Source organism: Amblyomma maculatum, chromosome 1, assembly GCF_055883805.1.
Source record: "Amblyomma maculatum isolate TAMU_Amacu chromosome 1, ASM5588380v1, whole genome shotgun sequence".
Taxonomy (NCBI): Eukaryota; Metazoa; Arthropoda; class Arachnida; order Ixodida; family Ixodidae; genus Amblyomma; species Amblyomma maculatum.
Window position 1 is genome coordinate 441,448,263 of NC_139344.1, and position 144,179 is coordinate 441,592,441.

General features: G+C 45.4%; 1 protein-coding gene across 1 annotated transcript; it reads left to right on the forward strand.

The window, feature by feature from the left end:
* Nucleotides 1-12,943: 12,943 nt before the first annotated feature.
* On the forward strand, nt 12,944-98,188 carry LOC146209574 (glutamate receptor ionotropic, kainate 2-like). Its single transcript, XM_084580523.1, has 15 exons — nt 12,944-12,962; nt 14,839-15,060; nt 45,420-45,683; nt 46,263-46,447; nt 50,397-50,450; nt 51,322-51,498; nt 52,152-52,316; nt 58,655-58,759; nt 65,532-65,645; nt 66,256-66,459; nt 68,952-69,478; nt 70,542-70,740; nt 71,172-71,385; nt 96,112-96,431; nt 97,741-98,188. Exons 1-15 carry the CDS (start codon nt 12,944-12,946, stop codon nt 97,759-97,761), a joined length of 2,790 nt encoding a protein of 929 aa, XP_084436649.1. The 3' UTR covers nt 97,762-98,188.
* The last annotated feature ends 45,991 nt before the right edge of the window (nt 98,189-144,179 follow it).

Genomic DNA, 144,179 nt, shown 5'->3' on the forward strand with positions numbered 1-144,179 from the left:
ATTTAGTGTTTGCGCACGGTAGTTTGTTTTTACGAAACTTCGGGAGTTGAGTTTCCTAAATTTTTAGAATATTAGTACTCTGTTTCCATTCTTTGAGTAATGTGAGACTTATAATGTAATTGTACATGTGTTTCACATGCAAAAGACCCAGCTTTTGAAACAATGGTTGCACATTAGTCTCGTACATAGAGTGTGTAACGATTCTGACCACCTTTCTCTAAAGCTTGCCGAGTTTCTGCATATTAGTCACTGTGGTAGTGATCCACACGAGATTGCAATAATTTATATAAAAGAGTTATATAAAAACATAACATTCTTAGGTACGAAACTGTTCTTTCTATAATAATAATAACAATAATTGGTTCACAGGAAGGGAAAGCCGCAGTATTTGTCACACTTGTTTCTGTGGACACCTGAGCCGCGCCGTAGAGGGAGGAAGGAAAGAGGGAGTAAAAGTGGAAAGAGAGAAAGAGGAGCTCGTAGTTGAGGGCTATGGAGTAATTTCGACCCACTGGGGATCGTTAACGTGCGCTGACATCGCACAGCACTCGGACGCCTCTTCGTTTCGCCTCCATCGAAACGCTTTCTATACAAAATACCAATTACTGCCGCAAGCCTAGAAGATATCTAATCTATGTGTCGGTCTCAAGACATAGTATCTGTAAAAATAACTCTTAATATTCTAAATTCGCGCACGATTTCTATTTCCGAGCTTTTTAACTTAAGTTTTAATTCCGACGGTACTTGTTTTCGCGCGACAAACGATTGCTTTTGTCTTATCGTTGCTGATTATTAAACCGTTCTGTTTCACCCAATCACCTACTTTAGATGATACCAAGTTTGCAATATTAAACAGTTCTGTACAGTTTTCCAAGCCACAAAAAATACTAGTGTTGTCAGCGTAGATGACGAACTTAGCCCGCGCTTCCACGCTAATGATGTCGTTTAAGACTAACAAACCAACTATACATTAAGTAGGAATGGTCCTAAAATGCTTCCCTGTAAGATCCCCGACTGTAGACTTGAGGAATGACCATTGAGCTCAATATATTGCATGCGATGTGAAATGTATGATTTGATTAGCTTTAACGATAACCTACGAACACCGCACTTTTTTAGTTTTTCCAGGAGCAAGTTACGATTGTGATAGTCAAATGCCTTGGTGAAATCTAGTTATACTCCTAGTACATACTGTTTGTTGTCTATGCTTGTCAGAATGTATTCTTTTTTGTCTAGCATCAGAAGTAGTGTAGATCGAAATTTCTGAAACCCATACTGCGTATCGATTATGCTGCTTGTTTTTCTAAAAAAGGCTTTAAAGTGCTCCAAAAGAACTTTTTCTAACCCTGTAGAAAATACAGGAAGGATGGGAATTGGCCTGTAATTATTAAGAATGTTATGATCACCTTTTTTTACATATAGCCCTTACCTTTGCTATCTGCATGTCGTTAGGAAATACTCCAGAGCTTACACATAAGTTAAATATGTGTGTTAGGACAGGTGACATAATATCAAGAACATATTTTACACGCCTAATTCGCACATTGTGGACATCACAGCTGGCTGAATTTTTATTTGCATGAACGTTACATAAACTTTATTGTTAGTCACAGGACTGAAGAATATACTGCTGGGGTTTTCCTTAATGAGGTGCTCTACATGATTAGGCAATACATGTAGAGGCAAGTTTGTGAAGTGCTCATTTAACGCATCCACCAAAGCAGGACCAGAAACCAACTTGTTATTGACCTTAAGCTCACTAATCGGATGAGGAACAGTTGAACGGCCTAGAACCTGACTGAGTTTTTGACAGGTAGACTTGAAGTTAGAATCATGCTTTATTGCACTAAGAGAGTTTGCAAGGTAATCATGTTTAGCTTTTCCGATTTCCTTATTAAGGGTATTTCTGTACTTCTTAAACTCTTTCAAATGAGTAATATCTCGGGTCTGAATAAACCTGATAAACATGTCATTCCTAACTCTAATTTTAGTCATTAAGTAATCGTTTATCCAAGGCTTCCTTATGTTTCTAGACACGCTGATAGTGCGGGAAGGAAAATGTTGTCGGTAAAGCTGGACAAACTTTTCAGTGAATAAGCAGTATGAGACATTAGGATCTGTTGATTTTTGAACATTTGACCAGTCCACTCTTCATATTTCATTACGTTATCGGTCTAAATGGGATGGCAAAATCTTCTGATAGGTAAATTTGCGATTTATTCTCTTCTCCGTTTGTAAAAGTTTTACACAAACAAAAATAGGCAGGTGGTCAATGAGAGCACAAGCAAGAACACCCCATTTTACTTGATGATCTGCGAAATTGGCTAAAATTGGTTAAGGAATCTAGTGTTAGCTATGTTTTGTGATTCAAGTAACAGCTTAAATTCTTTGACACGACTAGATGTTGTTTGAAGCATGTTAAAATTGTAATCACGGCCACAAACAAAGTCTAAATTAGAGTTGTTAACGTACGAGAAAACAGATTCAAGAAAATTAAAGAAAATTGAGAAGTTCCCTTCAGGGGGTCTATATACCGCAACAAGAGCTAACTTGCCGCTACGCGAAGATAATGCCTCAAAATCGCTTGCTGATTTAGTGAAAGCTTGGAGTATTTCATATTTTACACCCTTCTTTATGAGCGTAGCAACACCACCTCCTCTGCCATAGCTTCGATTAAGATTTCATGTCATGGTATTCCGGAAAAAAAATTGCATCAATATCCTCACGATACCGTGTTTCAGTTAACATAAGTACACTGAACTGGGTCTTAATTTGATTTAACAGAACTTCCAGTAGAGTGATTTTATTTCGAGCAGCTTGCATGTTCGCGTGAAATACTTTAAAAGCCGACTGAAAGGCGCTGCCAATAAGATTGTCAAAATTACTTAAAGGTACATAGTGTTGTGCGTCCGTAACATGATTTAAAAAATATATAAAAGGATACCACAAAGAACTAATGAGGGTCCCTAACGATACGCGCCAGAATATGTTGTAGAATTTTGTAACAGCTGCTAACTATTGATACATGTCGGTAATTGGATAGTATTGATTAATCACATGATTAGTGAACAGGCACTGCACGTGCTACTTTCCACTCAAAAGGTATATCGCTTGTACGGATGGACACTGCAAACATGTTTGCTAAATACTCAGTAATTTGAGAAGCATAGCGTTTTAAAAAAGTGTTTGTAATGCCGTCCACTCCACAGCCTTTCTTTGTGTCAAGATGATGTAGCAGTGATAACACGCCTTCTGTTGAGATGGAAGGAATATTGGTAGAATTTATACATTCTTTCGACTTAGTAAGGACTGGGTTCAATGTGAAAACACTTTAAAGGTAATGAATAAAAGAATCCGCAATTTTTCGCCTATCAAGTAACACGGTTTCATCTGTTTTTATTCTATTACTTCCTTTCTATTACTTAGATATTCCTTCAATACAGTTTTATTTTTTCACACGAACAAAAGTTTTAATAGCAGTTAGTATTGATTTTTTAAAACTATTCCACACAACATGATTGTCATGGCTCTCGTTATTTAAGTTTCTTGGTGGTCGATTATGGCAGTGTCGTGTGTTCGATTGAAGTCTCGAATACATACACGTGGTACATTCTCAGACCGTTCATAGTTACGGGGCAGAGAAAACGATAACAAGTCGTGATCTGAAATGCCACGGTCAACACTCAAAAGCCATTAGAATCAAGAAGGGCACTGTCACGGGTGGGTTTTCTAACCATTTGATCGAAATAAAAGCTAACATCATATCCAACAATAACACTATTGTCATCACATTGTCCATAAGCTGGATATGTCCAATCTACGCCGGGAAGGTTGAAATCACCAGTTAATATGGGATTACAATAACGCATTGCCGACAGGCGATCATACAGTTTTTGAAGGTACAAATTTCGCAGAGTTGGGTGGAAGATTAACTGAACTGAGTAGAAAAGATGTACTCTAAAGAGATACATTCAAAAATGAGCTCTCGGAGTCAGGTATTTGGTCTAAAACAGTAACAGCAACAGAAGCATTCACTGTAACGGCCACCCCTCCACCGCGAGAATAGCGGTCACACCTGTATGCTTTGTAACCAATTGGAACAATTGCATATCGCTAGAGATACCATCACAAGACCATGTTTCTGTAAGGATGACTATATGAGGGTCATATAAAAGAAGCATGCATTCCAGGCTATTAGTTTTATTTACAATGCTCCTGGCATTGAGCGAGAGCATGCGTATTTGACGTGGCTGAGTCTGTGACCGCTATCTGTCTGAGTGAACGGTCCGTCGAGCCGGCATTCGCGTGTTGCACGATTCATGCGAAACATAAAAGCCTTTATCAACACGTAGTTTATCTCCACCTAAATTTACATTTTTGCCAGCTTCTTTCTCTGCTTTTCCGCTTTGCCAAAGTAACTTGCACTTCCGTAAAGTTTCAGACGAGAAGTCATTTTGAATAGGAATGCATGAAACGTTTAGCTTTCGTACGTTACGCTACACCCTTTGCTTCTCAAGACAGTTCTTCAAGTAGAGAATTACTGGGCGCATAGAAGTCCCTCACCCCATTCTGTAAATACGGGCTACAGACACGCAGTCTACTCCTAATTTTTTATTAAAGACCTTATCAATTATCTTCCGTTGCAGGTCTTCTTCCGTTTCATCGTCCTATTCGTTAACGCCAAACATAAAGTAATTTCACCGACTACGTTCTTCCAAATCCGTTAGACGCGACCACTGCGAGTTTAGTTCTACTTGGTATTTTGTAACGATTTCTTGCAACCTATGTATCTGCTGCGACTTTTTGTGTACTTCCTTAATATTCTCTTCTACCTTCTCCATGCGCACACCAAAATCAAACACAGCTTCCTCAATCTTCTCCAGTATTTCCTTAATAATTTCTAGATCGCTGTGGATTTCTTTCTGACCTTCCGCTATATGCTCTAAAAGAAGGACAGGGGTTTTCCTCAAAGTCGCCACAAAGCAATATAACTTAAAAACATGGCAGCAGTAAGCAGCAATAAATAGGAGTGTGAGTGGGCTGGGCACAAGAAGCGTGCTTTTATCACTTCTAAATAAGCAAGTATAACTAACCTGCAATAAGATGGGCATGCTTAGCACACCGTCCGGTCCGCTTTCGCTGAATCCACAGAAGTCCCAAGAATGCAGTCCTATTTTTATAGCTGCTGTTGTTGATAACGTCTCAAATCCGATGGTTGATGTTGCCGCTTGAAGAAAACCTTCTATGCAGTAGGCGTTGTACCACGTGCTGACGAATTCTGCTGCTTGCTTTTTGAGTTAGCAAAATGAGTGAAATGTTAGCAGTCCGGTTGAAGATAGTACGATCGCGATCCAGTCCGCTTTCGCCGAGCCGACATGGAAGCCCGTATGAAAATGTTCAGTGCGCAAGTGAAAAAGAGGAAAGCAGGCAGTACAACGTCAGGGCCATAGAGCGAGAGAAAAAAAAAGATAAAAACTTATTGATGGCAGGTATTCGCTCTGAGTGGACAGCCTGTTCATTTCAGTAAGCCGTGGACCAGAGTTCTGAACCCAGTCCGGTCGACGAGACTAGGCTGTTCATCCAGGCTGGGGTCAACCCGAAGTTGTGAGAGAGCGGAAATACAATGTGGGCAAAGAAGCACAGTTTGACCATACCAGCCCGACTAATTTTACCACATAAAGCACGTTACGAAGGCTTTAAAGCTTCGGAACATATGCAAACAACGCACCATATGTCATCAAAACGAACGTCACACAACTGTACAAGGCCCAAGAGCAGCAGAAGTTATTGCATAGATATACACCAAAAGGTAGCTTCCTAAAATAAGTCAGTTTAAAATATCAACGTAACAGCACAACACATTTTGAAGAAAACGCAAACATTGCATATGTAGCAGCACAAAGGAACGTTGTGTTACCACATATATATTGATTGATTTGGAGGATGAAAAATTGGTTCATGCAGTTGAGGTCGCGCCTAGGTCGCGAAAATTTTTCGGACGAAAAGGAGTGGTCGCGCAGTGGCCGGGAGATTTTAAAGCCACGTGTAACTAATAAAATATCTAGGGCTTTTACGAGAGGGAAGAGAGCGCCGCTCAAAAGTAAGATGGGAGTGCGTAGAAATGGGAAGCGGTTCTATGGTGGTGTCAATAAGGAGCGTGCGTTAGTGGTTAATACAGAGATTTAGCTTGCCAGAGACGTACTATCGTAGATGTATACCATTTTGTCATGCCGACAGGCCCACTGTAACGGGTAGTGATAATTCCGGCTACTGCATCTGCGTAGGAGGGTCGGATAAATTGGTTTACGTCTATGTTAGCACGCCTCTGCTTTGCTAAAAGCCACTAATGTCAGCCAGCGGCTCATGAGCTGATTCAAAGTGGCCGGCCAAATAGAGGGAGATGTTTTCAACAAACGAGCCAAATTAAAGAGAATATAATTGCCGCTACGTTGATGCTATGCGAGCCAGCAGAAGCGAAAACAATCAAACGGAAAATCATCGAATAGAAAAACTTCATATGGAAACAGTTATAAATACTCGCTTTGCTTATGCTGTTCGCCGCATCACACCACGAGAGAGCGGCGACATTTTTTTTTTTCTTTTGGGAAAATTGGAAGGTTGTCATTGCACTTTTTTGCACTGACCCTCCTGCTCGGGCTGAAATCCTAGCCCGGTAGTTTCAATAAGTGAACAGTTATTCCGATTCATGTTCGCGCTAAAGTGATAGCGAAATGCATAGCGCATAATAATTCTGGCGCACTCCGCCAGAATTATTATGCCCAAAGCCTTTGTATAGATGCTTCTAAGGGACTCACGCACAAAGTGAGCTTATCTCTGCAGAAGGTTTCAATGTTGAATGTTTCCTGAAGCGCTATCGTGGGGAGAAAATGAAAAATAAAAGAATTCCCCGGTTAACTTCAGCCTAACACCCAGACTGGAAAAAAGCAAGAAAACGAGAACTGGTCGTTAAGAGCAGTGGAAAAGCAGAGAGTGCTCAGTATTTCTTGCCGCGTAAGTGCACCTATTTGCCTCACAGGCAAATGGGCTTAGGAGTGTGCGAGTAGCTCTTTTAAATCCTCGCTAAGCTTGGGGCCTCTCCGGGAGCAGCAAATATTTCATATCTGCCCGTGACAATATTTAGTGAACTTGTATTCCCGCCACAGTAGCAACAGTACGAGGTCAGGTTCTTTTCGTAGTAGAACCCACTGTACCCTCTCAGCAACAGCAACAGCAGTTTTCGCGCTTTTAAGCGAGTAAATTGCATAAACCAAGGGAATAAAAGGCGAAAAGGAGGGCTGGCGTGCGTATACTTTTGAAGTGAGAGCTACATTGGCCAAAGTCTCGCCATTTCGCCGCGCCTGTCCGTGCCCGCCCTACTGAAAAAATTGTATGAGGAATAACCTCACATTTTCTCACACAATTTTACTCAATTCGCATAAGAAATCACATACAAATCGCATATAATTGCATAAGGTCTCATAGTTCCTTGTAGATTATCATAATTTATGCGAAATATTTTATGATAATGATGTCCACCGTATTAAAGTCTATGCGATTTTGTGAGATTTTGTGAGGTTACTGTCCGATATAACTTTTGGTTTTCCAGTAGGGCGCGTCCTGTATCAAGAAAAAGGGGAAAAGGACTAGAAGAAGAAAAAGAAGGAGGAAAATAAGAAGAGAAAAAATATTAAGATGAAGAAAGCAGATAACTCGGTAGTTGGCGAACGACAACAGCGAGTTGCTAAGACAGAAGGTTCGTTCGAAAGTTGTGACGGCGGTGTGCCCCGGAGTTCGACATGTAGACGATGTCATACCACCAGAAGTCTTCTACACTCGAATGAGAATGGTTAACGATGAGAGTCAAGAGGTACTAATATGTGCAGTGATTTCCCTATGGCATAAATAAGGCTGAAACCATAGAGTAAACTACTATGTGCAAAAGTGTAAAGCGTAGCCATGCAGATTGCTCGCGCGTAACTCCAGGATTAACTACAAGCTAAACCACAGCTAATGTTTTCACCCTTACATATTCGAGAATTATTCTGATGCATGCCAGTGCTCAAGCTTGCCAAGTAGTCCTGACATTGCGTTTTTTTATTCCGGCTACGCATACGTCATTTCAGCTAGAACACGCGCATGAGCTGCTTGTGCTGCTGCGATCACCAATATGGAACATAATAAACTGCAGCGCAAGCGTAGCAGTTTATTAGCACTCCCTATGCTTTGGCCTAAAGCAATCTACATCCCAGTTCAGGCTGAACGCCATAGCTAGGCTCATTTTTTGTACTAAGAGAGAAATGGGAAATTGTATCAGAGGTGCAGCCATGGTGCACTGCGCATGAGAGCTATTACTACATTGAGTAGGATGGGGTCATACGACAGACTCCTCCCACACCACTAACGTACCGCGGGTAGACAAAGATGTGCCAATTGGCGAGATGAATGAATAGGTCCTTTGGACAATGGTTTTTCATTACAAGTTACTAAATGAAAGGGGGGAATGCTACTCAGTGACCCACAGCCGAGGAAGAGGGCCCGAGGAGAATTCCCACGCATCTCCCTTGGGAAGTAACGGAAGGGATAGGCTATAGAGGAAGAGGAAGTAGGACTGAGAATAGGGCTATGGAAATTACGCGGGAAATGTTCGCAACGTAGTATTTTGACTGACAATTTGAGTCGAGCTCCCTTTCAGGCCTCTGTAGAAGGCGAGCACACGCTTTTAGCCGAATGTGCGGTCCTCGGCCTCGAGATCAATCTACCACCACAAGGCGTTTGCCGGGTTTCTGGCGTCTGAGACATGTTCCCTTAATGAAGCCGCGTTTGAGGCTCTCCGTCCCCTAAATCGGTTCCCTCACCCCGACTCTACTCGAGGTACTAGAGAGGTGGATTTTGTTTAGCGTTCATCTCTACTTCAAGGTACTCGGCAAGTGGCCAGATTTTGGTCTCTGGCGCACGCTGATGATTACTCTTCCCCAATATTCGCCCGATATTGCATGTAGGATGATTATATCAATCAGGGTGCCAAGTCCTGAAGCTATTACTACAGTCTTGTTCGTGCTTGCATATGACCAATTATTATATGGGCAATAGTTGCCGTCACATCATCATCATATTCATCGCGGAGAGCATTACATGGTGCCCGCGGGGAGAGGCTAAAGGAGAATGACATCTGATGGGGCCTAAACCCCATTACATATTGTAACAACGTGCTACCGCGCGACAGGCCAGAAACATGAAAAAGAGAGACATATGAACACACATGAAACAAATGCTGTACAGACTGCGTACATATGGGAAGGCGAAAGCATTACCTTTCTTGGGCCCACGTTTCTTTCAATAATGTTGTTTCTACGAGGCGCTTCGTTTGCTTGGTTTGTATTGCGCGAAGACCGGCAAGAGTTTAGAATATAGCAGTATGCACTGGAACAGTGTAACACGTACTTACCTTTTATTGGAAGCACCAAGTGCTGCTCTCCTCAAACGCTGAGCTCTGTTCTTGAGTTTGCGCATTTCAGCCACGCCTGGGTACGCTCCCGCAGCGGCCTCTCATCTAGGCATTGTGCTTGGTCTTGATGGTTCGTTGCATTAATTGGCTCATTCACCCGAGACATGCGGAGCCATTTGATTGTCATGTAGGCTGCCTGGCTTTGACAAAATGCGTGCGCCCCACTCGACCGCATGCATCATGTTTTCCAGCTGCGCCACCAATATGCTGTGCCTGACAAGCGCGATGCGTCATGATTTTTAGAACGCGCTGGTCTCACCTGCAAAAACGGTAGCCGACATAATTTTTTTTTTTTTTTATGGCGAAAGCTACATTGGCCACGAAGAAAAAGTTTCGTGTGGCGGGAGGCACAGACCCGTTGCTTAGCAAGCGCCACAGCTGGCGGACGACGCGCCGTCTGGCAGTGACGAAGCAACCAGAAGAAGAAAACGAAGATGTCTCGTCTATAATGCAACAACAACATAGCCAGAAATAGGGAATAGCGCCATAAAGAAAGATTGGTAAAGAGCGGACACTCCCATAGGGCCCAGCGGCCCATTTGACTGTAGTGCACCAAGCGGCCGGCGGCAACTACTTCCGGCCTTGCTGTAAGGCGCGCGATTTGAATGCTAGCATGCGCTGCGCCCTTCCCTGCCCTTTTGGCGCATTATTTTGGTTTTACATGGTCTGCTAGTCTTTCTATTTATTTTCAGCATGCATAACAACATGAAAAATAGATTCACAGTTCTCTACAGTGGCCATCAACGCAACTGCGCCGCAGCCTTTGCAAAACAGTATTGCAGAAAAGACGCCAAGTGCTGTGTGAAATGAACGTTTATTTTGCTGTATATAAAACACATACATGCAACAGATGTAGACGGATGCATTGACAAACTTTTCACACATTACACGATGTGCACAGTAGAGAAAAACAAAAATACACAAGGCGAGAAACAGAAAAAATAGCATAACGTTGATTTCCGAATTATGGCAAATGATATGTAGCAAAACAGGCATTATACTTTAACTACGCAGTCCCAGTAGCGGCTACCTTAGTAAGGGTCACTTGTATTGTTCAGGGAAGAGAGGAGGACTGACGCTTGGGGAAAGGCCACACCGTTCACTCGTCGCATCTGCCGTGCTTCGGCTGCAGTCCGTGGGTCCATGCAGTGCTGCTGGAAAAGGAATGAACATCATGCAGAAGGTTGCAATGAACTGTAACGCCACTGCATCGCTCACACATCTGTGCATGTGGGTGCGTACTGAGGGCTTTGTGAGCAGCAGTTATGGTCCAGAACAGAAAAGCTGTCATTCGTAAAATTGATACAAAAGCTACGCTTGCAACGTAGAGGTCAGGAAATGCAGGATAACCGAACCTATCTGAAAATGCATTTCTACAGTGAGTGAAATAACAGCCACTAAACTAACAATATTTCTCAAAAGCACTTAACAGCTGAAGCAATAAAGCTTGCAGCATAATAAAACAACTCACTTTAACGTCCCGTTAAATGCAACGCGACACCACGCACTACCAGCCGTCCGCAAAACCGCGGCCGGCGAGCACACCATGTTGGCTCGCCCTTCATACGCGTCTTTGTGAAGCGCAGACCGCCATGCTGAGCTAAACTACCTGAAATGCTTCGCAGTTTGACAAGAATGAAACATTTCTCACCTTGCGGTTGTCCTGTTAAACGCGCGACACCGCGCAAAACTAGCTGTTCGCAAAACCGCCTCACGCCATGTCACGTCACCGCGGCGGCCAGCACGCATTGTCATGCTTGTTAGCTTGCCCTTCACGCGCGACTTTGTGAAGCGCAGTCGCCGCCGTACTGAGCTAAACTGCTTGAAATTCTGCACAGTTTCACAAGAAAGTCAAGAATGCAACATTTCTCACCTTACCGTCGCCCTGTTAAACGTGACACTTAGGAAAACTAGTCGTTCGGCAAACCGCGTCAGGCCTGGCCGCACCGGCCGGCTACGCCATGCTGGCGCAACGACGTGCCTTGGTGCTTCGCATGCCACTTTGTCCAGCGTGCTGAGATAAACTCTTCGAAATGCAGCTCAGTTTCGCAGGAACACAACATATTAATCCTCGCCGCGGTTGGAATCTGCCGGAGGGTCACGAACTGCGCCTGACCTTCTCTATGTCCGAACAGCCGGCGCGCTTGTTCACGAGCTGCGAAACTTAATTGGCACCGGCCGGCGTGGTCATGGAAACTGTTTCAAATGCAGCGTAATTCAGCAAAAAACGTTGCTCACCTTGACGTCGTTCCAAACCGCAGTCGTTCCGCGTAGCAGCCCACGAGAGATAAAATATGCCGTCTGCGCCGCACAGGCGCGGCGAGGCACGAGCAGACAACTCGCTCCCTTCGACAGCTTTTTGTCGTCTGCTCCGGCGGGCTACCGCTGCAGCGAGTGCCGTCGCGCGCGCGTCCGCGCATGCGCACGTTGGTGCCGCCATCCATCAATCGGCGGCAGCGCAAAATGTCGCGCGTCATTTCCTGGGGCCAGTTTTCGCCGAGTGACCGCTCTTTAACAATCTCTATCTCTATGATAGCGCATCCAAATTCTTCTTCTGAAGCGTGAGGATGAAAGTACCGATAATGATAGGCTAGTCAGCGGCGTATGTCGGGCGAGTGTGCAATCATCATTGGACAGGATTGGATTGGAGTAGATTAGATTGCACTGCATTAGATTGAACTCGATTGGACTGGTTTAGATTGGACATGTTTGGATTGAATTGGATATGATTGGTTGGATTGTATTTCACTGGAATGAACTATAGTTGATTGGACTGGATTTGATTACACTGGATTAGTTTGGATTCGATTGTAGAGGAGTAGGCAGCCTAGCGCTAGGCACAGATGGTTTCGCTACGTATATGCTGGCCTAGCTGAGCTAAGCCACGGCCATTTTTTCCTAACTGCGCTAGTAAGGCGTTCGCGTAAGAAAAAAAATAAAGCAGCCGCCCACTCTGGCTCGGGGAATGAAGACCGGTTTCAGATTGTGAGCTTCTGACGTGGCCCCATGACCCGAAAGGCTCTCTACATTCGAAAGGGCATTTCATCCGATCTGGCGGCTAGCAGCTTCCGTGACTCTGCCCTCATAGCCAAGCGCTTTCGGCGAGGAGTGAAGCCGGAGGGAAGCCGATACTTCGCATAACCTAAAAAGATACGGGGAAACGTTGCATCTACTTTACCAAGCTGTACCGAAGAGAGGACACTGCTGAGAGTCCCTCCGGAAATATGCTTACCCCTTTTTCTACATGTACCACGTCACCTTGGGTGACGGCGTCTCGAGATCTCCAAGCAGTCTGCAATCACTGCGGACTCGTATGCACCGGGCAGAGGGCCGACGACAATTTTAATGTTATAGCGTTAAAGGCTCCGCTCACCGCAAAATCCGCCGTCGTTGTCGGTGGTGCGTCATCGTCGGCACTGTGGGCGAAAAATCGCGAGCATGGCGCTGGCAGTTGGAAGTTCGCAGCTGGCATAGCCTACATTGAGTGAACGAAGGGTAGCGCAAACGTTACTTTCAACCGAAGCTGCCACCTCGGGCTCTTCTTTTTATATGTGAGGTTGATATCAGAATCAACCTGCTAGAAACCTTGCATTCCGAGTGAAACACTTCACCTCGAGGCCACGCAAGTCCGTTCATACTGCTTGGTTAAAGCGGTGCATTATACGCTGGCTGGTAGCCTATACGCTACCAATAATGTTTTGCTTGCCTGTCACAAAGGATCTGTGAGCGGCGCGTTCACCGCGTTGTGAAGCTAGAGTACGCTATGCGCCCCGAATCTCAATAACGATATGAATGTCGGGCAAGTGCGAAAGTTCCTGCTGGTAGAGCGATTTTCCAATAGCCTCTCGTGAGGTATCTCCTTATATATGCCCTCGAACGCTACGTGTTTTCACGACATCACAAGTCATTACAAATATAAACGGTACAAATTTTCACCACCTGACAAAACGTTGGATAAGGCACAGGAGACCGCTTGGAGAAGACTCCAGACGAGATCCTTTCTCAATCCCGTTTTATTAACAAAAAATGTACCCGGATGACTTTAACCCCGCGTGCAGGTTATGTAGCGAAACAGCCACCTATGATCACATACTATGTCAATGGAAACAAGAACCTCCACCGGAAGATCTAGTACAAATTCCTTCTCGTGTGCGATGGGAGGCCGTTCTGGTCAGCTCGGACCCGGGCATTCAAGCCTTGGCCACCGAGTGGGCCACTAAGGTCGCCGCTAGCCATGGACTGGAGGCCATCTAGAGCGGACCGTCTGCATCTGCATTTTGACAAAAATAAATGTTTTCCAATCCCAAATTGGCACTTCTAGCCCAAACCTCGTCGCAGCCATTAGCGCTTCACTAAAATTTCAGTTCGGAAGCACTCCTTCGGTCACAGTTCACGTGTCCTGTAGTGCGTGCAATTTTACAGTGTTTTCACATGGATCGTGCCTAAACCCAAGGTAACTCTAAAGCGAAAACACTACTTTACGATGCTAAACCGAATCAAGAGCACCGTGTCTGCTATATGACGAGCTCAGAACAAGAGAAGTAAACATTAGAGCGCCGCGGATTCGAACCCAGAACTCCTTCGTGCGAAGCGAGAACGGAACGTCCTAGCTATATCGCCGGAGCAGATCTCCTCGGTTGAAGACAACAACACAACCTCACTCGGTCCTTTGCACATCGTCTTCTCCGCCAACTTCCATCTTTTGGCAGGAGCATTTGCACAGCCTGTACGGCTTAATTACTTTAAAACTAGCATTTTTTTCATTTCAGGGCAAAAGGCACCACTGCGTAGACATACGTCCAGCATATTGCAAAGCTCTCTCGAAAGCTTGCATCTCTTCAAGGCGCACAAAACTTCTTTTTAAAATAATCCTCTGTCCTGTGATAAGTTTCTCTTGGATTCTCTCGCGCGTCTAACGAATGAGTTTGCACTATCACTGAGGTCAACGATTCTGTAACTAGGGTGTGAAACGTTTTAAAGTCACAGATGATCCGAAGCGATGCCTTCTGCCCCAATTATTTCGTGTTTTATAGAGTGTGTTGTTGGGCGAGTCTGTCAGACATCTTCCCCCTCCCCCCCCCCCCCCCCCCAAAGTATACTGCACGCAAAAAAACAAGGACTTGGAGGTACACACAACAAGCGGTTGGTTTTGTATGCGCAGTATACTTTGAAGGTATTTAGTGTTTATTTGCAACAGAAATGCGCAACATTTTTCTATAATTTTATATATTTTACCAATGCTGTGATATATATTATCCTGGGACTTGAATCATAAACAACCACTATAATCCTGTCACTTAAAAGCACCGCGTGGTTCTCGTCGCCTTTCGCAGGTGTGATTTATGACCAAGACCGACCCTCGGATGAGGAGAAGCTACTGTCGCAAGCTTTGGACCGTGCAAACCTGAACGCGAGCTACGCTGGCGAGCCGGAACTATCAGCTTCCGGTACCAGAGGTCCCAGTGAGGACGGTGGAGGTGGACCGAGGACCCCTCACTTGAGTTTGTCCATCGTGAGGCTCGAGGAGGACAACGTGTTCCGGTCGGCGAAGAAACGTGAGTATTGTAGGACGATCTTAGTTTAATATGCAGTGACACATGTATCAGGAACTATCCTTGAAGCTTATCGCGCTTTAGTCTTCGACATGGAAAACTTCCGCGTTTTTATGCTGGACGTTCGATCGATTCATATGGATTTAGGAGCTAGGGGCCATGCTATACTTAAAGTAAGTATCACCCTCCCCCCTCCTCCATGAAAAAAGAACAAAGAAGCTACTTCTTGAAAGCAGGAAACGCTGTATTAAATGAAAATTGTCATGCAGTTGTAAACGAGACGAGATAGCACTGAGCTGCGTCACAGCAATAACCTCAAGACTGATTCTTCAGTGCTTTTGAAATTTGATAGCAGGTTCATTTTACTCTGCACAAATTTTTCAAGAACCCTTAGGATGACATGCAATAAAATGCCGAAAAGTGACACTACAAATTAGTTCTTTGGGATATTTTGGTATGAAATAATAATAAAGAAAAAACCTTGACGACAGAGTGACACTATACAAACATGCGGCCCGAACGAGACTTACCTTTACACAACTCTTAGTCTGGCTTTAATCTCCACTATTTACGAAAAATACATAAGCTTTCAACCATTTCGAGGATGCGTTGAGCTCTTTAATTTCTAATTATGCATTTTGCACTCACGAACGCATTGTGATAAGATGGAAGAGGGAACGCGGTCAAACTAAATAAAGCACGAAGTTCATATTTCATGACGCGATATTCGGGGGTCGTGCGTTCGGTTGCCACCATCAACCCGTTGTTTTTTCTTCTACTTTGCGTTTAATTATCTTTCCCCTGAACAGATTATATTACCAATTTATGTGACTATCGAAGTAAAGATTTAAAAAAATGGCAAAGTACAATCCACAATCCACAATGTTTTCCTTGGCCTCACCGACTGTTGGCTTCTTTCCTTCATGTATTATAACGAGCACCCTCATTTCCCCTTCATTTATCTGCATGTAGCTTACGGGGGTCTCGGTTCTGGCAGTCTTGAAGTCATAGGTAGCATAAGAGGGTTCTAGCACAGCTTTCGCCCTCGCTCTTGATCACGTTCTTCGTTACGCTAGCGGTAACACAGGACCTTCCACGTCCGCCGCTATGGCTGAGGGTGGCGCTGGTGAACACTCTCAAGGTTCGTATACCCCTAGTGAAAAATCCCGTATCGCTACAAATGGATTTGAACCGGTCCTGTATTATCCCGTATAAATTTGATCCGGTGTGACCAGTCCTGTATGAAGCTTAAACGGGTTTATATCGGACAGGTCATGTCCGGTATGAATCTCAATCCTGACGATCCAATCCGGTATCGAGTTAATATAGGGCAAACCATTTCCAGTATGCACCTTATACATGACATCCCAGTCCGATGTGGATATGAAACAGGGCGGACCAGACCTGTATTGAGCTCATATACAGGACAGGTCATGTCCGGTTTAACAGAAACCGGACAAATCCGAAATGAATGAAACTGATACGGGACAGAGTATTTCCGCTTCTCAGTACAATTCGGGCGGATCGTGAAGCTCAGCCAGGATGACCACGTCGGAACATGCCTTCACGCTAAATAAGCATGAAACCATACATAATATAAGCTAAAACTTTTCTGTATATGCGGAGTACGCGTTGTTTTGTACATAACTAGAAGATATGAAGTCGTGGATGTGTGCGCTAGCAAGTACATACATGCATCGCGTTTTGTTTTTGCGTGTGCAACAGTCGCTGCAGCTTGTACGATCTTGCGGTGCATCTTCATAATCTGGGACTGAAGATCTGCCGCCTTCAACGCGAAAGTGCAAGCAAGAACGTAGCGTTTTGTTAGCGCAGATAAAATACGCTCGAGAATAATTGAAACATCGCTGATCATCGAAATATGCACAGGTCAGCCGGACATCGGGAGTCGCTTCCTCGAGTGTTTACTCATGCAAAACACTTGGTCAGAAGTAAATTCATTGACGTCGCGGCTCCGCTGGCAGCAGGTGAAGCTAAAAGAAGCAGTATTACAAGTGTTGGTGCACCGCATATATCTATATGTAGCAAAAATTGCATGCGTTCGAAGACGATGACAAAACACATCAGCACTAGTAAATTGTGACATTCGGAGGTTTGTCTGCAAGAAAGCGATACATTGTAAAGGTGCGGGACACGGATAACCCTTCGTGATAGCCAGGAAAAAGATGCAGCGTGTTTAAAGGGCGATCGTTCAATTACGACCACAAATTCTACACCCTACAAAAATACACAAACTACAAAAGAGCAATCTCGACTACATAAGCAGATATATAACGTCAATCGTCGTGTCCTGTCGTAGTGTAGTGGTTAAAGTGCTTGCTTGCTTACTGAAAAGAGCGAAGTTCGAGTCACATGTGAAATTTTTTTCCTTTTCTATTTTCTTTTTGTTTCTTTTTTTTTTATTTTTTCTTTTCTTTTTTTTCCTTTTTCAAATGTAGTGGTGTTATGTAGAGTTCAACCTGTATCAATTAACCAGAAACCGGACGAACGCGTCATTTCTGGAACTGATGCCGGGCAGAGTATTCCGCTTCTGAACAGAACCTCAACCAGAATGACCATGCCGGACACGCCAGCGCACTAAATAAGCATGATACCAAACATATTATACAACTGTTCTGTATATAAAGGGCACGCTTCGTTTCCCAAATACCTCGAAAATAAGAAGCCATCGAAGAGCGCGCTAGCAAGCATATACGCGCAGCGCGCCGCTTTTGCGGGTACAACAGTCGCTGCAGCTCGTACGATCTTGCGGTGCGTCTTCATATCTGCGACTGAAGATCTGCCGACTACAACACGAAAGTAGAAGCACGAACGTATCGTTTCGCTAGCGATGACAAAAAGCTGTTCGAGAAAAAATAAACATCGCTGACCATCGAAAGATGCGCAGATAGCCGCACACCGGGCGACGCATTCTCGAATGTTTACATATTGAAACCGCTCAGTCGGAAGTGTATTCATTGACATCGATGCTCCGCTGGTAGCACGTGAAGCTAAAACGCCCAGTATTACAAGTATTAGTGCACCGGATATCTCTGTATGTAGGAAAACTTGCAAGCGTTCGTAGACGATGAAAAACACATCGGCACTAGTAAATTATGATACCTTGAGGTTTGCCTTCAATAAAGCGACGCATTATAAAGATACGGCACATTTGTAAACCCTCGTGATAGCCTGCAAAGATATTCAGCGTGTTTAAAGGGCGATCGGTGAATTACGGCCACAAATTCTACTGCCAAGGACCGAGGTTCGATTCCACATTCGGTAGAAAAATCTTTTTATTTTATTTAATTTTATTTTTATTTATTTAATTATTTATTATTTTAAATGTAGTCGTTTTATTTTATATCGTTGCATGCTTTTTCCACCCTGGCGATGCGTTTCTTTCCGGAAACGAGGGCCATCAACCATACAGGCCATTCCGATATCAGAGCTCCGCGCGGTTTCATTCCGGACTTTCCAGGGCAGTACAGGAATTTGCTGAAATAGCCCCAATCCTGTATCCCAGATCCTGTACAGTAAACCTGTATACGATTTCCTGTACGAATTTTATACAGGATTGTTCAGTAGGGACAGACAACATTAATACCCAAGAAAGTAGCAAGGGGGACAGCGGCCGATGTAGCTCAGTTGGTAGAGCACCGGACGCGATATTCGGAGGTCGAGGGTTCCGTTCCCACCATCGGCACGTTTTGTTTTCTTCTACTTTGCGTTTAATTATCTTTCCCCTGAACAGATTATATCACTAATTTATGTGACTATCAAAGTAAAGAACAACAAAAATGGCAAAGTACAATCCCCAATGCTTTCCTTGGCCTCGCCGACTGTTGGCTTTTTTCCTTCATGTATTATAACGAGCACCCTCATTTCCCCTTCATTTATCTGCGTGTAGCTTACGGGGGTCTCGGTTCTGGCAGTCTTGAAGCCATATGTAGCGTAAGAGGATTCTAGCACAGCTTTCGCCCTCGCTCTTGATCACGTTCTACGTTACGCTGGCGGTAACACAGGACGTTCCACGTCCGCCGCTATGGTTGAGGGTGGCGCTGGGGAACACTCTCGAGGTTCGTATAGAGACAACATTAATACCCAAGAAAGTAGCATGGGGGGGGGGGGGGCAGCGGCCGATGTAGCTCAGTTGGAAGAGCACCGGACGCGATATTCGGAGGTCGTGGGTTCGGTTCCCACCATCGGCACGTTGTGTTTTCTTCTACTTTGCGTTTAATTATCTTTCCCCGGAACTGATTAAATTCCTAATTTATGTGACTATCGAAGTAAAGATTAAAAAAAAATGGCAAAGTACAATCCCCAATGAGCTCCTTGGCCTCGACGACTGTTGGCTTCTTTCCTTCATGTATTATAACGAGCACCCTCATTTCCCGCTGTTTGATCAAGCGATATAAATAACAAGCATACCACTCTTGCCCGAAGGCATTTACTTAATTATCATGACAGCTAGGTACATTAATGTTCGCATCCTACTTTACATGTAGAGCAGTGTTTTTCAGTAAACCTTCTACCTTCGAATAATTAGCATTTTTGATTAAACAAGCCTGGTTGTTTTTACCTGAGACCGTGAGTGTCATGGTAAATCAGTCTCGAGGGCGAAGAACGTCCGGAATTCTTTCTCTTCTTATCCTCTTAATGAAGGGCTGTAATTTCAATTATGAACGAAGTGTAATCAGTCTTCTTATGTGTCCTGTATACGGAACGCTTCAGCATAATAAACAAGGTCCCTTGCATCACAACTAGTAACATAATGTTTACGTACAAAAGCAGTAAATTTGGCTCCAGAAGTTGCTATAGCCAATTAAAATGGCCAGTGCTTATGCGAGAAACCGACTCGGTATCCGTAGAAACATTAGCGAGGTAAAGAATCCCGCTGTCGCACAAACAAAACATTGCACTTCAAAGCATCACAGCTTTCATATTTTCATCATATCGGCCTGCACCGTATACCACGACCTAAATTCGCTAGCCTCGTACTGAAGTCACATATCCTGACTCTCAACGACATTTAGTTCATTAGGTGTGTTCGTTAAACTTAAACTCGGGTTGTGCTAAAATTCATTTAAATGATGCTGGTGATACTACCTACTTTGGTGCCTTCGTGATGGGCTTCATAAATGTTTGCTATCAAGACATTCCTCATGTAACCATTTTCCACCAGTATTTAATTGCATTGCATTAACACGAAAGTTTTAAGGATCTTTGGCTTGCCTAATCTTATTGTGGCCGATGAGTACTAAGCATCGCCAACAACGCTCACTGGCGAAAGTCGTCTTGCACGCGCCATTAGAACTACTAATTCATATTAAAATAAAAAAATGGTGGGACACCTAAGTTTCGTCGTTAAGGATATGACACGATACCAAGCGCTCGCGAACGATGGTTTTAAAAGAGAGAACTTCACTGGGTTACCAGTCGAGCATTTCGCGGTGGTCGTGACAGGCCACTTGTGCGCATGCGCCGTTACCACGGCGACCGAAGAGGCTGGTATAGTATGGCTGGGCATGGTATGGCCTGTAGTATTTGTTAAATAAATAAATTATTAATGTGAATTTGACTCTCACCAGCCTGCTTTGAGCCGCACATCAACTGTTACTCACCACTTTGACACCGGTTCCAATGCGCCTCTGCGTCAGCGCCCTTATGTAGTGTCTGCACCGAGCGCCGACGTATCGAAGCCCAAGTAAGCACTATGGCTCACAATGGAGTGATTGAACCTTCCAACAGTCTCTGGTCCTCCCTTATTGTCCTGGTGAGGAAGAAAGACGATTCGCTTCGCTTCTGCATTGACTACCATTAGACGTCTACCCCCTTCCGCGTATAGATGACGCATTGGACTGCTTACAAGGTGCTGAACTTTTTTCTTCGCACGATTTACGATCCGGTTACAGGCGGGTGTTCATGGCTGTGGAAGATCGCCCTAAAACAGCATTTGTCACCACCGATGACCCCTTTGAATTTAGCGTCATGCCTTTCGGTCTCTGTAATGCCCCTGCTACATTCGAGCTAATGATGAATACTATACTGCGTGGCCTGAAGTGAAAGACATGCCTCTATTACCTTGACGGCATCGTGGTGTTCTCGCCGGACTTTGCGACTCACCTTTCTCGCCTGAAGGAGGTATTGACATGTCTTGCGAATGCCGGCTTACAGCTTAAAGTTGAAGTGTTGTATCGCTGCTTGTGAGCTGACCATTTTAGGCCACGTTGTGTCCAAGGATGGTATACGTCCTGAACCCGCCAAACTTCGAGCTGTGACTGAGTTTCCGAAGCCTACTCCCATCAAGCAACTAAGGAGTTTTTTGGGCCTGTTCTCATACTTCAGGCTTTTTATACGGAACTTTGCTTCCATTGTCGCCCTGCTGACTGAGCTCCTCGGCAATAACTCAGATATTTCGCTGTGGTCACCAGCGTGCGACGACGCCTACACACCTTGCGCCGCCTCCTCACAGCCCCGCCCATCCTGCGCCATTTTGACGCTCAGGTGCCTACCAAAGTGCACGCAGACGCCAGTGGTGTCGGCCTCAACGCTGTGCTTGCTCAGCGTCCCTCTGGCTTCGGTGAATACGCAGTCACCTATGCCAGCCGTACTCTCACGAAAGCAGAAGCGAACTACTCTGTAACGGAAAAGGAGTGCTAGGCCATTGTATGGGCACTCACAAAGTTTCGCCCCTACCTTTACGGCCGTTATTTTGATGTAGTCACGGACCATCATACCCTACGCTGGCTTTCATCGCTTAAATACCCTCCGGTCGCTTGGCACGGTGGGCTCTTCGTCCGCGAGAATGCAATATCCGTGTTATTTACCGATCTGGCCGCAAACATAAAGACTCTGACGCTTTGTCTCGCTCGCTGCTTCCAGTCGACCTTGCGGACCCTCCGTCTTGGACTCCACGGAGACTTCGATCGACATCAGTGACATGCCCGCCGAATAACAAAAGGATCCATGGATCGCTTCTCTTATTTACTACCTTTTTAACAATTCAGCGATTACCCCTTCACGCGCCCTTCGACGTCAAGCTTCCCAAAGTGAGATTCGGGATCACGTTCTTTACCGGCGCACCTACAACTTAAGTAGACGGAAAGGCTCCTCGTGATTCCGCGTCATCTACGGACTCAAATATGTGCAGCGTTTCACGCCGATCCGCAGTGCGGTCACGCCGGAGTTTTCAAGACGTACACTCGAATCTGTCTTCGCTATTATTGGCGCGGTATGTACAACTCGGTTCTTAGGTACGTTCGATCGTGCTTGACTTGCCAACGCTGTAAACCTGCCTCTCACCGTTCGTCTAATAAGTTACAGCCTCTCACATGTCTCCTTAGACCCTTCGACTGCATAGGAATTGACCTCTACGGCCCTCTACCGCACAAAGCTGATGGCATTCGCTGGGTCATTGTCACCGTCGACCACCTGACGCGATAGACCAAAACCGCCGCGCTTCCAGCTCGAGATGTGGTCGTTTTCTTATTGAAGAACTTTATTCTCCGTCACGGTGCTCCTCGTGAATTGCTCAGCGACAGAGGCCGTGTTTTCTTATCTGAGGTCGTTCAAGCCCTGCTCGCTCAGTGCAGAATCATTCACCGGACTTGCACCGCCTACCACCCGCAAACAAACGGCCTAACTGAACGATTTAATTGTACCCTCGGTTACATGCTCGCGAAGTACGTCGGGTTCAATCCCTCAGACTGGGACATTCTCCTTCCTTATATCACCTACGCGTACAACACTGCCACTCAATCCAGAACGGGTTTCTCTCCATTCTTTTTGCTTTACAGTCGGCATTCATCTGCTCCCCTTGATACTGTCCTCCCTTACAACCCTGTGACCATCAGAATGTACTACAGTAACCGTAGCTGCAAAGTACGCTCAAGAATGCTGCCAGTTTGCCCGGACATTCACGACCGACTCTCAGTGGCGCCAAAAATTTTGCCATGACACCGATCACAAGAACGCACCACACTTCGAGCCCGGCTCACTCGTGTGGCTGTGGGTACCATACGGCAGCCCCGGCCCCTCAGCAAAACTGATGTACAAGTACATGTGCCATACCGTGCCCTCGAGCGCACTTCAGCAGTGAAGTACGTTGTTGAGCCGCTTACGCCATTTTCCGATTTGCGACGCCGTGGCAGTGAGACTGTACGTGTGCAGTGCCTTAAGCCCTTCTACGACCCCATTGTATCTTCGTCTCCTTAGGTCGCCAGGATGGCTCCCTTTTCTCTGGGGGAATTGTGAAGAAGAAGATGGGCTCCTTTGCTGGACGTTGACGAAGAGAAAGCAGTCTTTGTAGTTGTCGCGCAGACCATAGTGCTTGTCTGAATCGCACCGCTTCCTCGCCGACCTCGACGCCGTCCTTGGCGTGTAAAATAAACCTTCTCCTACAATAAGTACATGTACCCTAACGAGGACCTGCAAGAGAAGCTGCGAACGAGAGCCGTTATCACTATCACGCCATGCCCTTAAAGGAGAAGCTTGAGTGTCCCCGGGCCGCCATTTGTTTGCTCCGACTAGTACTTTAAACAGAGTGAGGCTTAGCCACCAATGCTATTTCTCTTTAGTCTCAAACTACCCCATTAATGCAGCGTATTCTCCAACTAAAAAATGGGGACAGTTGATAAGGAAGCGAGGAAAATAAGTTCGGCGGAACAGGTTCAACACTGTTACTTATACGGAAATGGCAGTGTCCGTTGTTTTGCAGTGTGTGGTGTTTAAGACGCTGCTGTGTTCAGAGTTACGAATAAACCACCATGGACCGCTGTTTAGAATGGCGCACATGAAAAACTTCTGGCAAATTTCAGAGAAGTGTTCCATTCCCGCAATACAGCTTTATAGAAATGTACACAGAGGTCACTTAGTAATAGAGAAACGTCATGTGGATATTCGACATTGATATTCGACGCTGCCAGTTTAGAATTCACCGTTCTGCTATTTCACCAGCTCTCTTCATGTACTACGCAGAAAAAGCCATCTCTAAATGCGCTTTAAGCAGAGCTATAATGCTCATGTAGGCAGTAAACATTGTGCCTATTACTTATATTATTAAAAAAAAATGTACGTGCGAAACTTTGATACTTCAGCACTCGAACTGTACAAGTCACTAACTGTATGAATAAAAAATTATCAGGTCATTGACATTGCTCGAATCAACATAATCCACCAAAATGCGAATAAAATAATTTGCCGGTTAGATGTCCTCACCTGTTGTCCTGGTAAGATGTGATCGTTTTTAACCAGAAGGCTCTTTTTCTAGTCAGAGTGCACCAAGACCAAATCCGCGCAGAACAGATTTTCCACTTGGGCTAGCAATATTACTCTTCCAAAGCAGCTTGCGAAAAGTCATAACAAGCATGTTTTCGTATCTGAGAGGAGAAAGGAGTATAGGGACCGCCGACTGGCAGAATATCCGGCTTAGGAGCGCCTTCTACTCTTTTGTCTACGGTCAGCCAGATCCCATCGCGTAATGTGGGTGGCTCCTTGCTTATTCACGAATATATGGATTTCATCAAAGCTAAGCGTATACACTTGATCTGAATCGTTAGTTTCCTCGGCGGGGCCCATAAAGTAAGTGGGGTTTTCTTCTGACCGAAAAACCCGTTACCTGGTGGGTGTATAGCTCACATCGAAACAAAACATCCGCATTCCATAATGACCCTTAGAAACATAAACTGTAGTCGTGTAGAAGTGCTGTATCTCGAGTGGCAGAATTATTTTGCGGGAAAACTATTCGGGTCAGCGTGCGTTTTAAGCAGAACGTTATATTTGGCTGAACAGAGAATTAAGTTTTTTTATTTTCGTGAGGGAGGAAGGAGGGGGGACGGAAAACCCACATTGGTGAACGAGGCCTTTGGTATCGCCCTGGATCAGCGCGAAATTCAAAAGGGCTTTTCGCCCTCGTTACGTCAGTATTGTGATTGACGTCAAATTCGACTGGAAGCCTCCAATAACAAAATGAATGTAATTTATTTTTAAATAAGATTTGATTTATTTAGAAAATATGGAAATCGAACTCGGGACCTTCGAATTGTGAGTCGAGCACGGTGTCGAATGGCCAAGAAGTATCATTTTTGTACGAGCTGAATACACATATGGGCCGAGCAGATGTTTCGGCCAGTACGTGTACATTCATGACAAAAACAACCAACGCTCAGAAATAACACAAAGAACAAGAAGCGTGTCAATGCTGTCAGTATCTCCCTTCTTTTTCATGAGATTGCGGTTAAGTGCGCGCTCTTCTTGACCAATAATGAAATAAACCTAATGAAAGCGGGATGTACTCAGCAGTTCTGACATTTTAGTGAGACTTAAAATTATTTAATTCAGAGATCAAAAAATGGAAACCGAAATAAAGAGCAAAAGAAAATATAAAAAACAAGCCCCACGATGTCATATTCATTTTTTCGCCTTGACAGCATTTAAGCATTCTCAAAGGGAGAGAACACATGCCGCAAAAATGTCATGAGAATATGGTGCAAAATAACAGATTTCTCCTAATATAGCAAACACCGGGCTCAGATCAAAAGAGCGAGGATTTAAAAATTATATGATTTTGAAAACTGCATAGAAATAATTGATGCGATCGCTTGCAGAAAAATCAGCTGTGGCTTAGCTCTGGCGAAGCGTGAGTGATTGCGAAAGCAATACTTCCATGGAATTGGAAGAATGGAGCGCCCTCACGCGGCGGTGGTAGCCGCCGCGCCAAGCGAAGGAACGACTACGGCCGAAGAGACGAGTTGGGGCCCCTGCTCTCCTCTGGTCGTGACGTCACGCTGTCACGTGGTCGTGCGCCGCAGCTGCGCCGAAGCGAAGGAACGACCTCCACCGACAGCAGAAAATTCCTAGCAGTATTGCTTTCGCAATAAAAATGCGGTTACTACGTTTGTCGTACTACATGTACGGAGAATACCACTGATTTTAATAAGAGCGCGATATACTTTATTCTTTCAGAAGCGTTCGTCGGGCTTTATTTTGCGCTTTCTACACTACGCTCGTCAGTGAGAACCATCCCTCCTTTCAAATCGTCGATGATGTGCACTTAGCGTTTGTAACTTGTGGCGCCCCGGCGCGTTGAATTCCTTTTTATGAAACGGCGATGATGGCCCACTGAAATTTTTGTCGACGAGACACAAGTTCCTCTGCAGTAACATCCTTGAATGTCTTCAGTGTGAAAAGTTAATGGAAGCTACTCTACACTAAAAAAGTTATAATTACTGCCTGGCAGGCGACGTATGTTTGTTTTCGATGCGTCTTTTTTGTCCGCATGTACTCATCCCCATGGTCACAGCTTTGGTTTCCAGTGTGCTAGTCTGGATAATATGATCCAATTAACGGCACCTTGCAAATGACATTTACATAGCGAAAAACAGCAGGAGACTACTGATGCGGGGGCTATGACGTCTTCCGCCCAATGTTCATCAGTAACTTACTAGCATAAAGCGTACATTCCGGACGGAACTTTTTTGTGCCCTGTATTTCTGACCATAGGCATGTAAAAAAAATCAAAACATTTCTGCTGACGCCTCTAACACAAATAGATTAAAGTAAGAGAGTATGGGGTAGACATTGATTGACCACATCTACAAAGTTTGCCAGACATTTAAGCGAGAACACGCAGTCGAGATTAAATCCTTCACCCGAAAACCTTCTTGTCGGGTGTGCAAATGCATTCTAGACCTCGCACCATATTAGGGTTGCTCACAGACTAAACGTCCGAAGCAGGCCCTCTTAGCATGCAACACAAAACAAACTCTAGACTTGGGATTAGCCGGCGCGAACTGTACACTGCTAGTGGGCGGCCCCATTTAGCACGAAGACGAGGATTTCTAAAACGGCGTTGCATTACAAATCCTAGGTGAGCCGCGGGGAGAAGCCTATGAAAGTTTCTCTAAGGACGGATCATCAAGGTTAAAAAATTAAAAGTAGAATATTTATGGGAAGTCTCTGGAGCAGCCTTTAGGCAATGAACAGCAGGGTTGGCCTGTCTGGGGAACTTTAATAACGGCGGCGTTTCATACATGTAATAGTAAGAGGCCAAATAAAGTATGATCGAAGGCTCTCTGCTGTAATATCCGCTCGGCGTCAAAACTCCGAGTCGACAAAACATGCACAGCCTTGCTGCGTCAGTTATTAACATACGGTAGAGCAAAACAGTACTGTGTTAGTGCAGCTAAGTCGACGGGCTGTGGGGGATTTTCGATTGGCAGATGTGAACTCGATGCATGTCCCAGGCGCACAATTTGGATTGGTGAAGAGTTGCTCTGGATAAAATATTTTTCCCTCTCCCTTTCGCTCTGAGGAGTATACCTAAAGCATGCTTTGAAAAGTCGATGGCTGTGGCAATTGTGTTGGAAATGGATTGGAAAAGAGGGAAAGTACTGCGGAGGCCAACTACTATGGCTACCAGGCGTGATATGAGACGCATTTATGTCCGCTGGTTAAAAAAGAAAATACATCGACAAAAAAATAATAGTTTCACAACATCAGCAGGAGCAATGGAACTTTGAAGGGGCATGTCAGCCGCAGCTGCTCGTCTCCGACACGGGTCGCTACAGTCTCGGCCCTTGTGTGTACCCAGTCAAAGTGCGCCGCAGACGAGTGGATGGGCGCCGCTCTCTGCGTCACCTCGAGCCACTCCGTCAACACAGCGGAGGAAGAGGAAATGGGCCTGCCAGGGGAGGGGGGCAAAAAGCGGTGCCAGCGTTCCTGTTGTCTTTAGAACGTTTACATCAAGCGACGTTTTGGGCTTTCGGTTGTTGATTTCATATCCCACTTTGTTTCACACTCAACGCCCAACAAGAGCCAAGCAAACCAAACCAGAACGGAGTACTGAAGAGGGATAAGGATGGTGGCGCAGAGCGCTACGGAAGGTGGTGAGGAGAATCAGTTACTGAGAGGGTAGAATGTGGTCCTAAGGGATGCCGTGGCCTGGAGCACGAATCAACAAAGGAAGGTATATACGTATGCTGCTTTAATAGCTATTCCTTATGAGAAAAATAGTGCTCTGAAGAACTCGAAAATCTGTCCAACGAAGCAGGTTCGGAAGCACAGACGAATGAATTTTGCTGGTGAAAAAACAGCCATGAAACAAATGTAAAAAATATTGAATCAAATACGGCTTACCGGTTGTCGTATATTGCCGGGAGCTTTTGTTTTCATAATTTAAAAGATGCACTAAAATCATACCACATTCCCTGTGGGAGTGTTTCCGTTGAGAGGGCATTGTGAGATGCGTTCGACTTTGAATCGCCGTAAAACCAATGGCCAACACAGCTGGGGGCGGCATCAAGTATTAGCGTACGGCAAAGCTAACGCTACCCAGTCGACTGCACCGAAATATTCTGCCGCCTTCTATGGGTTTGTGTTTGTGTTTTGTTATGGGATTGCATTAAAAAATACTTTGAGCCAAAATTATGTGTAACTTGCTGCAACGAAATTATAGTAAGGAAAGAAGTTGCCGGACTCTTGTGCTGAGAAATCGTAACGACGTACGTGGAAATTTTAGAGCAGCGCAGAGAAATGTAGAGTCTGGTTTCACGCGCTGGTAGCCTCACCCGGGAGCCGGAGCACGTAACGGTGCAAGGAGCAGGGAGAGCGGTGAGCTCGCTCCGACCATCGCCAACATGTCAGCCTTCCACTGCAACCAGACCGTCGAGTCACGGCCGCAGCTGATTTCGTTCGATCAAACCGCGTGTGAGAGCACCACAATCGTGGCGGTCACATGCGCTAGTCACGTGGTTGTATTTGCATTTCGTGAGCTTTCTTTTAAGCCTGAAAAAAAAAAAAAGATACACGTGAGACTTTCTTTATCGCAATTAATGGAATGTGGGTTTCCGAAGGTGCTCTACGATTTTCCAATTCAAATTTACGGTGTCAGGTCAAAACTAGTAAGTTAGAAAAATATAACATAATTAGATAATTAAGTAATTGCAAAACAAAAACTTGCCTGTGGTGCGCAAGGAGTCTAGCAGTTGCGGCATAGATCACATATATTATTTTGTAACCTTTGGTTTAAGTTAGCTGGGACACCCGGTGTATGTGTATTTCTGAAATAAACTCCTGTGAGTATTCAGCTCCTGTGTTTGTGTTCTTCCTCGATCCGGTGTTAGCGCGGTTCCGAACATGATTTTAAACCAACAAGCCCATCTCTCCACTCTTCCCACCCCATCAGTTGGTCTTGGCCAGCATACCGGATTTTCTGTGGAATGTACCATATGTTTAAAAAAAGACAACTTGCTTTAGATTTATTTGTCCCAGAGCTCTATTGGGGGCTACGGTCAACAGATGCTTCTCTTAGTTCGCTAATTATTAAATATGTGATTGCATTCATAATTTTTTATTAACGAACAGCTTCGAAAAGTCGTCGAGAGCAGTAGTCAAAACGTCGTCAGCCTAGTAGTAGTTCTATTACTAATACTATTAGTAGTAATAGTAGTATTAGTGATAGTAGCAGTAGTAATAGTAGTGTGTACTGTGTATCGGGGGTACCCGGGCTGCAGAAGAAATCGTAATATGGTAATTTATGGTTTAGTGATTGATCATTAATTGGTTTGCGATAGGTTATGGCAAGCTAATTGAATTAAGGTATAGTATTACTGGGTTATTAGGAAATATGAAAAAAAAATTAAGAAAGTGCATTCATAGGCTTCAAATTGGTCAGAATAAAAAGTCAATGCTTTTCGAAGCTAGTTAAAAAAATTGAAAGTGTAATTGTTCATTTAAAAAAAAAGATGTTTTTAAGTGATGGCAAAAATAAATGAGTTCAAATACTTTATACTGAACGGAATGGAAAGCCAATGTTTGCTGATGGTGGATCGTTGTATCAGAATAAAAATATAAAGAAAAAAAAATTAAATTTAAAAGTGGAAACATCGTACGTGTGTGGGAAACGCTATTGCGTCATACTTTTATCGGCGGAACTTGACTGTCATTGTAATTATTCTAGGGAATATATGATATTTGCAAACCGGAACCTCGTTTTCCAAGAGGTATAGCCGAGAAAAATATTAGGTAAATACATTTAGCGTTCGTTAAGAGGTCTGGTATGCGGCTTCACATAACCCAGCGACAGCGGGGGCGTCCACCTTAGGTCGCTTCGCTTCGGGGCTTTGATGCCGGATTGGAGAGAAATGATTGCGCGCATTGATTATCCACGCGACAGCTATCAGCAAGGCCGCGTTCGAAGCGAAATTCACAAGAAACTACATTGGGAGAACAGGAAAGCATTAGCGCTACGGAGAAGCTTTTTCGTTTTTACTTCTGTACGTTTTTTTTGGTTTGTACTATATATATTTTTTATTTTCGAGCTAGTTTCTTTTTATTTGCTTTGCCTTGTTTTCTACTTTTATTTTGTTATCATTTATCCCTATCGTAATTTTATTGTTATCGTTTAATGCCATCGTTTACTATTAATATTGTTATTAAATGCCATCATCACTAGTTACCATTGTATTTTTACACAGCCTACTAATGCTTGCGCATTAGTATTTGGTTCACAGGAAAGAAAAAGCAGCGTACGCCATACTTCCTTTGTGGACACCTGAATCGCGTAGTAAGAAAACGTAAAGGAAAATTGATTTACAGGAATGGAAAGACGCTCCATCTGTCAGACTTGCTCTGAGGGCACCTGACCTGCGCTAAGCCTCGTAGCTTCACTTTTTGTGTCCCCGTTTACGCGAGATGTTGTTGTTGTGGCTGTAGAAAGAAGGATTGTTGTTGTGGCTGTGGAAGGAAGAGAAAATGCTCGGGCCTGCTACCGGCTCTGTAGCTGAGCCGCCACCACTGCCTCGTGGGGACAGAAAAGAAAATAGAGAAGAAAGAAACAGAAAAAGGAAATAAAGACGCGCGCCGGCAACATCCGTCGTCCATCACCGAAGCGGTGGCAGGTGCAAAGACGGCCTACAACAGATAAAAATTGGTGGCAGGCTAGCCCCCGCCGCAAGTGGTGGTGATCTACCTATCCCATACCCACCGGGGCAAGGACAAGCCACCCTCCATCCGCCTCCGAAGAAGAAAATGCACGGGCCTGCTACTGGCTCTGTAGCTGAGCCGCGTATTGTCATTCCCCGAAAACTCCAGCAACGGAAGTGCCGGGTCGCGTCACTAAAAAATAAATCACAACAAAAAGAAAGTCAATAAAGCTATATTGTTTTTTTTATTATACATTGCAGTGCATAAATTAAAATGCATGCGCAATAAAATAGTTTGCTTTATTAAAATTGCTTGCAGTAATCCTGTGATCATGCCAGTTGCGTCCATGGCGCCATATTTAGTACGTTGAATCAAAAAGAATAAGAGCGCATTTAAAAACCGCATTACCCGTCGCTTCTGTGGAGCAATGGATTCACACCATGCACGTACCTGATTGTAAGACATGTGTTTGACTCATGTAGGTAATTTATTTTTATTTTTAAATTCACAACCTCCAATCAAATTACGACCATATTTCCTGGGGTGTGTTCCCTTGATGTTGCATAATGCGATGTTTTTTTTTTATTCTTCATAGCAGCAAAACTTGCCGCGAACGCAGCCAGGATGTGAGGGTATGACAACGGTTACACTTTTCAATTACCTTCACTGTAATAAATCCCTGCCTCTGTGAGTGTATGTTACCTTTATGTTGTCTTCTGAGACAGCTGTCCGCAACAATCGCCTTTTGAGACGCTTTAAACTCTTTTTACGGATTCACGCCACGCCGATTTTTCACATTATTCAACATAGCAAAGATGGTGCGACGGACGCCACCGATATAATATGCTCTTTACAGTAAGTAATTTTAATCCAGACAACTATTTTATTATTAGTGCATTTCAGTTTCAGTACTGCGCTTCATGCACGAACAAAACATAAGGTTGTGTGTTATTTTTGAGTGACGCAACCGGCCCTTCCGTTGCTGGAGTTTTCGGGGAACGGCAATACGCAGCTGAGCCTTGTGATTTATTTATAGGAAGGGAAAGGCGCGGTAACTGTCTCACTTGTTTTTCTGTGGACACCGCAACCGCGCCGTAAGGGAAGGGAGGAAGATGGGAGGGAAAGCCACCTCTGCACTGCCTCGCGGGACTGAAGAGAGGGGACGAGGGTGGTGGTGAAGGGTGGCTGTTCCTGGCCTTACGGGGTTGGGACGGTAGGTCAACGCCACTGCGGCGTGGCAAGCCAGCCACGGATTTTTAGCTGTTGTAGGCCGTCATTGCACCTGCCACAGCTTAGGTGGTAAACGACGGCAGTTGCGGCATGAGTCTTTCTCTCCCTCTTGTTTTTTCTTTCTTTTCTACTTTCTCTCTTCTGTCCATGCCCCGACGGGGTGGTGCAGTGGTAAGAGGCCCGACTACTGTGCCGGAGTACCCGGGTTCGAACCCGACCTCGGCGGCTGCGTTTCGATGGAGACGAAACGAAGAGGCGTCCGTGTGCTGTGCGGTGTCAGCGCACGTTAAAGATCCCCAAGTGGTCGAAATTACTCCGTAGCCCTCCACTACGGCTCCTCTTTCTTTCTTTTCACTTTTATTCCTCCCTTCCTTTACAGCGCGGCTAAGGTGTCTACAGAGAACAAGTGAGACAGCTACCCCGCCTTTCCCTTCCTATAAATCGATCAATCCCTCTTCTGTCCGCCCTATGCAGCGGAGGTGGCTCAGCTGCAGTAGGGTGCCTCGATACCAGCGCCGCCGTACAGCGCCTGTAGCAGGCCAGTGCATTTTAACGCGATAGCGTTAAGGGCGCCGTGTCGCAAAAAAGTCGGTGTCGTCGTCGGCGGCCGCCGTCCCGCGTCATCCGGCGTTGGCCGTGAGAGAAAAATCTCAGAAGCATTAATAAATAAAAACCAGTAGGAAAAATCGCCGACCTGAGGAACCGAATGTGGGACTCCGGGGTGCAAGACGAGCACACTAACCACTCCGCCACGCCAGCTAGATGGTTTGAAATGGACAAAGGCGCGTCCATTGATAGCGGTGTTGTCTCAGAAATGTCCCTTAGAGAAGTGGATTGTGGCGTATAATAATTATTATGAGCATGTAAATTACAGTATTACAGAAAACGCAGTTAAGCGAGTGGCAAATTACTTTTCCGCTGTACTTCCTCTTCGCTTGGCGTGCACGTAGCGCCATCATGCGTGTGGCGCACGGAATAAGACAGGGCATGGCCTCCGAGATCTTCATCGCGCCGGCTCGGATCGGCAACGATGTTGCCGACGAACGACGACTTAATAAAGGGATAACGAGGAAGCGTTAGAGGAAATCAAAGAAGTGAGCGATAGGGAGAAAGGAAAAGGTAGGTAAAAATAAAAATAAATATATACACTATAATACAGTATACAGTAGTTTGCTTGAGGACCACCCGCGAATGTCATAGGTCACTTAGCACTCGGCACGTAGGGCGGGCCTCCGCAATAGCTCTGCGTCCATGTGCACACTGTACAAAACACTTATGGCACACGTGGGGCGATCGGCCTGTAACGCGAAAATCCATAATGAATGACAGAACAAAAAGAAAAACATATTCCGTGCGTGTGAAACGCCATTGCGTAATTAACGGGGGACCTGGGTTCGAACCCGACCTCGGCGGCTGCGTTTTGGCGCGGTTCAGGTGTCCACAGACACGTGTGACAGATACTGCGCCTTTCCCTTCCTCTGAACCAATTATTATTATTATTATTATTATTATTATTATTATTATTATTATTAATTAACGGGAGAGTCTTCCCGGCGATGCATCGAACGCGAACAGTGCGTTCTCCTGAAAGCACACTGGGACGCATCAAGTTTTAAGAATCGGCGTTCGATCTTGGCGCTGGTGTCATTTTCGGCAGGCTATAAGAGAAAAGGTATAAAAAGAAAGATATAAACAGAAAACTACTTTAGGGTGTGTGTGAAACGATGTCGCGTCTATTAACCCTTAATTTTTATGAAATGGTGGAGCTTAAACGTCTCCCTAATGTTTTGCGTCCCTATTTACTGTCACCAATATAGTCTTATAATAAGTTTGGCCTTAAAAACACCCGGTATATGCACATTAAGCCTGGCTTTAGCTGACTCCCTCTCTGACATTAGGGACACGTCCGGGATCCCTCTCGTGTTAGAGTGCGTAAGCAGCAGCAGACGATAGTGCACTGCTTCTGCTCTTTTTTGTCCAACCTTTTTATGCCTCAAATATAGAGGACCTGCGGTGGCTTTACAACTACAATTACCATCTGCATGTGCTCAATACGTTCGCTAAGTTCATGAACCGTTAAGGTGGTTGCTGCAGTCTTGCTGTCTAGAGCCAGGCTCCAGGCATCTCAAAAGGAAAGGCTATGTGAATTGTTGAAAGACGAAAAAAATTCGGACTTTGTGCACCTACAATCTGCAGAGAAGGAAGCGGAAAACAAAATATTGTATTGATCGTTGTGACCAATACGATCAATTGATCATATTGATCGTATTAATTATATCGTTGAGCAGTTAGAAAGCTAACGCTCTTTTCATGAATGTCGAGACTATGGAATCTCCGTCCTAAAAACTTTAATCACAGGTGTTGGCGCTTCGGGATTACATCAACATCCTAGAGAATAGATGACGCCGGAACAATTTAATTTTTATGGTGTAGGTAAGCCAACTGTTGAATCAAATGGAATATTAAAATAGTGCAAGGAGACATATTTATGAAATATTTTGGATTTATCCACGGTGGAAGAAAGAGAGGTGCTCTCACGGTGCCGCGAGGAGCGGCCGCTTAATGTGACTTTTACGCATTACGCGGCCGCCAGGGGCAGCACCGGAATTGGGGGAATGTCTCGTCGTTCGTTTCGCTGGCGTATCTAGGGGCGCACGTCGGACGAGCGCTTGATTTTGACACATAGGGGCGTTTCTCCTGTTTGAAATATTTTTTTTTTGGTTGAAGGTATGCACCTTCATATTTTTGCCCATTTTCTGGGTTACAATTCGATTCGAGGCCGCATGAACGATTTAACTAATAACACGAGTAATACAATATTTCTTGAAAGCACTCCTGTGAGCGGCGCGTAGAAAGCAATCAAAGGAGTGCAAGATGACTATGTGAGCCTTCACAGCTGCCAACATGTGTAAAGTTTCAGGTGCTGTCAAGCTAAAGGAAAAAAAAAAACACAGTTACGTTCGCGCACTCCGCTGTTTGAATTTCTTCTCGCCGTTGTTTTTTCAGGTTGATAACAAAAACACGCTAATGTCTTGATTTATTGCATTACGGACAATTATAGAAGGCGTTTGCTGCAAGCCAAATGTAAACATAAGGCAAGAAATTTAAACAGCGGAGCCCGTAAGTGCTCCTTTGCTCGTATTTCTTTTTATTACCATGTACACCTGCGTGTCGTGCCATAGCCTCCTTTATACTCTGTGCCTGTCAACGCGCCGCGAGAACAATAGAGCGGCGCCGTCGAGTAAAGTTGCGAGGTCCCCTCGGTTAGGGCGCCGCTGACGTAGGGGTCGAGGCGCACGGGTCGCACGGGTACGAATGTCGGCGCGGGGCGGGAGCGCTGTTATTCGCTAGCGGGATAACTGTTCCTAAGCATGAGTCGTGCATATTCAGTATATTTACTTATAAGGCCGACATCCACTAAGCATAACAAGTGATCATGATACTTGTTAGGCAATAACACCAACGCTATATGACATTTTATGTCAGGCAGTTTCAAGAAATTGCGCATGGCTCGAAAAAATACATGACTGCTCCGCTAGCTCCAATGGTAATAGAAAAATTACAATGCTAGTCTACGCTGCAATAAAACAAAATTTAAGAAGAAAGGCACCAGCATTTATTTACACATTTCACAACAGCAATTGTGCTTCAAGAGTACCATGTAGAAGTGGTGTGATGAATAGCTGCCACAAGTCGAGAAAAAAGTTCACGGTGACTGCTGTCACTGATAGCACTTCAGAAGCCAGCTTGATTTACAGATTGGAACAACTGCATCGCAGTATGCCATTGAGATCTGTAAGGAGAACAATTTTGGTATCAGCTGTAACTAGAAAAACAAGGAAAGACAAATATACGCGTTGCATCTTTCTGTTTCGATCACTCCAAAATAATTGTCACAACAGGCAAAGCTCGCGTTTTTATTTTTTTCACAAAATTGCGCAGTTTGCGAAACAAAAAATACTGCGCTGGAGCACTTGTAACATACCTCACAGACGAGCTAACCAAGGAGGAAGTTCGCATCGCAGTCCAGAAAATACACGTGCACGTGCACGTGTAGTAAGGTAATAATAACATTAAATGTATATTTAATATTATTATTACCTTACTGAAGCGTAATAAACACACTTCTGGTGCTGTCATTATTTCTCACAGGCCTTAATGCGGTTGATTGCGAGAAGGGAAACTAATATAGGCTTTGTAAGATTTGGTCACAAATTTCACACACAAATTTTCGTAATTAGCGTATACTGCAAAAAAAAGTTTCGCAGGAGCACGCTAACACACTATGCAGACGAGCTAGGCTGGGAAGCAATTAGCATTGCAGTCCAGAAAGCACAGGTGCGCATCTAACATTACTATGGCAGTATTGACGCTTAATAAACACATTGGTGCTGTCACTATTTTTTTCAAGCCTCAAAGCAGCTGAATACTACGCAGCGATCGCCGGAAGGACAAAGCAAAGCTGGCACTTACCAGTTGGTGCAATGCTGTATTCCTGCAGCACCCGAAGGCAGAAAAAAGTAGAAGCATGACCTTGCGCACAGCAGAACAGTCCACGAAACAGCGAGACAGCGGCAGCGCGTGGCTATCCGGACCGCTTTGCAACATGGCGCACCCGGCACTCGCCTGGCGAAGGTGACCCTACGTCGCTGTCGCCATCTCTCGACAGCCAGCGGCGTAACTTGTCAACGGAGGAGGAGCGGCGGCGACGGCCGCGGAGCGCGGAGTTGACAGGCACAGAGTGTATAAAGGAGGCTATGGTCGTGCAATACAGTACAATTTGAAGGTAGGATGCTATAGGGCGATTTCATCAACAAAGGATGCTCAGCTGACCTTATAAATTGATTTTAATATTTGATATATTGTAGCACTATGACTGGAAAGAAGATATCTGCAATAGGTTTTGCTGCCAATTTTTTTTTTTTTCGGGGCATAGGAAATTAATAATAACGGAGTGGAGTGCTGCGCTCATGTTCCCTCCTGCTTCTGATAACTTTGGTTATTGACTGCAGAAATTATAATAAAGTTAGGTAACTGAAAATGATCTCACTAAAAATATGCTTGCTTTTGTTTGTATTCAGATAATTTTGCGTTTTCTTCTGAACACTGCATTTTATGTTATTTGCTGTAAATAGTCAAAGACTACAATAAAAAATTGTGGGGGTTTAGGCATGGCTTGAACCTAGCAATAGAGCGCAAGATGTGAGTGTTGCACCGATTTTTTCTGTGAACACCTGGTATTCAATGTGCCACTGTCACAACGTTCGCAACTCGCTGTTGTCGTTAGCCTCTACCAACTACCGAGTTATTGGTCTTCTTTGTTCTACTTCCTCTCCTCCTTCTTCTTCTTTTTCTTCTTCTTTTCCTTCTTTTTCTTATTCTCCTTTTATTTCTACTTTTGCTTCTTTTTTTTTCTCTCCTCCTTTTTCTCATTCCATTCCCTCTTCTCCTTCTTCTTATTCTTCTTTCCTCCTCCAAGCACTGGTCCAGCTCTCGGTCTTACCACGGATCAGTTGCCAAGCAACGGTCACGTGTAACAGTGCTACGCCGACGGCTTGACAACCTAGCGCAGTGTATAAGTTTCGCTACAAATTCAAGGATATTCTAAATTAGTTTTCGACTTTGTTTTGGCAGCGGACCCGTCAATACTAAGGCAGACTGCGAGGTGCTTCCACGAAATTCGGGCCATCATGTAGTGGTGCAATACATCACTACAAAAATGAATAGAGCGTTTTTCTTTCCCGATGTTGCTCGTGTAGATAATATTTCAATTATTGACAAGCTTGGGTTTCATTTTATGAGTTTGGAAACAGCAAACGCGATGTAAATGATCTTGCCTGTGTTTTAATAATATTGTAAATGACTTTATTCGTTGTTTTGTGCCGCGAATCATGAAGACATCGACACAGAAAAGTACATTTCGTGAAACGCTCAGAGCAAAATGACGGCTGAAACGATTAAAGAAAAGAATTAATAATTTGCCTTCCATAAAAATTGAAGTATAAAACTTTAACGCTTAAAAAAGTAGGAAGAGAAAAGGTTCGCTATTATAGGGACCTGTTGCCCAGTTACATCGCTTCGGCAAAAAATAAATTTGGAGAAGCATTGTACTCATATCAAAGCAATGTTAAATACCTAATGTGAATGGTACGCCAGTTCTTTACAACAAAGACGTGGAAAACCTCTTTAAAGCGCTCATCTAATTTATTTACCCAATATAATGGAAGTTTGCTTACTTCGACGACATATACATGCCTCCTATACCTGCTGCTCAGATAATTGAACAGGGCGTTTTCAATATGGTTCTCAAGCTCGACATTTGAAAATTTTCCGGCCCAGATGATATCCCTAATGTAGGTCTTAAGCGCTGTGCCGAATGGGCGGTAAATATGAAAATTTTTTTACGCACGATCCTGGCGCCTAGGCCATGTGCCGAGCGGTCAGAAGATCACCAGATTCAACCTCCAGTGTAAAGCAGAGAATAAGCAGCTGAAATATATCACCAAATTTCATTAACGTCAACTTCTTGTAAATTTGTTCACCACAGAATTCAGAAACGTATTTTGGCATCCCTTGACGATCATCACTTACTAACAACGCGCCAGCGTGGATTTCGAAATGGCCACTCAACAATAACTCAATTGGTTTAAGCAAAACATGACTTTGCGAATACTGTAAACGACAGTAAACAAGCAGACGTCATTTTTACAAAATTTTCCAAAGCTTTCGACAAAGTCTCTCATTAAAGACTACTGCGCAAAAAAAGAACATTCTCAAAAATTATGACCGTATTAACTGGATGCCAGATTACGTCACCGCGCATAAGGAATTTGTTACTTTTAAAAGTGAAGACCCAGAAAAAATTTCCGTCGACTCTGGAGCTCTCCAGTACTTGGTTGTTAGGCCTCTTAAATTCCTCATCTATATCAGTGATTTCGTAAGGTGTTCCCAAAGGTGTTCCCAAAGAAGTGAAGACGACTGTCTCCTATATTAAGAAATCGACAGTTCCTCGAAACAGGTATTGTTAAATAATACATTTCAGATGTTTTTTTTCTGATGTAGAGAATGGAAAATGGCGGTTAATTAAAAAACTGTTTATTTGCGTATTGTTCAGGATAGGAATAAGCTTGATTGCAATTGGTCAGATATAGATATTTTAGTGCCTGTAGCACTTCTAGCTGCAGTCAAAGATTTCGCCAATGTCTGCTTTCTCTCGGTGCTCCCGAGAGCGTCTTTTTTATTGATATTTATGTTAAAATGTTTGGCTCATAAGTAGATTGGAATTGTCTATTATTTTAGAGTATTTAGTTTTTTTCGGCAGAGCTTCCTATTATTGAGTGCAGAGTAATGACCCGGGTTATGGCATGTGGGGTGACTAATAAAATAACGGAACTTTCACGTTCCTAATAATTCCAAAGGAGACACTTCATGCTGCAACAAAAAGTACAAGACTAAAAGCAGCTTGCCAAATGACGCCTCTGGAGCTACAGTAAGCACTCAGCACAGGAGCGACAAGGCTGTATCAAACGGGGACCTACAGCTGCCGGCAGAGCTGCATACAACTCTATCACAGGTTGCTCTCGGTAGCTCGGCCTTAGAGCGTCAGAAGGCATCGGCTGGAATAGACATCGTATATGTGTGCAGCCTGAAATGGAGTTTATGCTAATTCTAAGAGACAGGAACTTGCGACAAGTCCACTAGCTGAAAACGTGCCTAGCGCACTCATGCTTCCACTCACGCCTTGTTCGTTTTCGTTCAACGTCGTTCAATAATTATGTCTTCCTCCCCTCTCCATCGTATCTGTAGTTTAGGCGTTTAAATTGCAATACCCATGAGCAAGTGCTGTTCCCGTAGCGTCAGGTACGCAAAGTTTCCGCATGTTTGATGCAATGTGACTGCCGGGAGAGCACTGTTTTTCCCAATGGCCAGTCTGTCTAAAATATGCATCCCAAAAAGTTCTCTTTTTAGCCCTGTGTAAGGTGTTTATTGGAGCACCAAGACCGTATGCAACATCCGCAAACTAAAGCGACGGGGGTAGCGTTCGAACCAACAGCTTTCCAACAGTGCAGTGCCAACAAGGCTCCGGCTCCACTTCGTCTACCTCTTCGGGTTGGCGCGCGAGCTGATGGCGATCGGGATTACTACAATACCCCCCGGCAGAAAAGGAGCCATCCTGGCGACTCATGGTGAGGAAAAGGTAGGGGGATCATAATACGGCTTGAGGCAGTCGACATGTACATTTTCTCGGCCGCGGCGGCGATGATCTAGAGATGGGTTCAAGGGCTCTACTACGTAATTGACGGGAGAAGATTGTTCGAGAATGCGGTAAGGTCCATGATAGCGCGATAGGAGTTTGGATGACAGGCCGGGTGCTGAGGAAGGCACCCAGAGCCAAACGAGGGCACCTGAGGGATATGAAGGCGCTGAATTTGTAGGGTCCCGGTTATGCTTTTGTTGAGCCTGGTTCTCTGTTGTGAAGTAGCGCGCCAATTGTCGGCATTCTTCGGCAAGTGTGTGCGCTTCAGACAGTAGAGTGGTCTCTGAAGCGTCGGGGTGGTAGGGCAGGATAGTATCCATGGTGGACGTGGGTTCACGACCATATAAAAGAAAGAAGGGGGAGAACCCAGTCGTAGTCTGCCTAGCCGTATTGTAGGCGTACGTTACGAAAGGCAGCACTTGGTCCTAATTAGAGTGAGCGCTATCAACGTACATGGCTAGGATGTCACTAAGAGTGCGATTAAATCGCTCAGTCATGCCGTTCGTTTGGGGGTGATACGCTGTGGTGCTCCGGTGAATGATCTGGCACTGTTTGAGGAGGGCTTCGACAATGTCGGAAAGAAACGCACGTCCGCGGTCACTGATCAATTCTTTCGGTGCGCCGTGACGAAGAACGAGGCGATGCAGAATGAACGAAGCAACATCCCGTGCGGTGGCAGACTGCAAGGCCGATGTTTCCACGTAACGGGTTAGGTGGTCAACGGCTACGATGACCCAGCGGTTGTTAGCCGAAGTGGTCGGAAGCGGGCCATACAGATCGATACCGACACGGTCAAAAGGGCGGCTGGGGCAAGGCAATGGCTGCAACGAAACGGCTGGCTGAGGGGGTGGATTCTTGCGACGTTGGCAGGCGGTACAGGATCGGATGTATTGACGAATGAAGCGGTACATACCGCGCCAGTAATTCTCATACGCAGTCGAGAATAGGTTTTCATGACACCTGCATGACCGCATTGGGGATCGGCGTGGAAAGAGGCGCAGATTTCAGCACGGAGATGTCGCGGAATCACGAGAAGCCACTTTCGCCCTGTAGGATGGTAATTGCGGCGGTATAGAAGTCCATCACTAGTGGCGAAGTGGTGGGCCTGACAACGAAGTGCACGTGATGGAGACAGCTCTGCTGGCGTAGACAGGAATGTTAAGAGGGAGGATATCCATGGATCCTTCTGCTGCTCAGATTTCATATTGGTAATGTTGAGGGGCGACATATCGTAGGCAGAAACGAAGCCAGCCGTCGGGTCGTTAGGAAGCGGGGAACGGGAAAGGGCATCAGCGTCAGTGTGCTTGCGTCCAGATCGATAGATGACGTGGATATCGTACTCCTGAAGACGTAACGCCCAGCGGGCGAGGCGGCCGGAGGGGTGTTTGAGGGAGGATAGCCAACAGAGCGCGTGATGGTCGGTAACAACGTAGAATGGGCGACCGTAAATATAAGGACGAAACTTGGTAATGGCCCGTATGATGGCCAGACACTCCTTTTCGGTCACAGAATAGTTCGATTCCGCTTTCGTGAGGGTACGACTAGCGTACGCGACGACATACTCTTAATATCCAGGTTTCTGTTGAGCAAGAACAGCGCCCAGACCTACGCCGCTTGCATCAGTGTGTATTTCGGTCGAGCAGGCAGGGTCAAAATGGCGGAGTACAGGGGGAGAGACCAATGGACGGCGTAGTGTACTGAACGCAGCATCATAGGCTGGTGACCAAGAGGAGAGGTTCGGGCCTCCGGCTAGAAGTTGCGTTAAAGGGGCGATGATACTGGCGAAGTTGCGGATAAAACGGCGGAAATACGAACATAGACCGACAAAACTGCGAAGTTCTTTCAAGGTTGTGGGCTTGGGGAAGTCTGCGACGGCACGAAGTTTGGTAAGATCCGGTAGAACGCCATCCTTGGATATGACATGACCAAGTATTGTGAGCTTGGTAGCGGCAAAGTGGCATTTCTTCAAGTTAAGCTGTAGGCCGGCTTCAGTAAGGCAAGTAAGGACACGCTTAAGGCGCAGAAGGTGGGAAGGCAAATCTTTCGAGAAAACGACAATGTCATCTATATAACAACGACACGTTTCCCATTTGAGCCCACTGAGAATGTTATCCATGATTCTCTCGAAGGTAGCGGGGGCGTTGCACAGTCCGAATGGCATCACAATGAATTCATACAAGCCATCGGGACTGATGAAGGCTGTTTTCGGACGGTCAGCGGAAGCCATCGGTAGTTGCCAATAGCCAGAGCGCAAATCTAGCGACGAAAAGAACTTCGCTCCTTGCAAACAATCTAGCGCGTCGTCAATTCGTGGTAGTGGGTAAACATCTTTGCGGGTTATCTTATTCAGACGCCGGTAGTCCGCACAGAAGCGGATCGTGCCATCTTTCTTCGTCACCAACACTACGGGGGAGGCCCAAGGGCTATGAGATGGTCGTATGATGCCCCGTTGAAGCATATCGGCGACATTGTCACGAATGACGCGGCGCTCAGTGGGCGACACGCGATATGGTCGCTGCCGCAGGGGAGCATGAGGACCAGTGTCGATTGCATGAGAAACGGTCAAGGCGCGGCCCAAGGAAGGCTGGGACATGTCAAAAGATGCACTGAAGCGCTGAAGGAGGGCGACTATTTGGTCCTGTTGGGCGGACGGAAGGTCGGTCGCGATAGCTCGATGAAGGGCGTCGACAGGAAGCTCATCACTCGTAGCAGCACACGACGTCAGGGCAGCGACGTGAGGTAAAACTTCAGGATCGGAGAACATGCAAGTGCGATCAGAGTCCAGCTCTTCAATGTAGCCGAGGCACTCCCCGCGAAGAACAACCGTCGGGCAGGGTAAAGGGTTGGAAGCATAGATGACACAGCTGCCATCAGAAATCGTCAGAAGGACGAAAGGAAGAAGGAGGCGGTTATGGTGGGCGGAGGCGAGTTTGGGCGTAAAGAGAACAGGACTAGGGAGGGCAGATGTCGAAATAAGGGGAACGAGAACAGAAGAAAAGGGTGGAATGTCGGTGTCTGCAGCTACAAGGAGTTTAGCAGGGCGCACAGGTGGGTCACACAGGGAAACATTACACACAGGGGAAAGCTCAACTTCAGCACGGGCACAATCAATCACAGCACTGTGAGTCGACAGAAAGTCGTAGCCGAGGATGATGTCGTGGGAGCAGGCGTAAAGCACCACCATCTCGACGAGATACGTAATGTCTTTGATGCAAACTCGTACCGTGCACGCTGCCACAGGGGTGAACGCTCTGAACGGGCCGTACGAAGCGAAAAGGCAGAAAGCGGCGTCGTGACCTTGCGAATTTTGCGGCGAAGGGCATCACTAATTACGGAAACGGCAGCACCTGTATCCACTAGCGCAAGAACGGGAAAACCTTCTACGAACACTTCAATGAAGTTGGCGGGAGAAGGCGGAGGACTTAACGAGTTCGTCAAACGCGCAGTTCTTGCCTCCGGAACTGCGGCATTTAGTTTTCCCCTTGCGTAGGGCCCTGTCGTCGGAGCATCGGCGAAACGGAACGTCGGCGAGGCGAAGGCGAACGGCGTGTCGAGTACTGAGCCGGAGGTGGAGACGATCCAGAAAAGACGTTGCTCAAGGGCGGCTCGGGATCGTAGTGGTATTGACGGACTGTGTTCTCAGGATGAAGCGGGCGCTGACGACAAAGGCGAGCGACGTGACCCGGGAGCCCGCAAGCATAGCAAATTGGGTGATTGTCGGCGGTTCGCCATGGGTTCGTAATGCGGCGTCGCGGTCGAGGGATCGGAGACTCAGGGGCCATGACACGAGGTGGAGCATAAAATGTAGGGCCGTTCTGGTAAGACGATGTAGGAAGCGGACCGCGCGTTCCAGCGGTTACTTGAGCGTAAGTGAGTGGGGCTTGCACAGGAGCGATGGGAACACTAGAAGGCAGCGCTTCGGCGACTTTCTCCTCGATAACTTGGCGGATAGCCGGCGATATGGATCGCGCGTTGGCCGGCGCTAATTGCGAAGTGCAGACGGTCGGCTGAACTGGATGGAGGAGGGACAGCTGGCGTGCAACTTCTTCGCGGATGAAGTCTTGGATATTCTGCATAAATAGAGACTGTTCCGCCGACGATGTAGCCGGTGCCAAGCCAGCAATGCCGGCAGGTGCGGCAGCCCGCCGCGTAGAAGCGCGTTGCTTTCGTAGCTCGTCAAACTTCTGGCACAGGGTTATAATGTCGGATACGGAAGTAGGGTCCCTGGCCGACATCATATAGTACGCATCATCAGTGAGACCTTTTAGAACATGTGTGACTCGTTCGGGATCGGGCATGGACGAATTGACCCGCTTGCAGAGGTCAACCACGTCCTCAATTACCACTGAATAAAGGTGGGTCACGGGGGCGTTGTGCTCCGGGACAGAAGATGATGGCAGGAGTGGCAGGGATGGGCGCCGATGGTTGGCTGGGAGCGTCCTGCATGGTTGTGACCGAAGGCGGTAGCGTGCGGTTCCGAAGTTCCAGGGTGAAATTTTCGAGGAGGACTGGGGCGACGACCGAGACACCTCCACCAAGTGTATCAAGTTTCCTGGAAGCAGTCCTACAATGACTAAGCCCAATAAGGCAAGGACGAGGTTTTCTGTCCCCTGCGTGACTGCAAGTAATAGGCGTGCCTAACAAGACCACTCTACACTGCCTGCAAGTAAACTCTTTAGGGTCTAGATTTTGGACAGTGCCTAAAGCCTACTGTTCTCGTTGGTGAATCAGGTGCTCCACTTGTGTCCTGACCTCCCCTAGGCCGTCTTCTTTTCCTCATTCATTGGATGTAGAAGCGCAATCGCTCGGCCTGACCGTGGCCGAAATAAAATCTAAAAACTGTAAGGCACATAGCGCTCGCTGCACGAGTTTAAAGCTAGCTGCATACTAGAGATAGGTCTAAAGCTTTGGTGACGCCTGACCGTCTTGTGACTTCTTTCTTTACTCCTGGCAGTGTGCCAACTCCTGGAGCAGGGAGTCCTTGCTGTGCTGGGCCCCCGGGAGCCGGAAACCGCCTCTCTGGTGCGCAGCGCATGCGCCAGGCACCACGTACCCCACGTTTACCTGCACAGGGTAGACGAAGTGCTTCAGCATGTGTCGGCGGACTACGTTTCCTTGACAATAGCACCGTCACCAGAGGAGCTTGGTCGAGCACTAAGAGAGCTCGTGCAAGCGATGGGCTGGAAGCACTTCACCATAATCTGCGAAAGACCGGGAGGTAAATGGCACTCCATTATTTGGTGGCAAAACTAATTGGTTCTACATTCTAAATAATTTGGCCCGAGACACTCTGAGCAGGGGAGAAAGAAGCCAAATAGACATTAATGATTCTAGGATTAATTTTGTTTTCAAGTAATATAAGCACCACAGTGCGAAAGAAAACGCTAGCGATCTCAGATTGAGTCACCCGCTTGCAGTCATTTGATAAACTTTCGGTAGAATGAATTCGTAAATGCAAGTGCCAGCTGAAGGCTCCTTTTTTTCTTGCACCATGAGGCCTGTGAAAACTTCCTGTAAAGGACGTTCTTGTCGGTCATTTTTTTTTTTCTTATTTGAAGGCGCAGTTAGAACCTAGTAGTGAAATCACACTACGCGCATTAATCAGCGGATTAAAAGCCTGACGCTGGAAGGTGCGATTATTTGGTCTTCATGTAACCTAACAACTTACTGCGTGTTTTCCTTCACTCTAGGGTAATTATTGCCGTTGTGCGGGCGACACTGTGTACAGTCTGCATGTGTACAAGATGCAGGCGTGGACCACGCACGCATACTTTTGCTCTTCTCTCTTCCTCGTCAGCGCTGGTACAGTTGCGCGGACTTCTCCAAGTGATGCCACCTGGACGTCCGTCCCCACGTGTGTCTCTCCGCCTGCTTCCTGGAACAGCGGATCCACGTCCTGTACTGCGCGAGGTTGCAGAAGCCGGAGAGAGGAACATCGTTCTCGACGTGGCAGCACAAAGGCTCACGGATGTGCTTAGACAAGTACGACCAAGCACGATATCTGTCTTTTAACTGACGCGCTAGACAATGTATTCCTTTCCATAGCTCGAAACGCACCCATAGTATGGAGCTCGGGGCGTTACTCAACAACCAATATAGTACAAAGTTATTCTCTAATGTAGCTAGCTACACGTTAAACGGGTCCAACAGCCATGAAACACACGACGCCAAGAATTTGACGCGTTTCTTTCTCGTCGGTGAAAAAGTCGTTTCCTTGCTTTGCCAAGGCGCAATTGTCACAACCAGTCTTTCAACCAGCGCATAAATTAATTTGAAGGTTCAAATATTCATTAACGGCATTTATTAAATAGCGGTCGTGATGCTTTGTTTTAATGCGTAAGCATTAAAGGGGCGATGACAGGTTCGTTCGATATATTGCCGTTTTATTCTTCTGTGAATAATGTAGAGGTCATTGATTCTACTTGCGATGTTGTAGTGCCTAGCGCACGGCGCATATTACAAAAAAAAACAAAAAAACGCGATAGAAATCGGAATTCGGAAGCTCCTCCACCCGAGAGCGACCGCCATTTTGAAATGCTCGTGTGATGTCACAGAGTATACATGGTGGAGCGTCGTCTGCAATGTAGGCTGAAATTTCAATGCACATGCCTTTTATTTTCTTGTGACGCTTCGCACAGTGGTCATCCCTTATGCAGAAGTGCTTGATGAAGATGCTACCGCACGAAAGCGATATAGAGTAAGGCATGTTTTCTTCAGCATAAGGCAGCTCAGAGTTAGTGGGTTACACGATTCCTTAGATTATCGACGCACTGATCTTTCACATTACACCGACTACGACGACAGCACAGCCAATGGTCGCCTATCACCGTACTGTGAGGTTTTCGGCCCCGCGAAGTAGACGGAATTGATCTGCGGACGGTCGTCCGATCTATTCTGGTTGGAATCGGAGGCCGAGCGAGAGCTTGACACCCGACGCTCTAGTGAACGTCCGGAACAGCTGCGCTTGTCTGTAGCTTAATCGAGTTAGAAAAAGGAAAACAAGAAGCTAAACTTTATATGTTCCCCCTTGTAATCGGCAATGACCTTGGCCAGAAATGTTAGTCGGCGCCAAACTGCCGGCTCGTTCAGCGACAGTAGGCCTAGCTCGAGTACGCGCGTTTGTGTCTAGAGTTCCAGCGATTACGGAGTGCGTATTCACAAGCTTTAGTTGTCGCATGTGGTCATTGAGTTTAGTTCTTGCAGTAGCGACCTCAAGTCGACGACTGCTTACATCACAAAGCGAGTGCACATTGAGCGGGAAGCGTCGATATGCGACCCTGTCTAGCGAGGGCAGAAGGCAGCTGTCGGAGCCGCATGCGGCGAAGGCAGGTGACGTAGCATCCACGGCGCTTCTTGCAGCGCAGTTGTAGTTTGTGAACAAATAAAGGTACAGCTGATCCGAAAAGTGGATAGTTTTGATATTGCTAGCTCAGCTTACATTTTATGCCACGCGAACAAGCAGAATACATCCGGTCATTGCAAAAGGTATGTAAACAAACACGTTGGCGGCGCAGTTGTAATCCGCGAATCAACGCATTCCTTTGGGAGTTTAGGGTTCACACACTAAATACTTAATGATGTATGCTTACGTTGAAGCACTCACGACTCATTTGAGGGAGAATTACTATAAAAATTGAAGGTGAGGATCGTGAGTCCGTCGCAATCGCGCGCGCGGCTGCGGGGGAGGCGAGACGGAGACGGAGGCGACTGGGAGTCCCTTGCTTGGTATGGGCATGTAATGAAGAGCAATCGAATCGGGTTGGATTTTGCGATGACGGGACTGAAGGGGCGGCGGCGGCAAAATCTTTCGAGCGCTGTCCATGGCCAGACTGAACATATAGTTTTGCAAAAATGCTTTACCAGCCGAAAATAATTGTTTGACTAACACACGCATATAATAACAAGTCACGAGGTAGCGATTCGTTCAAAAGTTTTGGCTGGTCCTCTAATGTGGCAAGGTATTCTCTCGCGTCAAGGTATGCTTGTTTGAGATTTACTCTCAGTTTTGGGACTCAAACAGCGACGGCGATAGCGGCAATTTAGGAACATAACGCTATCCCCTCCCCACTTTCGCGGCCCATGTACAAGACCGAAGGAAACATTGGGCAAGGGCCTTTTTATATGCTGGAGCGCTTGTTGCTAAAACAAGCTAACTCTCATAAAGTAAGAATAATACGCTTTTGATTGCATGCCTAAATTATACAGTATGAGCCCGTCGATTGTGACCTCCTCAGCATTCTCTAGGCGAAGTTCAAAAGAAGTCCGAGGACTCTAATGTCGCATATTATACTGAAGGCCTCTCAAAGAGAAGAAAATATGTGAACGAAATATTTTTGCTGAAGAAAAGACAAACTCAGTGACCATCATCCACGACGTGCATGCAAGAGTGCAGCCGGCACCGCGAATAGCAGACGACATGGAGACGTCAGCGTTGACGTTGTGACGTTAGCGGCCAGTGGTTGCCAGACCAAAAAGCTCATTCGGATATTAAAAAGGAATTTTAAAGCTATTTACTGCACGAAATGAGCTGAAACATTTAGGATTTATAATTTAACGTGTGAGGAATTAAATGCAGTAATAAGTTTATGCTCAATTGTTGGCTGTCATGACCCCTTTAAGTGGCTATGTTTGAGGTGTTTTTTACAAGAGCTTTGATGGCTGAATTGTGTCGAAGTGAATCGATAGACCAAGAAAAAATGTCGCCATTACAAAACAATTGGAGCATGTGGAGTTATTAGTTACTTAATTAGAGCTAATTAAATCACTCGGACACAGGAATAGCGAACCGCAGTAATGACGGTGGCCAAAGTAATCACGTGATGCCTTACTTCTGGTCTATTGACCTATGCGCACGTCGGAACAGGGAGGCAGTGATATAGACATTGGGACCTGAGGTCATTTTGTTCCAAGAGCATTGAGAAAGCTACCAGGGGAGAAATGCGAAAGCTTGAGCATTACTGCTGCACATGGTACATCGCACCCCTGGTCGAACCCAACCAGCGTTTCGTTGATCGTATCAAAGTTCACACGCGTTCTATAATTGTGTTAGAGAAAAAGAAAAAACGCAGTATCTGTCACTCGCAGAAAATCGCGGACAGAACCTCGCCGACGCAAGACTTTCATCATGTGTCTAGAAAGGGTTTCGCCGTTAAAAAATTTAACATGGGCAGCTTGCTGCACAATGTCGTCAACAATGCATCTGCTATCATAATTTCCGGGGTGTGAAATCTCTACAAAGCACGCGATATACCGCGTGGAGCAGCAACACTCAGGCTTACCCATTTCTCCCCTGCAGATTCTGCAGTGCTCTTGGAAAGTTCCTTAGCTGTTGTGATACGCCTCACGTAAAGCTTAAAACATTACAATACAAAAAAACAACTATTGTATAACATGCGCATTTATAACTTTGGACCGTACTTTTCTTTTCACGAATTGGGCTCTCTACAGCTACTAATCGTAGCAGAATTTTTCATTTCAATTTTGCAACTCTTGAAGAAATCCTTCATTTATGCACTAAACGCTGCAACCTCCTCCCTTGATTCCAAATGATGGGAAATAGCATTTACGGCAAGTTAGGTAAGCGACTAGTATTTACGATGAGTGTTGCAAAGAGGTCGCTACAAAGATTAGGTGACAGAATTGAGAGAGAAGCCGCAACCCAAAAATGAGCAAAATCTTCAACATTTAGTTTGTGGTTATATTTTGCATTTGTAATCATATTCTGCCGGATTAGTAAAATAAAATGGGAGATGAATGCATATATAGCTCATGGCACATACGTTTTTGATTGGGTATTTGTTGGCATTCACGCAACATTGTGCATTGTGCCGGAAATAGGCTCCTTCCGGAGGAACACTAGCGTTTGTACATTTCTTTTTGAATACTTCGAGTCCTTTTCCTGACTTGCCTTTACCAATTTACCAAATTCCAGGCACAAAAAGTTGGAATTGTCACCGAGTACCACAACTATATCGTCACTACTTTGGTAAGCACGACAAAATTTTCCTTAAATCAAGACAATTTAACTATAAAAGCCGCTCGCTGAATAAACAAAGTCAACAGCGACTCTTGCATTGTATTGGTGTATATTTACTATTATGTATTTGTTTTGGAGGTAATGGGTTCTCTGAGCTCCTCTTTTTATAGCCGTATGGAGATTTTCTCTGACCCAGATAAGCAACCTATTGCGCCATCTTGGCCGTTCTATTTTTCTTTTGACTCTTTTGGTCACTAGCCGAGATTGGCTTTAAAGTAATTGGATTAGGAGCTTCTGAAGGCCAACCCCGGCATTATTACAGCAAAAAATGCTTAAGTGATATATGAAATAAATAAAAATTGAATATTGCGCTATCTATGCAATCATAGAGTGATGATAGGCTTTCTCCTTAATTATAAATTATTTGTTTTGAATGTTTTTTCAGCACAAGTTTCAGCATGTGTTTTTCAAGAAATGTTCAGGAACCTATCCACAGGGGCGCGTTTTCATCATTTCTTACTGGAAGGAATATTTGATGCTGGTAAAACGAAGAAGAACCGAACCACCTAAATTAATTTTTTTTCGCTAACCTTTTCATATACAGCGCTTTGTCTCATTCATAAAGAGGGATTCGCTAGCAAAGGTAATCATTGCATACACTTCCTCGCAGATAGAAAGACGAAGTGAAAGAAACACACGGTGCGCACTCATATGTAATCCACATAAGTTCCCATCGCAGCTTTTCAGCTCTTCAGGCATAATACAGTATTCATATCAGGCTATAATTTACTGTGGCATGATAAGGAAGGAACTGAGAACGTCGCGATTTTCATTTGAGTATTTTTCTTCTCAACTATGCTGCCAATTTTCGGTGACTCAGGACCTGCACACGGTGGAACTGTCTGAGTTCCAGAACTCCGGGACCAACCTAAGTGGCTTCGTGCTGCTAAAGAGAGAACTGTGGGAGGAGAACCATGGAATCTTGCACGAAGCGCACCGTCGAGCCGGAAGTTCCCCGATATTCAGCGGACAGCGGCCCTTCAGAAAGCCCATCAGGGTTAGTGCTCCAATTACATATACTGAAAAGAGCAGAGATTAATCAAGCGGGCATTTTTCACAATGCTTAGGACTGACATCTCCTGCACTAGACATTAAAAACCTGAGTTTGGAAGAATTGCGCTTTCGAAGGAATAACACGCCCCAAATCTTTTTGGTTCCCTTCAGAGCAATATACCTTTTAATCTGAAGTGTTCAATCTACATATCTATATATGCATATGTGTACTATAGATGACAGATTGCCGGAGGTCGCACCTAAAGCTTCGAATGCGTGTTCAGAGTGGTCAGTAAATTCACTGCATGCAGCGCGACCACCGTTTAGAAAAGCTGCACGACGAAAAAACCGACCCAAAATATTTTAAGTTCCGTCCAAGTGGGCACATGTCTTTGAAGTAGGACGCACCTAATTCATTTGGTAATAAACATGGTAATTCGCTTTTAGGCTTTAGTGCTTTTTAACTCGTTACTAAAAAGAGTACACTCGTTTGTATGTTTAAAACGCAGCACGTGTGCATAATTCACGCCCTATTCTCCTTTTTAACACTGCGTCTATAAACCTAAAAATGGTGCTCCGCACAATTTAATAACCTTCCTTGCTCTAAGCGACCACACACACAAATGCTCCGCAAAATCATTCTTCGTTCCCGTCCAGACAGATGCTGCGCTGACTCAAGATGCCCTGGACCTTCTGGTAAGAGCAACGCAGAACATGGCTAAAGATCGCAAGCTGATCAGGCCACCCGTGATTGACTGCCGGAAAGACCACACTCCGAGACCTCGGTTGCACTCAGAGATGTTCGTCGATACCGTCAAGAAGGTACCAGACACTACAACTAGCTCCAGTGGTATGCACGGCGCAAATATTACTGCGACAGCGTTAAAGCCCTGTTTTCCAGAAGTCCAGCATTGGTATTGCTGCTGTAGGCGTTGTGAACGGAACACATCGAGTATTCCTCTAGGAGATGGCGGTTTCAGGCCACATGACTTGGGAATTGATGGATCGTAGGGCTGTGCGACATGACGCGGGCACGTGGCTTGAACGCTTTGATAGGAGTAACCAACTTGAGCTTTTCAACAAAGATGGGAGGTTGAAGTAAATTTAACCTCTAGAAGCATTGCATTCGGAGTCAGGCATGGTACCCCTAGACCACAGAAGGACTTTCATACGGCTTGGTTAAAGTGTCATTTTATATGTATATCTCAAGGTATTCTTATAGTTTAGCAGCTTACGACTATATGGTAATGAGTGCGTGTGAGGAAATGCATAATAAAACATTGATTAAGTGAGCAGCAGAGTGCATGTAGACGAGTGCGGATATGCGAGGGGAGCCTCCTAACGCGAGACATCAACGATTTCTCGGCATACCCATGCAGGCGGAGCTCAAGTGTCTCTTAGTGTTTTTAACCCGACAGCGTTAAAGGCTTCGTTACACAGAAAATCTGGCGTCAGTATTTGTAGACGTCGGCAGAGTGACAGATCAATCACGGCAAGTTTCCTGAGAGTGGGTAGCTGGCCGCTGTCATGACCGAGTACTTATTCTTCCATGGTTTGTGCATTTTTGCGATGCCAAGTGATACCAGATAGTTCGGAGGAGCGGTCGACTCGGGTTGTTGATTTGAGGTGGGAAGGTAGAGTAAAAATCAAGATTTAAGCACTCTTAGAAACCGTGTTAGGCATCGACAGACCGAGTGCTACCCATAGGACACGTTGGCACCTTCATATGGCTGGGTTAACGTGGAGCTTTATACGTCGGGTGGTCGCATATGCTATCATATCTTAACGTTAAAAGCGGAGCTTACTTGTCCCCCATAAGTTTTGTCCACGCGGTACTTCCTCGTGTGGTGGACTGGAGTGTTTCTGGGAGTTTTCTCATTGCAGCTTGGTGCACACGTTGAACGTGAGAGAAACCTAGAAAAATTCAAGAATATAACCGCTTCGTCGAAGCCTGCGTATGGCAAAGAAGGCTAGTATAGTAGCAGGTGGGTTTGTTTCAGCGTTGCAATTGCCGTCCTTGCCATATTAGGATAGTGTAATGGTTTTTTATTTAACGCATTGCTAATTCAATATCGTCACAGAAACTTAAGCTTGGCTAGAGACGGATGCGGTTTGTTTGGTAAGCGTAAATCCAAATTGGCCCTAAGGGAGAACACAAGAATGAGTTCAGTCTTTCGCAAGGCATCGCTTTAATCGCAGAAATAAATAGCATATGTTCTAACAAAAAAAAAGGAAACAAAATACGTTTCCATGGAATGCTCGTTCTATGCATAGAAATACCAATGCGTAGTAGCTTCTGCTTTAAATGCTTTAACCTCTATGATCTTCAGCTAATGCCGCTTGTACAGGTTAGCGCTAATAACTGGTAGCCTACCTGTCGTTATTATTGAAGAATTGGCGGCCATAACGAATTCAACAGACGTCCTGTAGCTACGTCTAGACCACGAAATTATGACAGCATATTCTATACAAGCACATTTTCACCGTAGGTATATATCTTTTATCTCTACTGCTCACCTCAATTTGTTCCATGACTTCCCGGTTATTTCCCCTAATTCTCCAACAGTGCAACTAGAATTACGTTGCTGGATAAGGCTGAAGCGAGAGACGTTGTCAGATTAATTTTTCATTGGTAGCTACTGCGGAGAAAGTATTCTGAGCACCTATCGCTGCATCATGGATCCGACCGAAGCCTTGGGCATGCTGATCCGCAGCTGCTTAGGATTGACGGCCATGGGTGAATTGGTTTAATTATTTATGAGGTGGTTATTACGTGTTATACCACTGTCGTAAATCATCTTAGAGTGTCACGGTATTCTCCTCATTCTGATTGCCGGATCCGGCGCCATCCCAGATTTGGATGTGAGCTCTGTCACTGATTGGATTTTTCTATCCCGTATGCAATTTTATAGCACAGCGATTCAAACGGCAGTTATCTTGTATGCATGGCAAATGATTTACCAAGACATCACCGCAATTTGGTTTGGTTTGGTTGTTCAACGTCCCAAAGCGACCTAGGCTACAGAGACGCCGTAGTGGAGGACTCCGGAAATTTCGACCACCTGGGGTTCTTTACCGTGCTGCGATTTATGTGCGCGGATAATAATACAGCTATTTGGATGATGCAGCAGATATGAAGAATTTAAAAATTTTGTTTACGCAGTTAAGAAATTCAACGTGTAGAAGGTTAAAGCTGGCTGACACGATGCGCTGCCGCCACGGCGGCTTCCCACGCTTCTTCCTGTGGCGCGCACCAGCTCGTGACCGGTAGTGCAATGCCCTCTGTACTCTCTCTGCTTCTCTGACTGCGCCCGCGGCGCTAAGTCAAGAGGCGTGGGGACGTGAATAACCTATACAGTTGTAGGTGCTCCTGCTGAGGTCCCGTCGCGTTAGAGTAGTGGTTACGGCGCTCAACTGCTATGTCTGAAGATGCGGGATGGAATCCCTGCTGTGGCGGCCGCTTTTCCATGGAGGCGAAAAGCAAGGCACCCCTGTGCTGTACGATGTCAGTGCACGTTAAAGAACCCAACGTGGTCGAAAGTTCAGGACCCCTCCACAGCGGCCTTTTTCATAGTCGGAGTCTCTCTGGGATGTAAAACTTCACAGACCAATGGGTGAAGAGCGCAAGGGACGGGACACAGAGAGACAAGAAAGCACGAACATCTCGTCTCTTGCGCTGTTCCTTCACCATGCAAAACCAACTAGCCCACCAACTCGCTCTTATTAATTTCATAGACCAAAGCAAAACAACTCCCTATCGAAAGTAGCTTGCAACGTGACTAGTAGATGGATGGCAAATAAAAAGCAAAACAGCATGACTTACCGTCAACGCTGCAAAAGTAACTCTTGGGTGACAATTTTAATATGAAAGAGGGAATAGTTGGCACCACGTAGAGGTGTGTAACACAGCGATGCTGTAAGCTGACATATTTATGGATTCTGGCACTTGTAAACAGAGCGAGCGATAACGCCAGACGAAGTTTTCAGTATTGGGGTCGGTAATGCTTTAAGCTTTAAACAGGGTTGCTAGGAATGCAATAGAAAAAAACAAAAGATTAGTACATGAAAGCGCAAATTTCTCGAATGGACATTAGAACTGCGAGCTATAAGAAATTGCAACTTTTTCCATCCACTGCCGCAGGACATCGACAGCGCAAAAATAAAATAAAATATTGGAGTTATATTCCGAAACCACAAGAACATTGACACGAGAGAAAGAAAAAGTACAAATTGCTCGGTTTGCTTCTTGTTCATTGCAAGTATTTTGATAATGTATTCGGTGACAAAAAGAGATTAACCGTCAACTTCATTCAACAAAATTAACAGGATAAATTTGTATACGCTACTGAATAATAGACATCACCTGGGCCATTATTAGATGATAGAGAAGTTTGGGTGGTTTATAACATTTTTTGACAGATTACCAGGAAGTATATTACTGTTCTAAACCCCAGGAATCATGTTGGAACTTTACAGGTACTAAACGTGTCTGCAGTGCTTCTACAGTGACTGCACTTATTCTTAGCTACAGAGATCGCATTCCAGCCAGGAAGGTTGTCAGGACGTAGACCATGTTTGTCATACTACAAACAGCATGCTCATAGCGCTTATTCATGAAAACTTGAATGTAACGACCTTAAAATTAAATGAATATGAGAATACCTCACTAATTCTGCCTTCGCCTGCGCCATTGCCTTGATGGATAACTCATGGCTCTAATCGAGCCTAGACTCATGGACGTCGGCAGGTAGAGTGAAACGCTTAGTCGAATTATATAAATTAATCTAAACTGATGCCCAAAAGTATAGGACGAGGGAACCGTTTACTGGAGGCAGCAGGACATAGAAAGTGCATGCGTCCTATTGGATGTGGAGATTATAATATTTATGACCTCGATGTTGAAATGGTCAGAAGACTAAGGACGAATTGAAAGCGCTTGACAGCCGACGTCATACGCCGAACAGCAGTTCCCGCGATGGTTTAATGAAACGCAAAAACGCTAAACCTGGTCACGCTCTTGGCAGAATACTTAGAAATAGTATTCCTGTTCATTGTTTCGAAGTCAAATCCTGATTAAAAGGTCAAGTTCGGTTCCAATGGCTTATCCAATCAGGGCGATGGCGCACGATGTTCGATGATGATCGTCTCTCATTCCACTCTTCGATATGAAAGGAGCTGCTTGAGCTAGCAGCTCATTCTAAATCTGTCACGCCACCTGAACTCCTGACGTCACACAACCTGCCGACCGATCGGTGTCCGGCCTTGACAACTACCATCTGCCAGTGCATGCTATTAGGGGGCTATTTGTTTTACCTACACTACCTACACTAGGATAGCAAATATCCTATTCGTCCAATAGTTTTCTGCTACACTACTTCAGCTGGTGTAGGTTAAAAAAATTGGCCCTTATATTACTCAGGCTACAGGTTTCAAACGGCGGTTCCAGGTGGATGCTCTGACAACCACCGGGTTGGCAGGGTCTAAATTTGTATGGCAATGGCTAACGTCGTCATTCACATTTATTACTTAGTAGTACAGTTTAGGCTCTCAGAGTGGCGTCACACATTCATCCTTTTTCTAATGTGTAGAAGCCAGGAGATCTGCTTCTGAGCCGTGTAGAGGCGCTAATTTAGCATCAATAAAAATTAGAGAATGTCGGAAAAATTGTTTTACCATCAAGAGATTTCCAGCAATCAAAATGCACTACAAGCCACACGAGTGGTAATGCAGGAAGTTGGGCGAGTACGTGATTCATGACTTAGCTTAGCACCAGCGTAAGTAAAATACGAACACACAGAAAGGGTACATGTGACAATCGCTGATCATCAGCTAGTTGTTTACTGTAAAAAGACACTTATATAAATACGTAGGTGCAAACAGTATTCATAACATGCAACATGGGGGCCCATTATCACACGTGGATTCTCTGGAAACAAATAATCATCCAGATAAGCGACTTCTTCTTTGATAAGTCTAGTATGGGAGTGGTGACGCATTTTTCAACTTCTTTCTTAATGCGATATGCTTATATAATCTTTCTATATATAAAGCTTCTTTGTTCCCTTACTCCACGTGAATACGCCGTTGAACTGCGGTTTACTTGCTTTTCTTTTTTTTTTTTGCTCAGTGCCATTTTTTGGCGAATAACTCACATGCAAGCCCGCTGGGCTGCACATTTTTACAAAGACTATTCCAGTACCTGGTTTGGATAATCTTATCGAGGTGCTTCTCACCACACTAAAAAACAGGAACATAAGCTGTATTTTCATTGTTAATGAATTTTTGCGATGGGAGCCATTAATATTGCTAATTTCTCTTTAATATACCTCACCAGTTTGTTTATGCACTACTAGTAATGTGCAATAACACTAGCCTCTACTGTCCATCATTGTCCAGCCATGTGGCACAGAAAGCAGAATTCAGGACCCTCTGTTCGAACTAAACGGCAATACCTGACACCAAAATTACGCCGACAGTGGGTCTAAGTGCAGCAACTTCGCTTCATCTGTTGGTATATTTTGAAGTCAACAGGATCAGTGTCCCAAAACACTGTTGCTCTAAAATTAAAATGAAATAAATTTTGAATGAAATGAAAAATGAATACGTCCTCATTACGATGTTGGCGAGGAACCAGGTTCGAGCCGCAACAACAGAGAGGGAATAAAGAATTTTAAAGGGTATCGGTCATGAGTGTCAGGTAAATCGGCAAAATTTAAGATGGAATAAACCAGTTTCTCCAGAGTACAATTGCAAAAGTGGACGGAAAATACAACTATTTGGAGAGGAAGCGATATGCCATTAAGAATACCTCTGGTCTTATGTCGACCGCATGTGAATTACTATGGTAACTAATGATCGTATTAAAAAGGTGTGCGTTGTTTTGCGCGTGATTGAGTAATAAAAACACGCCTTTTTAGCGATCGCAGTGTATTGCAGGTTTAGATAACTCAGAAATGATCAGCGCTCTTAGCCCCAACTGCAGTGCAAAAAATACGTCGGCGAGCAGAAGGGTTAAAACAAAAGAATTTCCACATCGCCCCCCCCCCCCCCCCCCCTCCCTTTCGCGCTTTCTCTCCTCCCCATATATAAGAGCACAGAATACGCGTTTCACTGCGTGGGCGGGCACTTAAATATCAAGCACATTTTTGGTATTTTCTCAGGTATCTTTTTCTGGTTTGACGGGGCCCGTTTGGCTGGACTCCACTGGACGCCGGCAGAACCTCTCCCTACACGTTGTGCAGCTCAAGAGGGCGGGCCTTACCTTGGCAAGTTACTCTGCTGTCGTTCCAACATTCTTGTCTCGGAGGAAATGCCACTCCTTTCGAAGAAATGTTTATTGGTGAAAGTTTCATTCTTAGAAAAATTAAAATGATCTCCTAATATGTATATAATAAACCGCTTTCTTCCTCCTAATTAGGATGTGCCTCTTAGGAATTATTACACGGCAATTAGAATGCAATCTCTGATTCTTGCAGAGCATTTATTTGCAATAAATGAAGCTAACACGAGATTCAAAGTACAGCGGTCATTGAAAAAGAGTTTCTCCTCACGTATGAGATATACCGCCCCTCGCTTACTTTCCGATTTCGTGCCTAGTTGTTCATTGCAATAATTATTATAACGAATACTTTCGACAGCATCTCATCTGCAATAAATATCTACAATGAACAAGACGTGAAAGGTGTACATATGTGTTCTATACCCCAATTCGTTTTAAGGGTAACTACTTAAAGAATGCGTTTAAGTCGGTCAGTTGGAGATTAACATTGCACGTTTGGAGTAAGAGAAAGCTAGGGACTGTTTCCAGCTTTTGTGTTTTTGTTTTGCTTGTGTGAGCGATTATAAAAGCTCTGAGTTGTTCTGAAATGGCCTATGTCCTAAACTATCTAAAGACGTGAGATTTTGATTTCGCATGTGCTAATTAATGACCTCCAGAGTCCACTTAATGTCGACTGCGCACGCATTTGTTTCACCTGTAATATAATTGCGACAATTTTTTTCATTGCTGTATGGGCTAGGATTTGGAAGGCCGTCAATGTGCGAATAATTAGAGATTCTGTATTCATACTATTTACTTAACGTGCGTGGCAGGCAAGCTTAAAAGAAAAAGCCTGGATATTTGAGAAACGATTCTAAGCAATTCGACACGAATGCGTGAGTGAGGAATGCATTTGCGTTCAATGAGAGTACATAAATATATACAAGACAATTTTTTATCTTCAAGGACATTCCGAATTTATAAAGTTATTCTGACTTCCTAAATACTATGTTCAAGTATCAGCGACCGGTTTGTTAGGGGCTTATTTCGGTTCTTGCGCCTTGAGTGAATTATTATTTATAGTTTACCCCAAGAACACAGTTGTACAATATTCACTGCAATTTTTTTTGTTGTATGTACCAGAGTTATGAAGGCCGTCAGCATTCTAATTTGTAGGGATTCTTATGCATAGTAATCGACGCGCCAGGCCTGCCAGTTATAAAGAAGTGGTCAATATAATGTTGTTATAATATTAAAAGAAGCGATTGGGAAAGATCCGTAGTAGAAGCAGTACTGCGAGGTCTGTACGTGCCAGCACTCTATAGTTGGACTTCAAGGCAAGGCAGGCTCCATTTTTCGATCCTTTAGCGCCGTACTTGAGTTCCATGTAAGGTTTAATACGGAGCATGCGTGCACAAGATAACTTAATAAACGTTCGAACTTAAGTAGCTGAACCATGTGGCAGGTACGGAGAGCAATGATGATGTGTCGAACTGCCACCTTGCCAAATTAAGATTTTTTATGCCAAATAGTGCTGCACACAATTTCTGCTATTATGAACATATTGCAATACAATTGCTACTGTGGCACGCGCTCCTTTTTTAATGGTATAATCGCCCCCTATGTGGAGACAAGGACATGCTGATTGCTCTTATTGCGAAAGAAATACTACTCTAGGTTGCGAGCCTCCAGCGTAGCGTGGCGGGTAGCCACGTCTTACCCACGTGACGCTGTGATGTCAGAATCCACATGACACTAGGTGATGTGGGCCAACACTACCTAGCTTACTACAAGGTGCAAGCTTATGGGACAACATCGTAGTGACATTATACTGAAAGTCGGCTTCACCTTACGCATGCGTTGTTTTTTTTATTCAGCGCTGCTCTGGAGATACCTCTTGAAATTTTTAGTGCTGGCGATGAAGGGGTTATACTTGTGTTACCTATGTTATCTAATATTGTCAGTCTTTTGAAATATATGAGAAGTTTGACACAATTCACCTGGCATTTATTTCAATGGCAGAAAAGAAGTTGCCAGGAAATTTTCACCTTCATTCAGAGTTGCTTGCATAAACATTAAGACAGGCTCAAAATTCATCTGAAAACACATTTATTGTTAGCTGGATAGATAAAGCTACAAATGGTAGGCAGAGATATTACTCAGAATGGTGACCTTGACAACACTCGGTGTAGCTTGTCGTTAATACGACGTCGCTTTCACGGACGTGTCGGTCACAAAGCTGTAACACAAATATAAAAAAGCTGCTTAAGCTGAGAGCAGCGATTGCCATGCGTTCATTAACGCAGCAAGCAGCTAACTCGGCTTTAAACCAGTAATTTACTACGACAACTACGCTCACGTGGCCACCAGCGAAATTAAATTGTTTTCATAAGAAAAAATTTAGGTTGCAAAACAATTTTGTTCCGCACTCAAAACGGGGCTAATGCCATTCGATTATTAGTAGCTGTGCTGTCCAAACATTCTGCTCGATATGGGCACACCTACGCTTTAATGCAGTGTGCTAAATCAAATAGTGGTTAATAGCAGCACGAGTATTAGAAACCAAACAAGAATGCTTTATTACCACAGTGCACTTCATCGGTAACAAGTTTTTCCACGACATAGCCTTTGTCCACACTGAATTTTCAGCCGAGTCAGACGGAAAATTGTGCACTTGCGCTTTGGATTCTTTTGCATAGTTACAGCGACAGTTTTGCGCACAGCAACCCAAAGACTTTGTAGATACCTTGCTCGCAAGCGCCTATGCACCACGGATTAGGAACACAGCAAACACAGGCTGAAGACACGGGGTGTTGTGTGGCCTGGCAGGAGCTGCCAGCTTGGGCCTCTCGTTTCAGATGGGATGGTTATGTCAGAGTCAGCCTGCTAGGGCCCCGACATTCACATTACCTTTATAGGCCACTAAGGCACGTTCATACGGCTTGGTTAAAACGGGGTTTTATATGTGGGCTGATGAAAAAGAAAAAGAGAAGAACACTCAGCCGGAAGAGCTCGGTCACCCGCAGCTAATGCTTTCGCTGAATATTTGGTTCAGCAGCGTAAAACCCTGGGAATTTTTTTGTTTTGTTATTTAAGCTATTGGCTCCAAAGAAGTCAAAAGCACCGTGCAGACAAAAGGATAAGGGTCTAACGCAAATATACGATTGCTCCCAGTATTTGTGTTATCCTGAAATTCTTGTGATATTGATAAATGAAATACTGGCCAGAGAAGTTGTGCGATAAAATAAACAAAAGATGAGGCCAGCCAGGGTAGGAGAAATATAGATGTATTTCAACATGAGAATTAATATGGATTGTCGCACTTCCGAAGTTGCCGCTTTCTCGTGTATAAATTTTTTCTACATGGATATGCTCTTCAATTCAGTTTTGGTTAGATGCGTAGCCTTCCTGCTTTCTCTGAGTCAGATAGCACACATTTTCAAAGAACTTAAAAAGCAACTTTTTTTTTTTGTGTACCAACGATAGTGTGCGCCTTTACGGTACGAGATATCTACTCAGCAGGCGGCTCATACAAGCAGACTCACTTCTCAGTTGAGGAGTTTTTAAATAAATCTCTGCAGGGTATTGGGACCGAGAAAACTCGTGTGAATAGAACCCCTTGGGATTTGATGGCTTTTTACAATAGTGCAATATTTTAAAAGAATCGCGGTTAACCTGTTGTTACGTTCCAAATGAATTGCAAAATTGACGAAGTCACCTGTACAAACAGAACACTGACGTATTCGCAGCTCGGTCACCTCTTGCTAGGCAGCCCAACATGTGGTGGTATATGAAATCAAAAGCAGTCTTCTGAGCGGTGTTGACTGAGGCTGCTTTGCACAGCGCTTTCTGATGTCACATATCCCAAAAAATAAAACAAAGCAAAAGTCCAGGTGAATTACTGAAGATGTTCTATTTAAAACAACTCCGAAGCCAGGGAAACTATCGCGTAATTCCAACTGTTCTGTTGTTGCCGATGTTTTTTATAGCATTATCGCTTTCAGAGACCAACGGCATCTGAATGTAAACCGAATAAGTATGCGTCTAACGACTATACTCCCGCTTCTAAGAAGAAAACATGCATGATGAATTTTTGTGTTTTGGAAAAACGTTTCATGAGAATCGCATGATTGGTTGGAAATAGAAAACTCGTCGCACCGGCGTTAGTTCCTCAAATAAAGAACCGAATAGCTGTGAAATTTATTTTTGTTTTGGTGGTTGCATTATATACAGAACAGTGCGCTTAGAAATCATAATAATACTACCAGCGCAATCTGTTTACCAGAAAACGGTGCTGGACATGCTAAAAAGGCGACAGTTTTGTAAAATATTGTTCGTAATGGGTTTGAAAGGTGTCATTAAAAAAAAAGTATTCATTTTATGTGTCAACGCGGCCACTACGTTTGCTACAAGTAATCACTGCTATCTGCAGCGCGCTGTCAGAAAAGGCTTGTGTTCCCAGCGTCCTGCTTTTTTGAGCCACTTATAATGCAGATTAAAATGCTGGCAGTTGAAGGAAAGGAAGAAAATATAATTGCTTGCAAGCCTAGCATTTCAAGACAATTGTACTCGAACGAACTGAATTGCAAAAGAATAATTCATGCTGATTAATATTCTCTGCACGATACAATGCGTCTCAAAGATAAAATTGCCGATTTAAAAAGCCGATGGAGATTTGTTCTGTTCTTTTGCACAGCTTGGTCTTGATTACAGCATGTTTCTTCGTAGCTTTGCGGAGCAATGAGTGCGTTTGAGTACGCGTATCGGATTAGTACAAAGTACGAAATCCGCCTCGGGAGCTTCTATTTTACATCGTGCCACCACTAGCGAGACAGCATGTGCGAACATGCTCCATGTGGGTCTGATTCAAATCACTCTCTGGCCTTCGGCGGTCTAACACTTTCTGAAAAAGAGTGCGTAGTTTCTGCCTTGGTGGTATGTCCTAAACAAGGGATAAACGAAATTACACGTCGGCATTTTGAGAGGGGGACACCTTCTTGGAATGCGAGCGGCTTACACAACCATCCGTCCTCCGCGATCTGCTGTTTGTACTAGCAGTTGCGAAGGAACAACCGCTCCGCTACGTGCTCGGGTCTTCAATAAGAGCTCAAGAGGAGCACACCAGTCTTTCCGGGGGCATTCTTCCACATTCTTATGCAAGAGCTTCTTTTTTCTAGGATGGGTAAGACAAATATAGCGTAGAAAGTGTTTGGAAGCATGGGCTTCAAGAGCAAGTACTGACAGACAAAATAAGCGCTTCTTTATCTGTGTTTATATTTAGGCAAGCATTGCTATTGCTTTCTGCTTCCATAGTTGCGACCTATTTTCTCTAGAATGACGTGCGCCAGCTACACAATGCTTCACGTCTGTCATGGGATGCCAGAGGTGCAAGTTAATGGTCGCAAGGAGGAGTCGCTATTTTGTTGAACCTGGATCTTTGATGTCAACTACCCACTGTATTTTCTACACAAAAACTAACTTCATGAAAAAATTTGGTACGGCGTTAAGAGCGCCGAATATTTGATTAGCATACGGTTTATTTCCTCTGCTTTTAAAGTTGTCTTCGCATCAGTGCTTTTTGGCGCTCTATAAAACGCTATGTAATGAACCTCGGATTCAGCTGGCCGGTGCGGAGCGTTCTGTTTCCATTCGGTTGGTTTCTTGGAATGATCGACTTCTTAGCATTGTACGCAAAAGCTTCATTGTGTCGTATTGCTCGGGCTCAGGTGACTACTTACCAAGAGCCTCCGAGCGACGGGCGGTCACACTAGATGCCCTACTGCTCAGCCGCTGGTTGCAGGTGATGTCGCTGGCTAACAGAGTTTTGAGGTATTTGTAGTAAAGGCACGCGCCATCTTCTTACAAAGTTCATCAGTATGCGCTGAACCCAGGATGTCTTTTTGCTGTTCGTAGCAGTAGCGATCAACGAAGTTATGTCTGGGGAGGCAGAGACAAGCTTTGCGCCACCAGAGTAGGCTTAGCGTGAGGCGCCTTTTCAATTGGAAATCGCACTTGTCTGCAAGCTGATGCATCTTTCTGGCTCAGATTTACTGCCTAGGACATGTACTGCAGGTGGTCTATAATGTATTCAGCACATAAAAATCTGCGTGTGCAAGCGGAAATTGCAGTATGTCCGTGGTTAACAGTATCCGCACTGGCTTCGACCTGTTGAATGACGGCTGCAGTGACATATGCAGCTAAATGATGCAAATTTCCAATGAGGCGACCTCCTGGATGAAGAAGTATACTGGTAATTGAGGGATCTCTAGTAGCAATCTATGTCTTTTGAAGAAACAAAGCCATCATTAAGTAATATAATCAACGTTACTACCACGCGGCAGCTCTGTTGTGCGTCCCACATTTCGCTTAGCGATGCCAACTCCAACTTAGATTGAAAGTTTGCTTCCAATATGCGCGCTTTAGGTCAAATAGCAATCCTATCGCTCGAATTCGACGAGAGTGAACACCAGAAATGCTGAGGCCCGGCTGAGGACACCCTTAGCACGATTTTTGAACTCGGCAAAAAGCGTCGATTTCGAAAATCAATGCAGTGACATTAGAAAAGAGTAACGCATATAACATGGCAAATCGATTGTGCAAATTCGATGCGCCAAAATTGGAACTGGTCTACACGCTTTCTCGATAACAATTATTGTAAACAGTACATTCTGGCAACGTGAATAGTAGGTTCAACTGTTCTGTAGAGCTCATGTGAAGGAAATTCTTAGAGCCTCCATCATTATGTGGTACTTTCACCACGCTTTCTTTCCTCTCCTCAGATAGGAAAGTGGAGCGCAACATCTGGCTTGAGTATATCTCAGACCGAGAAAGCGTTTCAGGAAGAGGTGCAGAGCGCGCTGAAGAACAAGACGTTCAGAATTTCCACGATATTAGTAAGTATCCATAAAACACTGTGTCTTGTATTAGAGAACGAGTGTGCCCTTATGCATTATAAGCGCTTTAAAGAGCAGCTGGAAACATGCGCACTTTGTGCTGTTATTAGCTTCTTGAAATTCCTGAAATTCCTAAAACTCTGAAATTCCTAAAACTGGGAAACTCAAACGCACTGCAACAAATAAGAAGTAATTGAAGTTGCCTGTATTTTAATAAAAAAATTATTCTAAAAATTGTGATCGTGGCGAAACTTTTTCTTTAGACCTCGACGTACTGGGACATACGTCTATCATGGTAACGTGGCCTAATTAAGATAGTTTTAAAAATAAATCAAGAAGGGTGCCTAGAGCTCCCATTTTTTGAAGAATTAAACAGAATATGTAAAATACATGGCAAAATATATTTTCAAAAACTTTATATATGTTGGTGCTAATTTCCCTGCAACCGATTAATTTCAACAAGCAAATGTTTTCTCGTTAATAATTCGAAATTATGCAATGCCTCACGAATGAAGATGTAATCAGTCACTCCATGGCAGTGGTTCTCAGATTTCCATGACCACTCCTAAAAATTCAGTCATACGAACGAAGCATTTTCATATCTCAACAGAGCAAGCCGTACGTGATGATGAAGCAGCCATCCAACAAGTTCAAATGGAACGATCGTTTCGAGGGCTTCTGCGTGGACCTGATCCGGGAAATGGCCATGATACTGGGTTTCCGGTACGAGCTGAGGCTCGTACGGGACGGTGCGTACGGAACTCGGGATGCCCAAGGACGATGGAATGGCATGCTCCGCGAGCTGCTCGACGGGGTGAGCGATTTTGTACCCACTCTACAGGTAACAACAAAGGTTTTCGGGGCGTGGTAGTCAAGAAAGATTTCAATTTTCGCGTTGTCTGCACGAGCGCAATCAAATCACACTAAACATGTCAAGCAAGGCAGTATAGATTTCACCGTTCAGCTTAATGTTACGGCCTTGACCTGCCATGTTTGACGCATCTGCAACGTAGCCGATAAGTTGTCATTGCGCAGTCCATAAGCTAATAATACGTAGCCATTAAACAAGCTTTTACATTGCATCCGTTCCGTGAGAAGCGTAGTTTGCTCATGTGTACTACAACAGAAGCTCGACGGAGGGATGGGAGTTATAAAGAAAGTAAAATGCACTTTCCTTTGTTTGTTTGTACAGTTTACCGTCCCAAATCAACTTAGGCGATGAGAGACGCCGTAGTGAAAGACTCCTGAATTTTCGACTTCTTGGGGTTCTTTACCGTGCACTGACATCGCACAGCACACCGATGCCACTCCGTTTAGCCTCCATCGAAACACAGCCAGCGGCGGTTGGGGTCGAACACGGGAACTCCAGCATAGTAGTCGGGCTTCTTAATTACTGTATCACCGCGGCGAGGTAACAAACAAATAACTTCAATTTACTTTGTCAAAAACATATTGGAGAAGTCAGCACGTCTAGGTTTCATTGGCCGCCAGAAAGGAAATAGGTTTGAAGCTCGCAGTTCTTAAGGACCGAAAGGTAAAAACAAAAACGCCGAGTTAGTATTGATACATTCAGCAGGCACTGTTACTTACCCTTCTCCTTTCTGTGGGCCTCCGTCTTATGTCATGTTCTCTACAAGCCCAGGAAATCACGCGTAGGTGCAAATTCTGCGGGCAGTATGTAACCTATACCACATCGTGTGCGACTGCCAGCAGAACCAAAATATAAAAGTTATAAGACAGCCAACTAGGGAGGGCTGGGAAGCGGCCCTCTTTAGATCGAACCTGGAAGCCCAGCGTGCCGTGGTCCAGGGAGCTCGGGCAGCGGCGGCGGCCAATGGCATCTCGTAATAGGGTCTGCCACCTAGTGCCATAACCATACACACCTCCCTTTTTCAAATCATTTCAGTGTCACAATAAATGTTTCTCCTCCTGCTCCTCCTCTGTGCTTCGATATGCAAAGCTGCGTGGGAATTGTGATGGCGTATATATCGGTGGAATATGTACTGACGTATTTGCCATATATATAAATCAATTTAAAAAGCCATATTACTCTACAATTCCGACATTTCTCCAATTCTACCCTACGAAATTTAGCTTTTGTGTAAGCCAACTATTCGAAACAATTCGGCAACTAATCTTTTTTATAAATATGCTTTTTGAGAAGTAAAGATGCTATGTATGATGCAATTCTGCGGGTGTGGGTTTACGAAAAATGAGGTTTTAATGTGACCTGGGAAGCATGCTAATTTATGATAAATTATGATAATAATGAGGGATTTGTAGTGGGCCACGAATATAGCAACCATATCAGCTTTTAAAATTTCGAAAACGTCCCTCCTCTTGACGCTGCGACCCAAGCAATTTTAGCCACCTAGTGCCAAATGCCAGCGCTATCAAAAACTCCAGTATAAGCCCCGCTTCAAGCAACGTCGATAAATTCCACAAGTGCGACGTCGCCTTGTATGTACCGCCTGCAACGAACTTCTCACGGCTGCTTATTACTGCAGCCCACATGGGAAAGGGACGTTGACGTGCCTTTTTGTACCATTGATTGATTGCACTGGGGAGTTTATTTAGAGCGGGAATTTTTTCGAAGGCGAGATTGGTGCGAGATAGGCAATATTTTTTTATCCTTAGCGCAAGGTGCAATTGTAATTTTCGAAGCTTAAAAAATCGATATGACCCTTACTAGCGGCCGGCTAAACCTCTATTTACATCTGTATGTGAAACGTAAGAATTCTAACTGCTAATATTGTTCTGTTTTCTGATATCCAGTTGGGGCGCAGTGCCACACAAAGCCTCAAGAAGCTTTTTCTAAATATTAGTGGCAGTCTTCTTTAAAACACCTGTTGTGTCTTCTTGAGCGTCTAAGTTTCGGAAACATAAAAGTGTTGCAGTTTTTGCATGTAAAGTAAGTCACCAGAAATTTTCTTTTAAGGGCAATAACTTTTGCTTAAGTTGCCTCGAACTGTCAGTTGTAAGAAAAAAAAAACTGCACAACCATGCGACTTGTACCCTACCCTTTCTGATGCCGAAAGAGTTGTCTGAAACAGTCTATTGTTTCTTTCAGAGTCCTTACACGCAATTCTTCATTCGTCTGCTCCTCAGGTCATCTATGTTGCTGCAAAAATTCCGTTTCTGAAAACACACTGTACGTTAGGAAACAGTATCACGTCCAGCCGCGGGGCGAACTAAACTGTAATGAAGGCATAAAACAGTGCATGCTTGTGTGTGGGAATAAATTTTGCTTTATCGGTTTGCGTTCTGATGAAGAGAGGGAAACTCTGTGCTTTGATACTACGGCAGGAGGCCGACTTGGCGATTGGAGACATCACCATCACTCACTCGCGCGAGGAAGTTGTGGACTTCACCGTACCCTTCATGAGCCTGGGAGTGAGCATCCTCTACCGGAAACCACAGCAGGAGCTCTCTCTGCTTTTCTTTCTCTCTCCGCTCTCCCCAAACCTCTGGCTGTGCGTGGCTGGTGCATACGTGACCGTCAGCCTCTTGTTGTGCTGCGTGGCCCGTGCGGCAAGCACGGCAACCAGCAGCAGGCGGTCCTGCTGTCACTGTTGTTGCCGCCAAAGGGGTGTACTGAGGAGCGAGGAGGACAACGAGTGGTATGTTGACAGAGACTGCAGAAGTGCGGAACTCGACTTCCTCAAGGAGCAGGAGGCTGTGGGTGCATCGGAGCGTCGCAGGCACCGGGCGTTCTGCCATGGCGAAATAAGTGGCGCCACAGAAGTGCCTGAGGAGGACCAGTTTTCTCTGCAGAATTCTTTGTGGTTCGTGATGAGTGCCGTCATGCGACAGGGATGTGGGACGTCACCAAGGTGAGTGCTGCATTAGCGCTGGCTTGAAAGCGCTTGCTGTTTGCAGCCTTATGCTTAACACCCAAGTTTTGCAGTCTTTCATGAGCCGTGGTGGTTGCGGTTACACACAGAGCACCAAGCAAAACTAAAATCTAGGAAAATATAATTTTCATAATTGCTTTTTTTAATTGTCTTTAAAATGTGAAACTATTCAAGAAGTTGCAGTAATAGGGATGAAACTAGAAGTCTTAAAAACATATTTTTTCCAGTCACTATGTTTTATGCAGAGAACACTGAAATTATGCGTTAGGGTGAAAGCGAACAGGGTACACCATAATAATTAAACCAGAGAGCTCAGTCTTTGGGCACTTCTTTTCCTGGTGCTCCATATTGGACGCTAAACTCATTACGTGTCATACACAATAAATACTTATCCGTTAACAGTTATTCCTAGCAATCTCAAAACATTTTGGCTATTGCAGTCAGCGCACTTATTTCGCAATCATCAGTCATAGAATTCACCAGAAAGTAGTAGGAATCACTATTTCTAATAGGGTCGCACAGTCCTTCTTGATCTTTCTGACAGCCTTTTGGTATAAAAGAGTGTTGAAGCATGCGCACAGCTTTATACTAAAGAAAAGTGCACAAGTATTTGCAGCCAATATTTTAGTCCATAATGTTTTGAAGAAAACACAAACATTTTTTTTTTGTTTCACACGACCATATTTCTTTCCAGCTGCCGCTAGATGATGCGCTTCCGGCGGCCTTGTGGTATAGTATCCACCTCGCATTGGGAAGGTTCGATCCCCAGTGCAGCCGGGCCCCCATCGGGTTTACAATTGACGCAAGATTTTCCCCATCCATAACAGACTTCTGTCGCACGAATTATTCTGCCGAACGAATTATTGGGCCATCATCGCAGCCTAGATAAAAAATTAAAGTTAGGTTTGAAAATTTCTGAATTTCAAATTTATCAAATTGCTCATATGATAAATCTGCGATTGAAGTGTAAACTCAAACTCATCGATAAAAGAACTAGTTGACGCGGAAGGATGTGCTCTAGAAGACGCAGTTTTTGTTGCAGGTCGGCATCAACGCGGATCGTCGCTGTCACGTGGTGGCTTTTCTCGTTCGTGCTTGTCTCCTCGTACACCGCCAACCTCGCATCGTTTCTGACACGGGAAAGGATGCACTCGCCCATAGAGAGCGTCGAAGACCTGGTCAAGCAGTCTGATGTCCGATACGGCTGCGCACGCTCAGGGTCCACACATGCGTTTTTTAAGGTAATTTTATTTTCCGAAACAAAAACTCCTTTAAGAAATGATACGTCCGTTCCATTAAAAAAAAAACCGAGAATGTCTTAAATCAAGGTAAAGAACCGAGGCATGCTTTAAACTCGCAACTTCTTTGTCTTGGGGCGTAATCGATTCACACGCCTGGATTACTGAATAGATGAATGCGGTGCTCAGTTCCTGTAAATTAACATGGCTTAACACCGTTTTACTAGGACGGCTAGGATACATTATTTTTTACATCGCAAACTGGTTTACCGAAGTAAACGGGGTTCAGATTTCTTTCCGCCATTTCGGCCAGTTAATCAACGTATTAAGTGCAATACCACGAAATGCCGATCGAGGAAGCAGGAAAAGAAAGCTCCAATTGCAGGAGCTTAGTGCGAAAAAATATGGCACGTTTTTTTTTCGTGACATCGCAGGAGTCTAAGCACGAGACGTACGAGCGGATGTGGCGTGCCATGCAGCAAGACCTGGTCTCCTCCAACACTGAAGGCGTGGCACGAGTAGAACGCGGCGGCTATGCCTTCCTCATGGAGTCAACCAGCATCGAGTACGTCGTGCAGCGCCACTGCCACCTGACTCAGGTGGGAGGGCTCATCGACTCCAAGGGATACGGAATCGCCACACCTCCTGGTGAGCACTTAATATCGAAATATACACTCCGAACTGTTTCGTTCGGTTGGAGAGAATCCAAATTAAGGAAATGTGCAAGAATCGTCAGAAACGATATCGTGTTAAACGAACGGCGCAGGCCTGTGGGCAGTAATTTGTAAAGAAGTAAACGAAGTCCATGAACCGCAAGTCGTGAGCTCTGTAACAGAAAAAGCTTAATCTTTACATTCTTTTTATAGTTCTTGGTCTTTTTACCTTTCCCCTAATCCTATGCTTCATGGTACGTACCAGGTGTTCACACACTGTAAGACAGCTACGACGCCTTTTCTTATAGCGACTTGTTAACCTTACACAGGCGGGCACAGAGAGCCAGAGACGTGCCTCGAATCGAGTGCTCCGCCAAATTGGAACGAGAGTTGTTGCGACTGTAGGAAGAAGGAAAAGAAAATGCACGGGCATGCTACTGGCTCTCTAGCTGAGTCACCTGCGCTGCCTCGTGCGGATACAGGAGGAAATAGAGAAGAAAGATGAAAAAATTTTGCCGACAATTCCGTTATTTCCTAATGCGAAATTTGAGCGCAGCTCATTAGCTGTTTCACCTTTTCGATAGATTGAGGCAAATATTTGGAGCAAGGTATGTATGTACAATTACAGAGAACTTTTTAATTTTTCACACATATTTCTTCAAGACACACTCCACTAACAGTTCTTGACTGTCATGAAGGAAGCTTTGTGGTAGGAAAAATGAAGAGGACAATTAAGTTATCGGGAGTTTGCAGCAATCGATGTGACACGCGCGGTCGCCGCCACGGAGGAAGAGCGGTTCTGAGATGGAGGGTTGAGAGGGGGTGGAGCTGGTTACGAGACCCGACGGCGACGGCGACTACGACTGCGACAACGATGGCGACGACGATGCGAAACGCAGGAACTTGCGCCACAGAGCTGCGCTCTAAAGGAAACAGAAAGACGCGCGTCGCAACAGCTGTCGTCCGTTATCGGAGCAGTGGCGGGTGCAATGACGGAGAACGAGGGTCACGCGATGCCAGTGTGGTCACACGCTCGCTGGGAAGAGCTATTACGTTGAAAAGTGATCCCGAGCCAGGCCGCGCTTCGTGATCCTGAGTAAGGGCGAAGACTACAGTGGTAGCGCGAGACTTGCATGCTATGGTGATGTGGGTTCGAGTGTACTTAGATGTTGTGGAAACAACGTTTATTTGTGATATTGCCACGTGCCTAGCGCCGCGCGACAGCCGTGTTTGGTGCCGACGACGACGAAGCGGTGGTTGGAACGAGCGGCGCGCTGGTGCTGGACTCTGTGACTCTGTATTCGGAACTACAAGCCGACCTTATTCTCGGGTCCTCGGCTACGTGTACTTTCACGGCTCCCTCTGACTTCAGTCGTGACACTGGTGGAGGTGCCATCGATGATCCCTTCTCCTGCGGACAACCCTACGCGGCCGCCTCTCCTGACCACTCCTGTTTATCGTACCAGCCGATGGCTCCGAGGCTTGTCCCCCGAGGCCTTCCCTCTTGACGAAGAGACTCTGGCTGTGGCAACGACACCGCCCGCCCGTACCATGACTGTCCCTTCCACCCCTTCGTCCTGTCTCATCCTTCAGACCCCACGTACCCCTAAACCATTTCACGGTGAGCAGTTTGAAGACGCCGAGGACTGGCTAGCTCTTTATGAAAGGGTCGCGATGTTTAACGGCTGGGACGACGCTGCGAAAATGCGGAACGTCTACATCAGCCTTGAAGACGCTGCTCGGACATGGTTCGAGAACCGCGAGGCCACATTCTCTACGTGGCCGGCCTTCCGAAGTCCGCTCCTCGGTACGTACGCCAACAGTGACCGCCGAGAGAATGCCGAGCGTGCCCTGACCTCTCGAGTTCAGCGTCAGAACGAGGGGGTCGCAATGTACGTTGAAGACGTCATGCGCCTTTGCCATCGCGCCGACCCGTCCATGAGTGAGGAGAAGAAGGTTAGGCACCTGATGCACGGCGTCATAGAACAGCTTTTTTCCGGCTCGTGCGGAACCCGCCCACCACCGTCGCGGCGTTTCTGGCTGAAGCTGACACCATGGAGAAACTGCTACAGCAGTGATGCAGCCAGTACAGTCGGCCGCTGAATTCCATCTCCACTCTACCGCCGTCTGACCGAACCGACTACAATCCCGGGGCAGATATGAGCTCCCTTCGTGACCTCATTCGCACCGTGGTTCGCGAGGAGCTCCAGCAACTTCATGGATCATTTACTCCTGGCGCAGTTTCCCTGGCCAGCATCATCCGTGGGGAGGTCCGGAACGCACTCACGCCACCAACAAGTACAGTCGTTCCACCACCACCCCCGGGCCCCACCGAGCGGATGACTTATGCTGATGTCACACGCCGCCCAGCCCTGCTACCTACCCCTTCGCCTTACACGCAACCTCAGGTCGCTGTGCACGCTGCGGTACCGCTGCCCCTTTGGGCAGATCGGCGGCAGGCGCCCCGGAAGACTGATCTCTGGCGCGCTCCAGATAACCGCCCTCTCTGCTACCACTGTGGCGAGGCAGGTCACCTCTACCGGCAGTGCCCTTATCGTCAGATGGGCCTTAGGGGATTTTCCCCCGACAGTCCAGTTCCACGGCCTGGTCAGCGGCCTCAGGACATCGCCGAGTACGTCACCCGCCAGTCTGCCACATTCTCCTCGTCGCGAGTCGCGCTCGCCTTCGCCTCGTCGCTCTTCACCCTCTGGGTCACGGTATACCGCTGGACGCCATGGTTCCTCGAGCCCTCATCGGGAAAACTAGCTCCGGCGACCTTTGGGGGCGAGGCCGCCGCACACCGATTCGCCGTAAAGCTTCCACCGCCGCACCGCTCGATTCGCCCCGACGTCGAACGCCGAATTCCTGTCCAGTTTTCGCCGCACAGACCAGATCGCCCCGACGTGGTCCGCATCGCCGACCAGTTATCATCGCCGTGTCGCTTAAATCGCCCCGACGCAGACCACACAACTGCCGCCCAGCTTCCGTCGCCGCACCGCTTGCTTCACTCCGACCTGCCGTCGACATTGAATTGTCCCGACGCCGACCACCCAACCGCCGTCCAGCTTCCGCCACCACACCGCTCACTTCACTCCGAACCGACGTCGACAGGCCCTGGTCTTGGCCGGGTCTCCCTGGACATCTCTATTATCGTCGACACGAAGGAGGTCAGCGCTTTAGTTGATACGGGAGCCGATTATTCTATCCTTAGCGGGCGGCTTACAAGGACACTGAAAAAGGTGATGACGCCATTGAACGGACCAGACATACGTACGACAGGCGGACATGTGGTTGCACCACTGGGTATGTGTACAGCCCGGGTTACGGTGCGAGGCTGCACATTTGTTGCAACTTTTCTCGTTCTACGCGAATGCTCTCGTGATGTTATTCTAGGCATCGACTTCCTTCGTGAACACGGTGCCGCTATTGATCTACCGAACCGCTTGGTGACATTTTCCGTCAAACTGGCCACTGAAAAGCATGAGTACCGCTGGTCCCACTCCACGCTGCGAGTCGACGATGATAGCCTCACAGTGCCACCACGCGCCAGCATCCTCGCCAGAGTTACTTGTGACGAGCCACATCACGGCCTCCGGGTTGTTGAGCCTAATGTCTCCCTCTCACTCGCCTTGGGAGCTTCTGTGGCAAGAGGTCTTTGTTCTGTGGCAAGAGGTCGTGGAAGAGAGACGGAGGTACTTGTCACCAATTTCTCCAATGAACATCGACATCTGTTCCGTGGCACTGTCATTGCTTACGTCGACCATCTGCACGAAGTCGCCGAATGTTTTGCTTCAGAGGAAGCTACGCCTAGCACTGAACCGGATGACGCCGTACACGCTGTCGACATCAATTCTAGCCTTTCCTCCGTTGAAAAGAGGCAACTCCAAGATCTATTGCTGGAGTTTCGTGTGTGCTTCACGTCTTCATCTAAAGTGCAGCAAACGTCGGTCATTAAAAACCGGATTATCACGCATGAAGGCACTCGACCCATCCATCAGCAGCCCTATCGTGTGTCTCCTCTGGAGAGAGACGCTATCCAACAGCAAGTCAAGGAGATGCTCGCCGATGGCGTCATTCAACCTTCAAGCAGCCCATGGTCCTCGCCTGTAGTCCTCGTCAAAAAGAAAGACGGAACACTTCGTTTCTGCGTTGACTATCGGAAACTTAACAGTATGACAAAGAAGGACGTCGATCCGCTGCCACGGGTTGATGACTCTCTCGACCGACTTCGCCGAGCCAAGTACTTCTCCTCCATTGACCTCAGGAGTGGTTATTGGCAAATTGAAGTTGATGAGAGGGACCGTGAAAAAACTGCCTTCGTAACACCAGATGGGCTCTATGAATTCCGCGTCCTCCCATTCGGGCTCTGCTGTGCTCCTGCCACCTTCCAGCGGATGATGGACACTGTGCTCACAGGTCTTAAGTGGCAGACATGCCTTGTTTATCTCGATGACGTAATAATTTTTTCACCGACGTTCACGGAACACCTGCGTCGCCTGAGAACTGTTCTCGAAGCTGTCCGGTCTGCCAACCTTTCTCTCAAGCCTCAAAAGTGCCACTTCGGGTTCACCGAATTGAAGTTTCTTGGGCACATCGTGAGTACTGATGGCATCCGAGATGACCCTGAGAAACTTGCTGCCGTTGCAGCCTTTCCCGTCCCCGCCCACAAAAAAAGCAGTCCGACGGTTTTTGGGGCTGTGCTCCTATTATCGTCGATTTATCAAAAACTTTGCACAGATGGCCAGCCCTCTGACTCTCCTGACTCGAGATGACGCATCATCTTCCTGGGGCACCGAGCAGCAGATGGCTTTCGACGAGTTACGACGCCGGCTCCAGTCACCCCCGATCCTGGCACATTTCGACAATGATGCCGACACAGAGCTACACACGAATGCGAGCAACGTGGGCCTTGGTGCCGTTCTAGTTCAGCACCAAGACGGAGTCGAGAAAGTAATTGCCGACGCCAGCCGTGCACTTTCCCGTGCTGAGTGTAACTATTCCACCACTGAAAAAGAATGTTTGGCGGTAGTATGGGCCGCTGCCAAGTTCCGCCCGTACCTTTATGGCCGACCTTTTGGCGTCATCACTGACCATCACTGGTTGTGTTGGCTGAAAAACCTAAAGGATCCTTGTGGCCGCTTAGCGCGTTGGGCATTGCGCCTACAGGAGTTCGATTTCGATGTTATAAGTCTGGCCGAAAGCACAGCGATGCTGAAAGCCTGTCCCGCGCGCCCGTCGGCCCTCCTTCGTCAGATGCCACCGACGACGATAGCTTCCTCGGAGCAGTCACTACGTCCGATCTCGCCTCCAAACAGCGTGCTGACGGCGAGCTGTGACTGATTATTGACCATCTTGAAGGTGGGCATCCTACAATACCCCGGTACCTTGCTCGGGGGTTGTCGTCGTATTGCCTCCGCAATGGGGTGCTTTATAAGAAGAATTCTACGTTGAGTGCGAAAACATACCTGCCTGTCATACCGGCTGATATAAGGCACGAAATCCTCCTGGCCTGCCACGACGAACCAACTTCAGGGCATCTTGGCTTTACATGCACCCTAAACCGAGTCCGGCAGAACTACTACTGGCCACATCTTTCTCCGAGCGTTAGGCGTTACGTACAGACTTGTCGACAATGCCAGCTGCGAAAAAAACCCACGCTCAAGCCATCCGGTATGTTACAATCTATTGAACCACCCCTCACACCCTTCGAGCAAGTGGGCATGGACCTTTTAGGCCCATTTCCTTTATCCTCGAACGGACACAAGTGGATCGTAGTCGCCACAGACTAGTTAACACGCTACGCTGAAACGAAGGCCCTTGCCCGAGGTACTGCCGGCGAAGTTGCTCGATTCTTTATGAACGACATTGTGTTCAGACACGGTGCACCGTCGACCATCATTACTGACCGAGGAAAGGCGTTTACAGCTCGGCTACTTCGGGACACCTTAACTCTCAGCCATACCGAGCATCGCACAGCAACAGCGTATCGCCCTCAGAGAAATGGATTAACGGAACGACTAAACAAAACTTTGGCGGACATGATCTCAATGTACATCGACGTTGAGCATAAAATGTGGGACGAGACCCTGCCGTATGTCACCTTCGCCTACAATACGGCGCCGCAGGAAACCACGAAGTTTACGCCGTTCCGTCTCGTATATGGCAGAGAGGCCCGCACGATGTTGGACGCGATGCTCCCGTGCGGGGAAGAAGCGGTCGAAGCCGACGCCGCCCATTTCGCAGAACAGGCCGAGCAAGCCCGTCAGCTGGCCCGCTTGCACATCAAGGAGCAGCATGCCACCGACGCTTGACACTATAACCTTCGGCACAGGGAGGCCCACTACGAACCAGGGGACCAAGTGTGGGTGTGGACCCCCGTGCGTCACAAAGGCTTGAGAGAGAAACTACTCCACCGCTATTTCGGACCCTATAAAGTCCGGCGCCGCTTAAACAACGTTAATTACGAAGACATTCCAGATGGAACTGTGACCGTAAGTGTTCGACGTCAGCGGCCTGAAATTGTGCATGTGGTGCGCTTAAAGCCGTACTTTTTACGTGACTGAGCGTTCCCTGCAAGTGAAACCTTGCGTTATTGTACAGTTCACCTCACGCCTAATTTTTTTTCTCCTCTCACCTTGTCATCGGGACGATGTTTTCTTTCACGTGCCTAGCGCCGCGCGACAGCCGTGTTTGGTGCCGACGACGATGAAGCGATGGTTGGCACGAGTGGCGCGCTGGTGCTGGGCTCTGTGTTCGGAACTACAAGCCGACCTTATTCTCGGGTCCTTGGCTACGTGTACTTTCACGGCTCCCTCTGACTTCAGTCGTGACAATATAACTGAAAGTAAAAGAAAAAACAACAACAAATAGAAATGTCCACAAGTGGGGGCTTCTGCTTCTCCTGGAGCCCACGGACCTCAGCTTCACGAAGAGGCAGGTCTACGAAATTTTTGACTAGCCGGTTGAGCAACCAGCAGAGCTGCCTTCCAGTCCGAAGGGATCCCTGCTGACCTCCTCTAAGGAGTGCAACCACTCTTTCGGCTGGTTCCCCGATTTCTGAGAGTAAATAAAGAGCTTATCACCATCATCATCATCATCATCATCATCATCATCATCATCATCATCATCATCATCATCATCATCATCACCATCATTCTATAAAGAAGTGGAGGTGCTGACTATAGGGGGCACTGAAAGCAGTTGACAGCATTCTCAACGGTAATGCTTGAGAGTTCATTTAGCCGTACTACATATGGATTAGAAGGGGGATGAAAGTAGGGCGGCAGCAGATCAGGCAGTAAGGTGATATGTAGCAGTATGTCTGCAGCTGTCGCCACACGGCTCTATTTTTGATGAGGGGTCAGCGCTGGGAAGTGCGTGCTCATATCTAACCCTGGCAACGGGGCTCTTGTAGATATCGCGGAAGTCGTAAAATTTGGAAGCTAGACGAGACTGAATAATTCTTCTCACGTTCCAGAGTTGAAACTTTGCAAGACGCACGCCCAGTTACTCACCGTGGCCCAAGAACACACGGCATCCTGGCTGTAAACTTTTGAATTAGGTAGGTTTTGAAGGAGACGCAATTTGTTGTGTTGGAATATTGGCGACATTTTAATGCAATCGAATCCGCTAAATGCAAGGAGTAATAAATCAATCTTTTTTATGCTTATGACATGTGGCCAGGAAATTTAAGGATTATTTACCTTGCTACTGTATGTTCAATGGGATACGCATGGTAAAAATATCTCCGTGTGTCTTACTCCCGTCCTCAATCCTGGCACATCCCGACAAGTTCCTACTACGTCTAAAGAAAAAAACCGGGCCCACATTGGCACTTGCTGCTTGAAAATTTGTTTTGTTGTATTCGACGACCCGAAGTGGTGCATGGGTATGATGGACGACGTTGTGAAAATCTTCAGATTAATTTAGAACACATGTGATTTCATATCACACACTGGTGCAGCACAGCACACGAGTGTCCTTGGAATTCACCTGCAATGAAACGCGGCAGAGGAGGCGATATCCAGTCGCATGACCTTAGGCTTAGCAGCCAATCGCCTTGCCCACTAGGTTAATGCTGCTTCAAGAAAAGGCGAAAAGTACAGCTCGGGCGTCTCTATGCAGGTGAAGATGCCGCTAGTACTTAAGTGGCGCACACTGCCGCAGCCGCAAAAAAAAGAAGAAAGCAGCCGAAAACTTGCTCACAAGACTACAACGTCTCGTATTTCAATATTGCGTGGGCTATTGATTTAATATCACCTTGCGCTCAGCCTGGGCGTGACTTGATAGCGAGGTCATCGTTATAAGTACTTTAAGCATGGTTTTCTTTAGACATATTAATTGTGCCACGTAAATGCCCCTTCATTCATCCTCTGATTAGCCTGATGCTTTACATATAAAACACACGGCGTGAAAAACAGCCTATAACATATATCTAAAGAAAACAATACAGTTATGAACAGTGAGAACTCTCAGTTCTTAGAAGTAAGATATAAGAGTGCTGAATGTATAAATGCGTGTATCTTATATATGGTCATTGAGCGTTCCGCCTTGCTGAAAAGGGACTCTGTTCAATAATCCTCATTGATTTATAACGTATCACAGCATTCAGCGATTTAGTCTTCGCAACCCCGTACGTCAAATGCGCATGGAAAATATTTAGGAAAACACTATATTTACTAACCAAAACCTTTTGACAAAATGAATGCAAGCCACCTGCCACACAACCCACGCAAACGAGAAATGTATAGCGATTATTACTCCTGGCTTTTCGGTTTTAGTGTGTTTGTTTTTCTTTTCTGCAAAGAAGAAACCAGGGCTAAAATCTATTTTGAGCACGTTGACAAGGTCCTGGCTCCAAGAAAAATGTGGCAATAAAGCGAAATCGAAGGCCACAGCAGCCATTACAATACATGCCAACATAAAAAGTACACTATACAATGCAGTGAGCAAAACACAAACCTCTTGCACTCTTGCAAGTAACATGCTTTGTATCGAAAACCAACATTGATTACAGAAATAGGTTTCTATGACAGAAACGCCTAACGCACTTGTTACGTTGACAACGTGTGTACGAATTATTTTGTCGAACTATTTAATGGAGCAGGCAAAGTATAACATAAAGACTGCGTATTTTAGCATGCGCTGGATGAAGATTTGTACCATTTTTCTCTTAGTCATGTTTGCGGACAGGACTTTCCTGCAGTTCTACAAGAGATTTGTAGATTTGACATTATTACTGGTTTTTAGAACGTCTCTGTAATGCATGATCAATCTCTTATTATATTGATACGTGGTAAGGTAAGGCCAAGAGATTAGTCCAAGATGGCACCGCACACGGCACACAGAAACACAGCAGCGTCAACCGGGCACCAACCGGCACTGTTGAACGTCGTCTTCTCTACAACTCACGAGAGTCTCCTTCTTCTTTCCTTATGCATATGCACTGCCTAATGTAACACTACCCCGCCGGCTGAAAAGCACCGTCTCGGTGCGCACTAGCGTCAAACCAGGGTCCGTGTAGTACGGCTTGAGGCGTGCAACATGGGCCGTCTCGGTGCGTGGTGTAGAGGTATGCGTTGCGGGGTGCAAGGGCGCAATTTCGTGTCACTGGAGTCACTTGTCGTAAAATACGGTAGGGTCCTGTATAACGGGGCAAAAGTTTTTCCGAGAGGCCAACGCGCGAGCTGGGGTCCAAAGCAGCACGAGAGAGCCGCAAGTGTGGGTTGCGATTACAGGAATCATAGCGACGTTTCTGGGTGTGATGGGCGGCTGCGAGTCAGTTGCGAGCAAAAACGCGGGCAGCATCAGATCGGGCTATGGCGTCACGAGCATATGAGCTGGCAGTGGTGACAGACGGGAGCAGGCTGTCAAAAGGAAGCAGAGGTTCACGGCCGTATAGAAGATAGAAGGGGGAGTAGCCGGTAGTATCGTGACGCGACGAATTGTATGCAAATGTCACAAATGGCAGCGTTATGTCCCAGTTGCGCTGGTCATCAGAAACGTACATAGACAACATTTCAGTCAGTGTCCGGTTAAGGCGTTCGGTAAGCCCGTTCATCTGTGGATGGTAGGCAGCCATGAAAGAATAACGAACGTCGCACAACCGTAGGATCTCGTCGACTATACGAGCCAGAAAGCAACGGCCACGGTCGGTAAGCAGTTGGAGTGGAGCTCTGTGAACGAGTATAACGTCGTTGAGGAGGAAACTAGCGACATCAGTTGCACAACTGGCTGGTATTGCTCGTGTAACCGCGTAGCGTGTGGTGTAATCAGTGGCCACCGCAATTCATTTGTTCCCTGATGCGGACAGTGGAAAAGGCCCTAGAAGATCCAGGCCCACTCGAGAAAATGGATCTATGGGGATGTTTATTGGCTGTAGAAGTCCAGCTGGTAAAACTAATCGCTTTTTCTGGCGCTGACAGCGATCACAAGCAGCTACGTAGCGGCGGACTGCACGGTATAGGCCTGGCCAAAAGAACCGACGGCCTACACTGTCGTATGTGCGAGAGACGCCTGTATGACCCGCGGTAGGAACGTCGTGAAGCTGTTGAAGGACGGCTGAGCGTAGATGCTGAGGGACTACTAGTAGAAGGTCGGGGCCATCAGGTCGCATATTGTGGCGGTATAAGGTGCCGTCGTGGAGCACAAACAAAAGAAGGGAAGGGTCATGGCGATCAGAGCTGAGGCGATTGATAATTTCGCGAAGCTGAGGGTCCTGGCGTTGCTCACGGCGAATGTTGGAAAAGTCAGAAATAGAAAGCATGCAAGCGTCATTGTCACATTCAGGTTGACTTGGCGGGTGGACTGGAGGACGGGACAGGCAATCGGCGTCTCGATGCAACTGGCCAGACCTATAAACTACTGAAAAAGTGTACCCCTGAAGGCGCAAGGCCCAATGTCCAAGGCGGCCAGTAGGGTCTTTGAGTGTAGAAAGCCAACACAGTGCGTGGTGGTCAGTGACTACTGTGAATGGCCGCCCATACAAGTAAGGGCGGAACTTCGTAGTGGTCCAAACTAGGGCTCACGTTCAGTGATGGAGTAATTCTGTTCGGCCGCAGAGAGGAGTCGGCTGGCATAGGCGATGACGCGAGGGGAACCGAGCTGACGTTGTGCGAGAACGGCGCCAATTCCATGACCACTTGCATCGATGCGTACTTCTGTGGGCGCTGACGGATTGAAGTGAGCCAACACTGGCGGACCGGTCAGGTAGGCAATAAGAGCTACGAAGGCGGCCGATTGTTCGTGGCCCCAGGAGAAGGAGACCTCTTTTTTCAGAAGCTGCGTGAGCGGACGGGCTATTTCCGCGAAGTTTGGTACAAATCGCCGGAAATATGAGCAAAATCCGAGGAAGCTACGCACGTCGCTGCTAGATTTCGGTTAGGGAAATCCCTTACAGCGCGAATTTTTTCGGGGTCCGGCTGGATGCCATGGGTGTCGACTAAATACCCTAGGTCCTTGAGTTACCGGCGACCAAAGGTACACTTCTTGGAGTTCAGCTGAAGGCCAGCTTGTCGGAAGACGCTAAGAATAGGCGAAACACGATGATGGTGGCCCTCAAAGATTGATGAAAATAAGATGACGTCATCGAGGTAGCACAGACTTGTGGTCCATTTGAGCCCGCGTAATAGGGAGTTCATCATGCGCTCGAAGGTCGCAGGGGCATTACTTAAGCCGAAAGGCATCACCTTGAATTGCTAGAGGCCATCCGGAGTGACAAAAGCCGTCTTTTCACTATCCCTTTCGTCAACACAGATCTGCCAATATCCAGAACGGAGATCGATGAAGGAGAAGTAATTGGCACCATGCAGGCAGTCGAGAGCGTCATTGATCCTTGGAAGAGGGTGCACGTATTTTGTTGTTATCTTATTTAGATGTCGATAATCTACGCAAAACCTCCAGCTGTTGTCTTTCTTTTTGACGAGTACTACCGGAGACGCCAATGGGCTGTTCGACGGCTCAATAATGTTGCTTGCCAACATTTTCTCTACTTCTTCCTGAATGATCCTGCGTTTGGAAAGAGCAACTCTAAGGCCGTCGATGAATGGGTCGGGCATCTCCAGTATCGATGCGATGTGGGACGGCGGATGTTTGGCGAAGGGATCCGTGACCGAAGTAAAAAATGTCGCTATATGACTGCAAAAGGCCGGCAAGGGCACTGGCATATTCGGGATGCAGGTCAGAGGCAACCATGGCTGAGATGCGGTCCTCCGGACTATGTGACGGGACAGGTTGTGCAGGTACCTCAGCGTGACGGTCGGACAGCACTGTAGAAACAGTAAAGCTGGACAAAGGCGACAGCTCGGCAAAGAAAATGCCCTCCAGGAGAACTTGCGAAGACATGCTGAAGTTGAGTACGGGAATGTAGGTGAGGTTATTCTCGACGTGTACAATGTTATGAGGTAGGACGATGTTGCGCTGTAGAGCGACGTCGGTGATGGGGTTGACAACGTAGTCGCCGTCAGTATAAGGGAGGGAAAAGGTGACATGGGCACGTATACTGCCGCTTCGGGAGGTAGGCGAGTAAATGTACTGGAGCGGAGGCGACGCTGGGAGTGGTCAGCACTGGGGTCATGGACACAGTGGGGTAGGGCTAGGCGCAGAAGTCCGGAGGAACAGTCAATGAGAGCAGAATGGGCTGTTAAATTCTAGGCCTAAAATTACGTCTTGAGGACAAGTAGCAAGCACGGCGAAGAGCACAGGGACGTGGTGGCCGGCGATGCTAACGCGCGCAGTACACATTCCGATGATGGCAGCAGTGTTTTCATCAGCAAGACAAGCTGTAGAGGTGTTAGCGGGCGTAAGAATATTTTTGAGGCGCTGGCAGAACGAAAAACTTAGGACTGAATTATGGGCTCCAGTTCAATGAGAGCGGGCACAGGGACTCGATCTAAGAGGACATTGATCAGATTGCGGCGTGGTGCGATGGTCGAAACACAGTTGGCTGTACGGGTTGGTAACGCAGCGTCACGTCCGGGCGCTGCGTTGCTTAGTTTCCCGAGTAGGGGCCCTGGTACGTTGGGGACAAGCTGCGGCGAGGAGTAGGTGATCGGGAACGGTGGGCTTGAGGCGATGGCGAACGGCTAGGACGACGATCTTGCTCAATGTTTTCGGTACGAAGATGTGCTGGGTTGACAGAAACGCGTCGTGGTGCATAATAGTTATGGCGGACAGGTTTGTAATAGGGGCGAGAGGGGGGAGCCGGACACGGCGGCAATAGCGGGACGTATGGCCAGCTCGACTGCAGACGAAGCAAATAGGCCTATCGTGAGATGTGCGCCACTCCGCAGGATTGCGGGTAGGGTAGCGCGGTGTGTAGGGTGGGGTTGTGGTAGCAGCAGCAACCACTGGGATTCGCTGTGGTGCAGGGGAGGGTGGTAGGATTTGAAACGAGGCCCACATTAGCGAATTATTGGCGGACAACAGCCTGTATCATAGCTATTGTTGCCTGTGCAGGAGGTGACGTAAGTGTAACAGGCGTCAAGGCCTTGATTTCCCTGCAGACGATGGTAGTGAGGTTATTCTGACTTGAAGGCTGCTGCAACGTGGGCAAGTCGTCACGTGAGGATGTAGTCGCCGTGTTGGGAAGGCGCTGAAACCGATGGACAATGCGGCGCTGCTTCGCCTGTTCGAAACGGCGACAGACTTGTAGGACTGAGTCCACCGTGGAGCAGTCTTTGCAGAGAAGTATATTGAATGCGTCATCAGCGATACCCTTAAGTATATTGCCCACTTTATCAACTTCGGTCATGGAGGTATTCACCTTTCGGCACAGTGCGAGAACCTCCTGTATGTAGTTCAGGTATGACTCGGTTGACGATTGAGCACGAGTAGCCAGGTCCTTTTTGCCTGCCAGAGGTCGCCCAATTGGTTTACCGAATAAGTCTTGCAGTTTTTGTTTGCAGATGTCCCACGTAGGCATCTCCTGCTCGGGGTTGGTAAACCAGGTCTTCGCCGTTCACGCTAGATAGAAGATTTTGTTTGCAAGCATTATGCTAGCATCCCACCGGTTATTCTTGCTGCACCTTTCATATTCGTCGAGCCAATCTTCAACATCCTTGTTGTCTTCGCATTTAAAAATAGGTGGATGACGGATTTTGGTTACAATCATGGGGGCAGCTGGAGTTTCCGTAGCGGGTGATGCATCCGGATGCCATGCTTACTTTGGTAGTCGGTGGGGTGAGCTCGGGAAGATGGCGTCTACTGCGCAAATCCAGCTTTTTCTGTAGTATTTTCGCTTATAATCTGTTCTGAGCGCACGGGAATCTTTAGTCACCTCCACCAAGATGATACGTAGCAAGGTAAGGCCAAGAGATTAGTCCAAGATGACACCGCACACGGCACACAGAAACACAGCAGCGTCAACCGGGCACCAACCGACACTGTTGAACGTCGTCTTTTCTAAAACTCACGAGAGCCTCCTTCTTCTTTCCTTATGCACATGCACTGCCTAATGTGACAATATAAATAAAATACTGGAAAATATCGTTTTTAATGAGGCACTAGTAAGATGCCAGTAGAGCACAGTAGTTATGCATCTGCTGGAATGAATGCATCATCGGTGTAATATAGCTGAAATTTCAAAATTAACTGTCCTCGCGAGAAGTGCTTTCAATGTCAGCTCGACAGGCAAAGGCATAGATAAGTTTACCGAAACCAAACAGGAGAGGAGGAAAATACTCTAAAACCAGATTCGTTGTGCCGGCCCATTGTTGCCTGGACTGTGCATTCGCACACTTCATGCATAGCATGAGGGGCCTTGCGCCTCGGTATATTGTCGTTTGCGAGACTTAAATACCTTTATTAGCACCATTTTTAGTCGTAGTGGCATCGGATCGGCAATGCATGATTGCCGAAAGCGTATGCGAGAAGCATGCAACGACAGTCCGGGTGCCGCTGCGATATGTTTCTGCTTCACGGCTTTTCAGTCCATTCTGACTTAATTCGCCTACAAACGCTTTCTGTAAGCCATACAGACTTGGTACCAATGACGGACTCACAAATATGATGCCCATTTTACTTTCTCCGCCGTAGTAAACGCGCACGCCGCGCCGGCCGTGCCTCCCACAAGCCCTCCGTGCAAACGATACGGTGGATCTCTTCCGTCAGCGCCAGAAGAGCGTGCTAAAAACTGTTCTTCACTAAAACAATAAGCCGGCTGCAAAAGAAAAAAAAAACTTTCTTGCGGATCTCTGTCCCATACCGTGTTTTTGATAACTGCAATACAAATAAGTTTATCTGCACAGTCAGCTGCCTCTGGTGCAGCTCATCGTCTGCACGCTGGATCCGCTGCTAAGGCGTCACCGCAATTTACATCTTTCTTTTATTGATACAATGGGATTGGCAGTGAAGCAGTTCTGCGACACACCCTTTACTCTAGCGCTGAGCAATTTGCAAAGCGCTGTCGGATGTGCCTTCGATGCGAAACAATTTAGGCCTAGCGACGACTAGAGCTCAAAAAAAGTGCCGGCCGTCCGCCGCGTAAGCGGGCGGCGCCGCTTTCGTGGGCGCTGCTGTAAGTGTTGCAAATCTGTCGTCTTCGTTCACTGTGTAGCTCAGTGCGCACGCTTTTCGACATTGTTCTCAACAATACGCCGTGCAAACGATGTTGCTACAACGGGAAGGGGATACGCTGTTGCTGCGCTGCCGGACGTATACTATATACGTACCAAGGCTGCATAAAAACGTTGGTGGATGGTACTTTAGACATTGCTTGTTTTGTGTGCTATTCCTGAGCCATGGTTTAACTTTAAAGTACGTTTCTGAAGCAGGACAGCTCGATAGTATGCTTTTCGCACTCGGTTGTCGGCGCACCACAGACATGCATGCATTTGCGAAGCTCGGTACGCGGTATAAAAGCGGTTAGCGGCGTAACCGCGGTGAACGCTGCCCGTGCCTTTAATGCAAAATAAAAGCTGCGCAACATCGAATATAAATATGTACTGTCGAGAGAAAATACACAGCATGAAATGGGTCGCACTTCACGTTAAATAATTGCAGGGATGACAGAAAAGCATCTTTCGTAGCATCTATATTGCGCGTTCGGTCTGCCCATACGGTTCAATCGCTGTGATTGTGTGCACAGTTACCATTGCAATTATAAAATATAACTTAAAATACATGTATCGTGAAGGATACAACAGTTATATTCTCATAGCTCTGAGGAGTTTGGCCTGCGGAAGCCGAGTGCAGTCCTTCGCAGTCACCCCGACCACTAGTGCTGTTTCCAACAGCTGCCGCCATGCCAAAGGGATGGTACATATTTCACTGGCGCGCTCAAACAAAACACAAAATAGCACCAAGGGGTCGGATAGCTTTCACGAACACCGCGAAACAGCCCTTTTACAACGCCGCGTCGCACTATCAACACGCGCAGCAGAGTCCATGATGGCGTCAAGAGGAGCCGGAGCGGACTTTCCCAGTTTGGCTAATACGGGGCGCAACCATCAAACTAAGATGGCTGCGTCCAGGCACCGAAACTAAAATCATCTGAGCGCTTTATGCTGTGTTCTTTGCCTGCAATGATGGGCTATTACTTCAAATTTTCCGCCTGTAATTGTGCTCAAGACCCAAGATCTTACACACCATTTGCACTTGCTATGAATAATACGAAGAAGGGATTTCATGTCAGGTAAGAATACATTCGTCCACTGATGTTCTCCTTTCATTTCTTGTCCGCAGAGTGGCTTAATCCTAACCTTAGTAATATTATCGTTTGTTCAGAGCAATCAGAAAGGAGTATTACTTGCTATGTTATTTGAGAGGTACCTCCTTTTTAATATTCTAGAAAACGCAGATTCGGTGCGCGAATTTTCTTATACGCACTACAGCTTCGGTTTGCGCCTTTTCTTATGCGAACTACGAAGTCTTCTCGGGCGCTGATACCATTATGAAGGTAAAAGCCTTTCTAAGCTCATGGAACGAAAATCCGTGCGCGAGAGCAGTGCCCGAGATTTCCGGGTGAGATGTGTGAGTGAGATCTGTCATATTCGGCGAGATTCCGCGAGATGTGTTCTTGTCTAGCGTTCCTGCCATCTGCAATCCCAGACTTGAACACGCGCCATGAAACGCCACGCGACATGAAAGTGCGACAGATAAGGCGCGTTTCAATTCCTTTAAACCAATTAGAATTATATGTAGCACTGCAACGGATCGCCGAGAAGACGCAAACGATGAGAGGAAAATGACAGCAAAGGATGGGTAAGCTTCCGCCATTCTCCTCGTAAGAGGCATCAGGAGACCCTCTATTCTCTGTCCCGCCTCTCAATATATGCTTATACTGAGACGCTGGCGAAGTGCAGCAAGCAGAGTCGTGCCCGCCCTTTTTCTGATTGTGGGTTCAATGCAAAAAGGGCTGTTGCCCTCTCTTGAAAGGGTTAGGCTTAAGGATAACGTGTAACTTAGGCATGAGTTGCCATAACATAGAAAGCCAGTGAGAGAAAGAAGGTAAAATAAGTCCCAGTCTTTCACGAATGATTGTTCCCTAATTGAGACAAGCCGGTGATGCCAGCTTCCTTGAGTGGGGCTCCATAGGTTATGCGAGTGTGCATTAGGTGCTGGCTTGCTTCTATGAGCGCCTGACAAGCATTGCACGAAGAGGTGTGCACCGAGTGCTCCTATTTTGCTGGTACTTGCAGAACGTCCAAAGAAAGCGATGGTCGCTGGGAATGAATTTGTCTTCGGAAGGGTCATTGCGGCGAGCTGGTCCTAACTTATCCACGTGCCTTTGTTCTCTTGTGTCACCCTGCGGTTCTCAGTATGAAGGAGCTTTGCTCCGAACAGAGATGCAGGAGGCCCTGCAGGCTCTTAGAGCGAGTGTAGGTACAACTGGCACTGCTCCGATAAGTCATCCTGAACACAATGACGCAATGATTACTTAATGCGCATACGATATTTATTTATTTATTTATTACAGATTCCTGCAGCGCCCGAAGGCATTATTGAAGGGGGAGAGATGACAAATAACATTGCTAGAAACGCCAGCAGTACAATAAAAATTTATAAAAATGAAGAAAATAACACGACACAAGTGATAATGCAGAATGGGAAACATGCATCTAAAGGGGGCAACTGCGCAATGAACAATGTGTTGAAAACACTCAAAAACAAAGTGCAGAAGGAAACGCACGCAAGAGAACTAGGCGCTACGTCACAAATCTGATAAAAAAGCCCGAAAAAAATTTTCCGTGCAGCCCTCAGTGATGCCAACTGGCAGTCGGTTGCACTCATTGATAGTCAGAGGAAAGAACGAGGTTTTATATACATCTGTCCGGCATTTTATTTCTCGGATCTTCCACTGATGATCAAGGCGTCTAGATAAAAAGTGAGGTTGAGGCAGGTACCGGCTTTTATCAATGCTGAGCTTTCCGAAATAAATGCGATGCATGATCTGCAATCTGAAATCTTTTCTGCGGTGAGCTGAAGATTTCCAACCAAGATGATGCTTAATAGACGTAAACACTAGATGAAAAGCTGTAATTGTTAGACACAAATCTTGCACCATTATTTTGGACGCGTTCGAGCCTGTCAGATAAGTAAATAAACTGGGGATCCCATACAGGGCATGCATATTCAAGAATTGGCCTTATGTAAGTGAAATACAGGAGCTGCTTGACATTTGACTGCGCTTTGTTGAAATTGAGCTTCAAAAAATGAAACATTCTTCAGGATTTCGATGTAATATGCTCAACTTGTCTCGTCCACGTAAGGTTAGATGTGAAATATACGCCGAGATACTTATATTCAGAAACTTTTAGTAGGGGAACATCATTTAATGAGTAACAGGTCTGTAGAGAGGAACGCTTACGAGTGAACGAAACAAGTTTGCATTTTGAAATGTTTAAAGACATTTGCCATTTTGAGCACCAGTACTCGATAAAATTTAAGTCTCGCTGAAGTTTTAATGCGTCAGAAGAACTTTCCACAACATGGTAAAGCTCACAGTTGTCTGCATATCGCCGAACTTGGCAGGTGAGGTCAAGAACAATATCATTAATTAAAATGAGAAAAAGAAGGGTTCCAAGGACAGAGCCCTGGACATACCTGAGGAGACGTTTACGGAATCGGAGTGACAACCATTAATTACAACAGGCTACATGCGGTCCTGGGGATATGAATGAAGCCAGTCGATGATATTGGAATGCAGACCAAGACAACATAACTTATGTAATAATAGCACATGAGGTGCAGAATCAAAGGCTTTTTTTAAAATCCTGAAATACACAATCAATTTGATATCCGTGGTCAAAAGAGGAAAACAGATCGTTACTGAACTGAAGTAACTGGGTGGTACATAAAAAACCTATTCTAAAGCCATGCTGAACTGGCGTAAAGAAGTCGTGAGAGTCGACGTGTTTCATGACTGCGTTGTAAATTATATGTTCCAATGTTTTACAAAACAATTTCGCAAAACGGCTGGTGAGTGGACAAGAGTAGCTGGAAGCGAGGCTTGCAGTGACGAATACGTCGTGAAAGTTGTGGAGCTTGAGAAATACAACAACGGATTGCCGGCTCCTCGTATTATGAAGTACGGAGTAGGTCGTCTAAAAACACATTTAATTTTAGAGTAAAGTGCTATTGACTTCAAATATGAGCATGATTTTTGTTTCGTAATGCAATATTGAGCTGCCCGTTGATAATACCACTATATATTGCGCGTACACGTTCCGGCTAGTGCTGAATAAGCTTTCATCTAACTGTAACTTCAGTTTAGAGCAGGTAATAATTCAGAAGTGCAGCGCCTTCAGTGGCGCGCAACCTGTTGCAGACGAGCCCTATATGCCAACCTGATTCAAGAATCCTAAATGGCCAACCGACGAACACTTCTGATACAGCGATTTTGCAAAACGGTAATGCAGGAAGGTTAAAAATACCACTAAAAGTCGGCGCGGGAAAGGTGGTGAAAAGTGACGCACCGGCCAAAGTTGTCATACATTTCCTCTCGAATACCATTAAGGAAAGAAAGGAAAATTTAGGGCTAGTAACTTGACCACAAGGGTCTAAAAACATCACGGCAATAAAATGCTTAGGATAATTTAGGAAATCAGTTTTTCTTTTCTTTCTTCAGGCATTTTAAGTTTTCAACTTTACTGCAGTGACAAAATGGCGCCTGGATAAGTTTGGATTGGTTTGTAGAATATAATGTCCTAAACCAATTCAGAATACGAGGAAAGCCATACAAGATGACTCCGTACGTTTTTACCATCTAGGAATGTTTCGATGATTTTTCGTGCACTGACATTGCGCTGTAAACTTATTTTTCACATCCAACAAAAATCAGCCACCACTGCTGAGTTGACATCTCGCATTCCCAGCAGCAGCAGTCAAGCGGCCTAATCCACTGAGCAACCGTTGCGGGGCGTATTGACGCCTGAATTCCGGAATCCGATACTATCGGGCAACTCGTATTCTTGCCGAACAGCAAGACCCAGACTAGCAAGATCAGTTTCGCGGCACGAGGTGAGGCTATGGTGCTATCTTGTCGACATTCAAATGATTCGCAAAAGATAGGTTCTTTGAGAATTCTCACAAAAGCAAATGTTTGTTTCTCTCTTCACTATTATTGGTCATGAAAATAATTCTCATCCGCGGAATTCAGGGGGAATAGGCGAGGTGTTTACTGCATGCTAAATTACATTGAACGCTGCTAAAACTGAAAAAAGATAAGCTTTTTGAAATGAATGGCAGTTCAGCCAAAGAAAGAAAATATATTTTATGCTGATGATTGGAAATTGGGCGCTTTTATACTGTAGCTTGTGCTAACTGTCTGCGAGAGCTGGGGGCCAAAACTAAAATATACACACATTTGCATAGTTTATACATAACAACACATTCTCCTTTTTTGTTTGCTATTTTTCTAAACCACATAGTTCCCTTTCAGGAAGTTATAGATTTTGGACACTGGGTAGCCTTAGTGACGTTCAAAAACTGGAAAGAGAAACGCTGTTTAAGAGGACATCTTCAGCATTTAGAGAGTAACCCATGCTGGATATTTTATGCATTTTCATGATAAAAGCAAGGCTTGTGGTTGATGTATATGATGCAAGAATTTTGACTGGAAACTTCGCCATCAGCTGTTCAATTCTTGTGTCTAGATCTAAATATAATCAAATTATGCCCGGACATGAAACTATTCATTTTGATTTATAATCTTCGTTTTGTGTTGCTCAGGTCGATGTTGGTTATACGCATATCACGTTAGCCGCGCCAAATGCGTCAGCAGGAAATGCACGTTTTTTACATAAGACTGTTAGAATGTTCGTTTGGCTTCTTCCCAGCCTAGTATGGTTCATGATTTGAATCGGGCAAATGCGCCATCACAAGCACCAGAAGGGCCAGCCTGTTGATATCCCCTTTTCATGGCTATGCGATAGTACAGTGGGGCTATAAGGTCGTAAAATACGCTCGCGTTCAGACTATTAGAAACATAATTTGCTGATAACATTTGACGACCCAACTTCAAAGAAACGATGTTTTTAAATGTTTGCGGCGCGTGTTGATAGAATATCCCGTCACGAGAGAAATGTAGACTGGTTTAGAAAACAGTTATGGGATACACTTAGGACTGCTTAGGTCTGTGATGCGAAAGCCTGACAAGGATTATAAAGTGCCTCATGGTGGATTAGGTTAGAATTATAGATTATTATAGTAAATTAAGGTCGAATACAAGTAGTCACGTGTATATTGCCACTGGCAGTTCTTACATTACACTTGACCTTTTGCATTGTGCGAACTGCGTCAGCTGCTATCCACTCAAGACTTTCTGCATGATCCATTGCCAGCTCAACTAATACCTTAATGGACGGAGCGAGAAGAGATAAGCCTATTACGGTCAAGAATGCAGCTCATACTGCGCGCTTTTATCCCCCTATTTTTTATTGAACGAAGGATATGAACAATTCATATTAGGATTAGGTAGCGCTATGCGTCTACTAGTCTGTGTGGGCTCACGCCTTCAGCCATGCCTATTTGGTGCTGTTCTTTTCTGATCTGCTAACGCTTTCTATTTGATCAGCTGAAATGGATGAATGAATGAATAAGGCCCTTACCGGAACGGGCGTGATAAGTCTGAGTAGCTGCCTGGAGAATTAGGGAATTAGGAGGAAAGAGGCATTCGCTTCTTTTCAGTTCTTCACTTTTGGTTCTTCTCGGTTCTCCTCTCTTGTCTGCTCTTCATATCCTGTAGATGTGGTTGCTCTCTGTCGACCTTTATATACTGGTAGAAGCAGGTCGCTCTCGCTACCAATGCCGCAGTGGCATTTGATATTGAGACACTTTATTTATTTATTTACAAATACTGCTGTCTCTCTTGTTAGAGACATATCACGTATGTCTCTAAGCAGGTAGATCGTATGTGGCATGTGGAGTCGGACAAAATAAATTATGAGAATGCGCAGTCCATTAAGGGTGGTATTGCATACAGAAATTGACATGCTCTTCGTATCTCCCTCTTTATCGCCATCATGTACTTTCCATACAAATATTTTACGGTTTCCGTACAGTTTCGTTGACGGCTTATGGAGTCTGTGGTTTCGTGCTCTGTCCATACAGTCAAAGTCGATTCCGTTTGTACAATTTCAACTGCATGGGAGCCTTGTAGAGAACCGATGAAACAAAGGAACTCATAGCACGAAATGCTTCAGGATGGTACGTAGCGTCAAGGAGAATTGATGGTTGTGAAGGAACCCCTTATCCTGATGTGATCGTCCTGGATAACTGTGAGGAGCTTAGATTTCTAAGATTTTTTGACACAAAATAAAAAGTTTAAAGGCACCTCAAATATGGACAAAAAAGGGTGCGGTATGCATATGAGAATTGAGAGCTCTGCTTCAGAAACCTTCCCAGAAATATGTTTTTTGAATGAGCTTTGTAGAGTAGATATTAAGGGAGACTGAGAATTTGACACTCACCCACTTCTTCAGTGAAATGACCTTCTTCTGGGCTAGTTGGTATGGTTCCTTCAGTGGATGTGAGCTTGAACTTTGAGACGAGGGAGACACAGTACACACAGAACACATCGCTGGAGGCAGATAATCTCCCTCGTCTTAAATTTCACACTTGCACTTACCAGTCTTCCTATTCTCACGCTCGCTACGAGGCTCAAAGCCACTTCCCTCTTCATAAGCCGCAAGCAGTAAAACCTGCCTGACAACGCAATCAAGTTGTCGCTTGGGTCTAGCGGTATTTATTTTCTTATTAGGCAGTACTTTCAGTTATGGCGTTTGAGGGAGGCCGCGTTTCAGGTGCCGTGGAGTTGAACTTAATCACCTTGATTTTTAGTCTTACATACTTTATTTCTATCTATAGATAAGTTGTGCTCGGATATAATACGTGATATAGATAGGCGTTTCGAAACATATGCACGTTGACACGTTTCACGAAGAGAACGTTGGTTTCAATGTGTCAGAAGAAAATAAGGACCGACTTTTAAATAAATGTTTCAGTTTTCTGCTTCATTTGACTAAGATGTTTATAAAAGAATTTTGCACGACTAGGAGAAGGCAGGTATTGTTATCAAAAACTGTTGAGTCCTTTGATTTCCTGTGCGATGAACACCACTCATACTGTCCTCATTTCCAGGTCAAGTCGGGCTACAGATTGCCTCGATAAAAAATACCATAGAGAGGAATCTGCGTTCACTTAGAACGCAATGTGTGGGCTATATACATTGGTTCATGGTAGTGACATTGAAGAATATCAAGAACTGGTTATGTAATTTATTTTGAATTCTAGTTTTCGACTGATATGTAAAATGATATTTAGACGCATTTGGCATTTATTGATTATCATCTTATGGCGACGTTAGGGCGGGTATTTTTTTGACATATATTGCTGCATTTATATTCTGTAATACCTACAAAAATGATCAGAACTTGTACTCACCTATGGGGCTGAAACGTGGAGGCTAACCAAGAGAGTTCTACTTAAGTTGAGGACAACCCAGAGGGCTATGGAACGAAAAATGGTAGGGGTAACATTAAGAGATAGAAAGCGTGCAGAGTGGGTCAGAGAAATAACTCAAGTTAACGACATTCTAGTGGAAATTAAGAAGAAGAAATGGACATGGGCAGGACATGTAGTGCGAAGAGAGGATAACCGATGGTCGCTGAGGGTAACAAACTGGATTCCAAGGGAAGGAAAGCGTAGCAGGGGGCGGCAGAAAGTTAGGTGGGCGGATGAGATTAAGAAGTTCGCAGGGGTCAAGTGGATGCAGCTAGCACAGAACCGGGTTAAGTGGAGAGATATGGGAGAGGCCTTCGCCCTGCAGTGGGTATAATCAGGCTGATGATGATGATGATGATGATGATGACATGAGTCAAAATGACAGTGGTTTATCTTCTCAGCATTGACGATCAAACTTCCACTTCTTTGTATTGCTTGGATATAATGAAGAGCAATCCGTAATTTGGTTTTTCAAATCGCTTCAATAGATATGAGACCTGTGTGAAGAAAAAAAAGGTTAATACTATGTTACTGCTAGAAATGTGCATTTTTTTAATTTCTAATCTCAAGTGCCCTGAAGTTTAGCAATGAAAACTCTTACGCATGGTTTCGTCCACTAAATGTACGATATCTATTGGTTATTTGCTTGCCTAGGTAAACCTTGCACAAATTGTAAATGGACTCTAACCAAATGAAGGACCCATTTTACGAAGCACATAAGCAATGAAGATCGGGAAAAACTACGTTACCGTCTAGTTTCTTACTTCGCGTTTGTGTGCAGGTTCTCCCTACCGGAGCCTGCTTTCCTCCGCCATTCTGCGGCTTCAAGAGAGCGGCACGCTGCAGATCCTAAAGGACCGCTGGTGGAAAGTGAGGGATCCAGGAAGGCGCTGTTCAGATAACAGCAATTGGTCAGACCAGTCGGGCTCGACCAGTGGGCTCGGCCTACCGAAGGTGGGCGGCGTATTTGTTGTGCTGCTCGCCGGGCTGGGACTAGCCTGTCTCATCGCATTCGCCGAGGTCGTCTTTGCGGCACGCTCAGCGAGGAGAGGCAGGCACGCCGTTCCTGTGGAAGATACCGCAGCTGGAGAGTCGCTGAAGGTAGCCATTGTGTGCTTACTCATTTTGCAGCTTGAGAATTTGTGATGATAAAATCGCAGTTAACCACAGCGAACATACGGCCTCCTAGAGAAATCTGAACCAAATTCCCTCTGTCTTTGAAAAGGGGAGATGTCTTTACTTCCTCGTTTTGCTGTCGAGCTTGAAAGCGTCAGCATTAAACGTCCCGTGCTCTGAAAAATTCATGGTCTGAGCCTCGGGCGTCATCAGACAAAAGTCGCAAGCTTTGTTGCTGCGGCAGGTGATGGTTGGAAGCTGACATGTCCAGACACTGACTGATCGTAGGAGTGTGTGACGTCACGTGATATGACCGGTTTCACATCAGCTGCTAAATCGAGCTCTTGTTATCAGATGCTAAGGTTAGGAGACTGGAGAAACATATACCACTACAGTTCCGAGTCATGCATGTTAACCCTAGACCATGCAGGGAGTTCGTACGGCTTTAAAGCTATGCTGAGTGGCTTTTCACATAGTGTGGTAGATTGTGGTTGTGTGTTGAAAAGCATGTGGAAGACGTCTAAGTACATGTGTGATAGACGCATATTTGAGGAATTATTGACGCAAAACATCATCCGCAAGAGAAGCCGCGGACGAGAGTGCTCTTCTCGAGATTAATTTTTGTTACTGAGCTCGATTAGCATCTTGAGCATTCGAGAAGTCCGAAATCGAAGTATTGCAGTCCCATAGCGTTGATGAAGTAAATAACAGGAATTATCGTCATACACGATCAGATGCCCCCCATTACTGGGTTAATTGAAATAAAACCTTTGCAACTGTACCTTTTTTTCGCGGAGGGTGCTAAACAAGGATTTATTATCATGCCTTACTGGTTATCCAGCAGGTCCATTGCAAATTGTTTAAAGATGCTTAATATGCTTGCTTCGTCGATAATGCCGACGCTACTATCGAAAATTCTCAACATCTGAAAAAAAAAGGGGGAAGTATGAAGCAGCAATGGTTCGCAGAAATTCTCCCGAGGGGCATCTACACAAACGAGCTTTATTTTCGATGTACAGTATTAGTGGGAGCTTGTTGCTTTTGTTCGAAATATGCTCAATGTAAGTGTGAGAGAATCCCCCAGCATCAATACTGTAGGGTATTTGAAACGGTTGTTTAAAGCTGTTTAGTTTCTTTACTAACTGCGCACTGGTGGCTAGTACGGGTATGTGAAATGCTTTGTATGTATTCCTTTCGCACAAAACGCAATATATATATAGACGCACTTGCTGGACATGAAAACCTACACCTTTCAATATGAATCTTTATGTTATTAATTTATTCTCGATTGCAGGTCGATAAATATATGTTATGACAGCTTCGCTAACGTCAAGAAATCGGCACTGCGAACACGTGGAAAAGCACCAGAACTTCAGTTGGAAGAACATCGGATGTCCAAAGTCTTCAATTGACTGCGTCATTTCAGCGTTCCTGAAGTAAAGACGAAGACTCACTTTTCTTGAATGTGAAATAAAAAAATGTCACCATTGGCGACACTGCAATAAAAGTCTTCATTCGCTCAAGCTATGGAGCGATATGTTTGCCTGCGTATAACGCCCCATGTCTTTATTTATGCTTGACTAAAAAAATAACACCAGTACTCGTCTCAAATGTGCTGCTTGCGCTCTTTCGTTTACGCAGCACCTCTGGACGCAAACACTCCATGAATCCATGAAAAGCAATGAGTTTGTTCATTTCCACTTGGTCCGTGGCATTTTCTGGTTCACTTGATGGTTCTTCGTTACACCTGCCTACAATAATTGTTTGCTAAATGCTTGCGAAGGGGCTTACAAGGCAATGGTTAAATACCGCGGTCAGACTTGAGTTGTGGCGCCACAATCTTTCATGAGGCCTGCGGCCGGATAAAATGGAAGCTCTTAAAAGCTGCTTGCGCGCCCGGCCGCCGCGACGGCCTCAGCCCTCCCTAAACCCTTCCTGGCCACTCGTTTTTGTTGGGTGGCCGGTACGCTCCTGGTTTCTCGTCTTCAAGTGCTCGTTTTTGAGACTCAAAGTGCCGAAATAAAAACAACATAGTGTGTGGGTAAAAAGGTTTTTTGCCCTACCCTCTGCAATGTTAACGACCTCCACTATTGCTAAATCCGCGCTACTATAGAGATCGGAAGCAGACCCCCTAGGCTCGACACTTTTTACAAAGGCTGTACCTCGTAACTGTATTTTTCGTGCTTCGTGTTTGCTTGTTTACCTTCATTGCTCTGTGGTTTCCTGTTTTAATATGTCTTGTACATTTAGTGCCAAGCGAACTTGTCCCGAGCATGCGCTCATCAAATTTCTGCGAGGTCAAATTTCTGGTGTCCAGGTGGCCAATATTTGGGGGCGGGCCACCCACATTTGTAGGTAACCATTGAATTGCCAATAATAAATTTAGGTTAGAAACCATGTTTTGTTAAATTCGGACGAGGTCAAATTTCGGGTGCCCAGGCAGTCGAATTTTGAGGGTGTGAGCAAATACCCTCTGTTGACACGTTCTGCGAACAGAGTCTGTTTGTATGGTCTGTAATACTCACGAATTAAAATAATGAAGGCCCGCAGCATTACATGGGCGCCGCTCTTTTCACCGCCTGGCGTCGGTATATATATATATGCGCGGACACTGTAAAGCCGTTGCAACTGCCATCAGCTCCGAGCACGCTGCTAGAGCTAACCGCGTTGGCAACGGCACAGCACACCGACGTCCTTTTCGTTTCGCCTTTATATGCAAATGCGGCTGTCACAGTTGGGTTCGATAATTAACTGGTACTTTGGCTGAGGGCCCTCAATATCACATTCGAAGCGGCGACGATCATGTCCACATCGATGAAAACTACAGCAAGTCGCACGCCGGCCAGAACATGCAGGTTCTCTATTCCACAAATTCTAGCTCACAACGCTTCGCGAACGAACGCTTGCGAACAAGCTTCTGCTACCATGTGCATCACGCTTCAAGCACGCGCCAGTCACCTTAACCATAGTACCTGAGCGAGCCTCCGCTTCGAAAAACCTCATCACGACGCTGGCCACAGAAAGTTCCTTTTCTCTAAGCAGGTTATACCTGCAGTATACCTGCCACTGTCAGGTAGATATGACCGCGCGCTTTGTTCCGTGACGCCGAGCCCGAGCCTGGACAAAGATTGCAAGACAGCGAACGAATAGCAGAAGCTCACGGCGACCCATTTTTGTGCGGAGCAACGAAAGCGGCGTGAAGCGCTTCATCACGATAAACTATGGGCACGTTTCCCGTTGGCCACAAAACAATGAAACAGAGCGCCTTATCAGCCATATGACTTCGTTTTTTTTCCGATACTCAGTGCTGTTCCTTTTTTGTCACACCTAAACCAGACAAAAGCTAATTGATTTCCAAGCTCTGTTAAAATGAACGCCTAGTTACGACAGTCTAGGAGGCCGCGGAAAATGAATGTCAGAAGCTAATCAAGAACATGTAATGTGTGTGCCGCCACGACAGCCTGCAGACGGCTATAGTGCCTAGGTAAATGCTGACTACTTGAAAACGTTGCGCTTTGTTTGGAATCCCTACCACCTCGTCGCAGATATTGTCGCTTCCCTAAGTTGCGCAAAACCAAGCCACCTCGCACACATTCATCATGTGTTGTGCGTTGCATGTTCGCCTTCTTTTTTTGTTCGCTCTTACAAACCTCTTCGCAAAAGCAGCTCTATAGGATGCGCAGTCATTGCTGTAAGCAAAAAAATTTAAACAAAGCAGCAAAACATTTGCTGCTCGACGCAAGTATGCAGGTGCTACTCTGGTTGCTGCGGCAGCTCTTCGATGGTGGTAAAAAACGTGTCTGCAATATGCTCCGCGAAATCTTTTAAAGAGCCCATCATGGTAAGGTAGAAGGTTGGGCGGATTGGTAATTAGACATGATTGAAAACTTGCACTGCGCTAAAAAAGATGACGACTAAACACTTCAAGAACTGGGCAAGCGCAAACGCATTAGTGACGTTAAAAAAAGCGCTTTGAGTTTAATAGAATAACTTAAATTTACCCGCCTGGGAGAGGGAGTCAGAGATTCGACGGAAATAAGTTTGTACCTTTTATTTTCAGCAAAAACCCTTAAACCGGACTTCCCTTCGGTTCCATTTTGTCTAGAAGAGGAACATAGTAGTCTGTTGCTCCCAGCTTCCTTCAGGAGCACCTGTCTGATCTTGTATTGGAGAACCCATGTCACGTTACTGGTTCTACTACCCTTGTACAATTGTTTCAGGATAACAATCCGGGTGGCTGCTCAGCTCTTACCGGTGACGTAGAAGACGCTCTTCCTCAACCACAGCTTATGATAGCCGTTAAACAGTGCATTACAGAATTTAATGATGAATATAAGTTGGTTTCATAGTGTGATGTAATGTAGAAGCATTTCTTGAACTTTTAATCATGTGGCAATCGTCTAAACATGTGTCATGGCGGGGGGATACGTTCATTCAGAAATCAAGGATTTGCATTGGCTCTAAGGTGGCACCGTTACTTGATAACATTGTTTTAGCTGCAGTACATAGGGCTATCAATAGTAAACTGCCTAGCAAGTTCATTAATGTTTTTCGGTACGTCCATATTTGCCTGGTGTTTGTAGGAAGGGCCACCACCGAGAACATTGGCATCGATGCTCTTAATGTCTTTAAGGATTGCGGGTCCAGTCTCGAGTTGACGTGTGAGATACCTAAGAAAAATACTTTGCAGTTTTTGGATATTAGGTACATGTTTGAAGGCTCATATACTTAATGACGCTATTAGCCGAGGTCACAAAAAGCTTCGTAGTTGTTTGCATCAGGGCACTCTAAAATTGTAAAAACTGGTATAGTAATGGCATAACTTCGAGCGGCATTACTGAAGTCTTGCTTCCACTCAGTTAATCGTAGCACTGCTCAGCAAGTTAATAAGCTGGTCTCAGCTTGGTATCCCACATCGGTGTTAGCCGCAATTTTTCAAATATTAATACTACATGTAATATCTATTTTTAAAACCGCTCAACGCAACGAGCAGGTGATGTAAAGGCTTGTGTCCTCCCTTACAAGCATCAACTCTATTATAACATAAAGAATGTGGCCGATCCTTTTGGGATCAGAGTGGTTTTTCTGCGCCCTTCAAACTGGCCAGATTGTGTCCCCGTGTACAGCGAAAAATTGCTTCATCCCAGAGTGTCGGCCTTTTCAATGTGGTATTAAGCACAGATCACGGTATGTCCCCTGCCTGTGCGCGGTTGTTTATGAGTTGCTTTTCTCTTGCTGTAAGGTGTACGTTCGCCAAACGGGCCGATATATAAATGCACGACTGAGGGAGCATTTGGGGGCCATATCATCCAACACTTATTGACATGTGGCTGTGCATTGCAGAAATGCAACGAAAGAAAAAATAAGAAAGGCAATAAAGGTCATAAATATAGACAAAGCTGCTACCCGCTGTTCTCACAAACTAGAACTCTTTTCCGTCATAGAGATAAGCTAACGCGAGAAGTTAAGGAAGCCTGCTGTATCAGGAAAGATAGTGATAGATCCATTAGCCAGCCTTCTGTCTCCATTGCAGAGTGTGATTTTTTATACCGTGATAAAACTTGAAACGTAATGGTTTTTTTTTTCTATCTGGCGGTTCCGCGCAGGTGCATCTGTTTGTTTCTCTGTTTATATATCTCGCCTGTTTGTTCAAATAAACTTATTTCGGAGTCGCGCTTACCCAGTTTTTTAATTGTTTAATCGTAGTTTTTAGCGCAGTGCATTTTTTCAATCTCCCTTCATGGTCGAAATTTCCCGAATGTCCACAAATGCATATCTCATAGCCTGTGACGCGTTGCATTGTTAATCCCTATAAAACAAAAAGAACTCCAAATTATTGGGCCAAAAAGAACACCAAAGTAATATTGGGCCTATATTATTACAAACAATTTACTACTGAGTTTGTAGAATTAAAGTCGTACCCTGTTGGGATCGCAATCTATTTTTAAATGGTTATGTTGTTGTTGTTGTTGTTGTTGTTGCGAGGGGCTTAACGTCCGAAAGCGACTCAGGCTATGAGAGACGCCGTACTGGGGGACTCCGGAAATTTCGATCACCTGGGGTTCTTTAACGTGCACTGACAACGCACAGCACACGAACGCTTTTCGCCTCTATCGAAAGCGGTCGCCGAGGTCGGGATTGGATCCAGCTTGCTTGGCAACAGTAGTCGAGAGCCGTAACCACTGCGCCACCCCGGCGGGGTAAAATGGTTATGTGCCACTCAAGTACAACTAGCCATAACCGCATATATTTACTTAGTAACTCCTGATATTAGTCGATAAGTGATATTAATTGTGAGCATGGTGGTTGTGGTTGGGTACATTTTTCACAGCTGTGTTTTATATCTCGTTACAGTCCGCAATTATAAAATCATTCTTAACAAAGGGATTGTTAAGCTGTTGCAAAATTTATAAGTAGACAGCGAAGAAGCCGTTGCACTGAATGACAATGCATGTGCCTTGAAACACACCGTGATACTGGTGACCAAAGCAACATGGCTCATGGGATATTGTATTTTATGCACTCCCCTGTGTTGCATGAAACTTTGAAAGGCTAGGGATATTTTTAACAGGTGCGGGAAGTAATTTTTAAGCGACAGTTTATACAACTTGTTCAGCCTAAAAGCTGTCGGCGTTGTAGTTGCCGACAATGCTTGTCGTAAATCACGGGTGGCTGCATTAAAAAAAACTTGTATTGTAGTAATTTGAAGTTGGGTATTGAATAATGGTTGAGTGTTGTGTGATATGCAGTGACGATTTAATGAAATAGTTATAATGAATTGATTAATTAAGGAAATGAAAATGTTAGCAAATTGAAAAGGGTTGTTCAAATGAGTTAAAATGTCCAAATGAAAAGCCGATGACTGATTACGGTAGTCAAGAATATTAGAATGTCTGATTGATCAATAAAATAATTGAAATAATTGAAAAACTGGAAAGGATGTATTCAATGTTGTCAAAATGAGCAGAATGAAAAGCCAATACTTAATGATGCTGAACAAGACAATTTAGTGCTCAGTTGATGAAAAAATAGTTATATTTGAAAAACTAAAAAAATGAAAACTTAAAAAAAGAGGGATCAAAGATGTCAGTATGCTCACGATAAAATGCTAATGCTTGATTATGCTGATTAAGAAATTTTAGTGTGTAACCTATGAATGAACTATTTTAATTATTGAAATACGAAACATTGCTCATAATGTCAAATTGCTCGGATTGGAAAGCCAATGTTTGCTGATGCTAAGTATCGATGTGGAAAAACTATTAAATAAACCAAAAAAATAATTTGAAAAGTGAAAACCAAAACCATCGACCGTATGTGTCAAACGCTATAGCATATCTCTGCGTTTTTTATGTATCAGTTGGCAGCTGAAATCTGTCATGCTTGTCATAACCGCAGTGTAGGACACGTTCTGAAAAGAATTCAATAATACACTAAATGTAAAGTACCTATAGGAAGATAAGTGCATTGCATAGCTAATTGCTGAAAATTTTGCTAAGAGAAAAATAATGACGGCCTATTTTAACTGATAATTTGTATTACGTGGTTTATTAAAACGGCGGGTGTTAAGTGCGCTTTTCGTTAGCACATTCACACCGAACCAAACCAGCTTCATCTTCCTCTTCAGCTTCTCCTGCAACACCTAATCTTCCTCCAATACAGGACCGCGGGACGTGCGTGACCATGCCCTCTTCGTAGACGAAGCCTGCCGGGCGAGTCAAGGTTCGTCACGCTGATAGCAGTGCTTCATGCGGGCCACGTGAACAATTTGAGTCTTCCGAGAACGAAGACCATGGGTCGTCATGCGAGAGACCGCACAGTTGACTTCGCTGATGCGTTCCAGCACAACGAAAGGACCAGTATACTGGTGGAACAGTTTCTGGAAAAGGCCGCGCTTACGCAACGGCGTCCAAAGCCACACCAAGTCACCAGGGGCATAATTAGCATCTTGGTGACGCTTGTCGTAGCGTTGCTTGTAGCGTTCTTGGGAGGCTAAAGGGCCAAATCTAGTGAGTCGGTGAGCTTCTTCAGCAAAAAAGATAGTATGAGCTAATGAAGTTTCAGCTGGAAGGGAGAAAGGTAAAAATGAGTCCAGAGTACTTCGTCGAAGTCGGGCGTAAAGAAGAAAAAAAGAACTGTAGCCTGTCGTTTCGTGCTTAGCAGTGTTAAATGCGTATGTTATAAACGGAAGGACTTCATCAGAGTTTTGTGGTGGCAGTCGACATACATTGCGAGTATATTGCTAAGCGTACGATTGGTGTGTTCGGTAATTCCATTTGTTTGTGGGTGGTAAGGAGTTGAATGGATAAAATGGCATGAGCAGAGACGAAGAAGGTCTTTTACAACTTCTGCCGTAAACTGTCGCCCCCGGTTACTTGTTAGGACGCGAGGAGGCCCATGTCGAAGAATGATGGACCGTATGAGGAAGGCCGAGACATCAGAAGCAGTGGCTGACGGTATGGCAGCAGTTTCACAATGCCGCGTAAGATAGTCTACGCAAACGATGATCCAGCGGTTCCCGTTGGTGGAGCGGGGAAGCGGTCCTAGAAGGTTAATTCCCGTCTGTTCGAATGGAGTTCGTGGCGGCGTTATAGGCTGAAGAGGACCTGGCGGAGAGCAGGTTTTGTGTTTGAAACGCTGGCACTGAAGGCAGCCGGCAATAAGCGCTTGCGTCGTCTCCTGTTCCTTTTAGTCTTGTGTTTTCGCGCTGCTTTAAGATGAATCCAATCCAACTCGCCCAGTTTTCTATACTTGTGAAATACATAATGTTGAGTACTTTGACTCATCGTCGGCCAATAAAAACGTTCCTTAGTCCTATGCAATGTCCTGGCAAAACCCGTGTCCAGCCGTGGGATCATCGTGCATTACCCGAAGAAACTGAAATCGAAAAAGTGTAGGAACTACCACAAGAAACCGTGCACCTACTGGCGAGTAGTTCTTCCTGTATAGTAGACCGTCCCGAATGCAGAATGAGGTTGCAGGGATCGGGCAACTTGAGGCATCAAAAAGCGGCGCCAACTCGCTGTTGTTCCGCTGTGCAATATAAAATTCACCAACATCGGGGAAGCTTGGAGAGGTAGCAGCTATATATTCATCCAAGATCTCACTCTCGCAATCAGTACTTTCAAGAGGCAACCGTGACAGGCAGTCAGCATCAGCACGCTTCCCACCGCTCCTAAAAGACACAGTAAAATTGAATTCTTGGAGGCGCAACGCCCACCGCGCAAGGCGTCCACAGGGGTCACGGAGGTTTACAAGCCAACATAAGGAATTATGTTCTGTCACAAATTGCAATGCACATCCATAGAGATCAGATCGAAGCTTGCACACCGAAAGAAACAGCTGAGCATTCCTGTTCAGTTACTGTGCAATTGTGCTCAGCCTTGCTTAAAGAACTGCTTTCATATGCAACTACATGCTCATTGCCAATGAGGCCTGTATGAGGACTGCACCAACTCCGACTGCACTGGTGCCAGTGTGAAATTCTGTTAGAGCTGTTGGAGTTGAAGTAGCGTAGTACAGGTCCTGATGTAAAAAAAAATAACTGGCGAAAGGCGGAGTCACAATCGGCAGTCCGCTTGTAAGGCACATCTTTTTGCAGAAGACATGCAAGGAGATATGCTAGGTCAGCAAGCGTCGGAACAAAACGCCAAAAATAGGAGCAAAGCCCCCTCAAAGAACTCCTGAGCTGTTTTAACGATTTCGGCGTTTAAAACAAGTGACAGCTTCGATCTTTACGTCTTTTCTTGGAATTGAGTAACATACCAGCTTTCTCAATATACTCCAAGACAATCTCTAATCGAAAAGTAGTCCCGAATATCACTACATCGTCCAAATAACACATACAAATGTTCCACTTCAGTACGTGCAAAACTGTATCCATGAATCTTTCGAAGGTGGCTAGAGCGTTGCATAATTCGAACGGCATCACATTAAATTCATATTGTCAGTCTGGGGTGAATAATGCCGTCTTTTCTTTATCTTTCGGGTGCATGGAAATTTGCCAATAGCCTGATCGCAGATCAACTGAGGACCAATAGGAGGCAAATTGCAAACAATCAATTGCGTCATCAATACGTCGCAGAGAATACACGTCCTTCTTAGTAATATTATTCAGTGTTCGATAATTGACACAAAATCGCCATGTGCTATTTTCTTTTCAGCTAATATCATAGGGGAGCCCATGGAATAGATGATTCTTGAATGATGCCCTTATGCAGCATATCACGAACTTGTTCTTCGATCGTCTGACGCTCTGATGGGGACACATGATAAGGCTTCTGGCGGATTGGATCAGCAGTCCCAGTATTGATTCTGTGCTGAGTATGGGAAATGGGAATCCGTGGTGGCGAGTATCGAGAGAAATTGAAAGCCGCAGCATGTTTCGACAGAACTACCACTAAATTGTAACGGTCACTTGTTGGCAGGGATTTGTTCACCATGTTAAGACATTGTTTCTGAGCTACTTCTGAGCATTCGGTAGGCTGGGAATTGCCTATATTGAGCACTGCCACTGATTAAACGCGTCTTTGTCAAAGCTGGCAAGTTTTAGGCCACGTGTGTAATACAACAGGTTCATTAGAGCAGTTAGTCGTCCACAAAGAAGAATGGCATTTCCTGGCTGAAATGATGCAACGGGGAATCAGAACAGTTTTCTTCGTGCTGTTGAGAGCTAGTGGCTCAACTACAGCGTCGAACGAATAACTGATACAGCTTGAGTCAACAACTTGTATAAACTCTGCTTACATTGCAGGAATGACTATGCCATCTGAAACCGAAAGCGTACTAGGATTGGTTGGCGAATTTTTACACAAAGGAGATTCAAAGCGAGTATTCACAGAAATGTCCCCATTGCGAAAGTTGAGAGTGACCCCACATTGTTCCAGAAAATCGAGACCAAGAATGACGTTATGCGTTGATCGACGAAGTGCTCTAAATTCGGTTCTGAATGTGCAGCCGGCGATTACGAGGTTCATGGAATAGACTCCAAGTGGGTCAAGCGGTTCGCCACTAACACCACGCAGTGTCGTCGCTGTCTCCCAACCAAACATAACTTTACACCCAAGACGGTTTTTAAAAGCGAGGGTTTTGATAGAAATGGTTGCACTTGTGTCCACCAACGCCGTAGCACGTACACTGTCCACAAAAACTTCAATGGTGTTCGTTAACATCGAAACGGGCAGAGGCATAGGTAAGCTAGAATCATTTGCGACCTGAGCTCCATCGGCCGCACTGTCTAGGTTCGCGGAGGTGGCGACCATCGTGGGGGAGAACGTGAGCGTCGTAAGCGCCGAGATAGTGGTGTCAGGTTGCGGTCAGAAGCCGGTGATTCATTTCGCTTGAGCGCCGTTCTGTGTTCTTGTCGGCTAGATGTCGCTCTGTACTCTTTAGGACCAGGTGTTCTTCTATATGGGTCAGCATTGTCAGCGGGAATCCTTCTACGGGCATTCACCCACTGTCGGTGATACTGCTGGTATGGACAGCGATTGCGGCAAGAACACGAAATGTGGCCCATCATTCCACAGGTATAACACACCGGCGGCTCACATTCACGCGACGAGTAAGGCTCATTGTGTCGTGGCTTGGGTCGAACGCTTCTTGGTCTGGATGTCGACGAGGAAGGCGAGCGTGCTGGCTGTTGTAGGCGTTCATGGTGGGAGGTTGGATGTTCGGGCCATGAGCAGCAGAGCATCGGATGTCCCAAGTAGATATATCAGAGGGCGCATAACAGGGAGGAGGTGGGCTATCGTCTCCCGAAGAGATTCCACTGTAGACGGGACTGCCGTGACCCTCAATATCGTGGTGCCTCCGAAGCTCTTCGCGGATAATCTGTCGAATTGTATCTGCCATGCTTGTCGCTCCAGGACCATTCAAACTGGCGACAGTTGTGACATTCGGTAACAGACCGAATTTCGGGCAGATACGGAGTCGCTTCAAACCTTCAAACGTGCGGTAGTGTCGGGCAACATCAGCGGTGGTATTCAAATCATCTTTTCTGATGAGAAAACTGTATACGTCTACTGCTATTCCTTTGAGCAAGTGGCCACTTTGTCTTCCTCATTCATCCGAGCATCAACTATTTTGCTCTTCTATGTAAGGTGTGCAGGTCTGCCCCGGTACTTGCGCTCGCTGAGCCAGAGTCTGGCGCTCTTTTTTCGAGCATCGGCATTGCCAAATCGCGCTGTCATTTCTTCCATTAAGCGATCGCAGATGATAAGGAATGCTTCATGATTATCAATTCGTGTTAGCACTGTTTCTTCAAAAAATAAGACTACGTTCGCCAACTTGGTCTTCATATCCCAGCAGTTGTATTTGCTCACCCTATTGTTGTGGGTGAGCCAGTCATCCACGTCTTCCCCGGGCTTGCCATAGAAGAGCCGGTGTTCCCGATAGGGCTGTGTGGTGGTGGTTTGAGCTGCTGGCATTGGCTGCGTTGGAGCATCTGCTTGCGCCATCTCCGTCAGTAGAGGAAGTAGCCAGTCATCCATGTCTTCCCCGGGCTTGTCATAGAAGTGCCGGGGTTCCTGATAGGACTGTGTCTGTGTGGTGATGGGTTGACCTCCTGGCATTGGCTGCGTTGGAGCATCTGCTCGCGCCATCGCCGTCAGTAGAGGAAGTAGCCCAGCTATTCATCTGCTTCGACGGGGTAGGAGAGGTTCCGTCGTGATCGATACCCAGAACCTCCACCAAAGTTGTTACGTGGTTTACTTACACGGCGGGTGTTAGGTGCGCTAGTCGGTAATACATCTAGAGCGAACGAAACCAGCTTCATCTTCCTCTTCAGCTTCTCCTGCAACACCTCATCTTCCTTCAATAAAGGACCGCGGGACGTGCGTGACAATTTGTATTATCAGCATCTAAGATGTTATGAATTCGAAAGCAGCGCAATGAAAGAAATGTTTGTTAAGTTAGTGTGAAATATTGCCTGTCAAGTGAATGTTCCTGTTTAAGGCGGATACTTCAAGCCCAGACTCAATTTTATTCATTGGGGCACCTTTTGTTGTGCTTATTGCCATTCTCTCTCATGTCTGTCACCTGCTTGCTGTTATTCACAACATGCTGAAAGAAGCTATACAGAAGGTTAGATGGAAGGAGTGTCTGTGTATAATGCTAATAGATAACACCTTAACAGTGCTAACTAGTTAATACTATTACCTATAAAATGAAGTTATTTATGCAGTGAATTGCTTATTCTTCTACTGTTTATTGTTGTTTCTTTTGAAAAATAAGAGGGCAATACAACTTTTCAAAATCGTGTAGAAATGTATATCCAACCCTGAAAAAATGAAACTCCAGTTCAGGATATGATATAGTCAACTGCTATAAGTTAAATGGAACACGTTCAACTCTAATGCGAGTGACCATACGCTGTAACCACGGAGAAAAATGTTAATTGAAGGAAGATATTTTTTTGTGACAGGAAGTTAAAATGTTATTCAGAGTTTTGGCTTGGAACTACCAAATTAGGAAAGCTACCTTAAAATTTCTGATAATAAAAGAATGATGGAACACATAAACAGCGCATTTAAGTCATAAATGAGGTTTACTTGCGGGAAACCGCAAAAAGGTTAACAATAACTAGGTTCACTGCAAAGAACTATTGTCATTACAATAATGGAGGCAATTTTAAAGAATGAATAGTGCCAAAGCATGCAATGAAGGCGTCATATCCTCCAGGAAATCGACATAAAATTTATGTATGGAGAATGATAGACAATAGTGAAATATGCCTTGCAAATAATATATTTTCATATAAAATGTTACTTGCGTTTGTTTAGATGGGCTGAGAAAGGCAGAACATCATTAAATTTTGTTTGCTAAGTGGTGACTTGTCCTCAACATGGCTAATAGGTGATAGCGGTGAAAATTTGTTCTTTTTGAGAGTAATGAATAAATATTTATAGTACAGAACGAAGGTTTCAAACATTGGTTCATTGCTGTCCGGGATTACTGGTTGATTTCACCTTGCTTTTGAGCCAAGACTTCCTTTCAAGACTACAGTCGATATAATAGAAGCCAACTTCATCGAAGGGAAGCAATAGATAAAGCTTGAAGACTTCTTTCTAACAGCTACTTTTTCCCCAGAAGAGCTGCGTTCCATCTCATCACAAATGGATTAATTTCAATAAGTCTATTGAAAGTTTTAAATATAAAACACGTAAATCGATGCATACAATGAAAAATGCCACGAATATTACTTTGCGTTGTGTACCCTTCCAAGCGGCTGCCACAAAGCCTTAAAAGAGCATGCAATGCATAAATACCAATCTTCTGCCGCTAAAATTTCGTTGACTCTTATTGCTTAAATCCAGTAATAGGAAGCAAATTTCTGCATAGAAGTGTAATGCACAACTATGAACCCAATATCTGCTTCATGTACGAAAGACAGTATATACAAATATCCTGAATTGTATAATATATAAAGCAGCACTTAGCTGTCACAAATAATGCTGGTAATTGATGTGCTTATTTTTATGATCATAACTGCTATAAAAACATCACGATGTTTTTTTTTTTTTTTGAAGGGACCAAACGCAGATGATCGAGCTTCGCCTGAGCCGTGTATTTCTAGGAGACATGAAGAACGGATGTTTGGGAAACATACTGTTGGTTTAGCAGCGGGAGCTAGCATTGAACAAGCGTTGTTCTTGTGTTTTACAACGCACTTCATACTCGGCCTGACATACCCCAATTCGTTTTGCCAAACTTTGGCATTGTAAACCGTACTCCAATTGAGGTATGTCTCATGACTTTCAAGTTGAACTCTGTTTTGGAGAGGCTAGAACTACTTTACGTGCAAGGTGTGCGCCTATTACGAAATCTTCAAGTGCCAATGAGGTAATATTGCGAAAAATACTCACAAAGGTTTGTTTCCTAAGGTAAAAGTTTTATTTATTCAAGGTCTCCAAACTTTGATATGCTGTTTGTAGGGTACAGACTGCTTTTTGAGCCACAAAATGGACGCCAACAGCAAACGTATTTGAGTAGTTCCTGCAGTCTACTTGTTTTGTTAACGTAACCAAGATGGTTTGCAGATTAGCTTTGCAAGACTAGTTTCTGCTCTGCAATGTGGCAACCATTAATGTCCATGTGACAGGCGTGATTTTTTTGCATGTAATGCGAAATCTGAAAATGCTAATATAATCAGCTGATACTTGTAACATAACTTGTGACCAAATTTTGTGTAACACACACCTTTTCATTCTTACTGAAATTGCTTCAAGAATACTGACTTTAAAAATTCCATGCTGCCTACTGGTTCAGAAGTATACAGCGCAGTAGTGACAGGAACAAAACCTGACGACGGGCATACTGGCACTGTGTTTGCATCCCTTTTTTTGTCCCTTCCACAATAGCACATCATACTTCTGTATCACAGACCAGGAAGCCAGCCTCTACATAATATTACTATTGCTTCCTTAATTTTCGTATTTCCTCATGTTATTTCTTCAGTGTTACAACCCGTAATGAATAAACCACTATCTGAACTTGCCTTGTGCCTTTACGTTGATATTCCATCTCATTCTTGAAATCACGAAACACACCGTATTCCAATCAGCAACAAACTAGCCTGAACTTCAATGCTTGTAAACACTGCAAATATCGCTTTATCGTTCAACAAGAAAAAAGCAATGTAATTTAAACATACTGTAAGAATGGGGGGTTTATTCAGCAGATCAACGGGACTTGATCAGCAGGACTGAGCAGATCAGCGGCGAACACGGCGGCAGCGAACACAGTCAGATCCAGCACGCGCAGCGATCACGATGCCACTGACTGGCATGTTCCTTGTGCACTTCTTCCTCTTCACAATTACCCGCGGGACGAAGAGAAGACACCCTGGCGACTTAAGGCGTGAGCAAGACGGCAGGGTCGTAATAGGGTTTGAGGCGCTGGACGTGAACAATCTCGCGTCCGCGCCGGCGTAGATCATGGGATGGCGTAACAGGTTCCACCACATAATTAACCGGAGAAGTGCGCTCCAGAACACGGTATGGGCCATGGTACTTAGCAAGAAATTTTGAAGACAGTCCAGGGGCATTGGAAGGTATCCATAGCCACACAAGAGCGCCAGACGAGAAGTGCGGTGTCGAGTGTTGGCTGTTATGGTTGGATTTATGGCGGTACTGGGTGTTAGCCGTGAATGCGCGGACGATTTGTCGACAGTCTTCCGCATGCTGGGCTGCTTGAGACGCTGGTGTATACTCTGATATGTCTGGCTGATACGGGAGTATGGTGTCGATTGTTGCAGAGGGGTGACGGCCGTAGAGGAGAAAAAAAGGAGAGAAGCCAGTAGTAGACTGCGTTGCGGTATTGTATGCGTACGTGACATACGGAAGGACGAGGCCCCAGTTTGAGTGGTTGGAGGAGACGTACATAGAGAGCATGTCGCCAAGGGTACGATTGAAACGCTCAGTGAGTCCATTAGTCTGAGGATGATAGGCGGAGGTGGTTCTATGAATAATGTTGCACTTGGTGAGCAAGGCTTTCACAACGTCACTCAGGAAAACGCGTCCTCTGTCGCTGAGCAGCTCTCGAGGTGCGCCATGGCGAAGAACAAATCGCTGCAAAATGAAGGAAGCTACTTCTGACGCTGTGGCAGATGGAAGTGCGGCAGTTTCTGCATACCTCGTAAGATGATCAACGGCTACGATAGCCCAGCGGTTGCCGGCCGCAGTGTAGGGAAGCGGCCCGTACAAATCAATGCCAACGCGGTCGAAAGGACGTGGTGGGCTGGGTAACGGCAGCAACTCTCCAGCAGAACGTTGAGGAGATGGCTTGCGACGTTGACAGGTGAGGCATGAGCGAACGTACTTGAGTACAAAGGTGTACATACCCCGCCCGTAATAACGCAGCCGGAGACGAGTGTATGTCTTGAAGACGCCCGCGTGACCGGATTGTGGGTCAGCGTGGAAATAGTCACAAATTTGCGAACGTAGCTGCCGGGGAATAACTAGCAACCACCTGCGGCCATCTGCGCAGTAGTTGCGGCGGTAGAGGAGGTTATCACGAATGGCGAAGTGGGAAGCATGGCGACGGAGAGCACGCGATGGAGAAGCAGCTGTAGGATTGGAGATAAAATCGATGATAGAGTTTATCCAAGGATCTTGCCGCTGCGCTGACGGCATGTCATTGATGTGAAGCGATGGCGGGGAATCGTCGGAAGGGGAAAGGCTCGCGACCCCAGCTGTAAGGGGCAGCGGGAAAGTGCATCGGCGTCGTGATGTTTGCGGCCAGAGCGGTAAACAACGCGGACATCATATTCCTGAAGGCGAAGAGCCCATCTTGCCAGTCTGCCGGACGGGTCTTTCAGTGAGGAAAGGCAGCAAAGCGCATGGTGGTCCGTCACTACGTCAAAAGGGCGACCATAGAGGTAAGGGCGGAATTTAGTGAGAGTCCAAATAATCGCTAAGCATTCTTTTTCAGTAACAGAGTAATTGGATTCAGCCTTCGTGAGTGTACGGCTAGCATAGGCGACCACGTATTCAGTATAACCTGCTTTGCGCTGAGCGAGCACAGCGCCGAGACCAATACCACTGGCGTCTGTGTGGACCTCAGTAGGCGCTGTGGGATCGAAGTGACGTAGGACTGGCGGTGCCGTGAGGATGTGTCGTAAAGCATTGAAGGCATCGTCGCACGCTGGTGACCACGACGAAAGGTCGGAACTGCCGGACAGAAGTTCTGTCAATGGAGCAGCAATGGAAGCAAAATTCCTAATAAAGCGGCGAAAGTAAGAGCACAGCCCGAGGAAACTACCTAGATCTTTGATGAAAGTCGGTTTGGGAAAGGCTGTTACGGCACGAAGTTTGGCAGGGTCTGGAGATACACCTTCTTTGGAAACAACGTGGCCGAGAATGGTGAGCTGGCGGGCGGCAAAACGACATTTTTTCAAATTCAGCTGCAGTCCGGCATCAGATAGGCAGGTCAAAACGTGCTTCAGACGGTAGAGGTGTGTGTCAAAGTCGCGAGAAAAGACGACAATGTCATCGAGGTAGCAGAGGCATGTCTTCCACTTTAGGCCACGCAAAATGGTGTCCATCATCCGCTCAAATGTTGCCGGAGCATTACAAAGGCCAAACGGCATAACTGTGAATTCGTACAAGCCATCGGGAGTTACAAAGGCAGTTTTGGGGCGATCAGCCGCTTCCAAGGGGACTTGCCAGTACCCGGAACGTAAATCTAGGGAAGAAAAGAGTTCGGCGCCTTGCAAACAATCGAGAGCGTCGTCGATGCGTGGGAGAGGATAGACGTCCTTTCGCGTAATCTTATTAAGGCGGCGATAATCGACACAGAAGCGGATAGAACCATCTTTCTTTTTTACAAGGACAACAGGTGAGGCCCAAGGGCTGCTTGAGGGCTGAATCACGCCATTCTGGATCATTAGGTCGACTTGCTCTTCGATAGCCTGGCGTTCGGTTGCAGACACACGATAGGGGCGCTGTCGTAGTGGTGCGTGGGTGCCGGTGTCGATGCGATGAGTGACTGTACAAGTTTGACCCAAAGAACTTTGATGAGAGTCGAAGGAGGAGCGAAAGTGATGTAGTAGGTTCAAAAGCTGAGTGCGCTGCTCTGGAGGAAGATCGGCATCGATGGAACGGAGGAACAAGTGTAGAGGGGGGAGCGGGCGCAGCTGAAGGGGGGCTGAGCGCAGTCACGACACAGTGCGGCGCGTCGTCAGGTTCTTCAGAGATCAGAAGAGATGCGATTGGCTGGATACTTCCGAGGCATTCACCATGGCGCAAAGCAGTAGGGGAGTTAAATGGGTTAGAGACCCATAACATGGACAGGCCAGCGGAAATAGCGAGCACTGCGTAGGGCAATGGAAGGCACTTGCGGCGCAGGAAAGTATGGGCTGGTGTGAAGAGAACGGTGTCATCGCTAATAGATGCACAAGCGACACGAACAAGCACTGAGGAGCAGGGAGGAAGGTCGATATCTTCGGCGACGAGGGCTTTAGCACCGGAATTTGATTGATCAGCGTCTGGTAAGGCATCGGGCGCAGTCGAGAACCCCACTTCAGCTCGAGCACAATCGATAATAGCAGCATGACGCGACAGGAAATCCCAGCCTAAAATTACAGCGTGCGAGCAACTTGGCAGCACGACGAACTCAATCGTATAAAGGGAATTCTGGATAACTACTCGAGCGGTGCACGCTGCTAAAGGCTTGATATGCTGAGCGCTGGCCGTTCGCAACGAAAGTCCTGCAATTGGCGTCTTCACTTTCTTTAAAGTGCGACATAGTTTTGCGTCCATAACCGAAATCGCAGCACCAGTGTCAATTAGAGCCATGACAGCAACACCCTCGACGAAAACTTCAATTAGGTTTGCCGGCGACAGATGAGGACTTGGGAAGTTCGACTGGGTCGCAGTTCTCGCCTCAGGAACTGCGGCCTCTAGGTTTCCTCATGTGAAGTGTTCTGTCGACGTCGCATCGGAGAGATAGAGCGGCGTCGCGGTGACGGTGAACGGCGGTCGGATGTGGCTGAGCGGTCTGGGGAGAACTGAGGGCGGGCTGGAGGCTCAGGAGGCGCAGAATACTGAGGCGTCGGAGACCAGTATGCAGAACCTTGAGTAGGTGGTGCCGACACCTGGAGACGGTTGCGGCAATAACGAGAAATGTGTCCAGCAAGCCCGCAAGTGTAACAAATTGGCCGGTTATCCGTCGTGCGCCAGGGATTACGTGGTCTTGGAGCCGGTCGCATAAACTGCGCAGGTTCTCGCGCAGGCGCAGGAGGCGGCTGAACGTAGGCAGGTGGCGGTGGAGCATATGTAGGTGGCGGTCGGGCCGCAAGAGCCGCATATGTTAACGGCGCTGTAACAGGCATGAATTGAGGGGCTGGAGGAAGAGATTCAGCTACCTGTTCTTGAATAATGTGGCGTAAACTGGGAGCTAGGTGTGAGGAAGGCTCTTGATGGCAGGATATAAGGGAGAGCTGTCGAGCAACTTCTTCCCGAATGAAGCTCTTAATTTGTGGCAGGAGCGCAGAATGTTCGCCTGCATCTGTTAGGCCAGCAAGGGACTCAGAGTGCATGGTGTTCGCGCGCGTTATGGCCCTTTGTTTCCGCAGTTCATCATAACTTTGGCACAGTGTGACCACTTCCGCGACGGTGCAGATATCTCGAGCCGACAGCATCTGAAAGGTATCGTCATCGATGCCTTCCAGAATGTGCTTGATCTTCTCGGCCTCTGACATGTGTGGGTTAACGCGCTTGCACAAGTCGACGACGTCCTCGATATAGCTCGTGAAATTTTCGCCAACTTGCTGAGACCGCGTACGCAAGCGCTGTTCAGCGCGGAGTTTCCTTACAGCTGGTCGGCCGAAAACTTCAGAGAAGCTGGCTTTAAACGCGGACCATGATGGAATGTCCGCTTCATGGTTTCGAAACCATAGGTTTGCTACGCCGATGAGATAGAAAATGTCGTTGCTTAACTTTGTTTCCGCGTCCCATTTGTTGTAAACGCTCACTCGTTCATAGGATGTGAGCCAGTCCTCGACATCGTGGTCGTCAGTGCCGCTGAAGATGGCGGGGTCTCGCTGGCGGAGGGAGCCGGCACAGATGATGGCCGAGCCAACTTGTACAGCTTGGTGGTTGACGTCCTCAGGCATCGCAGGAGGTGGTAATGTACGGCTGCGGAGTTCCAGGGCGAGAGGATAGATCTTGACCGGCAGCTCCACCAAATGTAAGAATGGGGGGTTTATTCAGCAGATCAACGGGACTTGATCAGCAGGACTGAGCAGATCAGCGGCGAACACAGCGGCAGCGAACACAGTCAGATCCAGCACGCGCAGCGATCACGATGCCACTGACTGGCATGTTCCTTGTGCACTTCTTCCTCTTCACAATACAAATATTTATTGAATAAAAATATGCACTCAATACAGTGCCAACACCATTTCAAGGAGCCACTTCTTTTTTCTTCTTGCAACTCGCGGAGATCACAGACATTTATTATAGTATTCGTTCAACGTTTTACCTAGATTAGTTATCATTCACATGCAAGCATTTGTAGTGATATGACTAAAACGTTTGTGTCCGCATAGATTTTAATAAAGGGCAATATTTGAGCAGCTTTCATTATTTCGAACTCAAGTGGTTATTAATAGTTGTGCGTTTGGTTTTTCAAGATGCAATTGGAAGCTATAGAACGCATAATGATTGAACTCAGGCGCTATCAAAAACTTGTTTCCAAGAACTATTACTTGACCCTACGCAGGGTGAAGAGCCTGATTATCTGAAAAATAAATTAAACCTGCAACAGCCGCAGGGAAATGTACAATGTTTCTGAATATGTAAAACAATGAAGACCCAAAATTATTTCCTGTATTTAAAGCTTCTGCACGACTTTGAGAGATGGGTTGTAAAGGTCACGCAAGGAAGAGGTCAAAACACCACTCGGGTCCTTGCTGTATGCGTTCATTTGCCACAATTTAACTTTTATTCTTACTCCTTTCGTTTTGTAAGCTTTCATGGGTGCCTGTACATCACAGTGTACATAGCCCTGCCTTTTTTTCTCCTGCTGTTGCCACTATGTTATTCTTCAAGTCATGGGACCACGGGTTCTCAGTACTGCGAAATCCATTCCCAAGAAAGCATCCTTTCATTTTTTGCCCTTGTAGTCTGCCTCGACCACACTTCTTTTCGGGGCAAAGCCTACCTTTCCAGTGACGGTTGTCATGCCCAGCAAAAGAGCAATCATGTCAAAACGTTGGCTTGTCAACTGAGACTAACTTTAAACCTTTGTTCGCTTTTCTTTGATTTTGTGTACTATCTTCTGCTGAGATTTGTACCTGATCAACTTAATTCTAATTATTTCATTCTACTCAGGATACCCTGAGCATTTGCAAAACACTATTCAGATTACTCGCGATTGACCTAAGAAAGCCCACTTAATTGCCTGCTCATGCTACACAATACATAACGGGAGTACATCATAATAATGAAGCCTTTAAAATATTTTTTAAACTGGGCTCACGGCTAATGGAAATCTAGGACGTTATATAGACACTGGAACTCTGTTGTTTGAAAAAAATATATTTCAGCCAAATGATCGTTCATCTCGGGAGGTAGACGAATAGACAGATAATTAACCAGAAATGACACTTCCTCTAAAGGTGTCTATTTGTATGATGACCTGTACTTTAGTGTAAAGAGCCTCTCGTGAAAAGGGCATTATGTCACACTAACTCATTCAGTGGCACTTGGGAACGTAGCCTTCGCGCAGTCCGAAGATATTCGGTTCACTTCACACCCTCACCTAAATTAAGACTAATTTGTTGCATCCAAATTATTTCCCTTTGATTACAGGAACCTACAAAAGAAATCTGACATGTATTCTAACATTTTTATCGGGAGCTGAACATTAACAATTCTTTGTTACACTAGGATCTTTTGCGCATCGCCAACAACAGAAATGCTGACGCCGATGATGACACAAGCTTTTCTCAGACACGAAAGCCTTAACGCTCACTTGTTAAAACTGAGTTGAAATCGACCGTGATTCCCTCCCGGCCGCCAACCCCATTGACCTTGTACTAATGTTCTTATGCTAGGTTTGGGTTACGGGTAAGGATTGAAATCGGCCTCACATGATGCCCAGACGCTACCAGAGTCAGCATGACCTTGCACGCCGATCATAAAATAAAAATCAATCTCATGTCCACCTTTCTGGATCAGCTTGAGGGGACCGCCTTTGCCACCATGCACTTCAAGAGATTTCTAACGCTTTCACTAAAATCATTCGTATATATCATCTTCCTTATATCAGCCCTTATATCTTCCCTTATATCGCCCATGATTTGCAATGAATGATTGATGACCTAAACAAGAAAATTAGAAAGGTAGGCTTGAAAATCAATATGCGGAAGACTAAGGTAATATTCAATAGCCTAGGGAAGGAACAGCAGTTTACGTTAGTTAGCGGAGCACTGGAAGTAGTAGGCGAACATGTCTACTTAGGACAGGTAGTAACCGCAAATCCGGACCATGAAAGGAAAATAACAAGGAAAATAAGACTGTGATGGAGCGCATAGCAAGCACTTGCAGATTATGACATAGAAGCTTATTGGTATCGCTGAAGAGGAAAGTATACAACAGTTGCTTCTTACCTGTACTCACCTATGGGGCTGAAACGTGGAGGCTAACCAAGAGGGTTCTACTTAAGTTTAGGACAACACAGAGGGCTGTGGAACGACAAATGGTAAGGGTAACATTGAGAGATAGGAAGCGTGTAGAGGTGGTCAGAAAAATAGCTCGAGTTACTGACATTTTAATGGAGATTAAGAAGAAGAAATAGGCATTGGCAGGTATTGTAGCGCGAAGAAAGGATAACGAATGGTCGCTGAGGGCAACTGGATTCCAATGGAGGAAAAAATAAGCAGGGGCGGCAGAAAGTTAGGTGGGCGGATAAGGTTAAGAGTTCGCCACACCACGTAAGTACTACTGTAAGACTTGCTATCCAACAAAAGGGTCAATAATGCGCAAGCTTTTTTCTTTTTCATGGTTTCCCCACAAACGTGCCTCTGGTTGAGGTGGGAGTGTTTTTAAGAATGTTTCTGGTAAAGGTTCAAAACACCGTGTGTCCATGCATACTTCAAGGCTTACCTACGTAGAGATGTGCACGTTGGTATGGCAGAATGGCACGCGTACATACTTAGTTGACGGGCTGCATAGCTGCAGTGTTGGACGAAAACTCGGCAGTGCTGCTGGAAGAGCTGACTCCCAAGCCGCCCGAGCTGGAGAAGTACCCGGAGATGCGGCAGCTGCGCCACGAGGAGCTGGAGCTGCTCATCCAGCAGGAAAAGCTGCTCTCGGTTGGTGACGAGCTTCGGCGCAAGATGTCCGCTGAACACACCGAGGCAGAACGCCTGCGCAGCGAGATTGTCGAGTACCAGAAGCTGGCCAAGTGAGTGCTTCAGCGGCTGAAGGGGCTGGTTGAAGGTGAGGCTGCAGCTGAATCGCTCCATCTGGGATTGTGGCATTTGCTCATGGACAGCTATTTCTCCTGTAAACCTTTCCAGGTGGCACTAGCTACAGTCAACCCCATGGATAACAGTACCGATTAGGTTTTGAATGTTACGGAATCCCATCTGGCCAAGGGGTATATTTGAAAGAAACAAGAGTCGCCAACAAACGTGGAAAGAAAAAAAATTGTTGATGTTTTTACTCCGAACACGGGGGCCTTGTTCACAATGAACTACCTTCCAATGTGAACAGGACCCCCGTTAAGCCGGAAATTCAACCGAAAATTGTTTTTTTTTTCCACTGGTTAGCGACTCTTGTTTCGTCCAAAAGTACCGATTAGATCAAATATATTGTAATAGCAATGAATTATCACAGCACTGTCATCTTTTCTATGTTAGTAAAGTAAACTGCTTATAAGGATCCTTTCATAGTGCTTTATTGGTTGTAACAATGTCGTTCCTTTTGTTTTTGTTCATATTCTGTGAGCCGTATGTTTTGATAGTGTCGCTCTGCAGCATTGAGAAAGAGCTTTTCTGGGAAGTTACCAACTTCCCCCTGCAGTTATAGGTATTAGCATTAACTAAATCCTTTGAAAGCATTCTTAGTATTAAATTAATGTTTATCCTCAAATCCCAGGAGATTCTGGACATTCATCAACATGGTTTTAAAAAAGCATGCTTTACAACTGACCATTTTTTTATGTGGCAAATGCTATCGGAGAAGCATTGATGTACAAGCAGCATAATCTTGCGGTCTTCTTAGATCTCGAAAAAGCATCTGACACAACTTGGAGGTTGGGAATCGTGCGTGACTCTGCTGACTTGGGCACATGTGAAAGGATGCTAAACGTTTTGAATAACCCCCTCTCTAACCACTCATTTAATGCCCATCTAGGCACAACTATGTCAAAAAACTTCATTTAATAAAATGGGGTGCCACAGGGAAGTGTTTTAAGCACTACACAGTTTCTTATGGAAATGAGTTCTATAAGTAAAATAATCCCAAAGTACGTTATGTATTCAGTTTACATATATGATCTCCAAATAGCCTGCACATCCTCCATCATTGAGCATGTGATAGGCAAATTCACTTAACATTGAGTTCGGCAGACAAGAATGGATTTATTTCAATTCTCCCCTCAAAGAACAGTAGTTGTTCTCTTTTCACTTAAGGGAGGTTTACAGATTGATTAAATTTTGTATCCAAATGAAGTCGAACTACCAGTAAAGCAAAACACAAATTTCCAAGCCTGATCTGATAAAAAGCTTGCATTCTTACCCCACATAAACCATTTAGAAAAAAGAAACTTCTCAAGCCTTTAATTTCCTAAAAGTATATTCTCGTGAAAACGCTGTGGCTATGGTATGACCTGCCTTATGCATATTTTTCGCTCTGTTATAGCCTCCTCTTTAGATTACGGATGCATAGTGTGTCGTTCCACTAGGCTATCAGATTTAAGAAGACTGGATCCAGTGCATAACTTAAGCCCTCGTTTTCCAGCCGGTACGTACAGAACATTCCCTATAAATAGTCTACATTGAAACAAATGAACTTCCTCTCGCAGACAGAAGAACCATGCTGACATGTTTATATGTACTGACGACAAGGTCCCTTCGTAAACGTCTCTGTTACACTGCGAAGCAGAAAATTGAGGGGGAAATGAGGGGTTCACTATCAGATATGAAGGAAACAAGTAGACGGTCGGCGATGCCAAGAAGAGGGCAAGAAATATTTTTTTTATTAATTTTTAATTTTGCTATCGACCTCAGTTAATGCTGTTATCAATATTAAGAAACAAATTTAAATAAGTCAAAGTAGTAGAAGGAAAAACAACTCACCGCTGGTGGGAAACGTACCCAAGACCTCCAAATATTGCGTCCGGGGCTCTTACCAAATGAGCTATATCAACGGCTGTCCAACCTTCCCCTATCCTAGGTATCAGTGTAACCTGTAACAGAACCCTGAAAGTGATTTAATTTTATCTTTCTTTCCCACTAATTGAGGTCAATAGCAAAATGAAAAATTGAAAAAATAAAAACAAAACCTACACTTTCCTTGCGTTGCCGACTGTCAGATTGTTTCCTTCGTGTCTGTTACAATGTTGTTACAACAGCATCATCCAGAACACTAGTCATCAATAAACCTCCCGGTGCCGCGCATTCCGGTGCCGTTGAATTTTCCACCGGATAAAAAAAAAATCCTCATATCGATGCAATTGCATAAACAGGTTCGGGGTGCGACCTGATGCTGGTGAACACCTCCGGCAACGCACTCCCTCAACAGAACAGGAGTTGGCCTCCTTGGGGTTTGTTATTGACCGCAACCTCCCATGATTAGTCCTATAAAACCCCGGCCCTCAGTCACCAGCGGCTGCGGAACAACTGACCACTGCGGCGGTCAGACCTATGAAGCAGCAGGGGGTGCTAATAATTCCTGGCTGTGTTGGACAGGCCGCCATTGGAAACTGACCCTGGCAACGTTAAAAGCTAGAACTTTAGCAAGTGAAGCAGTATTAACGAAAGGGTGGCAGGCATTGTAATTGGGCTTAGTAAGCGGTATAAACTGAAGGTTGTACACGTCTATGCATCTTCATGTAGTTATGATGACCAGGCAGTTGAAAGCTTCTATGAAGATGTAAAATCGGCACTGCGAAAGGTAAAGACTCGGTATACAGTACCAATGGGCAACTTCAATGCCAAGGTAGGGAAAAAGCAGGCAGGAGACCGACCAAGCAGTCGGTGACTATGGCATTGGCTCTAGGAATAGCAGGAGGGAGTTACTAGTTATGTTTGCAGAGTGCAATAATATAAGAATCAAGAATACCTTTTAAGTAAACGGAAGATCCGGAAATGCACATGAAAAAGCCATAACGGTGAGACTAAAAATGAAATTGACATCATACTGTGCTCAACGCCCGCCATTATACAAAATGTAGATTGACCACATTATGGTGAGGTCTCGAATTAGACTAAATCTGAAGAAGGAACGCAATACATTAATAAGAAATAAGTCCATCAACGAATTAGCGGTGAGGAGAAGGGCAGAAGAGTTCAGGATCTCGCTACAGAACAGATATTTAGCTCTAACGGAGAATGGCGATATTACCGTAGAAGAAATGAATAATAATTTCAGAGATATCATTACTGAGTGCGCTGTAGAAGTAGGCGGTCGGATAGTTAGAGAGGATAACGGTAAGCTGTCTAAGGAGACGAAAGATTTGATTACGAAACGACAGAGTAAAAAAGCTTCAAACTCAATAAACCAGATAGAATTAGCAGATATATCAAAGCTAATCAATAAGCGCAAAGTGGCCGATATAAGAAAGTATAACATGGCGAAAATTGAGCACGCTGTAAATAATGGGGGAAGCCCTAATGCGGTGAAGAAGAAATTGGGTATAGGCAAAAATCAGGTGTATGCGCTAAGGGAAATGGCGGGCAACGTCGTCACAAATATAAACAAGATAGTCAAAGTAGCTGAGTAGTTCTCTATTGATCTCTAAAGTAGCCAAAGTAGTCAGGACCGTAATGAGACTGCTGATAGGGAAAAACAGTCAGACGTTCCACCAGTGACGAAGGACAAGGTTAAGAAAGCAATAGATACTATGAAAAGGAGGAACGCAGCTGGAGAGGATCGGATGCCTATAGATTTATTGGAGGACGGTGGGGGGGGGGGGGGGGGGAGAGAAAGAGTGCTAGAAAAACTGGCCATCCTCTATACGCAGTGCCTGGTGTCATCGATGGTAGCGGAAACATGGCAGAACGCAAACATTATGCTCATTCATAAGAAAGTGAACGCTAAGGACCTTATAACTTACAGACCAATCAGCTCATTGTCTGGTACGTATAAGGTATTTACTAAGGTAATCACTAATACAATCAGCACAATCTTAGACTGTAATCAAGCAAATGATCAAGCAGGTTTTGGGAAACGGTACTCTGCTATCGATTATATTTATACTATCAACCAGGTGATAATAAAATGCTCAGAATACAACCAGCTCTTATACATAGCATTCATTGATTACGAAAAAGCATTCGACTCGTTAAAAACCTCGGCGATGAGGGAGGCTTTGCGAAATCAGGGGGTAGACAAGGCGTACATGAAAGTCCTGGAATATATATATAGTGGCTGCACAGCAACCAAAGTTCTGCATAAAGAAAGTAACAAAATCCCCATAAAGAAGGTGTTAGGCAAGGAGTCATGATCTCCCCTGTGCCATTCGCCCTTGCTTAGAGGATGTATTCAGACATTTGGAATGGGAGAAGTTAGGGATAATGGTAGATAGAGAATACCTCAGTAATCTGCGATTTGCTGATGATATTGTCTTGCTAAGTAACTGAGGAGATGAACTGCAAAGAATGATTGGTGACGTATACAGGAAACGTAGAAAGGTAGGCTTGAAACTAAATATGCAGACGACTAAGGTAATGTTCAACAGCCTCGGCAAGGAACAGCAATTTACGTTAAATAGCGAAGCACGAAGTAGTAGGTTAAGACAAGTAGTAACCGTAGATGCGGACCATGAAAAGGAAATAACAAGAAGAATAAGACTGGGATGGAGCGCATTTGGCAAGCGCTCGCAGATCATGACTAGCAGCTTAGCGGTATCGCTCAAGAGTTAAGTATACAGCAGTTGCATCTTACCTGTACACACCTATGGGGCCGAAACGTGGCGGCTAATCAAGAGGGTTCTACGTAAGTTGAGGACCACGCAGAGGGGCATGGAAAGAAAAATGGTAGGGGTAACGTTAAGAGACAGGAAACGTGGAGAGCGGATCAGAGAAAAAACCACGTTTCTCACATTCTAGCGGAAATCAAGAAGAAATGGCCATGGGCAGGACATGTACTGCGAAGAGAGGATAACCGATGGTAACTTAGGGTACGAAACTGGATTCCAAGGGAAGGAAAGAGTAGGCGACAGAAAGTTAGGTGGGTGGATGAGGTTAAGAAGTTTGCAGGGGCCAAGTGGATGCAGCTAACACAGAACCGGGTTAATTAGAGAAATATGGGAGATGCCTTCGCCCTGCAGTGGGTATATTCGGGCTGACGATGATGGTTATTTAAGGCAAAAACTCGTCTGCATCGATAAGATCGAATCATTGTGGCTTAGCGGAGCCCTGAAAATGAGGTGCAAATAATTTGCCCTCATCTAAACTCGGCGGAGTGGATCGCTGGTAAATGATTGTGTGCAGCATATACAGGATACTACTGGTGGCCGTTTTTATTACTCCTCTTGATTCATACTGCCTAACCTTAATCCATCGTAAGCTATTTCCTAGATCATCTCATGTTGTTTTTCTCGGTGGGCCTAAAATTTCTGCACGCTGCTCCAAGAGTTGTTCACATTCAGGGATTTCTGCTTGTTATTCCTTTGATTTAACAGTAGATATCCCACGAGAACTCAGGTAAACACTACCACTGAAGGGTCTAAATTCTTGCCAATTTGCATTGAAGACATGCCACCTTCCCGACTTCTTGGCCGGGCGGTCCTAGTTGTTACTGCTTTTCTTGAGCACGGCAGTGAAAGCGGGAATGAGGCATCCAGCCTACTAACCGAGATTAGTGTGCGAGCACGCTTGCTGTTATGGCCACCACCGACTTGGTTAGTTCTATTGCGGGTGCCAGTCAGACGAGTGATTGAAAGGCAGTACTACTTTCTAAGTTTGCTATCTTGGCCATTGTTACCAACACGTGATGATATTCCATACCGATTGCCTCAGAATTGAAAGGTGCTTCGGAATCGTGTACCTGTATATTGCGGCAGTCTTTGAGCTTTTTTTTTCGCCCGAAGGACTTGAACATCAAAAGCTCTCTACTGAACCTTTCTCGGGTTGGTAGAATAATGGCGCTGTTCTCATGTCACGTCCGGGCTGAGGAGTAGAGTGGGAAAGCTACTGCACTGCCAATGCAAGTTGGCTTGCAGTTTGTCTCGTTGCCTGTACTCAATTGTATAGAGGGTTACGTCTGGTGACTGTTATAGGAAACTTTTTTCCAGATTGAATACTGAGATATTTAATATAAATTGTGCTCCTAAGGCTCACTGGCATAAAATATAATACAAAAAGCAATCACTGTAGTTGGCCGGTTTAGAGTCGGCAGAAACAGCGGTTGCTCTTGCTTTGCCGGTTTAACAATATACGTGGGCGCATCAAAGTGGAGAACGAATTTCCAATCAAGATGGCGATAAAAGTCGTGCAAGAGTTTGAGAAATACATTACGTCGGTTTACCTTAGAGCTATGTAATTTTTCGTCCACATCTCTTCTCATAAAGCTTCGTATTTACTGAACTAATAGCTTCCTCGTAATTACTCCGTCATATGGATGCCGTTTAATGTAACACAGCAAGCAATTTAAAATTCGGCTTCGTATTAGCAAGAATACTGTTTTCAGCATAGCATTTTCAGCCATACAGTGGAATGTGTGCAGCCAAGGAACGAAAACTGATTTCGAATAGTTAACTTTGAAGAATAAGTGTGATACTTTTTTTCCATGAAATCCTTGTAGCCCATCGCAAGTAATATCCATATAAGTTCGTATTGTTTCAAATTTGCCATTAAAGTCGATTCTGACAAGTAAGAAATCTGCAGTGAAAGTTCCGTCATCACAACACTGCATGGATGTTCTCAGAAGCGGCTATACTTTGAGAGTCCTTCGCAATATTCACTTGCAGTAGGTTCTCAAAAATAAATTTGGGACATATCACATTGCCGTTTTCCACAAGGAAAATTGCCTAGGCAAGAGTGAATTCTTCTGTTTGTGATTTATTATTTTATTTTTTTTTTGTCGTAACAATTGCGCACGTTGAACATTTTCAAGTCAAACAACGGCAGTTGTTATGTCATTGAGGAGATCCTAATGACACAATGAGGAAATCTAGCTGCAGGGTATATAAGGAGCTTGCCGTCATCATCATAGACCGACGAAAAAGCACTCCACTAAGCTGTTCATATTGCTGCCTTAATAACTTAGAGCTGTGTATGCCATTCAATGACCAGCTGTTTCACACGTTCCGTTTAGTCTCAGTGACCAGTGCTGCAATGAAAGTCGTCCGTGATGCAGTTCTCCGCTTGACAAATCACTGGACGTTTTTTTTTTTTTCAGTAACAGCAGAGAAGAAAATCTCTGCTTACAGACTGGCTATGTTTCAACACATGCGCAATCCCGCAGGCGATAAATTTTCTCCTTTTTGCCACAGCTGTTCCTTGCCCTCACAGGCGGATGCCGGAGACCATTATGAAGTTTAGCGGGCACGGTGCCGACGACGAGGTTGCTGCCGCTCTGGAAACGATTTATGTAGCGCTTTTCCCAGATGAAGGGAAGCCCTTTTGCGGGATGAAATATGTAGATAGCTTGATCAACTTGATCATCATCATCATAAGCCTGACTATATTCACTGCAGGGCGAAGGCCTCTCCCATATTTCTCCAATTAATCAGGTTCTGTGCTAGCTGCATCTGCTTGACCTCTGCGAACTTCTTAACCTCATCCGCCCACCTAATTTTCTGCCGCCACCTGGTACACTTTCCTTCCCTTGGAATCCAGTTTGTTACCCAAAGTGACCATCTGTTATCCTCTCTTCGCACTACATGTCCTGCCCATGTCCATTTCTTCTTATTGATTTCCACTAGACTGTCACTAACCTGAGTTATTTCTCTCACCCACTCTGCATGCTTCTTATCTCTTAATGTTACCCCTACCATTTTTCGTTTCACAGCCCTCTGGGTTGTCCTCAACTTAAGCATAACTCTCTTGGTTAGACTCCACGTTTAAGCCCAATAGGTGAGTACAGGTAAGATGCAACTGTTGTATACTTTCCTGCGATACCGGTAAGCTGCTAGTCATAATCTGCAAGTGCTTGCCAAATGCGCTCCATCCCAATCTTATTCTTCTTGTGATTTCATTTCATGTTCCGAATCTGCGGTTACTACCTGTCCTAAGCAGACATATTCGCCTACTGCTTCGAGTGCCTCGCTACCTAACATAATCTGCTGCGTCATCATGAATATGGACAAGGTAGGCAAAGTAGCCCAGGAGTTCTATACTGATCTCTACAGTAGCCAAAGCGGTCAGGACGGTAAATAGATTAGCGGTAGGGAAAAACGGTCAGACGTGGTTAAGAAAGCAATAGAAACTATGAAAATGGAGAAAGCAGCTGGAGAGGATCAGATAACATATAATTTCTTGAAGGACGGAGAGCAGGGGGGGGGGGGGGATTTCGTGCTAGAAAAACTGGCCCTCCTGTATACTACGCACGGCCTGGTGTCATCGACGATACCGGAACCATGGAAGAACGCAAACATTATCCTCATTAATATGAAAGGGGACGCTAAGGACGTTAAAAATTAGAGAACAATCAACTTAATGTCTGTTACGTATAAGGTTTTTACTAAGGTAATCGCCAATAGAATCAGGACAACCTTAGACTGGAATCAAGGAAAGGATCCAGCAGGCTTTCAGAAACGGTACTCTACTATCGATCATATCCATATCATCAACCAGGTTGTACAAAAATGTTCGGAATATTACCAACCCTTATACATAGCATTCATTTTTTACGAAAAAGCATTTGACTCAGTAGAAACCTCGGCAGTGATGCAGGCATTGCGAAATCATGGGGTAGACGAGCTGTACGTGAATGTGCTGGAAGATATATGTACTGGCTGCACAGCAACCATACTCCTGCATAAAGAAACCAAATTCTCGTAAAGAAATGTGTTAGGCAAGGAGACATGATCTCCCCAGTACTATTCACAGCTTGCTTAGAGGAAGTATTCAGAGACTTGGAATGGGAGCAGTTCTGGTTAAGGGTAGATGGAGAATACCTCAGTAATCTCCGCTGATGACATCGCCTTGCTAAGTAACTAAGAGATAAACTGGAAAGAATGGTTGGTGATCTAGACAGGAAAAGTAGAAAGGTAGGCTTGAAAATCAATATGCAGAATACTAAAATAACGTTCAACAGTCTCGGGAAGGAACAGCATTTTACGTTAGAAAGCTTGATGTCGAGCTCTAAATAACGTTTTCCTACCAATTGCGCAGTAAGATGGAGTTGGCGAGACCGGCATGTACCATAATTATTTAGCAGTTGATGTGAGATGAAATGGCGAGTAGCATTGATCCTTCAATGTTACTTCCTTCAAAGCACTTATGTGTTTTATGAGAGACACAAACTTGATTGAGAAACTGTGACTGTGCTCCTCGCCGCCTTACCTTTCCTGTAATTCTCTTCTATCTTTCTCCTTTAAACTCCTCATTCCCCTTCCCCAGTGCAGGGTAGCAAACCGGAAGCTTTCCTGGTTAACCTCTCTGCCTTCTCTCTTTCTCTCTCTCTCTCTCTAGAGGGAGATCCCTTTTGAATGTAGGAGTGGCGAATGCGGTCACTGGATTCTGCATTTCTCTATGTATTTGTGTGCTTGCCTGAGGTGAATGACCTGAGATAATCTCTGCCATGATGTCGTGAATAAATAAGCCCGCGAAGAATCACTGAATGAAGACTTGAAGACGACATGTTGCACCCATGGTGTGCATCCAGGTCCCTACTAAGTATGTTACTACAGTCTTGGATAGAATGTAACGGCAGACAAACGTAGCAGGTGGCGGCAGACATGGGTATACATGGCCGTAGATAGGTATATCGTTTTAGTGTAACGTGACTGCGGTTCATGCGGGGCAAGAGCAGTTGGAAATGAATGGCCTAGACCATCGTCTTGCTCTGAACGTCGTTTCACTGATGATGAGGATAACGTAGCGCCAGGTCCATACTGCGATCTTCACCGGACTCTGTAGCGGAGGCCTCTTAGTAAGTGTTTACCATGTGCGAATTTTCTGTGGTGACAGTTTGACGTCTTTTGTATTTCACCTTCTTCTTGGTACGACGATAGCAGGGCGCTGCATCTATGGTTTCCAGTGCTCGTCATCAAAGGAAGAACTGATCAATGAACCGCTGTAGTCATGATCATCCGGTTGAGGGATGTGCCGTTGAAGAGCATGCACTTCCCAAGCATATATAGTGACATCGTTCTCTAGAACGCAAAGAGGCCCTTCAGCTCGAGGTGCGTGATCTAAACATTTGTACTTATACCTACCTGAGGTCGCTATCCTTACAGCTTATTTGAAGCTATTTGCCTAATGTATGGCGCACAGTCAGGGAGGTTTCATCGGCGAATGATCAGCTCATGTCCTGATTATCGAATGCACCTTTGGAAATCACTAAGGTAGTTAAGTTTTCCCTTCTTCTGCAGGTATAAAGAACACCCACTTTAACTAGTGGAAATTAAAGATTCTTCAAACCATATGAGTTCAACAAGCTCACATGCCCGTATTTAGGAGAATATGTTCCACAGAACAATTCTATAGCATTCGCATAGTTACGCAGAGTGCTATACTTTCGGAAGGCTTTATTTAACTATACGCGCATCTCTTCATCGCACTCAACGCTGTTCTTGGGTTCTGCCTTATGCCCTTGGGCTCTCCCTTGGGTTCTCCTAGCTGAACCCCATGAAATGTTCCGAAAGCTCGGGATTATGTTTTTAAAGGCAGGTAGGCAGTGTTTTCTGTAGTTTGCACGACTGATAGGAAGGCGCCGAACAGAATACTACATCGATAATGTCATGCATGTTAGTATTACACATGTGCCTTAAGTTTATTTTCCCTATTTTTGCATTACTAGACAGCAAACAGCGTTTGGATCTCTACTTCCTCGCAAAGCAGAGAGGTTGGTTCCTTGCTCAAGACAGAATATGATAGAATGAGTCACGACAGCGTACCTGAATCAAGCTAGAGCTAATAAAAGCTTTTGTTTCTGCGGGGCCCTTCTGCTCCAAAAAGTACAATCTCGCCCTTCACCGCACACACGGCGGTTCCGTGTATTTTTCTATCCAATGAAATATTTCTGCCTCAAGTTTCATTTTCCCTGGTTGTTATTCACATCGGTCTAAAATTACTTGCGCAGCGTAGCTCGGCTTAAAAAAGGTGTTTAAAAAACATTTGTCTTTTATTCGGAACTTAACGCGAATGCCGTCGGTTCGCTGTCGCATTGAATAAGAAACGTCTAGCTAAAAGCGGGATTGAATATACACCGCACAGTTATAGAATACTTAGAAATAGCGGCCGAATGCTTAAATGAAATGAAGAAACAGCCCTAACCGAGAGGACGAGCGGTAATTAAGGCTAGAGTGCGCTGTTAGCGCTGTTTCTTCATTTCATTCGTACGAACCACCCTGCCCGACAAAGCCCTCTTCTCGAATGCTAATGCCAATATTCACTATTTTCGCAAATGTTCGTATCAAATCAGCTTTATGCGGAACAATTACAGAGCTGTAACACAGCGCTTAAGTTACAGTGGTTTAAAAGTACAGCACTAATTTCACCTGAAGTGTCGCAATATAAGGTCACTAATTAACCTAATCGCCAGTAAGCGATGCGGATAGTAAAGGTAGCTTATCCTATTGATGATGGACGACCGAAGATAATAAAGCCACACTTCAGGATGTCATAAAGGAAGCTACGTACGAGACATGGCCTGCGAATTCGTTAAATATTGCGGCGCTTGCTCATTTTACGTGAGCCCTGCGATGTTATCATTAACCAGGGGTCCTTTATGAGTATTATGAACGCCTACACATGACTGTAGAGTGTTTTGTGCTCAACGCAAATTGAATGTGGCAGCCTGATACGCAGTGTCAGCGTGGGCCCGATTTTTAAGTCTTCGATAAAATAGAGCGGACCTTAGTCAAACAATGTGTCGTTTCGAATGCACTCGAAACCTATTCAGTTTGTTACGAATAATTTCCCACTTATACTACTTGGATCGTTAGAATAAGAAATCGTCTAGATTTTTAAATATCTGCAACATGTAGAACATGCCTTAAGTATTACTTGGGGGCCTTAATTTTATATCACAATGTTTTTTACATCTATATCCTTTGGATAGTTTGGTACGCCCCATAAATACTCGCAACGAGCAAATAGCTGAAAAAACGGCGCAAAGTTATGACAGGGAAGAAGAAAGATCAGACAACAGTGCGCTTACTTCAACTGGTTCCTGTGGTGCGCTGGGTTTCTAAATATGAATCATCAGCTAGCCCGTTTTACAACTCTTGCTTATCAGCGAATAGTTCAGGGCGAAAGGAAATGAACTGAGGATGATACCATCTCTGCGATTCTGGCTGGAGTCAAAATTGCTTTTGAAAGCTTAATAAACATGTGCGCAAGTACTCATTTTATATCAGTCATTAATTCTTTACACTGCCAAGTTCCACAAAACACGCGACTACAAGACTTGCAGAAATATATTGCGAGATGCCTATTTATTATTAGGGCATCGTGCGCACGCTTTATATTTACACACTGCAAACAAAAGCTTGGAAACTATGCAGTGTTTTCTAATACTGTGACAGCTCTCATTAGCAAGTGTGACAATATGTACTCCCCTTCCGGTAAGTTTTGACATTTGTTATCGCCTACAGGGCGCATTTTAAATTTGTCCAATAATGGAAGTAGAAGCCAGAAGCTGTCATTTGACACGTGAAGAGTTTTGAAAGGGCAATAATAATAAAAATACTGATTTCATCATGGTATTTGCATGCTGCTCGGAAACGCCAGTTGTATCTTCTTTCTGAGCTTTCACTTACCCACTGCATGAGTAAAGGGTTTGACACACCTAATAATGGGGCTGTAAAAAGCATGTTATGCGTTTATTTTGTATGCAAGCCCACCTACGGCCAAGTATTGGACATAAAAACGATTAATATATATTGTAATAGGGTTCCAAACAGTCGTTAAATGATACCTCTCTTCATAGAGACCTATACCTAGCGACAACATCAATGAGTTATGTAGGTAGGAACGATACTAGTGAATACCAGTGACTGACGTCAGAGCACAGTGGCGTGATGTACTATAAATAGTGCCGGGACGCCCGGCATCGGCCAGTCGCTACACCAGCAGTCACTGAGTCGATGGGCTCATATGTAGGCACCGCCGATAGCATCTTCATTGAAGCCCGAGCAAAACCCTCTTGCCAACAATGCTACGAGCTGATAAGCTTCCCTTTGTACTTTATTTGAATTTAAAATAAACGAGAAGAAAATTTCTATACATATGTTTGCACTTCAACGCTCAGTGCAAACAGCGATTCAATTTGTAGCCGACGCTAACCCCCTCAGCGATGAGTAGGCGGGTTAATATTACAACTATTGAGAATCCGGGGGGTTATAAGCGCGACGTCGGCGATTGTGGAGAGAGATAGTCAGGAGAATTTAGCGATTGCAGATGATCATACATTACAGTTGTAACAGCAGTGATCTGAAATGATTCATTCTTTACATCCTAGGAAGTGCACAGAATAAGCGGAAAGCGTCGCTGTCAGGCGGCGTGCCCTGGTCCGATGAATGCGGGCGGTACCTGGCAGCAGTCGTAGACTCGTGGATCGGTATCGCTTGCAGACACATTAAAATATTCTAAATACTAAACATTGGCCCGAACATCTGGAGAAAGCAATTTCAAATTGAGTATACTGCTGAAATCAGAAAAAGCAGATAGACTAAGTGATAAATGCCTTTACGCTGTTGCAACAGCCCGATGGTAAAGCTTTGCCCGACTGGCTCTCGCATTCATCGATGCGCATCTTGTAGAGTTATCGCACTACGCAAACAACTAAACGTACAAATGGTGCATACGATATGCGGTTTTTTAACCTAAGCAGCCGCAACTTGCATTTTAGACCAAAATATCCCACACGGAGTTGCTACCTGCGTAAAAATAGTTGTAAACGCAAGCGGAGCTGAGGTGGAAAGAAAGCTGAAGGAACTCGATACATCGCCGGTATAGTCCGGGGGAATCAAGTTAATGCGGGGTAATTGCTTAATCTCGTTGTATTACCTCAAGCATTCATTTAGCGAAATTTAGACGATTCAACAAAACGGAGTATAAGAATGTGAACAGCAGATAATGAAATAGAGCCACTGGACAATTGTCGTGGTACAGCTGAAGGTGGGATCCAAATGATAGGCGGCGGATTGTGGTCGATGCGTACAGGGTCATCGCGCCGTGGAAATGTGAAGAGGGGATTGGCCAGCTGACGGTGCTCGGAGATAAGGGCCACAGGTCGAAACAGACGTCCGCCAAGAATCGGCATCGCGTTGTGTGGCCAAGCTAAACACAATGGATGACATCAGTCCGAGCTGAGCGCTCGTTTGGGAACACGGTGGCGTCTTTGCACAATTTCTCAGCATATGATAGCGCCACATTATGCACTTGTGTGACTCTCACTCACACCACGTGTGCTTGAGCAGACGACACAACAGCAAAAGGTGATGCGTCACGACATTTTGAACCCACGTGACCATGTTTCCTGCTCTTCCTAGTTTGTTACGGCACAGCACCTCGCGACGCAGAGAAAACGAAATCGCTCAATATGAATAATGAAAAAAAAAACAAACTTCATGGCATATATGTGAATCTGAGAACGGCAAGCACGTGATCCTGGAGCAATGCATAGCGTTTGCAACAAGAATAAGTGAACCTAAAAATTGTTGTTCCAACCACTTTAAATTTTGCGGCGTGCTCCTTGCAAGTAAGGCAAGGAATTTTTTCCAAGCCTCTTTTGCGGGAGCTTCTAGTTTCTATTGGTGCAAGTTTTCCTAATGAATAACGTGTAACCTAGTTGCAAATAATCTCGTCCGTGCACGTCATTATCTTTTAGGTGATCCGCAGAGAATGTTGACGGCAGTACCGTGAGGAAAGCCCCAAGACTGAGTTGTGAAAGCCCCAAGACTGAGACTGAGAGCAGATGAAAAGGGAGGCACGAAATCGCGGTCGTAGCCGGCGAGAGATAGAATTAGAGACCAAAAATATAAAAAAAAATCTGTTTATGAGGCTGTTACTATGTACAGCTAAATTCATTGTAAAAAATCATCAGTGTTCTGCCCCAAACAAAAACCTATGCTAAAGAACGCCATAAATATTGACTAAAGTTCAGGAATATTTTCTTACTGTTGCTCCATGACCAAACTACTTGACTGACAGCAGTGCCATGGATATGGTTGGTAGCCAGCACGAGACATCCTATATCCAGCCCCCCTACCCAGTTGCGGTCTATTACTTTACAATAAGAAATACATAACTTCGTGTCAATGAATCCTATTTGTCAGAGCAGTCAAATTACTCTAAGCAACATCGTACGATCCTAAGACTATGCGAACAGCACAGACCAGAAGGAGAAATAATAGTGCCATTTGTCATGAAGTTTCGATGTCTGTTTACATAGTGGGTTTTGTGAACTAACTCTCAGCCAGAAAAAAGCAGAGCTACGAGTCAAATAACCTCGTTTCCCGTTTGAATGACTGCTGAGATGACACATGAATTCTGAGTGCGCTATCGTCAGCCCACTTCAGTTCAGGAACGTTGTGAGCTTTTTATATCTGGCGCAAGCTATACCGAATGAGAATGCACCGGGGAGATTGCATTACCGTTGGCTTAGAATACAGAAAGTTTTATGAGACTCAAAGATGGCCTGCGATTCAGGAACAAGGAACCTGTTTTTAGTCATGAATACAAAATGCCAGAAAGAGCACCCTTCATGAATATGTAAGAACCTCGGAACGTTTCGCCCTACCACCCATTTAAGTTGAATAAAAATAGAACACCCTTTAGGAGGAAGCGTTGCTCTTTCCATTATTTACAAAAAGCCAACTGAAGCGCTGCAATGCACGTTGGCGAACTGTATTTCGTTTCTGGATGGATGGATGGAATATAGGAGCGTCCCCTTTGAAACGGGGTGGTAGCAGTAGCTATCATGCTCATTTTTTTCCATATATCTTAATTATTGATTTATAATGGTTAACTAATAAACCACCATTCTATTTATTAAATTTTGCTCCTACATTACTAACGTTATGTCACTTCTCTGCTTTTAAGCCACCAATCTTCCAGCCGTTTTTTGCTAGTTTCCACCGCCGGTTTATTCACCCGGCCACTGTTATCTCTAAACCCCAGAGCTTCAGGAACAGTGATTGCGCCTGCATCAACTTCCAGATGGATACCATTGCATTTCTTTAGAACTTGGTTAGCTCCACCTATAGGCAAAAAAAAAAAAAAAGAAGGCCGCAGAGCTACAGGACATACAATTGTTAACAAAAAGCAGACGTAGAAAATGTTCCGGCCCAAATGAAGTGCATGCCAAACAATAGGCAAAGACGGGAATCCATTTCTTCTCATTCTCATCCTGTATGACTCATATTGGTCGCCGTCGTGTTTACAAATATCATTCTCTGTTGGCAGACCTCAGTTCATCTACTATTTCTGACAGGTGACTCATGCGTGAGGAGTAGTTTCTGCGAAAAGTCGTGCGTGGCTCAACTGGCTGCGAAACGTTACTGATATCACTGAACTTTCGCGTACCGCATGACGAAGTTGCGAAATGTTTTTACTCTTTTTATCGCTATATCTATGCCGTTTGTACCATGACTTGTCTGCAGGTCTCTTATAATTCTGTATTTATTTGCATGAACATTGCCCTTTTTGATGCGCCAGTTCAAAGAAGTGTTTTTCAATTCTCTTTGTAAGGTAGGGTGCACATGTCATGTTTGTATTAGGTCACCGAGTACGTTCTATTCAAATAGCCGCAATGATCAAATAAGTTAATTTCTGCAGAAAACAAATTGAGATCAGTGCGATGTCTTAGGCCTTTAGTCCTACTTGTTGCATGGTATAATAATAAACTGACAGCTGTATATAATATTTTTACTGTAAATTTAACTCATCCTAAAATTACACTTCCTACAAGTGTGTGGGCAATCAGTGGCAAAATGAGTCCGACTGCGCATCAGAGTGAAAACTGCAGTTGTTTCTATATTGTACATGCATGCTGCCCAACCCTCAGCTGCATTAATCAACGGCTTTTTCTGGCATATAAAGTGGAACGCAGAAAAAGCCTTTCGTCGTTCGCTATTTTGTTTTTGCGCCTTTCGGATGACGGCCCACGGAAAGCCAACGCTAAGGTGTAGTTTCACAGGAAATGATTAAAGGCGATGCGATTCAGATTAATTCCAACATCTATACGGGGGCACATTCTTCGTCATGCCATCTTTTCAATTTGAGTGTGCCTCTCAACGCCAGGATGTGAAATAAAGAATTCAGTGACATCTTGCATGGAGCTCTAGGTCGTTAGCAGATATGGGAAGTAGCGAATAATTGGTTTAAGTTTATTTTAAGTACAAAACTGATTGGAAGGGGGAAGAGTAAAATATGAGAGACCCAAGGATAGAACAGTGGAAACACAACGGTGAAATTACTCCAAGCGGATAAAGCCCGAAGAATCGCCCGCGCAGAATCGTCATATCTTCCCTCTAACTCATATCCATGTCACATGGCCACTGAAGAAGACAAAGAAGGAAGCAGTTGTTGGTGCTCCTGAATATTTAGTTTTTTAGAGTCCTCAGGGCGCTTTTTACAAGTACCTTTTATCGGAGCACCCCTGTTATCTTTCGGGGACTCGCCTGGGGAGGGACTTATACTGCGCCTCATAGCTCAGCGGCGATATTATGCAGCATTCACGGCTCAGCTGGCAGCCTGGCTAGGCCTGACAGTTGCTCGTTCGGCCATGGCTGATACGGCTGCTGTTGCTGGCAAATGTCATCTTCCTGCTGATTCTACCGCGAACCCTAAGACTGAGGCTGATCTCCCGGACGTTATTCCTTTCTCGGAGGATCATGACCCAGAGGCGGCTGCTGATTCCGATCCAATTCGCAGCCTTGGGGTACGAATTTAAGGAAGGAACCTGACTGCCATACCGGGCTTCTCCATACGTCTTCTGGCTATTGAGCCGACCGCAGATCTTGATTAACTTACGCTGGATTGGGACGCTGCCACGTTGAAGGCACACGAGTGTCTACCATCAACGTCAGCAAAAACAAAATTGGCCCTGGAGTTCGCGCCATCTTCGTCTCCCTGGCTTCGCCTATGAACGCACAGGCAATGCACGTTTTTGGTTGTGTGCCTTGTGAAAAGAAGTGTATCCGTTCTTTTCGTGACCAAATATCTTTTCCTGATCGTTGAATAAAGATTCTTAAGGCCCACAATGCGGATCTTCCTACAAGAAGATTTGCTTCTGAGGTTAATACGCTGAGGAATGGACATAACGTTTCTCGGACCGTAACGGTCACTTTGCTGGACGCTCCAGGTCCCGTTGCTTCTTATGATGAAATTCCGAGATCCCTGGATAATATTCAGGATTTTCCAATGCCTCACGAACGTCATACCTCTCGTCAACTCCAGAAGCCTCACCAGATGGTCTTCATGTCAGCTGCCGCTACGAGTCACGAGGGGAAGGAGGTCGCAGCTCTGCTGAAGACATCAATAGACCCCGAATCCGAGGGAATTGGCGCTCTAACCTCCGGCCTATGCGTCGTGGCTTGGTTGTTACTTCCGAGAACCCCGGAGATTTTGAGCTCTTGCGGACAGTCATCACCCGTATTGACCCCTAAATTAAGGCACGGGATCCCTCGAGGCGGAACCCACACATTCGGCTTTCTGGTGCTCACCCGGACGTCGTCCCGGAGGATTCGGTGCCGGCCGTCAACCCTAGAAAGCCTGGACTGTGTCTGAAACCCGATACTTGCAAGGTCACATGTTCTTTTACTCAATGCTCTGGACAGTGGGTGCACGTCCTTGAGATCGATTCTCCCATCTTCTCCTGACTTCGCACTGAACGTAGGGTCACGATTGGTTGGACTTCAGATGAAGTCCAAGAGGATCTTCATGTTCCTTTGTGTACCATTTGTGCGCAGTACTGTCATGCTCTTCGTGCTTCCCCATAAAATATCCCAGATTGTACCCGTAGGGCCCCGCTCAGCCCGGACGTCGGGGTGGTGGCCCCCGCGACGCACTTATGCACGACGCTTGCTCACGCGACGAGCATCGCATCTTGCTAAGCGCCAAAACGGAAAGCGGACGACAACCACCCCCGAGTCAGATCGAAACGTAGAAGCTCACGCTTGTTGCAACTAGTATCTAGCGTCTCGTAGCGCCTGCGCCTTCGGGGTTAGTGTTCACATTAGCTGTACAAGGTGTTTTGGGACACGCCATCGCTCAGCATAGCATTTGTAATTGTGCTACTGGCACCGAAAACGCTCTACCTCGAGCTCTACCAATTGCTCGAGCTGCTTCATCAAAAAGGGCCCATATCTTCGACTATCAGATCTGCCAGACTCAATGGTAGAGATGACTTCCCAAGTGGCATGCAAAATAACTACTGTGCTCCAGTCTGTGTCTTTTGTCGACGTTGTGAGGTAATGAGACGGCAGCAAAAAGAGCTCAGAAATAAAAATCCGTATGATCTTTACGTTCTGTTCGGAGCCCTGTGTTCATGTGTCCAGCAATTGCTCCTCGCATCCAGAAAAACTTCCTAAATAACTTCCTACAGCTATTCTATCTTTGAGTTGGTGGTTGTCACTTAAAAGAAAAAGTTTGTCTAGCTCAAATATGACCCTGTCAAATTATACGGAACTCAAACCATCGAAATGTACCTTTTATAATGCACTGAATCTGTGACGAGGTGGCTTTGAACTGAAATTTTTTTTAAAAAAGAATTATGGTGCAATATTGGCCCTCTCTCACGCTTACCTGCCAAGTGGCATATCTGGTGCTCATAAGAACTGCAGCATAAACTATTTTACTAACGGAAGTGCCGGTGCGATACATATTGTTATGCGGAAGATCCGCAGTCCGAAGGCTGTCCGCACAACTAACGTTGTTGTTGTTGTGCTCCTCTAATTTGATGGCACATACCTACGCAGTGGGATCGGCCAAGAATTGGGGTGCAGAGTTATTAGATTTTGAGATGTAGAATTACATCGAAAAAAATAAATAAATAGAAGTTAATGATAAGGAATAAAGAAGGAAATTTAATTATGAAAAACCAAAACAAAAAAACGTAATTACTAACGCGCGAGTAGGAGAAGGCAGATATTAAATGTACAGAATAAAAATTCAAAGCATATTAGCAAGGCAGACGTTTTGTTTCTATTAAGAAGTTTTGAATGGCGTTAAAAACAGACCTGTGGCTGCACCCAAGCATGCATAGTGGCACCGAACGATAATAAAATCTGGCTGCTCAAATTAAGACCCAGGTGCTGTAATGGCTTCTTCAAATACCTTTTTCTCATCATAGTAAAATGGCGGCAAAATAGCAAGAAATGATCCATTGTTTTCGGTTCCCCGCAAATTGCGCGGACGGGAGAAAGCGCCAAACAAGACCTGTGCATATAAAAATTTAGGGCGGAATACGACAGCGCTACCTGTATAAAGAAACCTCAGTCTGCCTTGATTCACATGATTTCCTATTCCAGGAATACTTGAGATGCAGGTAGTCGTCCGATGATAAAACAGATCTAGTCTGCGTGCCTAATAAGGAATGCCTACGAAATCGTCTTGTTGTTCTGTACGCTGTTGCCGGGATGATAGGCAACACAAGGCCATTCAGAGATTCTTTAGCTAGTCTATCAGCAATCTCATTGGCTGTCACATTACTGTGGCCTGGTACCCACACTATATCTATGTGGCTAAAATGTGAGGGGAGCAATTTAAGTAAGGTGTTTAATACTGGCGAATCCATATTCGAAGAAAGCGAGAAGCACAATGAATAAGAGAGTGTAATTACAGCCACTGTTTAGTATTGTGGGTCTAGTTTGCGCAGAGAAAGTACCACCGCTAACACCTCGGCCTGGAAAATTGGGGTAAAATCCGAAAGACGGTCTGAAAAAGTCCAGTTCAAAAGCGGACAGTATTATCCAACGCCGGCCTTTTCATGAAATTGAGAAGCATCAGTTTCTATCATTATGCTAACGGAAAGACTTTGTAAATGATCTTCAAATAATCCATTTTTACTGCTCGGCGCCTCTGCTCTCGCCCCCCCCCCCCTCTCCCCCCAACCGAATGCGCCATAAGAAGATTAGTTTTCTTACGGGGAAAAGTAAGCGCAAACAAAGAGACAAACACAAGAGAGGAGACAAGACAACGCGCTACTGGCAACTGATTCTTTTATTGAAATCGACACACAATATATAGGGACAACGTCACACCACCTATCGGCTCCATACGCGTCAGAAGGCTCCATACGCGTTAGACCTGCAGCTATCTATAGCAGGTGATATGTTATGCTGGATGTACCACCCACGTGCGCAGAAAAGCTTTTTATCCTATGAATCAGCGCACTCAAAGACAGTAAAGGGAGCCATTGCAACATCAGCCCTAGAGGCAGCCATTGTAAAGTCATGTCCCCATACTATGCAAGCAAGTTTTCAGCAACAGGTAGCCAGGCTTGAGAATGCAGGCTTCCCCAAGTCAGTCATGACGGGGGTAGTGGAGTCGCTTCTTCAAAAAGTAAAAGGAAAGAAAAACAAACAGTCGAATCCTGAAACCGAAATAAATAGGCCAGTGGTTATTCCCTATAGCCATCGGGTAGCCCATAACTTGAAAAAAGTAGCCTCCAAGTTTAAGGTACCAGTAGTTTTCTCTGCCCCCTGTAAGCTGGCCGCGTTGTGTCCTCGTATAAACTCAGAGAAACAGAAAGACAGAACATGTGGAACAAAGCATGGGCATAGGTACGTAGAGTGCAATGAAGGGGTTATAATCAGGTTCCTCTCATTTGGGGTAAGACGTACGTTGGACAAACGGGGAGCTGTTTGAATGAGAGGTTAAGGGAGCATGAACGCTCAATGAACACTGAAACGGGGTCCAATCTGCCGCTGCATTGCAAGGACTGTGATCGCCAGTGCAAACCCATTTTAGAAAGAACGGTGGTTTTGGACCAAAGCCGCGAACGTGTTGCCCGCGAACTAAAGGAAGCTTTTTGGATTAGAAAGAAAGGCCAAAATTGTGTTAGCGATGCCTCGGTTTCCCTGTATAAGAGTGAAGAGTGTTTTTTGGAAAAATTTGGCTGAACAGAACAAGAATACGAAGTGTGCTACTATATACTGTGTGTATCCAGAAGACGAAACCTTTGGTGAATGCTTACGCTGGTACATGTGTCCGTTCTGGTTTGTATGTTTTCGCGTGCTTTTTATGTCATCTTCACTTATCAGCATTTCACTGGGTCCCATCATCATAGAAGTTTTGTTTGCCCGTTTGTGGTGGCAAAAGGTGCTTATAGTGCTTAAAACATTGAAGGTTTAGGATGTTACATGATTTCTCGGGGTTGGGTTTTTTAAGTTCTGCTCACTTCTTATTCATTCCATCATGTTACTTTGGCCCTTTACACCACCTGTCATTTTGTTTTTAAAGTTATCTGTTTTTATCGATTTTAGTCTACCCTATGGTAAACATGGAATTTATTGTTTATTGTTTTTTTGTCCTTTGTCCTTTTACGTACCACGTGTCGATTTGTTGTTTTTAAAGAGTAAGGTGTTTTTATCGGGTTAGGTCAACCTAGGTTGAACATGGAATTTTAGGTTAGATAATATTTCCTTCTGACGCGTATGGAGCCGATAGGTTTTTGTGGCGTTGTCCCTATATATTGTGTGTCGATTTCAATAAAAGAATCAGTTGCCAGTAGCGCGTTGTCTTGTCTCCTCTCTTGTGTTTGTCTCTTTGTTTGCGCTTACTTTTCCCCGTATGATCATGAACCAACTAGCCCAGCAACAAGTTCTACTTCAAGATTAGTTTTATCTGCGAGAGTTGCAGATACTTTCCCAAATAGCTTATTACTCCGAGCATGCGCTGAAAAATACGTTTATCAGTTAGTACGGGCATTTGACTTAAGCAGTCTACTAATGCCTTGTTTGGACGAATGCTTGCTTGGCTATAGTCACCCCGTTCAAGAAAGCTATTTCCTGCACTCCGAACTTGCACTTAGCCAAGTGGAATGTTACCCCTGCTCGCTGTGCTGCGTACAGAGTGCCTTTGAGGCGTTTGTCATGCTCCTGCATAGATGATTTCTAAACCATAATGCCATCTATATACATCCGCACTCCAGGTAAATGGTCAAATATATAGCTGAGCGTTTTTTGGAATACTTCGGGTGTAGACGCGATTCCAAATGCAAGTCTGAGGAAGCAGCAGCGTCCAAAAGGCGTTGGGAATGTGCACATCTTCGAAGTAGCCTCGTCGAGAGGAATTTGATGGAATCCTGCGGTCGCGTCGAGGCGACAGAAAAATTGTGTGCCTGATAACTCAACCTCAATATCTTCGAGCTGTGGCATCTAGTATTGCTCGCGTTTTAAGCAAGCGTTTATGTTTCGTGAATCCATGTATACCCGAGTGTTCCCATCATTTTTCGCAACAATAAAAAGAGGACTTACCCAGACCGTGGTCTCGTTCATTTTGCAGATGATGGCCGCCTTTTCCATGCGCAGGAGTTCTTTGCTCGGCGGTTCCCGCAACGCTGAGAGTACTCGACGTGCTGCGTGTATCACTGGTTGTGTATCATTACGGACCACCATCCGATATTCCCGCTTCACGCAACCCGTGCCTTCGAAGATTGATTGATAAACTTTATTGGGAAAACCTGGGGTAACGGGAAGTGGGTTAGAAAATAGCAGTGGTCGGCAGTCCTCTGTTCAGGAGTCCGTTGGCCTCAGCAACGGCTCTGGCTCGCTGCACCAGCATGAGCTGATGCTGCGCGTCCGAGTCAGCTAGAAGGTCCTCCCACTGCTCTGGACTAGGGCTATCTATTTTAGGCGTTATGGGGCTTACCTTACATCCCCATGCTGTGTGGTAGAGTGTAGCAGTTCTCCCTCACCAGATATATTCGCTTTTGTATTTCCTTG

Excerpts from the sequence above, each read along its gene's own strand:
- LOC146209574 (XM_084580523.1), top strand. Across the intron at positions 15,061-45,419 it reads GTTCCGGTCGGCGAAGAAAC|TGTGCCAACTCCTGGAGCAG; the intron begins GTGAGTATTGTA and ends TACTCCTGGCAG. Across the intron at positions 69,479-70,541 it reads GGATGTGGGACGTCACCAAG|GTCGGCATCAACGCGGATCG; the intron begins GTGAGTGCTGCA and ends TTTTTGTTGCAG.